General features: G+C 42.0%; 9 protein-coding genes and 2 pseudogenes across 16 annotated transcripts in view; 6 read left to right on the top strand and 5 right to left on the bottom strand.

Annotated features, from left to right (window-relative positions):
- The window catches only part of LOC147334970 (inter-alpha-trypsin inhibitor heavy chain H3-like), a 15,673-nt gene extending 7,628 nt beyond the window's left edge, over positions 1–8,045 (bottom strand). Inside the window, exons 1-12 of the mRNA XM_086286030.1 lie at positions 8,016–8,045; positions 7,553–7,713; positions 7,331–7,435; positions 5,902–6,064; positions 5,684–5,794; positions 4,415–4,543; positions 4,159–4,275; positions 3,875–4,043; positions 3,674–3,784; positions 2,955–3,136; positions 2,679–2,858; positions 2,464–2,585 (exon numbers count right to left, since the gene is read on the bottom strand). Coding sequence (XP_086142156.1) covers positions 2,464–2,585; positions 2,679–2,858; positions 2,955–3,136; positions 3,674–3,784; positions 3,875–4,043; positions 4,159–4,275; positions 4,415–4,543; positions 5,684–5,794; positions 5,902–6,064; positions 7,331–7,435; positions 7,553–7,713; positions 8,016–8,045 — 1,580 coding nt within the window. The remainder of the gene's footprint in view (positions 1–2,463; positions 2,586–2,678; positions 2,859–2,954; positions 3,137–3,673; positions 3,785–3,874; positions 4,044–4,158; positions 4,276–4,414; positions 4,544–5,683; positions 5,795–5,901; positions 6,065–7,330; positions 7,436–7,552; positions 7,714–8,015) is intronic.
- A 2,897-nt stretch (positions 8,046–10,942) lies between these two features.
- Positions 10,943–14,122, bottom strand: LOC147334969 (uncharacterized; annotated as a pseudogene).
- A 2,843-nt stretch (positions 14,123–16,965) lies between these two features.
- Positions 16,966–18,124, bottom strand: LOC147334968 (uncharacterized). The gene has a single exon (XM_086286979.1). It carries the CDS (start codon positions 18,064–18,066, stop codon positions 17,371–17,373), a length of 696 nt encoding a protein of 231 aa, XP_086143105.1. The 5' UTR covers positions 18,067–18,124; the 3' UTR covers positions 16,966–17,370.
- A 1,943-nt stretch (positions 18,125–20,067) lies between these two features.
- On the bottom strand, positions 20,068–24,959 carry LOC147334967 (uncharacterized). The gene is made up of 6 exons (XM_086286901.1): positions 24,758–24,959; positions 23,445–24,487; positions 23,258–23,327; positions 22,675–22,849; positions 22,380–22,545; positions 20,068–20,272 (listed from the first exon to the last, which is right to left on the bottom strand). Exons 1-5 carry the CDS (start codon positions 24,957–24,959, stop codon positions 22,380–22,382), a joined length of 1,656 nt encoding a protein of 551 aa, XP_086143027.1. The 3' UTR covers positions 20,068–20,272.
- A 7,999-nt stretch (positions 24,960–32,958) lies between these two features.
- Positions 32,959–35,112, top strand: LOC147334966 (tripartite motif-containing protein 16-like). 5 transcript variants are annotated; one of them, XM_086286907.1, is made up of 4 exons: positions 32,959–33,660; positions 33,694–33,700; positions 33,827–33,893; positions 34,011–35,112. In XM_086286907.1, exons 1-4 carry the CDS (start codon positions 32,959–32,961, stop codon positions 34,630–34,632), a joined length of 1,398 nt encoding a protein of 465 aa, XP_086143033.1. In that variant the 3' UTR covers positions 34,633–35,112. The 5 variants fall into 5 exon arrangements, with proteins under 5 accessions (XP_086143033.1, XP_086143032.1, XP_086143031.1 ...); XM_086286906.1 differs by having other exon boundaries at positions 32,959–32,993; positions 33,129–33,427; positions 33,500–35,112; XM_086286905.1 differs by having other exon boundaries at positions 32,959–32,993; positions 33,129–35,112.
- An 18,628-nt stretch (positions 35,113–53,740) lies between these two features.
- Positions 53,741–132,495, top strand: LOC147334960 (uncharacterized). Its single transcript, XM_086287003.1, has 6 exons — positions 53,741–54,889; positions 54,991–55,046; positions 55,154–55,247; positions 92,948–92,976; positions 131,999–132,180; positions 132,356–132,495. Exons 1-6 carry the CDS (start codon positions 54,876–54,878, stop codon positions 132,392–132,394), a joined length of 414 nt encoding a protein of 137 aa, XP_086143129.1. The 5' UTR covers positions 53,741–54,875; the 3' UTR covers positions 132,395–132,495.
- Positions 71,758–73,431, top strand: LOC147334965 (tripartite motif-containing protein 16-like). Of its 2 annotated transcripts, none has more exons than XM_086286920.1 (2): positions 71,758–72,054; positions 72,133–73,431. In XM_086286920.1, exons 1-2 carry the CDS (start codon positions 71,758–71,760, stop codon positions 73,429–73,431), a joined length of 1,596 nt encoding a protein of 531 aa, XP_086143046.1. The 2 variants fall into 2 exon arrangements, with proteins under 2 accessions (XP_086143046.1, XP_086143045.1); XM_086286919.1 differs by having other exon boundaries at positions 71,758–72,226; positions 72,299–73,431.
- On the bottom strand, positions 103,457–105,837 carry LOC147334964 (stonustoxin subunit beta-like). The gene is made up of 2 exons (XM_086287767.1): positions 105,828–105,837; positions 103,457–104,022 (listed from the first exon to the last, which is right to left on the bottom strand). The coding sequence occupies exons 1-2, from the start codon at positions 105,835–105,837 to the stop codon at positions 103,481–103,483; spliced, it is 552 nt and encodes a 183-aa protein (XP_086143893.1). The 3' UTR covers positions 103,457–103,480.
- LOC147334963 (tripartite motif-containing protein 16-like) lies at positions 114,852–116,877 on the top strand. 3 transcript variants are annotated; one of them, XM_086286935.1, is made up of 3 exons: positions 114,867–115,608; positions 115,735–115,801; positions 115,919–116,877. In XM_086286935.1, exons 1-3 carry the CDS (start codon positions 114,867–114,869, stop codon positions 116,541–116,543), a joined length of 1,434 nt encoding a protein of 477 aa, XP_086143061.1. In that variant the 3' UTR covers positions 116,544–116,877. The 3 variants fall into 3 exon arrangements, with proteins under 3 accessions (XP_086143062.1, XP_086143061.1, XP_086143060.1); XM_086286934.1 differs by having other exon boundaries at positions 114,867–114,899; positions 115,035–116,877; XM_086286936.1 differs by having other exon boundaries at positions 114,852–116,877.
- On the top strand, positions 123,491–124,951 carry LOC147334962 (uncharacterized). Its single transcript, XM_086286941.1, has one exon. It carries the CDS (start codon positions 123,491–123,493, stop codon positions 124,949–124,951), a length of 1,461 nt encoding a protein of 486 aa, XP_086143067.1.
- LOC147334961 (syncytin-1-like) lies at positions 129,623–131,180 on the top strand (annotated as a pseudogene).
- Positions 132,496–144,179: the final 11,684 nt, after the last annotated feature.

Here is a 144,179-nt window from a genome sequence, read left to right as displayed (position 1 = left end):
AAATTAAAGAACATTTTAGTGGAATCTAATATGGACATAGAAACATGGGAAACAATAGATAAACTCATTGTTATGTAAACATCCTGCCTTCTTTTTATGAGAACATATTTGTGGGAGAGTTGACTTTAGAGCCAAGATGCCGAATTTTAACTGTATTCTGCTGCTGTAGTAAACATAATTTCCTGTCTTTGTTGTAGCTTTAGATTTTTAACTTGTTTTGTAAATTGCAGCTTAGTTGTTGAGACCGTGGGATGCCATCTATGTCATGAATAAGTACACAACTTCGAAAGCAGATTCAAAACTCTATAGTGGACAAATTGTTTCTTGCCAGGGAAAACATTTTAAAATGGTCGCTGAGTTCTTCAAACATGATCAATCTTGGATGGAAAGAAAGGAAACTACAACTATCCTTCTCTTTGCCCATAAATTCATGCTACATTGTAACTATTAATGTTACTTTTGACCAAACAAACTTTTGCCTTTTGGACTGCAAGTCACATCAAATGATCTAAAGACGTTACCTTGGGTTTCAGGGAAATATATGATGGGCCTTATCCAATATCCCAGATTAGTTATGCACTCAACAGTTAATGAAGAGAAAAATTTGTGTTGCTGCCCTTTAAAAAGTAGCTGATTAGGAAATAACACAAGAAGAAAGATGTCACAACTGGGACATCAGCCGTGTGATGTGTGGAAACGGAAGACTCGAATGCAGCACTTACTTGAGAAGCAGGGTGATTTATTTACAGAAAACAGAACACAAAGTGGGGATGGCAAAACAGAACTAAGGATAAACTAAACTGGGGAAAACTAAACTATAGAACGGCAAACCTGAAACACAAGAGGAGGACTGCAGGGAGAGCACATAGAGGAGTCACGGAGAGGTTAATGCAGAGTACGCAGGGTAACACAGAGGATGAATACAGACGACGCGACAAGGAACACAGGCAGGCACACACTATGGCTGTGTCCCAATTAAGAGACTGCACATTTGAAGTACGCATTTTAAGTGTGGTTACGTCACAGCCACGCGACGACGGCTGTCCCAATTCTCCAAATGCGCCGTCGATTTCCCCAAATATCAAGTGTGGTCCGGTGCACGCTTCGTGGTCCCATATATCCCACAATTCATAGCGCGGCGGTGGGTGTAGATAATTTTGCCGCAAAATACGGCAGAAGGGAGCGGCCGAAGAGGTTGTTTTTTTTTTCCCAAACTTTATTGAACTTATAAAGTGAACAGTCAGTCATTCCAGTTCAGTTTGTACAGTAGACATACAAGGCAAATAGGAGTAACAATATACAGTACAATGAAATAAGAAGGATAAATAAATAAAGGATAAAAAAGAAAAAAGGGGGGAATGTGACAGACTTCATAACAACTTTTTATTTGAAAGTTGTGACAGCTCATTCGTTAAACATTTCTGAATGAATTTCAATCAATGATAAACCTTTTTTATTGGAGGTTAATTTAAGAGAGTTTAAGTAATATTCAATTTCAATCAAAAACAAATTAAATGATGGGGTTGAGTTTTGAAATTTACATTTATGTATGTGGAATTTCCCTAATAAGATGGAGCGGCCGAAGAGTGAACTGTCAAAAGTACTGAATATGACCTCACTTATTTATGTGCGAATGTGTAATAATTAAAGTCAGTCATATATCCACAAACACAACAAGCTGAAAGTCAGTGATATATGTGTGTGTATATATATGTATATATATATATATATATATATATATATATATATCTCATAATAATCTCACAATACTATAATATTGGCCATATTATATTTACATTGCCACAGTGAGATGACTTTAGTCTCATGAACAACATTAACTAATTGTTACTTACTAACTAATCTTAAATGACTGTTCAGTACAGAAATGAAGCCCAACAATCATGTTTTACAGTCCCGTGGTCTCAGCCTCAGATACTCAACTAATCAAAGTGATGTCATGACAAAAATGAATGACCAACAAAACATTTTTCTCCTTCATTTCTGTCAAACAAAGCTGTATGTAACGTGTCTCGTTAGGTTAGTATCATGGTTGCTAGGCAACCTGAACAGCGCAACAAAGCGTATATCGTCCCATTTCACAAGCCTCTCACTTCCGCACTTCTCGTACTTATAGTACGCACGTACATAGTACGCGTAGTGCGCGTACTTCAAGCGTGCAGTCTCTTAATTGGGACACAGCCTATAAATACACAGAGGGACACTGGGAAATCACACACAGGTGGGAGACACAGCTGGACCTGATTAACCTGACGAGACAGGGGAACACTAACACCAGGGACCAACAGAGGGAGCACAAACCCAGAAACCCAGTATCCAAAACACAAACCATCCCAAAACAGCCCACAAATAATAATAATAATAACATCAATAAATACACTAAACACAAAATCACTGAGTCACAGACTCAGGACCATGACAAAAGATGGCATATATGGTACTTACTCTTTGTCCAGAAGCTGTTTAACTGTGAGGTAGGCCCAAACTCTCTGGATAAGGTCATCAGACACACTTCCACCAGATTCCACAATGCCATTTGGGTCAGAAAATACTAACCTTCTATTACTCTGTCATAATTTAAATATATTGTAATGTCAGTATGCAGGGAAAAAAAACTTTCACAAGATTACAGCTGATAAATATCTTAGATCAAACATTACCGAAATAGCCACAACTTGAGGTGTGAAGGTTTCAGTGTCATTGTCTGTGATCTGTCCGGCCACCACAATCTCAGAACCATTATAATACTGACTGAAGTTAGTCTGGGTTAGATTGGTCCCACCCACATAGATCATTGTCACATCTGTCAGCAAAGGAGTTGCCACCTCTTCATAGAAACCCTGTTTACATACAGTGTGGACATGATGCAAATCATGCTAATTTCTTCCTAAATCTGTAGTGATTTCAAATCATGTGGTTGGAAGAATACAAAATACCTTCAGCTGTAAATCAGCATCTGAGTCTACATAAATCCGTCGTGCCACACCGTTATTTTGCAGCGACATTTTCTTAAGGAACTCAAAATCAACATCAAAACCAAAACCCAGACAGTAAACTGGGAATTTGCCTGCAACAGCCTCTCTTACATTTGACTGTATTTTCCCCAGATTTGTCACCCCTGAAAATACACAAGACACAGTCAGTTCAGCTCAAAAACAATGGAATCCCACACTTGATAAAAGAAAAAGCTAAAACGAAAAATATTGAATAGCTGATCTGTACTCATTAATCTCCCTGCATTCTTGAGTGTTGTGCTGCAAATGTATTCTTTACATCACACATACTGTCCAAACTCCATGCTGTCATCATCACTCCAGCCTTGCCTGCCTTCTACAAGTGCTAAAGCTCTCAGTGCTCTTCTATCAGCCTGCCTTTCAGACTCCTTTGTAGTACCTCCTCATTTGTACCACTTGATCCTACATCTCTACCTCTGCATCTAGACTCTGAGAAGTCCTGTCCTACCGTTACTGGACTCCACTCTGCCATGTTGATTGGTCAAAGTCTTATTGCCAAATCTCAAACTGTTCTTCATTAAACCATGTTCAGGTCTTTCAAATAATCTCTCCTTATTGAAATTACAATAAAATCATTGACTAAAATCATTAAGTCCAGAAGTATTTGTGCACATTTTTGTACAGGTGTCATTTGTTATAACCTTTGGTTGGCTGTCCATCTGTGAGGAGTATAAGGATTGATGCTGAACCTTCTCTGTCATGCGTGTTCAGCATATTTGCTCCTTGCAGCAGTGCTTGATTGATGTCTGTGTCTGAAAGTCAACAACAAAGTTTCAGTACTATAATTATTCTGTTAACTGTTTGATATTAAAAGATATATACTGATTTCTGCAACTCCTCACATCCTCCAGCTTGAATGTTGCGTGCAAAGTTTTTGGCGCTTTCCACGTTTTTACTGTTGGCCTGAACAAGTTCCAATTTCCAGGGAAAAATGTTGCCATCAAAAGTGATCAAACCAAAATGGTCATCTTCTGCCAGGTCATTCAAAATATGGATTAACGCGATCCTAGTCTGGGCAAAAACAGCATTTACACATTACAGACTTTTATAAAAGATTTAAAAAAGACATTAAAAGAAATAGTGTTTTCGTAAATGATAGACATAGCACACCCTTTAAACCATTTACCTGCTCTATTTTTCTGCCTTGCATTGAGCCACTTTTGTCAATAACAAAGACGACATTTTTGGAAATTCGGGGAAGATTGGATGGAGCAAAGTGATGAACAAAGTACCCAGCAGATTTCTAAAGAGCAGGAAAAAAGATTGCTTTAGTCAAATTTTTATTTAATAGCCAGACAAAGGATATGGTACTGATTTGCAAAACCTTTTCTGGCCCATGCAGTTTTATGTTGTGTGTAAATTGCTAATTGATCAGGGTTTACCTTGATGTCTCCCAATCCATTGTTCCTGTTGACATCATAAACAATAACCAGATCTCCATTCATACCCTGCTCTCCACAGTTGTCACACATTGTCTGTTGATCCACTGTTGGATAGAAATACACCCATGCCTAGAAACAGAAAGAATTGTATTCTTTAGACTCTTCATCGAGTGAGAGGTCAGTGATTTTAATTTCTGTCAAAACACTGTCCTGTACTTCTCATTGCTTTGGCTTGATAAATCTAAAAGGTGCATATACAAGTCATTGTTACCAAAAGGTTTGGACACTGTAGATTAGAAATAAAGAGAAAATGCAGTGATTTTTAAACAATTTAAACTATTGTCTTATCTCATTAAACTCCCGAGTCTTTTGTCTGAGGTTCAATAAAAGTCTTGTAATGTGTTTAATGCATAAAATATTAAAAGAAAATCAGAATTCATTATTATGAGTAAAAGTGGGGAATTGCTCAACATTCTGACATATATAGCGCAGGAAGACTTCAATAGTTCAAGACTAACATGACCAAAAACAACAATGCAAATACTGTAGGATTCGATTACATTATGTCACTTAATACCAGAGATATGATACAGCACACAGGGACAGTTGAAATCAGTATTTAACAGATGTGATCATTGAGCATTCAGTTGGTACTGCATTAACAAAATTTGTAGTTGTAATCACTATCTTCTTCTATCTCCCATTCACACACATGCATTATGTCATGGTTCTTGTTTCTACCGACGTTCATTCCTCTTCTCCACCTTTCCTCACTACAAATCTGTCACTTCAGCGACACACATCACTGTTTCTCATGCAGTCCCACAGTTCTACTTGGCAATCTATCATACGTCATGTGAATCAACTGGCTTTTTACTCTTTATCCTCTTCGTAGCTGCCCTAACTTCCTCCTTAATCCTCTGCACTTCATGATTCACTGTCATTCCTCCATCTGTACTCCTTTCTGTCTTATTTTCTTCAGTTCCTCAAATTATTTATTCAATTTTTTCAACAAACTCTCTTCATTTGTTAATACATTACCATTACGTATTACGCTAACCTGCTGCACATTCTCTCCAGTTTGATCTCTCAATCTCAAAGTCCTTTTCTCCTTTCTTAGTGTCCAGCCTCACATGCAACCCACTAAGAGCCTTTTCCTTTGCCACATCTCTTTGCTGTATGCATAGATTTTTTTTCTAGGCTTCCTCTTATTGCAAACTGCTGTGATTCTTAGTGTTTATAAAACTGACATTTGTGTTATAACTGTACCTGTTTATTAACATGTGTTTTGGTGATGGCATTAGCGAGGGCTTTGGTGGTCAGGCCTCCTTTCACATCGATGAAATTGATGCCGGCTTCCTCGTGAATGTACACATCCACCTGGGGACAGGTATAATAAAATAAAACAGAAGATCTGATCATGTGTGGTCTTATCTCAGCATTGTTTTCCTAAACAATCACTGAACAGATACCAAGATGGAAGTCACCTTGAAGTCTCTGACAGGCTGCATGGGTCGAGCATGAATTTGCAGCTCATACTTGCCATGTGTGCGTTTCATTAATTCCTCATATGTGAGTTCAAAAGTGACCTTTTTGTGAGCAGCCACAGTTACAGAGGTCTTAAATTCCTCCAGAGTCCTCCCTACAGAACTGTAGCAGAAACAATAATTATTTCATATAAATGCATTTAAAAATCAGTTATTCCTGAAGAACAAACTTGATTTTTGAGTAAACTGACTAAAAAGCAAGGATTAAAGTGATATTTGGCAGGTGGGGGGACCCCTAAGATCAGGTAGTATGCAGTGTAGTGTGGGGAAAAGAATTACTTTGTAATAAGTCACATACTAATCCCTTTTTGTGAGCTTTTTTTTTTTTTTTCTTTGTGTAAAGAGTGTGCTCAGCTAACCTGTGCTACTATTCCAGTTTTCACTGCTCTTTGTGGATTTGGACAACTGCATTCAAAAGTGTACAAACTTATGTAAGCTATAGTGTCACGGTCCCCGTGTCTCTCTGGCTGGCCCACGCTGGCTACACGTTTTGTTGTTGTTCGTTTTGGTTGTCTTTGTCTCTCCCCCTCCTCTCTGCCTGGGTGGAGCTCGTTACGGGCTCTCGCTCTTGGCCCACGCACCCGTGTGATGGTGTCCACCTGCGGCTGATCTGGCTGATTTCCCCAGCTGCTATTTAAGGCAGTGGCACAGAGCAGCTCACCGCTGGAACGTCGAACCACCTGAGTTCGTGCTCGCGGCATATTCAAAGAAGAGTCTCTTACATGTATTTTGTTGTGGAACTAACCTTGAACTTCTGTCTGTAGTTATCCCTCTTCTAGACCGAATCACCGGACGTCCAAGTGGGGCAGTGTGTGGAGTATTGGAGCGAATGCGGCTGAAGAGGAAGCGTGTGTGTGGATTCCCCCCCCCCCCCCCCCCCCCCCCCCCCGGTCTCTCCCTGGAGCCCTGGACCCCCTCCCAACTCACTGTACATTTATTTTGCACTAAGGTGATCCGTATTGTAAATAAATCCCCTTCTGTTTCCTTGAAAAGAACTGTCTGCGCGTGAGTCCGTTCAGTAGCCATGACATATAGCCTGTGGCTAATTTAGTACACTTAAATTGTTTTGTACACTCCTTCAGAAAAACAGAATTCAGCGAATCATGAATTGGTTCAATATCTGATTTAAAATATCTACAATAAATGAGGATATGACATGTAAGATTTAACTTTTTAATCTAACCTACTGAGCTGTGCAACCTGGGATGTCATTGTTTCACTTTAATCCCTGCTAAAAGGTTTTTTCCTCCTCACACAGTTAAACAAAATTAATTTTAGAGAACTGAAGATACAGAAAAAGCCATTAAAAAAAAATGTTAGTGAGAATTTTTTCACATAAACCTGTAAGTTAATTAATGAATTTAAATACCTAGCAAGCCCAGCACTTTCACCACGGGACACAGCTTCAGTGTACTGCTGCTGAGCTTGCTCCTTAGCTTTCACAACACCATCATAAACTTGGCCATCGATAAACCTGAAGAGGACCAAGAAAGCCCTTGTGTACACACTACTAAATATCAGGCAATTTGTTCTTCAGTGTAGAATTTACAAATGTCTCAGGATGGTTACAGATCACTTTAACTTCACATACATTTGGAATTTACTGATGAAGGCATTCTTGGGAATCCGAACATGGAATTCAATTTCCTTTGACTCGTCCAAACGATTGGCCACACGGCTTGTGATGACAGTGGTGGCATAACGACTGGTCACTGTGGAGTTGATGTGAAAGCTGTAGACGTCCCAGTCATCCTGAGAAAAAAACGACAGGGTTAACCAATCTCATTGGCTGGTTTCAGTGGAATTTTATTGGTCTCCCTGCAAAAACCCTAAAATTACACTCAACAAAAATATAAACGCAACACCTTTGTTACTGCTCCCATTCCCCATGGGATGGACGTAGAGACCTAAAATTCATTCCAGATACACAATATAACCATCCCTCCCAAACAGTGGTCACAAACCAGTCCAAATGTGTGGTAGTGGGCACATCTGCTATATTGAGATAATCCATCCCACCTCACAGGTGTGCCACATCAGGATGCTGATCTGACATCATGAGTAGTGTTGAGTGTAGTTTTCATCTAGTGTTCAGGGCACACACTCAAAAGAGCATGACACTCACTTACATTTATACTTTTACTTTTTATGCATCAGAATGGGAGTTGTTAGAAATATCCAACACATGTTTCCATAGTTCAAACAACTAAACAAGCCAAATTTAGCTTAACCAATCAACATCATCATCAAATAACAAGCTCAAACAATTAAAATGAGATCTGTGATTGTGGATGCACAGAAAGGATAAGGTAGACATACAAACACATACAGTTAGAATTCTTTCACTTCATGGGTATGGAAGAAATATAGTATCATCAGAATTCAAGTATTTTTAGACATTGAATTTATGACACTGAATTTTTATCCTCCAAATTTCCCTGCAAAAATATTCACCTGCAAAAATTCACCTGCAAAAAATTCACCTGCAAAAATTCACCTGAAAAAAATTCACCTGCAAAAATTCACCTGAAAAAAATTCACCTGAAAAAAATTCACCTGCAAAAATTCACCTGAAAAAAATTCACCTGCAAAAATTCACCTGAAAAAAATTCACCTGCAAAAATTCACCTGAAAAAAATTCGCCTGCAAAAATTCAACTGCAAAAGTGATGAACTTGAATGACCCAAGCCAGAGCAATCAGCACCAGATCGAGTCGAGTGGCTCTCAGCCAATTAAATTACGCTGTTTGATCACATGACACTGTTAGCCAGCAGTTTGTCTCCTAAAAGAGAGCTGTTTAAAGGTGAGTGATTAAGTTTTTCTCCTAAATAGAGATCATTACAGAACGCCTAGTCCTACTTAAAATCCCATTTATTTTTATTTTATCATCTACTCGAACTAAGGAAAACGTTTGACTAACTCAAAGACAATTTCCACGCCTCCCCTGCCTGACTGCAGAGGCAGTTTTGAATTTAGGAGCAGCAAGATGGAAGCGGCAAACCCTGGCGATTCTCCGGTAAGTATATTGTTTTTTATCTTCAAGTTTGTCTTTTGAAACGTTAATTTTATTTAAATCCGTTGCTCACGTATAAAGTACACAGACGGGGTCTTTGCTCAACTCGTCTGAGGCGTGTCTCACTAAGCGCTACATGCTAGCATCCTGCTAACCGAGCTACCCTTTACATGCTGTGCTTTAGAAAATAGGATACTCGTTAAAAAAATACTCCGCAGATATTGATAGATAGACGAACACTGCAAATATAATGTTGGAAACGAGAACGGCCTTTGGTGAAGGGGTAAAATACACCATGAATAAAGCCATAGAATGAATGGCTGCCATGGTTGCAGAACGGCCTGATTTAATGACAAGAATGGGGAAGAGTGAGGTGAAGTGAACCAAAGCCACAAAACACGGTCAGACAAGGCGGCAAAAGGGCAGTGATCTGTCCGTCAGTATGAAGTTGGTGTGTGCTTTGGTGAACAAAAACTCCAGACCGGTAGCAGGAAGATGGGAGACTCGTGTTTCACTGGAATAGTGGTGAATTAAAACATCCTTTGTTGGGGACATTTCGGTGTAAATGCATCCATACACGCAAGACACAGGCAGACCAGACAGTGAAGAAAACAAGGCAAACATTAGAAATATTAAAACGGAAATATAGGATTAATATAACATACAATTTGGGAAAATGTAAGGAACGCAATGTAAATGATATTGTAAAGTCATTAAAACAGCATACTCTGATTAAAAGAAACATGTAATTGGGTAGGATAATAATAATAATTATAATAATAATAATAATAAACATGTACAAGATGGGTATGTATACTTGTACCCAGAATTTAACAACTATAAAGTTGTAGCATGCCAGATCATCTTGATTGAATGTAACTTTGCTCCACACAAGTTTTTTGTTAGACATATTCATATTGTTATCTAATAAATGATACATTCTTAGATTTTATCGAACATTAATTTATAAATTGTTTCTGTCTTTATGTGTTTGTTTCAGATTATGCAGGATGAAATTATTCGGTCAGCAAGACACTTGCTGCAGTTGCTAACATCATCCAACCAAACTCCTGCTGTTGCTGCTGCGATGAATCAGAATACAAGGTATTTTAGCAAGACTTATGAGTTAATCCTACATTAAACTAAATTCAGATATATATATGTATATGTGTATATGTATATGTGTGTGTATATATATGTGTGTGTGTGTGTGTGTGTGTGTGTGTGTGTGTGTATATATATATATATGTGTGTATATATATGTGTGTGTGTGTGTGTGTGTGTGTGTATATATGTATGAAAGAATATGATTTTATTTCTTGCAGAGAACAGAGTCAAGGTGGCCAGGGTACCAGCTTGGTCAACCTTGAAAGACCATCCCTTCAGCAAGAAATGACCAGGTGAAAAAGTCATAAACTAAACACTCAGCATGAGCATGGAATTTAGGATGGAACTTTATATCTTACCTGCTCTACACTCAGGGCTTGAATTACAACAACAGTCAATCACATAAAAATATACTTTTGGTAGTTCTGAGTCTGTCACGGATCTGGCTCGTTTCGACCCAGTATTTTGAGTTCTGATGTTTTGGTTTATTTTTGAATCTTTGTGTTTTTCGGGTGCTGCTATTATTATTATTTTTATTATATTTCCATGTTTCTGTGTATACTGCAGTGTTAGTGCTGTGTTGAATTTGTATAAACAAACTAAAAAAGCATTTCATAATAGTCGCTTTTAAATAATTTTGTTAAAATGTTTGGGACAGGTTTTTTCCTGGTATTTTCTCAAGAGGAAAGGGAAAAAGGCGATTCCCTGCTACATCTCTGGTGCTTGCTAAGAAGCCTAAACCTCTTGAAGTGGTATTTTATTTGCTCCCAAAACAAATGGAGAAGACCCCAACAGAATATTGTGCTTCTTGCAGATGAAAAAATTCTCAGGAATATCTTTCACTTCAAAAGATCAAATAATTTACCGTATCAGTTTGTGATTTGTGTCAATATGCATTAGAGACTGTGGTCCTGGGACGGAATAAGCACGTCGAGCAATGCATCCCAAGGAAAACATCCTTGACCACCAGTGTGTCAACACGGTGCATAGAACTTCTAACCCTTTGGTACTGGACTCTGTGTCCTCTGGCCTGAAGAAGTGCTTTCACCATCCGGTATCCAGCGTGAGGCTGACTGGATTTTATGTCTGTAATGCATTGGTCCAACTCTTCATCTGACAGGCTGCTATAGAGTGCTTTGACTGAAAGATTGAACTCATTCATGCGTCTGAATATTGTGCTTCTTGACATTCCCAAAATTTTAGCAATGGCTGGGATGGACAAGTTCAGTTCCAGAAGGCTGTTAAGATGATGGGGGGAAAGAGCCATTCTTAGTCGCCCAGTAGGTCCCCACTCAAACTGAATGACAGCACTATGTAGATTCATTTTATCCTTTTCTCTGTTTATCAGAGTATGTAAACTACATAATGCATCTAAGAGGACAGGGCAAACCTGAACTTGACCAGACAAAGCTTGTAGAAAAACTAGTTCCTGGGTGCAAATGAAATCTAAAAAGTCCAGATCCAGGGGAAGGTGTTCAAGACAATGTTCTAAATGTGAACGCAGTCTCAGAAGAATATGATGTAGGAGAAGATCCTAAAGGAGAGGAAAAAGTAGAATTATTTTTGTAATTTTTAAATCACCAACAAAAAGTGAGTTAAAAACACAAGGTTAGTTACCTAGTTAACTGAATATTCTTAGGCTATAAGATTCCAATGTTTATTTTAGTATATTTCCTTATGGTTCTTTCAAAAAAGTTTATTTTTTAATTCATGCCATTTGTTGCAGTATTTTGATTTTCTGGTTAGGATTTTATTTATTCTTTTCTTACATCTTTTGTTTTAATAGCACAGTATATTTAAAAATTGAGCTCGCAAGAGAAAAAGCTTTATTTTCTATTTTATCTGTTTTATTTAAATGTTTTTGAGAACAAAGCCAAACCAAAACTTAATGAAGAAAGCTGGAACTGATTATTGAGTTCAGTGTTCCCAACGAATACTCTGAATGGATGAAAAAAAAATGAAAACAGATTGCCTGGCAGCGTGTTTCATTTATGAAAAGATCAGAAAATTAAATTTGATATTGTCAAATTTAATCCCTTTTGTTTATGAAACAGTGAGAATGAATTTCTTAATGGGTGGCTCAGTTTGGGGAAATTGTGGGTAGCCTGCAAGAACCTCAACTCAATCCTATATTTCCGTTTTAATATTTCTAATGTTTGCCTTGTTTTCTTCACTGTCTGGTCTGCCTCTGTCTCACCTGTATGGATGCATTTACACCTAAATGTCCCCAACAAAGGATGTTTTAATTCACCACTATTCCAGTGAAACACGAGTCTCCCATCTTCCTGCTACCGGTCTGGAGTTTTTGTTCACCAAAGCACACACCAACTTCATACTGACGGACAGATCACTGCCCTTTTGCCGCCTTGTCTGACCGTGTTTTGTGGCTTTGGTTCACTTCACCTCACTCTTCCCCATTCTTGTCATTAAATCAGGCCGTTCTGCAACCATGGCAGCCATTCATTCTATGGCTTTATCCATGGTGTATTTTACCCCTTCACCAAAGGCCGTTCTCGTTTCCAACATTATATTTGCAGTGTTCGTCTATCTATCAATATCTGCGGAGTATTTTTTTAACGAGTATCCTATTTTCTAAAGCATAGCATGTAAAGGGTAGCTCGGTTAGCAGGATGCTAGCATGTAGCGCTTAGTGAGACACGCCTCAGACGAGTTGAGCAAAGACCCCGTCTGTGTACTTTATACGTGAGCAACGGATTTAAATAAAATTAACGTTTCAAAAGACAAACTTGAAGATAAAAAAAATATATATACTCACCGGAGAGCCGCCAGGGTTTGCTGCTTCCATCTTGCTGCTCCTAAATTCAAAACTGCTTCTGCAGACAGGCATGGGAGGCGTGGAAATTGTCTTTGAGTTAGTCAAACGTTTTCCTTAGTTCCAGTAGATGATAAAAAAAATAAATAAATAAATGGGATTTTAAGTAGGACTAGGCATTCTGTAATGATCTCTATTTAGGAGAAAAACTTAATCACTCACCTTTAAACAGCTCTCTTTTAGGAGACACACTGCTGGCTAACGGTGTCATGTGATCAAACAGCGTAATTTAATTGGCTGAGAGCCACTCGACTCGATCTGGTGCTGATTGCTCTGGCTTGGGTCATTCAAGTTCATCACTTTTTCAGGTGAATTTTTGCAGATGAATTTTTTTCAGGTGAATTTTTTTCAGGTGAATTTTTGCAGGTGAATTTTTTTCTGGTGAATTTTTGCAGGTGAATATTTTTGCAGGGAAATTTGGAGGATAAAAATTCAGTGTCATAAATTCAATGTCTAAAAATACTTGAATTCTGATGATACTATATTTCTTCCATATATTTCTAACTTTTTAAAGAAGAAAAAAATCTGGTGAGGAAAGTGCTGAGAAAACCCAAGACAGTGATAGCAAATTTAGAAGTCACATGACAGTTAGTCCAGAATTACATTGATTTGTGTATGTATTTACTTATTTTTCCACAGTGGATTTCATATGATTGGATTTATAATATTCTGACTTTCAAACCAGCAAGTCCTTTTTTAAAAATAAAATACTGACAAGACTGACCAGCCTGTGCACTGCCTGGATTGATAACAACGTATGACTCAATGCCCCACATATGGATTGATTGATTGATTGATTGATTGATTGATTGAATCTTTATTTTGAACATGTTGAAAAAGTATAAAAAAAAATAGAATTAAAAGAGACAAATGAACAAAGCAAACAAAAGGAAAACGAGCAACCACAACTCCAAATAACGTCCATGTTCAAAAAGGAGCAGGAAGAAGCATAAGCTTATTTAATCCCACCCCTTTTCCACTATCTAGTATCAATAAACTACAGAAATACCTCCTTGCAATTACATTATATGTTATGTGTAATTTTTTTTTATTTATTTATTTATTTATTTATTTTAAATATATACACATATATGTTTCTATCTATCCATACATACGTATATACACACATACGCACATATACACATTTTCAATAACCCCATTAACACCTCAAGGATACACAGCCTACAATTATATATATATACCCCCATACCAACAAACCCGTGCATGCGCACACACATGAAAATATTAGACAAGAACACCCTATCAAATCTCTACCTTTTCCCTGTACCCTGTAAAAACCATATCCTTAAACCGCTTTTTAAACTGCGCCATGCTTGGACATTGCTTCATATCTTTACTTAGTCTGTTCCACAGCTTCACTCCACACACAGAGATGCAAAAACTTTTTAATGTTGTACGGATACGAGGATGTTTTAAATTTAATTCCCCCCTCAAATTGTATCCCCGTTCCCTTTTAGAAAACATTTTTAGAATATTGTCAGGAAGCAGGTTATTTATTGCTTTATATATAATTTGTGCTGTGAGAAAATGAACCAGATCTGTGAATTTTAGAATTTTTGATTTTAAGAATAGTGGATTTGTATGATCTCTGTAACCAGTTTTATGGATTATCCTTATGGCCCTTTTTTGTAATATAAAGATTGATGATAGCGAATGTATTCGATACCACCGACCATCTGCTGAGCAATGGTCAGACTTTCTTCTCTTCTCTTGTATTGCCCCAAACCTCTGCACAGTAATTCAAATACGGTGCAATCAGGGAACAATAGAGAATGTGGAGTGATTTGTGGTCCAGAATGTGTTTTACTTTACTCAAGATTGAGACACTTATTGAAATTTTGTTATGTATATGATTTATATGAGACTTCCAGTTTAATTTATCATCTATAATCACACCAAGAAACTTATGTTCAAGTACTCTTTCAATTTCCACACCATCTACATGAATCTGCACTTGTGCATTTCTAAGGGAATTCCCAAATAAGATAATTTTAGTTTTACTTAGATTTAGCGATAGTTTGTTCCTGTTAAACCATTTTTTAATTTTGCACATTTCTGAAGTAATTGTATCCAGCAGCTCCTTTAGATTCCCCCCAGAACAAAAAATATTTGTGTCATCTGCAAATAATACTAATTTTAATATATCAGATGCCTTACAAATATCATTTATATAAATAATAAATAATTTTGGACCCAGTACAGAGCCTTGTGGAACACCACAAGCAATGTCCAAGCATGATGAGGAATGGACACCCAGCTTCACAAATTGTTTCCGGTCACTTAAATAATTTTTCACCCATTGCAGTACAACCCCCCCTAATCCCATACCGTTCCAGTTTATTAATTAATATGTCATGATTGATTGTGTCGAATGCTTTCTTGAGATCCAGAAATACTCCAGCTGCATACTGTTTCTGATCTATAGCATTCGTAATCTCCTCAATTGATTCGATTAATGCCAGAGATGTTGATCTTTTTGATCTGAATCCATATTGACTGTCAGAGAGTAATTTATATTTATCTAAGAATTTGTCTAATCGTTTATTAAACAGGTTTTCTAGGATTTTGGAGAACTGTGGTAGTAAAGAAACAGGCCTGTAATTTGTGAAGTGGCGTCTATCCCCGGTTTTATACAGCGGCACAACTTTAGCTATTTTCATTTTGTTTGGCACTTTTCCCGTCTGAAATGATAAGTTGCAAATATATGTTAGAGGTCCTACAATTCCTTCAATGACCTTCTTGACGATTTTCATGTCAATATCATTACAATCAGTAGATGTTTTATATTTACACATGTGTACAATGTCAATTATTTCTTTTTCCTCCACTGGTGTGAGGAACATTGAGTTAGGGTTCCTATCAATCAGGTTTTCACTACAGTCTACTGATGGCAGTGACTCAGGAATTTGTTCTGCCAGTTTTGGTCCAATATTTACAAAATAATGATTAAAGCTGTTGACCTTATCAGCAGTGTTTTCCATAATATTGCCATTATCGATAAAGTATTGTGGATAACTTTGTTGTCCAGAATTATTTTTAATGATACCGTTTAAAACATCCCATATTCCTTTCATATTATGTTTATTGTTGTTCAATATTTTACTATAATACTCCTTTCTACATACACGTATAATATTGGTCAACTTATTTTTGTATTTTTTATATTTATTTTCAGCATCTTTTGTTCTTTGTTTTAGGTATTCCCTATAGAGTGTATTTTTCTTTTTACATGCATTTTGTAAACCCTTAGTGAGCCATGGTCTATCTGAATATTTGTGCTTTCTGTTGTATTTTATTGTTGGACAGTTTTTATCGTACAACTCCATGAATATTCTTAAAAATATGCCATATGCAATATCAATATCAGCTTCTTTGTACACATTGTCCCAGTCCTGATTTAATAGATCGTTCTTAAATGCAGTCATCGTTTCTTCCGTCCTTACACGTCTGTATCTCAGTTGTTCTTCATGCTGATTTTTCTTATAATTAGTGTCATAAACTGCAAAAACTGGTAGGTGATCACTGATGTCATTAATTAATAATCCGCTCACAATGTTGTTTTCCATATTGTTAGTGAAAATATTGTCAAGTAAGGTGGCACAATGTAGTGTAATTCTGCTAGGCCTGGTTATTTTAGGATGTAAACTCAAACTGTACATAGTGTTTAGGAATTCGTCGCTCATTTTATGCTTTTTTGGATTCAACAGGTCAATATTAAAATCACCACAGATAAACATAACTTTTTGATTTGTTTTAGAGAATATTTCCTCTATGAAGTCATTAAATACTTGAATACTAGAGCCAGGTGTTCTATATATACAGCTAATTATTACATTTTTTTCTTTTTCCTTATAAATTTCAATTGTTATACATTCTAGTAAATTATCAATTACAGTTGTCATACTTTCTACCACCTTGTAGTTTAGGTTTTTATCCACATACACAGCTACTCCCCCTCCACTCTTGTTCCTTCTATTTACAAAATTCACTTCATATCCCTCCAGTCCAAAGTCCATTCCTTTTTCCGCATTGATCCATGTTTCAGAAATGGCAATAATTCCAAATGGATTTGTCAACTCATTTAGATATTCCTTTATATTGTTGAAGTTGGCATACAGACTTCTGCTATTAAAATGGATTATTGATAATTTATTTTCCGTGTTGATGGTGTGCTTAAACTGTTCATCAGTGAAGTAGCAGCAGTTACAGCTGATGTTGTAGAAGAAATTATTTTCCGGGTCTATATCCTTTTCTAAGTCTAGAACATTATGGTCTGTGTATCGAAATGTTCTCAGTTCCAGATTATCATAAAGAGAATTCCAATGAGTCATGTTGATATTGTTGCCGGATGCAGATGAAGTTCTTTTGGACTGTGCCATGTGTTGTGTTGTGTGTCACGTCACATGTGTATTCATACCTCCAGAGTAAGTTGACCTCAGTATTTGTCCAGCTCTTCCATATTTCTGATGACCAACACTTTGGCTTGTTCCGGTGTTCCATTGAGTTTAATGAATACTTTGCAGTTGGTGGTCCATGTATTTTGAATTTTTCCCTGTTTCTTCAAGTAACGTGCTTTCCTGGCAATGTCCGCATTTCTTTTTATCAGATGTTCGTTCATGAAGACATCGGATCCTTTCAGTTTCTTTCCTTGTTTTAACAGTGCTGTTTTCTGTTTTCTGTTTGCAAATCTCACAATGATGGCTGGTTTGTCACTGTCATTTTTTCGGGGTAGAGGGTGGCAAGCCTCAATGTTGTTATAATCCACTTCCACACCTTTGGACCGTAGAAAGGTAACCACTTGATACTCCGTGGAGTTGACATCTTCCTCTCCTGGCCCTCCTACATTGTCAGTGGCGACCGCCCGGGCGTATGACCGGGGTTTGATGCGAAGCCCCGTGATGATAACATCGTTCATCCGGGTGTACTGCTCCAAATCCGCCACTCTGTTCTCCAGGTACGCCAGCCGCCGATCCTTCTCGGCGTTCTGGATGCGGAGAGCCTTAACTTCCTCGACCAGGTCCAGGATGGCTTTCTGCTGCAGTTTGACAGTAGAAATCTCCTCTGTCATAAACTCCAGCGACTTCTTAATATCGTCTCCTTCCTCGGCTGACAGAACTTTTTTCGGGCCCATGCTGAGAGACGCTCTTGTAGCTTTGCCGTGACGACCGGCTAGCTAGTTGATGCTAGCGTCCTTCCTCTCACTCACCGCTGAATGCCTAGAACTGAGGGGATTGAACTACCAGAAGGCAACATTGCAGACATAGAGGACAGCTACAAGTACCTGGGGATCCCACAGGCAAATGGAAACAATGAAGACACTGCTAGGCAAGCAGCAACCACCAACTACCTGCAGAGGGTCAGGCAAGTCCTGAGGAGTCAAGAACCAGATCCAGGCTATCAACATGTACGCCCTGCCCGTGATCAGGTACCCGGCTGGGATAGTAAGCTGGCCAAAGCAGGAGATAGAAGCCACTGACATCAAGACAAGAAAGCTCCTTACCATGCATGGAAGGTTTCAACCCAAGTCCAGCACCCTGAGGCTGTACGCTAAGCAGAAGGAAGGAGGCCAAGGACTGGTGAGTGTCAGCACCACAGTCCAGGATGAGACAATGTACATCCACGAAAACCCTAACAACGATTAGAGGGGTTGTTGACTCCTTCTCGATGTGCGTAAAACAAGGCTGTTTTCTTTTAGGGTTTCTGTTTTTCTGTCTATTGAGCGTTTCTGCTAATGCTCCCCTGTTGTAAAAGAGATGCTAAAAGAAGAAAACTCTTTCCCACACAATACCTCTTCCGAGGGTGTTTTAATAAAATTATTTAGGCCTGATTTCTGAATACGGGCGCAGCACTTTTTTCACTAAGGGTTATTTTGACACATACGAGGTGACCAGCCAGTAGGTTACAAGCAGATACAAACTTCTTCTTTTCATTACAAGCGCTGGTGTAGCTTGCCTCCACCCAGCACTATATAAATGCATTCCGTTACTAGTCGGATAATCTTAAAGGTTTTTATTTTATTGCGTCTGTAATAAGATTAAAATAAGAAAGCAAAATAAAACCGCTGTTGGAAAAAATAAATAGCTCTTTACCGAGAAAATGGTTATCACGATCATTGTCATAATACTGGAACATTTGAACAGAATTCAAACTATGAGTTTTTTTCTGTGGAAAAACTAACTGCCGCGATCATTCTGTCTCTTGTGAGTACAAGAAAATAATTATTATAATATTATGTGTTAAATTTGTTTAGATCAGAGGAATAGGGAAGGATTTGTCTGTGTGTTTCATTTTGGCTTAGCTGTAGCCTGAGAGTGTGTAATTGTTTAGAGGGAAAGGAATTTATTGACACTGGAGGTCTGCTGTCATAACAGGAGACAGGAAGCTACAGTTGGGGTTGCTGATGCTGATGCTTGTACCTTTAATAAAAACAAATTAATTGTTATAAACTTAGAAGTAGGTTTGCAGGAGACTCTCCACCTTATCTGTAAATGTAAGACAACAAGAGGCCAATGGCCCAGTGGATGCAGAGTGGCGGCCTCAGTGTTTGTAATATGTTAACTCTGTTTTCTATGTTGTCTAAAGTAATTTGGTGTAGATTGAGTGAGGAGATTACTTTTATGACTGGCAGGAAGTCACATACACTGCTAGACATTTTATTGTATTTTTACATTAACTTAAGTTACTGTAATTACTGATCTACAGTATCTTTACTGTTGTGATGTTTTACAGTTCAACCACTTTACTGTAAACATATATTACAGTATAACAGCTTTACTGTAAACGTGGTTTACAGTTAGAAAGACTTACCGTGATTAAGTTTTATAGTATCACTGTACTGCAAATGTGGTTTATGGTATAACACTGTAATTGTGTACAGTATAATTTGTTTAGACTGTAATTGTGTTTTACAGCATATAAAATAATATTAACATTCATATTCAATATAAGAACATTTACAAAAAACAATATAATTCAATAAAGTAGTCTCAGAATAGTGAATTAAACCAACATTTATTGTTGATATTTTTTTTTAACAAGAAAAACATTTTTCAACTGAATAAAAACAATGCCAATAACCAAAATAAATAGAAGCGTACATGAAAACTACACAGTCCTTCACCTTTCTGTCTGATTTTTTTTAAGGAAAACAGTTTTTCATTCCACTAAAAACAGGACAAACCCACCAGCATGAACATTAAATAAACTATTACAATTGTAAAACAAAACTCATTTACAAAATGTAATAATTATCAGTGGGTCCCAGGAAATAGAATGTGACATGGGATTTAGATTTCCGTTACCAGGATGGTCGGGTTCAGCGTAGTCTTCATCACCACCTGTCAAAGACACATCATCAATATTCATGTTTGCTCAGGTTATTCACTTGTTCACATCTGTCTGAGATCATTCATACTGTTGTATGGATGTGTGTACAGTATGTATATAATAGGGGTGCAACGATATTCGTATCGATATTGAACCGTTCGATACAGTGCTTTCGGTTCGGTACGCATATGTATCGAACAATACAATTTTTTTCAATTTTTTTTTTTTCAATTTTTTTTTTTTTTTTTTTTTTTTTTTTGTGTCCCGTTTGGATCTATAGCCATCAGAATTGTTGTCTTGAGGCCAAGAAAGATGCCAAGAGGATTTATTTTAAGTGGATCATCATATTGGTCCATTTGATTGACCTTTATTATAATTATGAATTTATTTTATTTTCAGTTGCAAACGGGACAGACATGACTGTGGGATAGGACAGGGGGAAAGAATGAAAGAAAGAGGGGGAGAGAAAGAAAGAAAACCAAAGGGGAGAAAAAAAAAGAACAATACAAAATTTGTAATTTATTTTATCAACTTTCCTTCTGATGATGCTGTCTGTGTTGAGCGCTCAGTGAATCTGCATTTGACTACTCCGCCTAGGCTCGAGAGTGCAGCCTAGGCGGAGTAGTCGAACGCAGATTCACTGAGCACTCAACACAGACAGGATGGTCAGAAGGAAGAGCGCAGGGCAAGCTAGCGAGACAGAAGTGGACCTCCCCACCCTCATTCAGATCTGGCGTTTGGAATTATTTTGGTTTTCATGTGACGTATGACCCTGAAGGTAAGCGAGTCATGGACTAAAGTAAAACAGTATGTTGGATGTGCCATGCAATGCTCAATTACATGGGTGGGAGCTAGTGTGTTAGCGCAGTTAGCTCATTAACGTGTTGGCCGTCTAGCCCCTCTGTATAGGGTAGCTCGTTAACGGAGATTTGCCGTGTTGTGGCGTTAAGGTTATTTCAACGAGATTAACCTGAAAGCACTAGTGGGAACACAACGAATATGACTGCACATTTACACCGACATCATCCTAGTGCAAAGACAAAAACAAGCATGCATGCTACAAACTTTAGCCGAGTCATTTAGACAGCTGTTAGCACAGGATTCTCCTTATGGAGACCTGATATGTTTAATATGCTGCTGAGAATATAGCCCAGAAGAAACGGATAGTATAGCTTTTATTTTGGAAAGAGACATTTCTCTGTAATAAACTCTCTTTTCCAAAGATGAGTGATTCCTCAATCAGATACAGGGCTCGCAATATCGCTAGCCCGACGTCCCGGGGCTATCTCTCCCCTGCCTGTCGGGCTATTGTAGGAAGGAAAAATATATGTCAATGCTTTTGCATTCTTTCAGAAATGTAGCTGGGTAATTATGTCATTGGGTGAGCCACTGTCAATATGTGACATATTGAAATCGTGTTTGAATTTGCGCTTGTTTTTTTGCTTTCACTTTGCAATCGCGCGAACTGTGTATAGAGAGCGACAGCACTGATCTGTGAGTGATGATAATTTGTGCACCAATTCCTCTGACATCGTCTTATTAATTGTTAGCTTACTATGCAAACATGACAAGTGAAATCTCCCGCAGCTTAAACATGTGAGAGGTTGATCGCGCAGAGAATCGCTGAGCTTATGTGAGTGCGGCAGGATATATATTTCACTACGATGACCTGGATGATTGAGAACCTTCACAGACAGATATATATTTTAGTTCTGCTGAGCCAAATAAGACAGGTCAGGGTGAAGAAGTGACAGCCAAAGAAAAGCTTACCACAAAACGGAGAAGTTATGACAAATCAGACTATAAGGCAAAAAGAAAGTGCAGCTTTATGGTTTCATGGACAAAAGAATTTCTGTGGCTGCAATATGACGAGCTAAAAAACAACACGCACAAGGGTTAGGGTTAAATTTAAAAACTGTACTTTTGTGTTAAAATATATATTTATAATTTTAATAAATGACAAATTAAAAAGGCATGAACATTTTTTTTTGTATCGAAAAAATATCGAACCGTGACACCAAAGTATCGAACCGAACCGAACCGTGAATTTTGTGTATCGTTGCACCCCTAGTATATAATTATCAGCTATGTAAAAGATATTATCATCTCTGTTCTTACCTAGTTGGAAGTCCTCCATTCAAACTCAGAGAGCCGCTGGAGGAAGGTGGTGATCCGAGGGCTGATGCTTGTAACCTTCCTCTTTACGACACGACCTGTCTTGCGGCTTGTACCAAGTTTTGCAGGGCATTTTGTTCCCATGTCTGGATTGATCCTCACAAAGAACCTTTTAACGGAAAAAAGGCTGCTTTAATTTCAAAATTAAAACATACGTTACAGCAATCACCTATATGTTTCTGCAACTGTAGTCAAGCTATCACATATATTTCATTCTTAAATGGTGTAAAGTATTTACCTCTGTATCATCTCCAGTGTGATGGACGCTGACTCCTGATACTCAAGGTTGAAAACGTAGTATGACGCAAAGAAGACAGCAAGGGTGCTGGCAAAGTCATGCATCTGCTCAGGCTCATAAAATACCTTGCCCTCCAAACTGATCATCCAGCGGCTTGCAGACATGAAATTATTCCCTAAAAACAGACAAGAGTCCAATAAGACAATGTGCTCACCCTTACAAATAAGGTTTCCACAAGAATGCTGGATAGCAGGCCTCACACTGTACAAAAATAGAATCCACACGGTTTGCTGCTATTTCTCTTATTATTTATTATCTAATGAAAATTATGATCAATTACAGGAAAAAACTGCCTTATGTCTTTGCATTTTGGCCTGTGCTGAAATGTTAGGTTGTTTTTTCCTGTTGGTCATTGTGTATAATAAATAATAAGAGAAACAGCAGCAAACTGTGTGTATTCTATTTTTATACAATATAAAACAGACAAACCCCTGTTAAGTAAGTTGTTGTGGGTACAAATACCACAATAATTACATAGATTTTTTACAAAAATATTACAAGAGGATTGAAACTATTTACTTACCAAGCGCTATTACCCTTGGTGTGATGGGTAAGGTCATCTCTCTCTCAACAGACATCTTGGTGGAAAAAGCCTTTAAAACACAAAATGAACTGATTTGAATGATGATACCCAAAATCATTGAAATATTTTTCCTTTGTTTATGTTGACAGTATTGAGAGTGCATGTGTAAAATTTTAAATATAATTACGTCAGCCAAGATGAAGATTGAGTCCTCTTTTTCTTGGAAGTACTTCATCAGAAGGAGGATGGCTGCTGTGGCGATCTGGTTGTGGTTCAGCTTTGCACTGTCGCACTCACGTAGCAGATGTTCAATCTCCTTGTTCCACTGAAGTCTCTGGCTTTGAAAGAAGTTCAAAATTCTCCTTCCTTTCGTAAGAAGGGCTTCACTGAGACGTGTCTCTACCTCAATATCTGTGAGTGTGTGGAAGTGAGTGCAGAGGCCTCTTTTAGTAAAAAGAAATGGCCAATGCTCTTGAACCTCACATAAGGTGGGGGCAGGCCAAGAATTAAGCATGTGCCTCTGGTAAATATAAGTCAAAGACATATAAGTATTTACATCTGTTGTTTCAATTGCTTGAGGACCTGCTGATCTGAAGACAGTTGACATAGTCTGTCTTTTTGTCTCCAAAGTTTCAGTCGTTTCTCCTTCTGGTAGGGTTGTGGGTTGCCAGTTGATGCAACCATAGCTATCAAGTTCAGATCTCCCCCTTTTGATGGCAACATCACCCTCATTGTTTTCCCTGGTAGACCTTTTCCTTGGCTGCCGGATTCTGCTGCTGACATTGTCTCTATTTACATGTTCAACTCTTGTTTTAAGCTGTTTGAGTAGGGAATAATAACCACAGCCTAATTGCTCACCTTCTGCAGTCTTATCTGCAAAGGTAGCGGGATACTTAGATACAATAGCTCTAGCTACCTCCCCACAAGCAGCTCTGTTAGGGTTGGGGCAGTGTACTTGCATTCCTTCTACAACAGTCCTAATCATTATTCTCCTGTCTTCTGGGTGAGCCATTCCATCAGTTGCCAAGGCCTGTGAAAGTCTTGTTGGCATCTTCTCCCAGGGAACTGAAAAATTGCTGATCCAGGAGGTGTTGCTTACATTTGGTTGTGTGGAAGGGAGTTGACCTGATGCTTGTGCAGAACAGAGTGAACTACCCTGTAGTGGCATTTGCACAGTTGTTGAGCAGGTGGTTTCAGGTTCCTTTGGGTTGTTTGAAGAGCCAGACTCCACTTGGTCGTCGATATTCACACACACACACATAAACACAGCAGAACAATTCCACATTAACTATGTACAGATGGGTTTTTTGGAGTATTTATTGAGTAATACTCTTATATAAGACACAAAAGCAAGAGTGTTGGAGAAATAATACCAATGGCAATGAAAGCTAGTTTTAGTTTTGAAAGCTATAACAATTTCAAAATAACTCTCAAAATAACTAATTTACAACTATTTTCAAGATAGGACTGCAACCATTTATGACATTAATGCATTCTCACCTTTTCTGAATACTTGAACAAGTCTTCGACTTTGAATTGGTGTCAAGAAAGGCTTGATATCATCAGGCTCAACAAACAGGAGATCTTCTCTGTTTCTAACACCAATAATGTCTGTCAGGTGCTCAATAACTGCCCTCTTTGTCTCTTCATGCAGGTCACGTAATGCCAGGTTAATTTCATGATGTAGGCTGCCGCTGTCCATATCTGCAATGAATTAAGAGGATGATATTGAATGATGCAAAGATACAACGGTTAAACCTGAAGCGATATACACTGGCAGAGGGTAGTAATCAAACAAACTGTCTGCTTGAACACATATGAATCTTTTTTCAGAATTGTGTAGACAGTAAAGTCCAAGGTTGATCAGTATCACAGATTGAAGGATGTCCAAAACAAAGTGTACTTGTTTGTGACTGATGAGGATCACTGAGATTTTTCCAAAGATGTGGCCACATTCATCATGACCCATAGCAACAACAAGCCCTTTGCAATATTTTGTTCCTTTGTAAACTACTGCTGATACCTCTGACGTTGTTTCTTTCATCAAGCCAGCTGTCCTGACAGACTCCTGAATTAGACCATTGTACAACTGCTCATCATATTCACTAGTTTCACCAACTGCTTGAACTGCTGGAGCAAACAATGGTCCACTGCTGAGGTACGCCTGAAGCAGCTGGTGCCTTTCTGCCAGTGTTTTACAAAGGTGAACAAAGTTGTGCAGTTTCCGGGCGCATTCCTTGAAATACAAATGCTTACTCTCGAACCGGAGAGTCCACAAGCGAATAAGAGGCCCAAAGTGCAAAAAGAGGTCACTATAGTGCAGTAAATAGTGATGCTTGGGCTTGAGTGGGTGATTAGGGAAAATTGTGTGTCTTGAATGAACATACTCCTCTGTTATTATCTTAAGGTATGCAATCTGGTCATGATGGATCTTGGGAGCACATATGAGCTCAACCATTTCCTTGAGCTGTAGATAAAGTTGCCAGACCTGACTGTCCTCAGGATTTTTTATCCTGTCACCAACCAACAATGGCAACAGTCGCAACAGACACCAGTTCTGTGCTGCAGAACCAGAAAGTTTTTTGCCACACTCCTTAACCTCACATGGTTTACTGAGACTATCATTCCCTGAGTATTTAAACTGTGTGATCGACCTGTTTAGTTGTGCATAAGTGAAATGCTTTTCCTGTTTCACTAAATGACTGATGTACAATGCCAAGTCATTAGAGACTACACCTTCAAATAAATCATGACCCAAACATGGGGGAAGCCCAGTACAGACATGAAAATATTTCAGAGAATTGAAAGGTGAGTCAAACTTTACCCCCTGTACCATGTCTTGGTCAGTGGTGGATAGCTGTTGTACACTCTCCTTGTGACCAGTGATGGTTCTTTTTGGACCAAGCTTTAGTGGTGTCTTTTCAAAGTCTGTCCTTTCAATCAAGCAGTATCTACAAAAAGGCGTACTACAACTGAAGTTTTCAGTGAAACCACCTAAGCAGTGTGAACCAAGATTATCTCCACAAATGGAAATCAAGGCCGCTTTGAGGGTATTTCCATCATCTGTCTCAATCCCTGTATCTTCTAGATCTTTAAGGTCTGTGATAATACTTGAGAAAACTTTCTCCTGACCAAATGTCTTGAAGTCCCTTTCTCTGCACAGCATCACCAACTGCATGGGATCAACTGAAGAGCGATTGTGTGGCTGGACCTCACCTAGACTCATGTAAACCCCCAAAACTTTATGTTTTTTCTTCCCTGACCCAAGAGGATTCACAACCTCAAATCCATCCTGGTAAAGGATGATGGACAATGAAGAAGGATTGTCTTTTAACAGAGCATTTTCTTTTACATTTCTTCCATCTACCACATCCTCTACAACCATGTTGGAAGAGGTATGATTTTTGGATTGGTGATATTGCTCTTTAACACTTGACTGTCTAAGGAGTGATTTTAATGTCTCTTTGATGGAAATGTACTGGCAAAAGCATTCCTTTCCAGCAGCATCACTTCCCAGATAAATCTGGGTGGGTTCAACATAGTCAAAATACTGCTTGTAAAATGTTTTCCTTGTTTTGTCAGATCTGAGTATTCCTTTGTTGTATATTGTGAAGACATCCTCTTTAGAGAGATTTTGAATAATCATTTCTATCTCAGTTTGTGGTATGTCTAGCTCAGAAAGCTTGCCCTTCAACTTGTCAAAAACATCTGCCATAGAAGTGCTATGGACATGCAGAAATCCATCAAGAATACATTGTATTGTGCTCGCTGGCAACAGCATCTTGGCTTGCATTTTCAGGTAGAAAAGAGCCAAATTATGTAAAAATGTCTCTTGTTGATTATCACACTCCTCTAGATGATCACATGGAGTTGGAGTCAGATTCTCCTCAGAAGGCTGAGTACAGTCTATATTTTCGGGGAGAGTTGACACCTGAGTTGTTATCACCGGCTTACATGTATGTTTCCTGGATAAATGTGTGGCAAAAGATGAGCGCACTCTGAAATGTTTGTGGCAGTCATCATAAGGGCAGACAACTTTCTTGCCATCTTTAATATGAAATCTCAAGTGAGTGCATAATGCTGAAAAATTCTCTGCCACATAGAAACATGCCTCAACTCCACAAGCAAGATTTCCTTTAAAATGGGTGTGTTTAGTCTGAGCCCTGCGATAGCAGTGGTTCCTGTGCATATGGGATCTGAATGCAGAAAATGTTCGATAGGAAGAAGGACATTGCTCTATTCCACATGTGAATCGATAATTAGCTGTGTGTAGGGCTGCCACAAACGATTATTTTGATAGTCGACTAGTCACCGATTATTTTTGCGATTAGTCGACTAATCAGATCATCATGCATTGGACGTAAAACTACAGCTTATTGCACCAGCAGCATCTGCTCTTATATAACTATCATTAGCTTACAGCTTTAAGTGTTTACGGTATGTGCTAACTAAAAATAAAGACAAGATGATAGTTTATTAAATTTTAATGAAATTTGCAGATTGTTTCGGTGGAGTTTAATAAACTCCTTGCTATCTAAAATATAACGGGACACCGGAGTATATTCTCGAGCATCTCACACTTCTGATAATCAGTTGTTTATTCAGCTGTTTAAAAACTATAACTTTAATCTCAGCCAAACCGATTTACTCAGGAACAAATAAAATATTAAAAAAGCCAAACAACATTTTTAAGTTATCTAAGTGACTTATATATATTTAACCTGAGTAGCGACAGACTGCAGTGGGTTTGAAAACGATTTGCCGGTGAGCCTGTAACCCCGGCTAGCTATCGAGCTAGTGGGTAACAGACGTCTCCGAAAACGTCGGAGTGCTTTTGAAAATATGTGGTGTCTTGATAAACTGAGCAGATATTTGAGGTTTACACAGCTACATTCTCACCTGAAAATATGTTAAACGTTTATTTTGTGACCCAGAAAGAATAATAAGAGTAATATTAAAACTAACTAGCTGCCGCCATTGTTGTAAACTGAGCTGGGCTGCGCTATGAATTCTGGGTCAGAGCTTCTTCTTCTTCTTCGGGGTTAATGGCAGCTGGCATCCTTGTACATGCAGTGCTGCCATCTTCTGTGTCAGGCCGTTATTACACTCTTAAATCCTACTGCTTACCGGTATTCCTGCGTCTTTTGTGATCTTACAAAGCTTCAAACGACACGTCGACTATTAAATCAGTCGTCGACGATTTAGATAGTCGACGTAATCATGACTAGTCGACTAATCGTGGCAGCCCTAGCTGTGTGCTGATGTTTCTTCGTATGATAACAAAATTGTCTTAATTCTGAACAAAAAACACCACAAAATTTACACCTGTACATGGCTGCATGTGTCTGAATTTGAATTTCCAAAAAAATGTTGTCTACCTTTATTCTCACTAAATATGTCTTTTTACCTGCTGTTTTGTCTTGTCTGTCAAAGAACTGAGGCTACATCACACTGCCAGCAAGGGCAGGAGGACAGCAATGCACCACACTGGGCGGGAAAAGACAGAGAGACAACTGTTAATTTAATGTTGCATTTATTTAACCCTTGAAAAATATATTTACATAAGCAAATAAAAGAAAAAAAACACACAACCCATCTTTTCCAGAATAATTCAACTAATTCCCTTTTGACCAACCTAACACAGACGTTACATGGTTTTCATATGAAAAAGACCCTGGAAGACGTTGTATTAAAGGAAAAAAAACATGCTCCCCTTCCCACTTAAAAAAATAATAAATATTAAACTTAGGTTGGAGTTCCTCGCGCCACCAACCTAACGTTATATTAACTTTTTAATGTTGTGTACTGCAGCTCACACAAAATTAAATAAAGCAGGCTAACCTACATGAGCAAGCTCAAAACTGGATAAGATTGTTTTAGCAGTCTCTAAATTTCCAAAAAAAAAAAAGTTGTCTTACTTTATTCTCATTAAATGTGTATTTTTACCTGCTGCTTTAGCTGAGGCTAAATGTCCCACTGTTAGCGTGGCCAGCTTCTCAATAGTCATAGAACAGAAGCGCAGGAGGACAATGCACCACACTCGGCGGGAAAAAGACAAAGACGGTCGTTGCGCCTGTGTTCCTCGCCCCTCCCCGTGGAAAATATATGTCTAAATATTTATTTGAATAAGAAAAGAAAAAAACACACACAACCTATTTTTTCCAGAATAATTCAGCTAATGTGCTATTTCGACCAAGCTAACACCGAATTTAAGCCCCCCCCCTCCCCCACACACACACAAAAAATATATATGCTCTTAAAAATTAATAAACGAGTATGTTAGGTAGGAGAGTCCTTTGCATTACCTTATGACGTCCCGTTTGCAGTTTCCACACAGAGGTCCAACAATAACGACGTGCAAAATCTTTTGTCCTCTCGAGCATATCGTAACGAAGAGTTAACAAAGTTGGCCTGTCTTTCCTCTCCTGTCAATCACTGGATCACAGGTCATGTCAGTCAGGATATGGAGTGGTGGTTGGTAGAGATAGGTTGGTGGGCGGGGCCAGCATGCATTCAGTGTGTGTTTCACTAAGTTGGGTTGACTAGTTCCCAGAAGAGTTCTGTACATGTAAATGAGCAATTCAGTTACTGCTCGACTGAGAAGCCTCCGCCAAATTATTACAATATTCTCCACTGACTGAAGTTCGCCTTTGGCAACGCAGTGGCAAGCACACATTTGCAGCAGCTGTGCATGTGCATACAACTGCATGCAGCTGTGCACAGAATGATCAGAATTCTTGAACCTTACACACAGGCAAGTCCCCTAAAAAGTCAAAACCATAATACTTTCACTGGTATCATACTGACAAATGGCATAGGTTGGAGGAAAATCTGGAAATGGTTGGCAGTGAAAGAGTTAAAATGTAATGCACTATTGCAACCAACCACTGAAAGAGTAAAAATACACAAACAGTATGATGAACCATTCAAATCACATAATACAGTAGCACTACTGCTAATGTGTTAACGGTAGGTATAACTACTACCGCAATTTTAAAAAATACAGTAAGTAAATGTAAAAAACGTTAATATACCCATAATGCAAAGCAAATTACAGTAATTAATTGTAGAAATGTTTTCAGGTAAGTTACTGGGCATTTTGTGGTATTTTACTGTGAAAAATACAGCAAAGGTTAACAGTGTACACAGAGAGACACACACAGTGCTTTGACTGTTACGACGCACCCACATCTACATGCACACTCAGTCACGTGCACTCACATAGACATACGGGTACGCGCACACACAGGCACTCACGTGCTCGTGCATACACACACAAACACAGAGTTTGCAACACACCATGGGGTTTTATGATGGGGTCACATCTATAAAGCTGACTGTAACAAACAAAGGAGTGAAGATCTGCAGAGGGACACCGGCCTTGCACGTCTTCCAATCTATCATCACTAAATTCTAAAGTTTCATTCACAGCCATGTCTCTTTCACAGCCAGACAGGAAGCTTCAGTTCTTTTTTTTTTTTTGTCGCCACACATTCAGCTAATTTGCATACTCTCTCTTCTCAGAAGAAGTTGCCTTGACAAGAGAAATGCATCGTCGGGTCTGCCGTGATATGTTTACAATAAGACTTATGGTCCCGAACCTCTGCGCACAGCGTCTGCAAATCGGGGCTTTCATCTTTACGCAGGACTGTAAGCTTTCATCTGTGAGGCGTGAGCGGTGTTTGTTTTTAACATAGTTCACGGTGGAGAATAGCTGCTGACATAATGTGGATCCGAAGATCCATAATTGGGTTGAAAGTCTCGATAAATGCAGGCGTGTCTGCATTTCTGACGAGAAGCTTCTTCAGCAGAAAAGCAGAATGAAAAACACTGATTTACTCCATCAGAACTAGTTCTTATCACAAGATTATTACAACGCTTGATTCCTCTGCACACTTCATTCACAACACAACACAACACACTGCTCCTCTGCAGCTTGAGGTGACTGAGGTATTTTTGACTGCGAGGAGTCAGATTCAGTATGATTCTGCAGGTCACGTATATATTGCAGGTAGTCAGAGCCCAGAAATGAAAATCAAACTAAACAGTTCGATGTTTAGTGACACATGAGGTCAGACTGTAGATTTTCCTTCTTCCAGCTGTACTGACTGACCTTTGACCTCATGTGTTGATGACTCTTCACCTCTGTCTCCTCTCACAGGGAGAAGATGATCTGCAGGATCCTGCTGCTCATCATCCTCACCTCATGTGTCTCTGGTTAGTTTACAGCTTCACTTTATGAACTCCAAATAAAGCTCAACAACAGATTTGTTCCAGTTCTCAGTGTGTCTGCTCCTCTCTTTCCCTCTCTGTCTCCTCAACAGGATCATTTGTAGTCAATGTGACACAGACCTGCTATCAGGCAGAGGAGAACCACAACATCACACTGGAGTGGACGTTCACCACCAAACCTGACACCTTCATCACTTCACTGAAGATCCGCTGCAGTCGTTCCAGAACTCTCAGTCCTGTATCATGTTCATGAAGGTGTTGAGGTGTCAGAGTCTCAGGATGAAAAGTTTTCAGGACGAGTCCAGAGTGACAAAGACGCCCTCAGAGAAGGACGAATCAGACTTCAACTTTCCAGACTCAGGACTGATGACTCGGGTCTGTACCTGTGTGAGGTCAACACTGATTATGATTTAAGATCTGACAGATGTCGACTAAACGTCAGTGGTGAGTTGATTCAGTGAAAGTTTTATGACATGTTCAGTTCACAAACTTATTTTGGATAAGTTGAAACCTTTAAGGAAATTATAATTTGTTTATTAGGGGCGATCGTGGCTCAAGAGTTGGGAGTTCGCCTTGTAATCGGAAGGTTGCAGGTTCGAGCCCCGGCTTGGACAGTCTCGGTCGTTGTGTCACCCGTTGCCTACTGGTGGTGGTCAGAGGGCCCGGTGGCGCCAGTGTCCGGCAGCCTCGCTTCTGTCAGTGCGCCCCAGGGCAGCTGTGGCTACAATGTAGCTTGCCATCACCAGTGTGTGAATGTGTGTGTGAATGGGTGGATGACTGGATATGTAAAGCGCTTTGGGGTCCTTAGGGACTAGTAAAGCGCTATATAAAATACAGGCCATTTACCATTTTACCATATTTAGTAAATGAATGTGAGAGACTCAGATGTGTTTGTGTCTCTGCAGCAGTGAGGGATTGTCCTGAACCTGAGAGAAAACCTGAGACATAAAACACAGAGAGACGAGGAAGGATCGCCCGTAAACGCATTAACAAGCTAACTGCTCTAACACGTTAACGCCGTCAAGCCCCACACACTGGGCGATCCGTCATTTTAATGAGATTATAACTGACAGCACTAATTATCATGATTATTATTATTATTTCTAAAGCTGAGTGTATTTATATAGAAGAAAGTGTTAACAAGCTTAAAGGTTGATTTGAGCAGTAAATAAAAGGGTTAAACACACAGTATCGCTCTCAAACAGCTCCTCTTCCTGGAGTGAAGCACAGCCTGATAACCCTCCCTCTTCTTCCTGCTCTTAAACACAGCACCTCCTCTCTGTCCACGTGTTTCCTCATTCCCTCCCCTTCAGATCTGCACTTTGAAGATGGGTGTAACCAACATATGGTGACGTGTAAGAGCTGACAGGCTCCATTCACTGCAGAAACATGTTGTTGAGATCAGAGCTCAGACTAGTTTCAGTTATAAGGAAGAGAAACTCACACAGTCAGTGACACTGAGAGGAGAAATGGCACAGAAAGGAGTTCAGCTGGACCGAGAAACCTTCTCTTGTTCCATCTGTTTGGATCTACTGAAGGATCCGGTGACTACAGCCTGTGGACACAGCTACTGCAGGAACTGTATTAAAGGTTTCTGGGATGAAGAGGACAGGAAGGGAATCCACAGCTGCCCTCAGTGCAGGAAGACTTTCATACCGAGGCCTGTCCTGGAGAAAAACACCATGTTAGCAGCTTTAGTGGAGCAGCTGAAGAAGACTGGACTCCAAGCTGCTCCAGCTGATCACTGCTATGCTGGACCTGAAGATGTGGCCTGTGATGTCTGCACTGGGAGGAAGCTGAAAGCCATCAAGTCCTGTTTATCTTGTCCAGCCTCTTACTGTGAGAAACACCTCCAACCTCACTATGATGCAGCTCCATTAAAGAAACACAAGCTGGTGGCCCCCTCCAAGAAGCTCCAGGAGAACATCTGCTCTCGTCATGATGAGGTGATGAAGATTTTCTGTCGTACTGATCAGCAGAGTATCTGTTATCTCTGCACAATGGATGAACATAAAGGCCATGAAACAGTCCCAGCTGCAGCAGAAAGGACTGAGAAGCAGAAGGAGCTCGAGGTGAGACGACTAAACATCCAGCAGAGAATCCAGGAGCGAGAGAAAGATGTGAAGCTGCTTCAACAGGAGGTGGAGGCCATCAATGGCTCTGCTGATGAAGCAGTGGAGGACAGTGAGAAGATGTTCACTGAGCTGATCCGTCTCCTCCAGAAAAGAAGCTCTGATGTGAAGCAGCAGGTCAGATCCCAGCAGGAAACTGAAGTGAGTCGAGTCAAAGAGCTTCAGGAGAAGCTGGAGCAGGAGATCGCTGAGCTGAAGAGGAAAGACGGCGAGCTGGAGCAGCTCTCACACACAGAGGATCACAACCAGTTTCTACACAACTACCCCTCACTGTCAGCACTCAGTGAGTCTACACACTCATCCAGCATCAATATTCATCCTCTGAGCTACTTTGAGGATGTGACAGCAGCTGTGTCAGAGACCAGAGATAAACTACAGGACATTCTGAGAGAGGAATGGACAAACATCTCACTGACAGTCACTGAAGAGGATGTTTTACTGTCACCAGCAGAGCCAAAGACCAGAGCTGGATTCTTAAAATATTCACATGAAATCACACTGGATCCAAACACAGCAAACAGACGTCTGTTATTATCTGAGGGGAACAGAAAAGTAACATTTATGAACCAACAACAGTCTTATTCTGATCATCCAGACAGATTTACTGTATATTGTCAGGTCCTGAGTAGAGAGAGTCTGACTGGACGTTGTTACTGGGAGGTGGAGTGGGGAGGTGGAGCAGTTTGTGTAGCAGTCGCATACAAGAATATCAGCAGAGCAGGGACGGGCTGTGAATGTTTATTTGGAAACAATAACAAATCTTGGGCATTATATTGTGACACAAACAGTTTTGAACTTTTTCACAACAATGTCCCAACTGTCCTCTCAGGTCCTCAGTCCTCCAGAGTAGGAGTGTACCTGGATCACAGAGCAGGTATTCTGTCTTTCTACAGCGTCTCTGAAACCATGACTCTCCTCCACAGAGTCCAGACCACATTCACTCAGCCGCTCTATGCTGGACTTTGTCTATATGAATTTGGAGACACTGCAGAGTTGATTAAAGTCAAATAGAGAAGACAGGTTCATGTTGATCCCTGACCATTATATGTACTTGTGTAGTTTCTAAATGAGGCTTTACATTTTAGAAGCTGAGAAGTTCAGTGGTCCATTGATGTGTGAAAATAATATTGCACTGATTCAAACTGTACTTACATTTATATACCTTACATCAATATAAATCTGAATTTGTTCTTATGGCTGATAATCATGTGAGTTTAAATGATACTACTCTTCATATTCAGCATGTTTGAAATCTGTCATCAGTCTGGTTAGTGGTTTTATTCTGTAGTTGCTGTAGTGGGTTGTCAAATGCAACAATATATTGGAGCTGCAGTGATTCATCAGTTAGTCAATGATTAGAGAATTGATTGTTTTATCATTATTTTAGTCACATTTAAAGCTGGTTCCAGTTTCTGAAATGTGAAGATTGTTGGTTTTCTTGATCATATATGACTGTAAACTTAATGTCTTTGAGGTTTGAACTTTTAAAATGTAACAAAAATTAAACACTTAATGTTTGATATTTTATATTATTTCTCATGTGAAAAGTTTGATCACACTCGATCATTTATACATTTAAATACAGACACTAAATGATACAGGCTTGTATATTGTGGAGGATGGACATGTTTCTTTGCCCTGAGCTGTGTCTGGCAGGCAGAGCGTCTCCACAAATCTGATGCTTCTGATTTGGAGAAAATGAGCTGAGGGAGACACCTGGTGGACAAACATGGACATGACAGGAAGAAAGACTAAAGTGCAGAGTGGAGACAAACAGCTGGAAATACTTGTTGGAAAGGATTGTCATGCTTCAGAAAAACACACAGCACACACTCTAACAGTCCTTTATTTGCACTGAAGGAGACACGTGAAGAAACCAAATCACACAATAATGAAGTGAACACATTTATAGTCAGTGTTTTTTTTTTTTTGTTTTTTTTTGTCCCGTTTGGATCTATAGCCATCAGAATTGTTGTCTTAAGGCCAAGAAAGATGCCAAGCGGATTTATTTTACCAAGTGGATCATCATGGCCTTGCCATATTGGTCCATTTGATTGACCTTTATTATAATTATGAATTTATTTTATTTTCAGTTGCTACAAACGGGACAGACATGACTGTGGGATAGGACAGGGGGAAAGAATGAAAGAAAGAGAGGGAGAGAAAGAAAACCAAAGGGGAGAAGAGACGGTGAGAAGGGGGGGAAGAGAGAAAAAAAAAAAAACAAACAAAAAAAACAAAACACCTGGGTCACCTGTATGGAGAAAAAAAAACAAAAGAGAAAGCAAACAACAAAGAGCAACATAATAAGAAAAAAAAAAGCACCATCACAATAAACTAGCTAGCAGTAGATATCAATAGTTACTAAATAATAAACGATATTGTGCAGCACGCAAGATAGACAGCGCACAATGTGCTTTGAGGCAGCAGCCAAGAAAGCTGTAGTCCGCGTCTGTGAATACCCATGTGTACACCTGTGTGCATACCTGTGTGGATCAGCATGCTTGCATTCCAAAGGTTTCTCCATGTAATGATCTGCTAGGGAGTGTGGGGAGCCACAGCCCTGTCCTCTATGGTATGAAGCAGGTATGGAGGAGATCAAAACTCCAGACATCCAGAGGCCCCCAGAACACAAGAGACCAAGGAAGACCCACAGAGGGGCAGCCGCGCCACTGTCCCAGTAAGAGCTAAGGAGAGTCCCAGATGAGGGCTCATTCAGCAGCCGCGGAGCAGAAGCCAGGGGGAGTTGCAGTGACGCGCCCGTGAGCTCCGCCGGCAGCCTGAGTGACCGAGCCCCAGGCCGAGAGGCCGGGGGCACCCCACCTCTGAAGTGGCCCGAGCGAGCCCCAATAAGCGGCCGCCAAGGAGTGAGCTGGTGTGTACCCGGACACCCACCCCCAGATACAAAGAACCACCAACGCACCGCCACCTGAGGGAGTCCGCCACCGGCAGGGGAAGTGGTGGTGGGTGGAGATAGGCCTCCAAACCTTGGAGGGCCCAAGATGTCCCCAGAGAGGTGGCGTCTGATACCCAACCTGACATATAGACACAGACATACAGGCACACACAGACACAAACATCCATTCCCACCCTCATGCTCTCATATGCACTCACTCCACACTCAACCGACGTGGAGACAGACATAAAGAGACGCTGTACACACGATCACACTCCCCAAGTGTACTCTACGAACCGGGTCTAGGTACCCTTGCCCCTGGAGGGGGGAACTGCACCCAGACCCAGGTGGTGTTACCCTTTTCCCTGCGGTGGGGAGAGGCAGACCGCCCCGACTCCGCAGCAGCAGGGAGGCCCCACACCCCAGACCGCCGTCGGACGGCCAACTCCTCCTAGCCCCCCCGCTCCAGCAGGCCGCAGAGAATGGGGGTGAGAGAAGACTCCAAACCTCCCTTCACCCTCTCATTGTAGTGTTGATGCATGTGTGTTCTAAGGTGCAATTAAAACCCAGGAGGGCATGGAGCTACCTGCCAGAGAGCAGCAGGTAAGCGCATAGTCCCTCCTGCTAGCCCTCAATGTCTACGTGTATTTAAAATTGAGAGGTGGGCAACAATGCCATGGGTGAGGTGTACACCCTGATGGTAACTTGGACTCCGTGTATCGTGCCCACCCCCAAGATCCTATATGTATGTGTAATGAGGGTGTGAGTAATGTGAATGTCTAAGTTGTCGGATAAAATTGAGACAGAGGCAGCCAGAAGGGGACAGAGGGGGGGTAGCCTCCTCTGCACCCTGGTGACATACCCCTACTCCAAGGCCCTGCATGTCTGGGTGGTTGTGGTGGAGCGGGAAGAGGGAGGCAGCTGGAGATGGGGAGGGAAGGAAGGGAGGGGCAGGTGACCCCTCCCTGGGGCCAGCTCCCCCACTGACCCCAGTAGGCACTCCCATACTCTGCGACCCGCCAGGAAAAGGGAGCCCAGCGCAGCAGCGCCCCCCGGCCCCACAGAGCCCGGGACAGTCCACCCAACCCCACCAGAGAGAAAACTGCACCCACCCCACCATCCACTCATCTTCCAGACTACATGAGACAATAGACGCCCAGGCTGAGATCTTCCTCCACCTCTCCTGTATCTCCCCCTCCTGCAGAGAGTTCCTGAGGAGAGGAAAGCTCCTGCAAGGTGTGACAATCTCCCCCACCGGTTGAAGAGCCCCCCAGGTGGCTCGACACACCGGTGGCACCCTGCGCCAGGGATGGGCCCCCATGCACCCACCTGCCCACAACCCCGGCAACACACAAACCAGGACCCAAGGCCCCGAGGCCCGGCCAGGGCCCCAGCCCAGAGACGGAGCACCCCCAGAACCTCACGCCCATCCCGGACCCACCCAGGGGCAGAGAGGCTACCAGGTCAGTAACCCACGTCCATCAGCACAGACCCTCCCCTAGCCCCGCTGCACGCAGCCACGAGGAAATAGTCAGAAAAGAGCCCCCAACCGGACATGACCGCTACCCCGGGTTGAGCCCCCCAAGGAAGATGCCTCCGGGGAACCCCCCGACGCCCTAAGCCTGTCCCTACCCCCACACTAATCACAACATTGAAGGCGGGACCAAACTATGACCCCCCACCCCCACTAGGTGATGGAGCTGATCAAAGGAGCCCAGAGCAATTGATCTGATGTGGTGGCAGAGGCTGTATCAAGACTAATGTAATCTAATAGATAATTTCTATATTGGTTAGAATTAAGATTGTTTTTATTTTTCCAGTTCATGAGGACAGTTTTCTTGGCTATGCATAGGGCAGTGAAAACCATATGGACTATATTCTTTTCTGAAGTGACATTAACTATGCTGCCCAACAAACACACTAAGGGGGAAGTTGGAATGCTACATTTCAGACACTTTGATAAGTCTTCACATATCTCGCGCCAAAACTTCTGCACTGGTGGACAGAACCAAAGAGCGTGAATGTAATTGTCTGGTGTATTGCCTTGACAGTGTGAGCAGTTGTTGGAAGATGTAAAGCCCATCTTGAACATCCGATGACCTGTATAGTGCACTCTATGTAGTATTTTGTATTGTATTAATTGCAGACTGGGATTTTTAATCAATTTAAAAGTTTTTAAGCATACCTGAGACCAGAAGTTTTGGTCTAAACTGACTGATAAATCTGCTTCCCACTTTGCAATAGGAAGGGATATTGATTCATCTAATTTAGAAAGTGTTCTGTATATTTTAGATAATAATTTGGGGATTTAAGAGTAAGGAAATGTGCCGCACTTGGTGGTGTTTGTAATTCAACTTGACTGAGGTGAAATTTCTTTTTTATTATGGATTTAATTTGTTGATATTCTAAAAATATTTTCTTGTTGATCCCATATTGTGCAACTAGTCTTTCAAATGGGATAAATTCTGTTCCCTCTAATATATGTTCTAAGTATTTAACCCTTGTATGGTGTTCGGGTCTGTGAGACCCGTTTTCAGTTTTTTTCAAAAGAAAAATTAAACAATTAATTATTTTTTCAACCTGAAATTCATTGGCTTTGCCTTATTTTCTGTGAAGAACATAAATCCGGACTAATCTTCAATGACCTCATACTGTACCTCCCCCCACGCATTTACATTACATACAAGGTGTTCGGGTCCACTGGACCCAGGTCTAATAAAAGTGTTGAAAGTGTAGGTCCTGTGTTCCCACACTCTGTCTTCCTCCTTTCTGGTGCTGCTGATAGTGTTTTCTTCCCCTCCTGCTCCCGCACAAAGTTGCAACATTGTTGAAAATTCAACTATCAACACCGTCTGCTCTTACACAGCAAATCCAGCATGTCCAAATTAACACTGTCGGATTTGATTTCAACACTATTAAAGTGTCTATATGGGTCCACACCAGAGAGTGTTAATTTAACTCTTTTTGGAGAGTTGGTACATTAACTCTGATTTAGTGTTAAACACCAAATCTGTCTGGAGTTGATAATTTAACACTTAGTGTTAAGAGTTTATATATTAACTCTCAAAGAGTATTTTAGTTTAACTACGTAAGAGTTATCTTCTAATTCATTCTAAAAAGCGGGAATTTTACTGTTCTGAACTTCTAGAAATTTCTTTTGGAAATAAACATTTACTAAAAAGATGCAATGGTTTTTGAAAAACATTTATTCTGAACTGTGCACCACAATTTCAAAACATTTTCTGAAAGATGTAACGGTATACATGTTCTCACTTTCATTAGAATTTTGTTTATCAAAAGGTCTGACATGGTAAATGCAAATAACAGCATTCTCATCACTTATTTCTTCAATACAATATGCATGTCCTTCATTCATCCCTTTGTGGAACTTCAACGCACTTCTGCTCTCCCCCATATTCCATCTTCACAAGCATATCCTGTGCGGAGATTGAATAAAAATTATTTGACACTAATTAATGGCACAAATAATCCAGTAAACAATTGCAGCACAGTAAAAAAAAAAAGGAATCCTCTTTGAGCCATTACTTGTGTAAAGTATTTTCCCAAAAGACAAGGACACAGGCAACAGGTAATACTGAACTAAATGTAAAACCTCAACCTTTTTAATTTTTACCTAAACCGTGTGCACAAAACTCTGGAGGGATCTAAATGCTAACGTAGAACCCAGTCAGGACATCTGCTACTGCTGTTTGCTCGTTTTTTGTTTTTTTTTATGGGCGATCGTTTTCAGGCTTCAAGTAGCACCATTATACCAACATTTCACATTCTAGACATTGTTTTAGGTGTATTTGACCAAAGGTTTGACTGAAAATTCACATGCAAGCTTTTTTTCAAGGCTGTGGTATTTGCCGCAAACAATACCTTTCAGCTAGCTAAAACAGAATGTTATGCTATCAGCGAGCAACATGGCTAATGCCTTTCACACAGCTTCGTCTCAACTCCAAAGAGCCACAGAAGTAAAAGTTCATGATAATAATTGAAACAATCTTTGAAAAAATGACTTACCAAGCATGGCAAACAACTCAAATATGTAGAGCAAAATGTTCCGAAACGGCTTCACTTCAGCTTCGATTGGAGCCGTGCTGGGGGCGGAGTCTGTGAATTTACTCTGTTGGTGTCATAGCTCCTGTAGGAGTTCAGAGTTAAGAGGTCAAGAATTAATGTTTCCATTGTAACACCTCCAGATTTGACAGAGAAACACTCATTTTTAACACTCGATTTTAACTACTATCATTTTACACCTCAGAGTTACATTAAAAGAATGTGACTCTGCTTAGAGTAAAATTAACTCTACTTTTGCAAGGAGACTATTAACACCAAAAAATTTAACACTTTTGAATTTGCTGTGTACATTCCCACACATTTTACCCTCTTTCTTGAGGGATCCAAATTTTATTTTCTCATACCGTGTCCCACCTGCAAATTAGGGGCATAATAGTATAAATAAGACTTTGCCAGTGTGGTTCTTTATCACAACTGATCAAGATGGCAAAAGATTATCTGCTGCGAGGGCCATCCAATTGATTTTGGAAGAGAGAGGAGCTTCGGATGATGATGTTGACAAAGAGGTTTCAGAATATTTCACATTTCTGAAAATTCAGAGTCTGACAGTGACTTTGAAGAAGAGGATGAGGTTGAGCACCATTTAGTAACAAAACGAAGACGAGTACCCCATCAGCAGCCAGCTCCAGGACCAGAACAAGCCCACCAGACAGCAAGTGAAGAAATATGGATGTCAATAACTGGTGAAATTGGATGGTCTTCTTGCCCAAGAAATGAGCCACCCTGCAGAGCTGTTACTGTGATAAGCCAGGGCCAACACGGCTGACAGTTACTCATGTGCAGGACATCAAGTCTTCATTTGAGCTTTTCATCCCAGATTCCATCCAGAAAATTATTCTGGATTGCAGTAATCTAGAAGGAAGGTGTGTTTTTGGAGAGAGGTGGAAGGAGATGGACCAAATTCACCTAAGAACCCCAAAGGCCTACTTTGGGGTTCTTATCCTTGCAGGAGTTTTCAGGTCCAAAGGGGAATCCACAGAATCCCTGTGGGATGCAGAAACCGGCAAGAACCTTTCCGTGCATCAATGTCTCTGGAAAACTTCCACAAAATTTCCAGGATTATCCGTTTTGATAACCGAGACGACAGACCAGCTCGACGGCAGAGAGACAAGCTTGCTGCCATTAGGACAGTGTGGGATAAGTGTGTGCACCACCTTCCCCTGTTTTACAACCCTGGGCCTAATGTCACCATTGATGAGAAGCTGATCCCATTTAGTTGTAAAACATATTGTTTCATGTGTAAATGTGTTGTGTCTTTCCACTCACTCCACTTGATTATAACTGATTTATGTTTTTCTAACATTTTATTAAAAAAAAAAAAGAAAAAAAAGACAAGAAGCACATTAATTCGTAAATGTGATCTAACAAAGGTAAAGGGAAAAAATTAACCATGTTTGCTGTTCATATGGCTTGTAATTGGGATTAAATAAACATCTGTTGAGTAATTTAACACAAAATTGTTTGATAGTGTTAATTTGGAAAGCCAAAACTCTAGCGGGTCCACCAGACCCATGAACACTGGCTGAGTAACAAAAATATGAACACCACACAAGGGTTAATTCCTTTACAACTCCATTCTGGGAAATTAATCATATTATTGTTTTGTAATATGTCAGGGTTATTCCAGATAGGTGTACGTTTGCATGGGATTAGTGAAGACTCCGTTATTTTTAGAAACTCCCACCATGCTGTCAGAGAGAAGCTGATGTTGATACTTTTAAAGCATTCATGTCTTTTGATGTTTGAGCTAATAAATGGTAGGTCTGAAATCTCTAGATCCTTGCATAGTGCCTGTTCAACATCTAGCCAGGGCTCATCTAAGAAGGTATGTTTTGACCATTCTGAGATGAACTGAAGCCTGTTGGCTAAGAAGTATTGGTGAAAATTAGGCAGATCTAATCCTCCTCTATCCTTGGTTCTTTGTAGCGTTTTTAAGCTGATACACGGGGGTTTATCTTTCCAAAGGAATTTGGAAATATATGAATCCAGAGAGCTGAACCAATCTTGTGATGGTTTGTTAGGGATCATCAAAAATAAGTAATTTATTTTTGGCAAGATCATCATTTTTATAGTGGCGACCCTTCCCGTGAGTGATATGGGTAAAGATTTCCATCTAGTCAGATCGCCTTCTACTTTCTTTAGAAGTGGGATGTGATTTAATTTAGTTAAGTCTGAAAGCTTAGGAGCAACATTAATGCCTAAATATTTAATATTTCCGGATTGCAGTGGGGCAGAGGAAGAATTATGGAAGGAGCAGTTAATGGGGAGAACTGTAGATTTTGGCCAGTTAATTGAATAATCTGAAACTCTTGAAAACCAGTTTATTAGAGTAATTACCTCAGAGCGGTTGGTTTGTGTGTTTTGCAGAAAAAGCAACACATCATCCGCATAGAGACTGATTTTATGTTCTATGTTCTTACATTTTATGCCCTTAATTGTTGTAGCCTGTCTAAATGCTGCTGCTAGAGGTTCGATAAAAATTGCAAAAAGTGAAGGGGAGAGTGGGCATCCCTGTCTGGTGCCCCTCAGGAGACAGAAGCTGGAGGATGTCTGGTCATTTGTTCTGATACGAGCTGTTGGGGAATTGTATAATATTCTTATCCAGTTTATAAAAGAGTTTCCAAAACCAAATTTGTGTAAAGTTGCGAATAAAAATTTCCAGTTAACTCTGTCAAATGCTTTTTCTGCATCTAGAGATAATATTATGGTTTCGATGTTTTTATTGTATGAGTAGTCTATTAAATTAAGTAATCTACGAGTGTTTGTTGAGGAGTGCTGACCTTTTATGAAACCAGTTTGGTCAGGATGAATTAAGAGGGGGGTTATTTTCTCTAATCTCTTTGAGAGAGCTTTGCAGATTATTTTAAGGTCTACATTTAAAAAAGAAATTGGACGATAGCGTGAGGGAAATAAAGGGTCTTTGCCTGGTTTTAGCAGGAGACTAATGTTGGCAGAATTCATATTTGGTGGTAGTCTGCCCTTTTCCTCGATTTCCTGCAACATTCCATGGAATACTGGTGCCAGAATTGTCCAGAATTCTTTGTAGAATTCTGCAGGGAAGCCGTCTGGACCTGGAGCCTTATTATTGGGCATACTTATCAGTGTCACGGCTGGTGGGGTGAGCCGTGTGGTGTAGGAGGAAAAAGGACCCAAAATGCAGGCAGCCGACTGATGATATGAGTGAGGATTTATTTACAGGTGACAATGGCAGAAACAGACAACGAAGCATGAGAAATACTAACGGAAACCTAAACTGGGAAAACTAAATAACAAACCGGAGATCATACGAACGGGGTGGGAGGCAGAGAGACGCCGACGAGGAACAGGACACCATGAAACACAGACGATCCGACGATGAACAGAAGCCAACACACACTATAAATACACACTAGGTAATGAGGAGATGACATGCAGGGGTGGACACAGCTGACACTAATGGACATGATGAGAGGCAGACCTACAAAGTAAAACCGGAAACACACAGACTGTTTTGCAACAAAAACGCAGGGACCTGAACGGAGCACATAGGGGAGACACAGGTAGGAACAATAAACACGACAACCAACCCAAAGAACTAATACAGAGTCAGAATAAACACCAAACACAAGATGAACCCAAAAAGAAACACAAAACGCTGGGTCAATGACCCAGGATCATGACAGTACCCCCCCCCCCCCCCCCCCCCCCCCCCCCCCCTCAAGGGCTGGCCCTAGACAGCCCCAAAACAAAACACCAGACCCGGGAGGGCGGCGCCCGGGGGCCCAGGACGGAGGGTCCAGACCAGGTCCAAAACGGGAGCCCCAGAATCCCAAAAAGAACGGCCACAAAACACAGACTGGGGCTTGAGAAACAGAGTCCAAAACACCGGTCAGGGGGCTGGCCCAAGGGCTGATAGCCTAACAGTGCACTCAGTTCTGGTGGCCGGCCCGGAGGACTCCAGCACAGGAGCCCAGAACGAAACAGGTCAGTGAGTCGGCCATGCAGAAGGCAGTAATGGTGACAGGAGTCTGGAGGCCGACCGTGCGGCAATGGCGTAGAAACAGTTCTGGGGGCCGACCGTGCAGATGGTAACGGCGTAGAAACAGTTCTGGGGGCCGACCGTGCACACGGCAACAGCGGCGTGGAAACAGTACTGGGGGCCGACCGTGCGGACGGCAACAGCGGCGTGGAAACAGTTCTGGGGGCCGACCATGCTCACGACAGCGGTGGCGACAATGCAAGTCCGGAGGCCGGCCACGGTGGCGAAGATGCCCAACATGTGGCCTGGCAGATAACCGACGATGTTGAGGTGGCAGCTGGGGACCAGAAGGCTGCGTGGCCCCTGCAGTACCAGGTGAGAAGGAGGCTGGACCAGACGAGGCAGAAGCAGAGGCTGGACCAGGCGAGGCAGAAGCAGAGGCTGGACCAGATGAGGCAGAAGCAGAGGCGGAGGCTGGACCAAACGAAACTGGTGACGCTGAAGGGGATGCCACTGCAGGCGATGCTGGAGCTGATGCGGGGGCTGGACCAGGCGAGGCAGACGAGAATGAGGCTGAAGCGGAGGCCGGAACAGGTGAAGATGAAGCTGCGGAGGCCGGAACAGGCGAAGATGAAGCTGCGGAGGCCGGAACAGGCGAGGATGAAGCTGCGGAGGCTGGACCAGGCGAGGATGAAGCTGCGGAGGCTGGACCAGGCGACGCTGATGAGGACGGCGTGGGTGGAGCTGAAGCCGGACAAGGCAACGGCGTGGGTAGAGCTGAAGCCGGACCAGGCAACGGCGTAGGTGGAGCTGAAGCCGGACCAGGCAACGGCGTGGGTGGAGCTGAAGCCGGACCAGGCGACAGCGTGGGTGGAGCTGAAGCTGGACCAGGCGAAGATGATGAGGATGCGGCTGGCGACTGGATGGGCTCCTCGGGCCCTCCAGCTGACGAGGCAGGAGGCTGGACGGGCTCCTTGGGCCCTCCAGCTGACGAGGCAGGAAGCTGGACGGGCTCCTCGGGCTCTCCAGCGAAAACAGTCTCAGAATCAGTGGGCACTGGACCAGGCGTACACAGGACAGAACCAGCAGGTGCGGGGACCTCTGACAGAGACAGAACAGAACCAGCAGGCGCGGGGACCTCTGGCAGAGACAGAACAGAACCAGTAGGCGGGGGGACCTCTGGCAGAGACAGAACAGAACCAGCAGGCACACGGGCCTCTGGCAGGGACGGAACAGAACCAGCAGGCACACGGGCCCCTGGCAGGGACGCAACAGAACCAGCAGGCACACGGGCCTCTGGCAGGGACGCAACAGAACCAGCAGGCACACGGGCCTCTGGCAAACACAAAGTGGACTGCAGCTGCACTGAGCAATGACTCAGCTCAGGCAGCGACAGTCCGGTGCAGTCCTCAGCTGGCTTCTTAACCTCCAGGGGTCCAGAGTCAGCTGGGGGCTGAACCCCAGCCTCTGGGGAGGCCCTGGAGTGTGTCGCAGTCTCAGAACTGGCCAGCTCTTGAGGAATGTTTCCATTGTTATCGGGTTTGTCTCTCTGCTTAGAGTAAGAAGTTGTTGAACTGTCCGTTATGGGTTGAACGGACATGGCTTGCTGTACAGGAGGAGTAGGTGAAGGTGATGGCTGAACAGGAGCTAATAGCTGACCTGCAACCTGAGCTGGTAACTGAGCTAAGGGCTGTGCTAACAGTAGGAAAGGCGACTGCTCCTGAACAAACTGCCCTGGCTCCTTAACCTCCAGGGGTCCAGAATCAGCTGAGGAAGGTGGCTCAGCTTCTGGGGAGGCCCCGGAGGGGGTCTCAGTCCCTTGAAAAACAGGGCTAGCATATCCAATCCTGGAGTTAGTATTAACCGTACTTTTTGAAGCATCCCTGGATTCAGAGGGTGCATGACGAGAGCCCCTTACATCCCTGGGACTGGAAAAAATGGTCTCCGAAACCACAGTCTTTAATTTTGCCGCTTCAGCATTAACTGAGACAGTAATATCTGATCCTGGGTCCATAGAAACTTTTGATTCAGTTTCTGGTGTAACACTTTGCGGTTCGGAGAAAGCAGAAAGAAAGTCTTTACCACTCACCACAGCTGGCTGTGTCATAATCTCAGAGTCCAGCTGAGGAGAGGCGCGCTGGCGGCGCATACGCCGTTTCTTGCGGGCGGAGGAGACGACAGAGGAGGCTAGTGATGATGGGGAAAAGGAAGCTGGCTCCTCAGCTTCTGACCACATAGCCGCGAGGAAAAAGGCAGGTGTGTAGTGGTCAGAGGCTGAAGAATTCCTTGGCACCGGCACGGAAACAGCTCTCCGTGGTAATGTCTGCTGCTGCGTTGCGGAGAGCTCCGTCTGCTGCTGCAGTGACTGTCCGGAGGAGATCTCCATCGGCTGCGACTGCAGCGAGGCCTTCCGGGAATCGACGCGCTCTGACTGCTCCCGAGCCAGCCACGCCTCCTGGCCTCGGCTTAATTCCCCCATGAAGTCTCCATAGCAGGAAAGCTCACGGAGGTAAGGATTTCCTTCGACGATCGCCTTAATGGCGTTTAGTCCAACAGAAATTGTCCGTGGGTCCGTGGCGCGGGTTATTCGGCTCATCAGACACTGTACGCGGAGAATATCCTCCTCACGGGCGGAGCCTGCGCAGTCCATAGTATGGTCGGATCGTACTGATCAATTACTAAGGAATTGTGTTTTTTTATTAATAGTTTCATTTAATTCTAGTTTTGTCTTGCATATTTTGTTCAATGTTTCCTGATCTTGGTCGCATGCGTAGGCTTCTTCTAGTGATTTGATGTTTTTTTCTAATTCCTGAATATTTTTGTTTTCTTCTTACTTACAATACATAGTTTTTTGTTCAATATTGATAGTTTAATAATTAGAAATCTACCCTCTGGATCTATAACTGTATCGAGTACTGTAAAATTAACATTTGTATGTATTAAAATTGCTACTCCCCATTGTCTAGAATTATAACAGGCTGCAAACACGTTAGGAAACTCAGGTGTTTTAAGTTCGTTTAAACCTGTGACAGGTCTGTGAGTTTCTTGTAATAAAACAACATCTGCCTGTAGTTTTTTAAGCTGGTTAAATATCTTTATGTCAGGGTCCCTGTGCCTACCCGGTCGGCTCAGTACGGCTACATATGTTTTGTATTCTTTTTTTTTATTTTGTTCCCGCTCTCTCCCTTCCCCTCTTCCCCTCCTCCCTCTGCCTGGGTGGAGCTCACCTGTGGGCTCCTGCCCTTGGCCCACGCACCTGTGGCTCATCACGAGTGATCCAGCTCCTTTATCAGATGGCAGCCCTGTGTCTCTCGTCGCTGGACCATTGCCGACCCTCGTCAGTGTAACCCCAGCTCGATTACGTCTGAAGTGTTTTCACAGGGATTTACCTTAATATCCCTTCGTGTCTGTGTGTACAGATTCCCTGGACCTACCCCTGTGTTACCCGAGTGAGTGGAGTGTGAAGAGGCGTGGACGGAGTGTGTGTGTGTGTGTGTACCCCCGGAGCCCGGCTTCCCCTCACTTTTGTAAATAATCACCTGGTGTATCATAATAAAGACTCTTGTGCTTTCAAGACCTAGAGCCTGCGCGTGAGTCCGTTCAGTCCCGTTGTGACAGAACGGTCCAGCCACGATGGACTCAGCGGGCTCGGCGCCACCCGCCCCAGCCCCGGTCTCGTTGGAGGAGCTTTTGCAGCGACACGAGCATATGTTGATGCGGCTCAGTGGAGACGTTGCCGCTTTGTCTCTGGCTCTCGCCCAGCGGATCCCGTTGACTGACTCTCCGCCCCCACCAGCCTCTCCGGCAGACGAACCTATCCCGGGCGCGAGCGCGTCTCAGCCCGCAAGCGCGGCCCAAACTACATATGTGGTCGTCGGGCATCAGCCTCCCTCTCCAGAACTGTTTCATGGTGAGTTGGATAAGTGTGCAGGATTTCTCACACAACTCACTTATTTTTTTCGTCAGCAAATTCACTTGTACGCTGGTGATGGAGATAAGATTTCATTCTTTGTGCAACTGTTACGTGATCGCGCACTACAGTGGGCCCAGGCGGTGCTGCGATCCCACCCCGAAATCTCCTACCCCGATTTTTTGTCTAAGTTTATGAGCGTTTTTGACAAAGGATCCGAGGCTGCCGCCGCCGCTCAACGCCTGTTAAATCTCAAACAAGGTAGTCGCAGGATGTCGGATTATTCTGTCGATTTTGTTTTGGCTGAGCAAACGGGGTGGGGGCAGGAGGCGCTGAAGAGGGCCTTGCTTAATAACATCTGTGATGAATTGAAAGGCGAACTAATAATGCATGACCTGCCTGCCTCTCTTGACTCTCTAATGACTCTGTTCATTAAGTTAGATGATCGCCTTCAGGCTCGCAGAGACCTCCGGGGGCGGGCCTTTCAGGAGCCACGGGCGCTCATGGACCCACCAGCGGGGGAGTGGAGGGCTAAACCCAGTGCTGCCCACAGTGGCGAGCTAAGCGAGGAAGGCGAGCAGCCCATGCAGCTGGGTCGCTCACGGCTAACACCCGCGGAACGTCAGCGACGCATGGTGTCTGGTGAGTGCCTGTACTGCGGCCGCAAAGGCCACTTCATTGCCACCTGTCCATCTCGACCAAAAGGGGGCGCCCGCCTGTAGTTAAGGGAGTACTGGTGGGCGACCTGTCTAGTAAAAGCTCCCTTCCGCGCTTAATGTTACAGGCCAAGTTAACAGTCCGCACAAAAACCCATTCTGTGATGGCGTTAATTGACTCCGGCGGGGAACAGAACTTTATCGATTCAGCCCTCGCGGAGAAATTAGGGGTTGGGTCTGACCCTCTACCTCATCGTTTACATGTCACCGCCTTATCTGGGCAGCGGCTGCCTGATATAACCCATGTCTCAGAGCCCGTGTCACTCACACTCTCCGGCAACCACACCGAGGTTCTAAGCCTATTCGTGTTTAAAGCTCCTCATACACCGCTTGTCTTAGGTCACCCCTGGTTGCGACAGCATAACCCTCATATCGACTGGAAGTCCGAATGTGTGGTGGGCTGGGGAGTGGATTGTCACATGAATTACATCCGGGCTGCTACTCCGCCCTCCGCATCTCCTCCAAATGACCTGTCTGAGCCTCCGGATCTCTCCTCTGTTCCACCTGTGTATCACGACTTGGCTGAAGTTTTTCGTAAAGATCGTGCACAATCGTTACCACCTCATCGGCCGTATGACTGCGCCATTGATCTTCTCCCAGGCGCCACACTTCCCACCTGTCGCCTTTATAGTCTCTCCCAACCTGAGAGAGCATCTATGGAGAAATACATCACAGACTCACTGGCAGCAGGCATAATCCGGCCGTCCTCTTCCCCTGTGGCAGCCGGCTTCTTCTTTGTAGAAAAGAAGGACAAGTCTCTCTGGCCTTGCATTGATTACCGCGGCCTTAATAACATTACGGTTAAGAACAAATACCCCCTACCGCTCCTTTCCTCGGCTTTTGAACTTCTGCACAAGACAACGATCTTCAGTAAATTAGATCTCCGCAATGCCTACCATCTAGTTCGGATCAGAGAAGGCGACGAATGGAAAACTGCGTTTAACACCCATCTGGGGTATTTTGAGTACCTGGTGATGCCCTTTGGGCTGACTAACGCCCCAGCAGTTTTCCAGGCCCTCGTAAATGACGTCCTCCGGGACTTTATCAATCAATCAATCAAACACAAAAAAGTGTTTGTCTACTTGGATGATATCCTTATCTTCTCTAAAACAGTGGCGGAGCACGAGACACACGTCAGACAGATTCTGCAGCGTTTGCTGGAAAACAGACTGTTCGTGAAAAGCGAAAAATGTGACTTTCACGTGGACTCTGTGGCCATTCTCGGGTACATAATAGAGTGGGGTGATCTGAAACCAGACCCAGCGGAAGTCCAAACAGTGCTCACCTGGCCCGAACCCCCAAACCGTCGACAGCTCCAGCGCTTTTTAGCCTTTGCCAACTTCTACCACCACTTCATAAGAGATTTCAGTAAACTCGCTCTGCCTTTAACCAGACTCACGTCTCCTAAAGTGTCTTTTCAGTGGGACCAATCCGCGCAGGAGGCCTTCCTACGTCTCAAAGAGCAGTTCGCTACAGCACCTATCCTCTGCCAACCCTACCTCCAGCAACAGTTCGTCGTTGAAGTAGACGCGTCAGATTCCGGGGCAGTGTTGTCCCAACGGAAGGAGGGTAAGCTCCACCCGTGTGCCTTTTTCTCTCACCGTCTCTCCCCAGCAGAACATAATTATGATGTTGGAGACCGGGAACTTCTGGCTATCAAGTTAGCACTGGAGGAATGGAGACATTGGCTAGAGGGAGCCACTCAACCATTCATCGTGTGGACAGACCACAGAAACCTGAAGTATCTCCGAGCAGCAAAGCGACTCAATCCCCGGCAAGCGAGGTGGGCTCTCTTTTTCACGAGATTCAACTTTTCAATTACTTACAGACCCGGGAGCCGCAATGTGAAGCCAGAGGCCCTCTCCCGACTGTATGACTCCTCTGAAGCGGAACCCGAGCCAGGTCCAATTCTTCCAGCCTCCTGCTCCATCGGCACGGTGACCTGGGAGATCGAATCTCAGATTAAGGAAGCTCAGAAAACAGAACCAGATCCCGGGACCGGGCCCCCAGGTCGGTTGTTTGTGCCCTCCTCTGTTCATTCTAAGGTACTGCAATGGGCACACGCCGCCCGGTTCACCTGTCACCCGGGGGTACACCGAACCATACGTTTCCTCCAGCGTTACTTCTGGTGGCCCACTTTGGCTCGGGATGCACGGGAATACGTTGCCGCCTGCACAATCTGCACCCGTAACAAGTTGTCTAACCAACCTCCCTCCGGATTGCTACAACCGCTGCCCACTCCGGGACGGCCTTGGTCCCACATAGCCTTGGATTTTGTCACCGGATTACCGGCTTCAAAAGGTAACACAGTCATTCTAACCATTGTGGACAGGTTTTCTAAAGCTGTCCATTTCGTTGTCTTGTCCAAGCTGCCTACGGCCCTGGAAACCGCTCACCTCCTCACCACGCATGTGTTCCGCCTCCATGGAATTCCGGAGGACATTGTGTCAGACCGTGGCCCCCAGTTCACTTCACGGGTCTGGAGGGAGTTTTGCTCCGCCCTCGGCGCTAAGGTTAGTCTGTCCTCTGGCTTCCACCCTCAGACCAACGGGCAAGCTGAGCGGGCGAACCAAGAACTGGAGGCAGCTCTGCGGTGTGTGGTGTCCACAAATCAAACGACCTGGAGTGACCAACTGCCATGGATTGAGTACGTCCACAATTGCCTGACTTCCTCAGGCACTGGAGTTTCACCTTTTGAGGCGTCATTGGGATTCCAGCCTCCGCTCTTTCCAGCCGTTGAGGGTGACCTCTATGTGCCGTCCGTCCAACACCACCTGTGTAGATGTCGCTGGGTGTGGAGAGCCACCCGAGCTGCCCTCCTCCGGACGAAGGCACGTAACAAACAGCTCGCTGACCGCCACCGGCTCCTGAGTATGCGGTCGGCCAAACGGTATGGCTGTCCACCCGCTATGTGCCCCTCCGGGCGGACTCCACGAAACCTGTTAAACTTCCAACAGATGAAGGCGAGGAGTTTAATAATAAACATTTGCATCAGCTGATGGTTCAGTTTAATATCACACATTTCTCTGCATAAAGCCAGATTGAACCAAGTGTTGTGGAGCATTTTAACAAACGCTTTAAGGGCCGTATGTGAAAATACTTCACATCTGCTAACTTATGAAGACATGTAAACGTGGTCCAGGACCTTGTGCTGTCAAGGCCAAGTGCTGCAGAGAGGGGGTTTCTCCAGGTGTGTGGTGGAGTGAGGAGAAGAACAACATGTCTAACCTTTCCTTTCCTTTTTCAGAGCAGAGGTGCAGACAGGAGGGCAGGCAGGTGAGTTTTCAGACTTACTCCGGGAAGCTGAGAGGAAGAGCAGCAGCAGCGAGCAGGTAAGTTTCCAGCAGGCAGTGAACAGACAAAGAGGACCAGCATCAAAATTTCCCCTCAGAGGTGAAACAAGATCATGATGAAGAAGACTTTAACACATTGTAAAGGCGGCACCACAGAAGAGGGAGACTTTAATGTGGCTGATACGCAGAGGTGGCAAAAGTACACACATGTTGTACTTAAGTAGAAGTACAGATACCTGTGTTAAAAAATGCTCCAGTAAAAGTTAAAGTACTGATTCAATGTCTTTACTTAAGTAAAAGTGAAAAAGTACAGGCTCTGAAATATACTCAGAGTAAGAAAGTAAAAAGTAGCTGAGCTCTGCCTCATGAGCAGAGAAAAAGAAGGAAAATAAAAAGTGGCTCTATTTTCTGTTGCCTACATTGTCGAGGGCGACTTTGTCTCTAAACAGGAAAATGAGGAGTCAGGGGTTGAAGTGGATTCAGCAGGTGGAGGAACCCTAAGATCAGTTGTAATGGCTCAGTGTCTGGAAAAGAATCATGACTCACATAATTTCTATTGAGAGCTTCAGTAGATTCTCTGAATGTACAGGCTGTGATCAGCTGACCTGCTGCTCTTTGTGGATTTACACAAGTGAATTCAACCAGATGTCAGCAGATGTTTTATGAGTTGAACAGGCTGATTTCCATCCTCTACACTGACAGTAAATTGTTTATGCTGTCTTTATATTAGACACTATTCAGCTGGTATGAAGGTGAAATTCAGTGAATCTAAGCATCATGAGCTTAACTGCAAATTCATCTCTGCTACACTTGATGTAACCAAACTGAGCATGAAGCCACAGCCACTGTGCAGCAGTCACACACTGTTCTGTTAAGTCCATCACAGTGCAGCAAACTAACCTGTTTATCCTGCACTAACCTGTAACTTTCAAATAAACCAGTGAGTCTGAAAGGAGCTTTTAAAGAACACCGATCACATGACCTGTTTAATTTTGCCTCATTTATTTTCTGGTGAGAAACGCCCCCTGTTGGCTAATGCTCAACTTATCTGTGAGCTCTGATGAAATGAAAATCTGTTACAGTGATATTTTGTTTTTATCTTGCAGGTCAGTGAGTGAAATGCACCGGGTAAAATCAACAGAACAAACTTCACATGTTCTTCCAGGTTCGTAGAGAGGAGCTCATGGTTCGTAGAGACAGCTGCCAGAGACGGAGAAACACAAGGACGGGTACAGATAAACTCCTCAGCCTGCAAACATCTAAACATGTTACTGGAGTAACAAAACAACACACTTTACTCTGATGTCAACAGACAATTTTACATCTTGTAGCTGAAAGTGTGCACAGAACAATGATCATGATTTGGATCATAGACGAACATTAACTCTTGATGTGCTGGTGAGCTGCACTGAAACTGTGGCTGCAGACTCTGTCAAGTGTCAAGTGTCTGTTATTGTCATTACCATGTGCAGTCGTACAGTACAGAGTGAAATGACAGCTTTCCTCCGAGGCCCTGGTGCTACATATGACATATAATAGAAAAACACGGGACTACGTAAAGTGCAATGTGCAAAAAATTGCTAAGAAAACAAGACAAGACAGTGCAACACTAGACAGAACAGGGCGACACAGACACAAGACAGTGCAATGGATGTGTGTGTGTGTGTGTGTGTGTGTGTGTCCAGTCACTGAGTGTTCAGGAGTCTGACGGCTTGGGGGAAGAAACTGTTCCATAGTCTGGCAGTGAGGGCCCGAATGCTCCGGTACCTCTTTCCAGAAGTCAGCAGGGTGAAAAGTGTGTGTGAGGTCCTCCATAGTGCTGGTGGCGTTGCAGATGGAGCGGGTGCTGAAAGTGTCCTTGGTGGAGGGAAGAGAGGCTCCAGTGATCTTCTCAGCTGCTCTCACTATCCATTGTAGGGTATTGCAATCTGATATGGTGCAGTTACCACACCAGGCAGTGATGCAGCTGCTCAGGATGCTCTCGACAGTCCCTCTGTAGAAGGTGGTAAGAATGGATGATGGCAGATGGGCTTTCCTCAGCTTCTGCAGGAAGTAGACACGCTGCTGGGCTTTTTGGTTATGGAGCTGGTGTTGAGGGACCAGGAGAGGTTCTCCACCAGGTAGAGACCAAGGAATCTGGTGCTCTTGACAACCTCCACAGAGGATCTATTGATGTTAAGTGGGCAGTGATCTCTCCGTGCTCTCCTGAAGTCAACAATCATCTCTTTTGTTTTGTCCACATTCAGAGACAGGTTGTCAGCTCTGAGATGAGTTTGAATCCCTGTGATCTTGACCTCAAGTTCAGAGTCAACTTTTCTGAGATCACCTGTGATTTTCACATTTACCAGAAGTGCAGCTGCTGAGAGGCTGAGGGGTAGCCGCCAAAATGTTTTAGAAGATGAGAAAGTTCATGTGAGACAAGATTCAGCTCTGCTAAGTTTTTTATACTTTTAATTAAAACATATAAATGTGTGTGAAAAGGTTCTTCCTCAAATCAAATTTTATCGTCACAGGGAGAAGATGATCTGCAGGATCCTGCTGCTCATCATCCTCACCTCATGTGTCTCTGGTTAGTTTACAGCTTCACTTTATGAACTCCAAATAAAGCTCAACAACAGATTTGTTCCAGTTCTCAGTGTGTCTGCTCCTCTCTTTCCCTCTCTGTCTCCTCAACAGGATCATTTGTAGTCAATGTGACACAGACCTGCTATCAGGCAGAGGAGAACCACAACATCACACTGGAGTGGACGTTCACCACCAAACCTGACACATTTATCCTCCTGAGAAGCAGCATTTATGTCCTCTGTAATGGACATTTGTTTTAAGTCTATATCTGTTGCCCCTTTTTAGCTAAGTCCTCATGTACTAAATAGAGGACGTCCTGGGATTTCTATTGATATCTTGTGTGTTTAGGCCTCTTTTAGATTCAAACAGAAAGGAAATATTAAAAAAAGTTCATTTTTTCTCAGACTCAGTTTGACAAAAGAGCTGAAGCCATGATCAGTGTTCATCTGACACAGGTCCAGTCCTGAGTCATCAGTCCTGAGTCTGAACAGCTGAAGTCTGATTCGTCCTTCCTGAGACTCTGACACCTCATCGCCTTCATGAACATGACAGGTGTTGAGGTGAATACGTTGTGTTAAATGAAACCAGATTTCTGCCCAAACAAATTGTCATGGACATAATACAGGACAGAGATTGTTTGATCTGTTATCTCTCCACAGAAGATAAAAATATAATTCCAGGATCTGTCAGGTTTGGTTGTGAACGCCCACTCCAGTGTGATGTGTGTCATGTTTTAGGCTCTAACACAGGCAGGCCCAACAGAACAGGGGAAACAGTGGATTTAAACACCTGTTGTTGAAAACTCAAAACAGATTTTGGCACAAAATGGAGAATCCACTGTGTGATCATGTAGTTCAAAGTTCAGGCTGGAACTGGAACAACAACAAAAGTGAAGAATCAGGAACAAACACACACAAACACACAGACAGTGAGCACACAATAAGTAAGAAAAATCAAGTTACAGAAATAATAAAAAGACTCATTTACACCAAAGAGTGGGGCTGTTACTGAGATGGTGAGCTCAGGTCGAGTGAAAGAAAACTGCGTCTGAGCCAATGACCTGAGATTGGACACTGAATTATTATTAATATTAATAAATTTTCCAGTTTACCTACATTAACATTTCTAAGTGTGCCAAAGAGACACATAAACATGAGCTTATATTAGTTCCTATTACAGAGGATCATATTTTTTGTTTCAAGGTCAACACACACACATAATTATTGTTATTTTTACTCCTGTTTTACTGTTGTCTTCAAACTTTACTCATAAAACCAAACCCAATAAAAACTGTGTGTTTCTTAGAAGCTGCTGAAAACTGAACAGAAGCTGTAGTGAAAACAAACAGAGGAACAAACTCGCTGATGTAACCTGACCTCAGGCAGCCGGGCGTGACGGCTGTGTTTGCATATGAAAGTAGACTTGGTTCTTTGTCCCGTAAGGGCTGATGAAAAAGGTACAGAGTGAAAGAAGGACACACGGCAGATGTATTTAGTGATACAGTTTTTTCTGAATGTTAAACCCTAACTGTGATTCCTGTAGCACAATCTGTAAAACTATTCAGACTTATAGCAAAACCACTCACTGAGTCTGCAAAATTAAAAGCACAAAAACTGCTTTGCACTCAGTTTGCAAATTCGTAACACACACTTTGCAAAACTGTAGGCGCAATTCACTGCACAACACTCAATTTCCACATTTCCAACACACTCCTAGCAAAAGTATACACATGTATGGCTATCATTAACACTAATTTGCCAACTGTCTGGCACACTTTCACATGTGAAAACTTTTTTAGATAATTAGTTCACTTTGCAATCAGCCTAAGCACTATACAGTTTTTTCTGATTGCTTACAGTTTTTTCTGATTGCTTAAGCACATTTTTTGTAACTATTGGCTAATTTTGCAAAACTCTTCACACAAATAAGAAAACCTGTCACCCAATCATCAAAACATTGTAGTTCTCTTGCAAAAGCAAACACAGCTGGATTAACTCTTCACACCTTCGTAAAAATGGTGTTTCCGTATCAAACAGTACACACAAGCCATCATCTACTAAGCACACAATGCGCCAACTGCACACTGATGGTATGAATACAAAACACATCTGGCTTTTGCTTTCTCTGTGCACAAGGTAGGCTATGTCAGTGTGAGCTCATACTTCTGTCATAGATCCATAAGCATAGAGGGATCCAAACTTCAAGTACTGGTGTTTATTCAAACACATCAAAACAAACACAAGTGTTTATTTCCAAGTATAGGATTATTTGCAATCGCCATAATGACTATATGGGTTACTTGGTCTGCAGTGAACATGCTTCCTCTGCCCCCAGCATCTGGTCATCTAGCAACTCTGTAAAGTAACAATTTCAGTATTTTTACATCAATGGTATTGGTGTGTTTCTCATTGGCATATGGCAGTGCTACAAATCTTTGTGCGAAGTGACTGTGCTAACCGATTCTCATTTCAAGATGTCCTTATGATACTTGCTACAGTGTAGCGGCTCGAGTTAGGCTGGACCTGTTGGCCAGCTACCCTCAGGGTCATTCCACGGTTGATTACATGGTCCACTATTGTAGCTCTGATGTCATCAGCAATTCTATTTCTTACTCTTCCTACCCTTCCTCTCCCCCCTCCTCATCTTCCTCTCCCCCCTCCTCGTCTTCCTCTTGCTCCTCCTTGTCCTTGTCGTCCTCTTCATCCTACTTCTTCACCTCCACGTCCTCTTCCTCGGCCTCCTCTACTTCTCAGTCTTTCTGCTCCCTCCATTGTACTCCGCACACACAGCTTACCTGTATTATAGTGCTTAGGCTGATTGCAAAGTGAACTAATTATCTAAGAAAGTTTTGACATGTGAAAGTGTGCCAGACAGTTGGCAAATTAGTGTTAATGATAGCCATACATGTGTATACTTTTGCTAGGAGTGTGTTGGAAATTTGGTAATTGAGTGTTGTGCAGTGAATTGTGCCTACAGTTTTGCAAAGTGTGTGTTACAAAATTGCAAACTGAGTGCAAAGCAGTTTTTGTGCTTTTAGTTTTGCAAACTCAGTGAGTGGTTTTGCTATAAGTCTGAATAGTTTTAGAGATTGTGCTACAGGAATCACAGTTAGGGTTTAAGCATTCAGAAAAAACTGTAAGCACATTTTTTGCAACTATTGGCTAATTTTGCAAAACTCTTCACACAAATAAGAAAACCTGTCACCCAATAATCAAAACATTGTAGTTCTCTTGCAAAAGCAAACACAGCTAGATTAACTCTTCACACCTTCGTAAAAATGGTGTTTCCGTATCAAACAGTACACACAAGCCATCATCTACTAAGCACACAATGTGCCAACTGCACACTGATGGTATGAATACAAAACACATCTGGCTTTTGCTTTCTCTGTGCACAAGGTAGGCTATGTCAGTTTGAGCTCATACTTCTGTCATAGATCCATAAGCATAGAGGGATCCAAACTTCAAGTACTGGTGTTTAGTCAAACACATCAAAACAAACACAAGTGTTCATTTCCAAGTATAGGATTATTTGCAATCGCCATAATGACTATATGGGTTACTTGGTCTGCAGTGAACATGCTTCCTCTGCCCCAGCATCTGGTCATCTAGCAATTCTGTAAAGTAACAATTTCAGTATTTTTACATCAATGGTATTGGTGTGTTTCTCATTGGCATATGGCAGTGCTACAAATCTTTGTGCGAAGTGACTGTACTAACCGATTCTCATTTCAAGATGTCCTTATGGTACTTGCTACAGTGTAGCGGCTCGAGTTAGGCTGGACCCATTGGCCAGCTACCCTCAGGGTCATTCCACGGTTGATTACATGGTCCACTATTGTAGCTCTGATGTCATCAGCAATTCTATTTCTTACTCTTCCTACCCTTCCTCTCCCCCCTCCTCATCTTCCTCTTGCTCCTCCTTGTCCTTGTCGTCCTCTTCATCCTACTTCTTCACCTCCACGTCCTCTTCCTCGGCTTCCTCTACTTCTCACTCTTTCTGCTCCCTCCATTGTACTCCGCACACACAGCTTACCTGTATTATAGTGCTTAGGCTGATTGCAAAGTGAACTGATTATCTAAAAAAGTTTTCACATGTGAAAGTGTGCCAGACAGTTGGCAAATTAGTGTTAATGATAGCCATACATGTGTATACTTTTGCTAGGAGTGTGTTGGAAATTTGGTAATTGAGTGTTGTGCAGTGAATTGTGCCTACAGTTTTCCAAAGTGTGTGTTACAAAATTGCAAACTGAGTGCAAAGCAGTTTTTGTGCTTTTAGTTTTGCAAACTCAGTGAGTGGTTTTGCTATAAGTCTGAATAGTTTTAGAGATTGTGCTACAGGAATCACAGTTAGGGTTTAAGCATTCAGAAAAAACTGTAATACAGGTAAGCTGTGTGTGCGGAGTACAATGGAGGGAGCAGGAAGAGTGAGAAGTAGAGGAGGCCGAGGAAGAGGACGTGGAGGTGAAGAAGTAGGATGAAGAGGACGACAAGGACAAGGAGGAGCAAGAGGAAGACGAGGAGGGGGCAGAGGAAGCATGTTCACTGCAGACCACGTAACCCATATAGTCATTATGGCGATTGCAAATAATCCTATACTTGGAAATAAACACTTGTGTTTGTTTTGATGTGTTTGAATAAACAGCAGTACTTGAAGTTTGGATCCGTCTATGCTTATGGATCTATGACAGAAGTATGAGCTCAAACTGACATAGCCTACCTTGTGCACAGAGAAAGCAAAAGCCAGATGTGTTTTGTATTCATACCATCAGTGTGCAGTTGGCGCATTGTGTGCTTAGTAGATGATGGCTTGTGTGTACTGTTTGATACGGAAACACCATTTTTACGAAGGTGTGAAGAGTTAATCTAGCTGTGTTTGCTTTTGCAAGAGAACTACAATGTTTTGATGATTGGGTGACAGGTTTTCTTATTTGTGTGAAGAGTTTTGCAAAATTAGCCAATAGTTGCAAAAAAGGGGCTTAAGCAATCAGAAAAAACTGTAATGATAGCCATACATGTGTATACTTTTGCTAGGAGTGTGTTGGAAATTTGGAAATTGAGTGTTGTGCAGTGAATTGCGCCTACAGTTTTGCAAAGTGTGTGTTACGAAATTGCAAACTGAGTGCAAAGCAGTTTTTGTGCTTTTAGTTTTGCAAACTCAGTGAGTGGTTTTGCTATAAGTCTGAATAGTTTTAGAGATTGTGCTACAGGAATCACAGTTTGGGTTTAAGCATTCAGAAAAAACTGTAATACCAAACAGGCTAACAGAGATTACATGCACCAAGAGGGAGGGGGCAACAACGAGCAGAGTGAAACACAGACAATATATACACAGGAATACAAGCTGGACACACGTTCTCTCAATGAACTCACCACACACTTAGACAGCTGAATTTGAACACACAATATCCTCATCACATTTACATGATGATGAATGACCCACAAAGACTTTCCCTCCTGCTCCGTTATTCCCACTGACGCTTCTGGTGGAAACGTCTCATAAACAACAGGAGAAAGACTCAGACTGAGTTTAGAGGTTGCTGAAATGCTGCTGCAAGAAAGTATGAAACCAATACAGAATATATAATCATGAAAACAAGAATAATCGAAAGTACAAACCAGAAAAAAAAAACCCAAACATCCCAAAACTCCAAACGCTGTGTCCAAAATACATCATCCTGGTCACAAAGAGCCGGGCCCAGCGTATCCAAACAAGGCCGTGGAAAACAAGTCCCCCTCCATGGAGCTTTTCTAAACACAGGAGACAACGCACGCTCAACGTCGCTTATCAGCCAAACCACGCCACCAGTAAAGCCTGAGCTTTACCTGAAAACCTCCTCTTCTCCCTCTCCTTCTCCGTGGTCTAGAGGAACCACCGAAATCCCCTGACAAGGATCCAGTTAATGGAGGAGGGTGAAAAATGCCAGAGGATGACGAGACATCGTGAGGCATCATAGAGGATCGGATGGATAGCAAAGCCAGGCGATCATACACCAGGGCAGCAAATACATCATTAAAACTGAATGAGAACAGTAGAGCAGAAAAAAATAACACAACAGTAGCAGAGCGCGACAAACTGCACCCTGCAGCGGCAGAGCCAAACACAGGCGCCATCATACCGGAAGTTTTAGTTTTAGTTCACCTGGTTGAGAAACTGTAACACTTTTGTTTCATTGTCCCCCTCCGTACTAGATTCAATGTCACCCCTTGCCAATGTTTTGGGTCAGATTGGGTTCCCAGACTTATTCTCAGTCTGGAGCTTACTGTGTGTCTTCATGCCAATAAATGCAGAACTACTGTAAGCTTTGAAACAGGATTTCGACTTTCCTGGTGCCAAATAAAAGTGAAGTAAATATTTGTTATTTCATACAGAGCTGATACAGTCATGTGAAAAGTTAGAATTCTTCATAAAGCGATTCCATCCATCCATTCGCTTCCGCTTATCCTTTTCAGGGTCGCGGGGGGCGCTGGAGCCTATCATAAAGCGATTCCTCTTAAGTTGTTCAATTCCTGTGCACTGTGTGCACACAGATATTTATATATTATTTTGACCTTTTTACATGTCTAATACTCACTGTCAGGTTGTATTTAGGTAATTTAAGAACCTGGTACAGACCAGATGATTTTTTTTTTTTAATTGTGCTTTGACACATAAAACCTTAGAACCGTATTATCTGTTTGACTTTATTAAGAGATAAAATAAAACACAAGGTTATTTCTCTAGAAAAGATGAATCAGAGAACATAAAGGCCACGTCTGCACACTAAAAGATAATGTGCTCATTTCAGTGTGGAGCCTCAAGGAGTCCAGTGGATGAGACCAGGTCTAAGGAAATGTAAGTATTTTTCATTTATGAGCTGCATTCACACAATCTTGTACTGTTCTACATTTTTTGTCACGGTTCCTTGTAGATTTCTGTGATCTGACGCTGGATCCAAACACAGCACACAGAAACCTCAAACTGTCTGATGACAACAAGGAGGTGACACATGTGAAAGAAGACCAGCTGTATCCTGATCAGGATCTTAGGTTTGATCACTGGCCTCAGCTGCTCTGTACCAACAGTCTGAGTGGTCGCTGTTACTGGGAGGTTGAGTGGAGAGGAGAGGTTCATGTTGCTGTAGTTTATGGAGGAATCAGACGGAAAGGAGATGGTGATGAAAGCAGGTTTGGAAGGACTCATCAATCCTGGAGTCTCAACTGCAGTGATGATAAGGGTTACTATGCAAGTCACAAATTTGATTTAAGAGCCATCCCTCTGCTCTCCTCAGCTCTCTGTCACAAAGTAGCAGTGTATGTGGACTGTTCTGCAGGAACTGTGTCCTTCTACAGCGTCTCCTCTGATAAACTGATCCACCTGCACACCTTCAACACCACCTTCACTGAACCTGTATATGCTGGGTTTAGGGTGAAGCCTGACTCTAGTATCCACCTCTGTGCTGACTCAGAATAATGAACTTACTGTGCAGAGAAATATTCTCACATTGGTGTTTCATACTTTTCCTCACTTAGTATATCAGGTAACTGTCTCGTACATATATTAGTTTGTTTTTCAGTCCAGAGATGTTGGATTAGACTGATTCTCCTGAATTTTTTTTAATCATCTTATTGTCTTTGGTGCCTTTTTTTAAAGAGCAGATATCAGTTGTTACTTATATACTACAGTTTAAATACCCACAGGACTTTTAGTGCTGAGGAAAGAGGAACTGTATTTTTAAATCTGTTGCATTACTATCATCTATTACTAAATCTGTTGCATTATACACATTTTAATCATGCTTACACTGATGGATGAAATCTTTGGAACATATAATTTAGACATTTTAGACGTTGTTGGTTAGACTTTGTGATGATGAGAGCTGCAGGCTCTAAATATTTTGTGTTTAGGCGTCTTTAATTTTTTACATGGCATAACTATAAATTTGTGTCTCTCTCTTTGTTATGCAAATTAAGTAACATTTCAGTACAATTAGTTCATGGAGAAATGCAATATCACCACTGAAGGAAACGGTTTCCAGGGCCTAATCCGTGGATCGACTTCCTTCGAGGCATGGACGTCTATCAGCAGAGAATGTACCTTCACCTATCAGCAGAGAATGTCCCTTAGTCTGTAACACAGTCAAATATATTCTCAAGTAATATTCAAGCATGCCATTCAGCGTGTTAGTACGAGCTCGGGAGCAGCTTGGGAGAACAAGAAAACAGAGACTGCTTCAGATTGTCTTCCCAAATTGACTCAACTTTATTCACAAGTACAACAGTTTATATAGAGGGTAAAATTCATGAGACAGCAGATTTATCAGTTTAAACCAGTACAGACCAAGATAAGGCAGCGTCTTCCTGCCCTTGGGTGAAGAAGCATCCTTTGTGTAGTGTATCAGTTCAGCTACAATTGTGATTATCTCAGCGACATATTTTCAAGGCACAAAACAAAGAGTTCTTTCATTAGTGAAATCTGAAACAAACCATTTGGCCTTCAACAGGCGTCTAAAAGATTAAGAAACTAATGTAGCTGAGGGAGTGATCTCTGTGGTATTTCAACCTTGTACCAGCCTGTGATTCTCACACATCAATTCTTGGGTCAAAGAGAAAAATAACTAAAACAAAGGGGCCTTATTGAATGACAGAGTTTTCCTGCATAATGTCACTATAAAACAATATCCAGTAAATGCTCCCATGGTGCTAAAATACCTAACAGTTCCCCTCTTTTATTATTTTTTAAAATAATAACTCAAATAGAAAGGAAAAATCACAAATGTAATAACATAATATAAAAAGCAAATCATAAAATGTAATAGTTCACAACCTAATGTTCAATATACACATCAGGAACATCATTGGTAACATCTGGCACATCCTCAGGATCAATTTGTGCCAATTGCAAATACATTGAAGTAGCTGTACTGGTAGCTATATGGGTTATCATTGAGCGTACACAGGGTATCACACAACAGGCAATAATCATCAAAAACAAAATAATACATGCTACAACTGTTACAAAGGCTACAATTAGTTCCTTCCATTTTCCAAACGTGTCCTGCATCCACTTGTCTAGCCACTGACCGTGACCTGTATTGGCTCTTAGTTCTATCTGCAATGCTTCAAGTTTATTCATAGCTTGTGTGAATGAACCGTCAGGGGCGGTATTATTGGGAATGAAAGTACAGCAAACATCTTCAAACATAGCACAAACACCTCCTTTCTCAGCTAACAGCATATCTAAGGCCATTCTATTTTGCATGGTCATTAAGGAGGTAGCAGACATCTGTTCTCCTAGGGCTTTAAGGGCCGTATTGGTCAGATTGGTGTGTCTTTGCTGATTGTAATAAACATAATTGATCCAGGCTACATTTTTGTTTACCTGTATCCACGGTAGTATTGAGGCAAACCCTGCTGATATTTCTCCTTGTGCCTTTAATTCATTTGGTATCCCGCGTGGAACTCCTATAGCATCTTTGTAAACGTTATGTGAATAAGCGGCGCGTTTAGTACGTCTGCTGGATACAGGCAGATCCGAGGTTTGTTGTATCAGTAGTTCTTGAGCTAAAGTTACTAGACCACAGGTACCGGTCCAATTAACAGGTAGAGCTAATCTAAGAGTATTATTGCACATCCAATAAGCATGTGGGATTGGTCTGGTCAGGCGCGAAGCTGTAAAGCCTTTTAATATGCCTCCCCAGTACGAGTCGTTTAGTGTGTTGGGCGAATGCAGGATTGTTGAGTTATCTGAATGCGTACTTATATATGCATATATATAAGAAAACATATGTCTATATTGTGTCCTGTCAACACTCGCTGCTAGCCATGTTTCGTTACAGCGTGCTCCTGGAGAGTCAGAAAAGAATGTATAGTTTTGTGCGTCATAATTCATGTTTTCAAGTTTTGGTCAGTGTATGCATGTCATCAAGATATTTGGGTGATGGCGCACCTGTGTTGGGGGCGAAAGAGGTTCAGTGCGGTCTTCGGGGCGCTTCATTGGGTTGCAGGGGTGGATAGGGTTGTCAATCATGCTAACATCCTTACTAGAGACTTGTCCTGTGTATATGAATAAACAATCTAAAGGACTTAGTTCTACTCGCACCGCTTCAATCAGGGTTACTGTTAAGGGCCCCTTTTTATCATTTTTGAATAGCATCTTTGTTAAGGGAAAACCTGAAATTGGATATCCCACTATTACCTGTTCTGGATTACCCTTTGAACAGACATAACAGTTACTGTTTCCTAAGTCACGAGCGGCTATTCTGGCATTTTCATACCAGGCGTTAGTTCCTGTTCTAGGGGGTGCATAAGATGGTTTATTGGTGGTGTCTGTGTTGCTTTCTACTGATTTTAGAGAACGTGACGAGTGTACTAGGTGGGTGTCTTGCCAAGTGGAGCATGAGGTATTGTCAGCAAAATGTGGCTTGCAGAAATGTGAACAGGCTTGCACTTTACAATACGAAATAGTAAATAAAAATCCTAAGGTTAATGCAGTAGATATGATTAATAACCTAAATATATAAAAAACACAGTTCTTCAGTCGTCTCCTGGCCTGGTCCCAGGTTCGAGAGACCCCGTATAAGCGTCGTGTGATGACAATGGGCATTTCATTTTCTCCATTATCAGGATGAAACGAGTCTATCTTTATCAGGTTAGACATCATGCGGTACTTTCGGCTTTTTATTCCTGCTGGATGTTCGAGTACCTTGTTGTTGTTCAGGCGGGGGATCAAAGGGCTTTCTGAGTCTTGGCTCTTTCAGGCGTTGTGTGTTAATCAGTGATTGCGTGTGTGTAGGTGGATTGGATCCGGGCGCTGGCTCGCCTGAGTCGTCATCTACTTGATCCGACGCCTTAGGTGGTTTGGTGGGGCTGGTCTTAACCCTGCTGGCATGAATCCACTGAGGTTGTCCGTCTGTGAGGATGCTGGTTCTCGTCACTGCAAGTACAGTCTGGGGGCTGGAACACGCGGCCTCCCCGAGTGCCCTTGGTTTTAGCGACTTTACCAACACCGCATCTCCTGGTTTCCACGGATGGGTTGGATCTATGGAAGGGAGAGGCTGAGAGAGACAAACTTTCTGATAGTTATTATTCAGTGTTTCTACCAGGTTATGAACATAGTCAGACAATGCAGTGTCTATGTCCCCTTCCAATAGCGGTGCCCCTCTGGAGGCTGACCATGGTGTTGGAAACGGTCTTCCCATGATTATTTCAAATGGAGATAATTTGGTTGCTGCGGATGGAGTCATTCTAATCTCGCAGAGGATTTGAGGAAGTAGTTTGATCCAGGTCATTCCTGTTTCTATCATTGCTTTAGTCAGGCGATTTTTTATGGTCCTATTCATTCTTTCTACAACTCCTGAACTCTGAGGATGGTATGGCACATGATATTTCCTAAGTTCGAGACGAAATCAGTCACGTAAGCACTTCCGCATGTTCTGGATACGTAATCATGGAAGTCTTCATTGATTCGCGAGCGTGGGTTAAACGTAACCGGAAGTGGGAGTCGTACTGAGCCGCTATTTTTATATTTTATTTTTTTCGGTTTTACAGTTAATTTAGATTTTTTATCGGACCCGTCTAAGGTCTTTGAATTATTCTGACCCATGGTCAGTGATTTCCAGAGGGGTTTAGACGCTTTGAAGGATTTAAGTTAGTTTTTATTTTTGCTGTGGCACACCTGAGGTTACTTGATTTTTTTTTTTTTGCTAGCAATTTTATGTTTCTAGTGAGCAACTTCTCACTTTTTAACGAACAACTTCTCGTTTTATGACCCCAGGCAACTTCCTGTGTCCTTTCTGCTTTTATTTACAAAACAACAGGCAACTTCCTGTGTTTCTATGTGGGCCACTAACGAAGGCTCCTCAGCGTATCCCACTTGTTACTATGTGGGCCACTGAAGAAGGCCTCGTCAGCGTATCCCGTTTCTATGTGGATCACTGAGAAAGGCATAACACAGTCTTATAAAATAAAAAGACAAGTGCCTACCTTCGTCAGGATCCCACTTCTGACACCAAAATTGAAGGAAACGGTTTCCAGGGCCTAATCCGTGGATCGACTTCCTTCGAGGCGTGGACGTCTATCAGCAGAGAATGTACCTTCACCTATCAGCAGAGAATGTCCCTTAGTCTGTAACACAGTCAAATATATTCTCAAGTAATATTCAAGCATGCCATTCAGCGTGTTAGTACGAGCTCGGGAGCAGCTTGGGAGAACAAGAAAACAGAGACTGCTTCAGATTGTCTTCCCAAATTGACTCAACTTTATTCACAAGTACAACAGTTTATATAGAGGGTAAAATTCATGAGACAGCAGATTTATCAGTTTAAACCAGTACAGACCAAGATAAGGCAGCGTCTTCCTGCCCTTGGGTGAAGAAGCATCCTTTGTGTAGTGTGTCAGTTCAGCTACAATTGTGATTATCTCAGCAACATATTTTCAAGGCACAAAACAAAGAGTTCTTTCATTAGTGAAATCTGAAACAAACCATTTGGCCTTCAACAGGCGTCTAAAAGATTAAGAAACTAATGTAGCTGAGGGAGTGATCTCTGTGGTATTTCAACCTTGTACCAGCCTGTGATTCTCACACATCAATTCTTGGGTCAAAGAGAAAAATAACTAAAACAAAGGGGCCTTATTGAATGACAGAGTTTTCCTGCATAATGTCACTATAAAACAATATCCAGTAAATGCTCCCATGGTGCTAAAATACCTAACAACCACTATGTGACCAGTTTTCACAACAACTGATCTGGATGGTTCTGGATCCATTTATTAGTCTGTGTTGATCCAAATGTAGCTTCTAGTACTGCTGATACAAGAAGAGCAACTTATGGCTAACTGGACGCTGTGGAGACGTCTCTCTTCAGTTCATAATCAATAAAAACAGTCTGACTTATAGACGACCTCCAGTCTGTGTTTCTTGACTGAACAGAAACAGTTTTACAAGCTCAGATTTGGTTTTTATTCTGTGTTAAAACACACTCATGAAATGTAACAGAAACAGAAAAGTGAACACAGTGGGTTACTGTGGCCAGAGGTGGAAACACAAATGAAAGCAAAGCACACATACACAGCTCCTTCAAGTTTGGTAATGTGTGCAGCTCTCTGAACACATGAGGCAGAGTTCATGTCACAGCCACTGCTGCAGCAGCAACAAAGTGAGCCACAAAAGACAAGAGCTGTTACTCAACATCAAATACTCCAAGTTTGTTCTTCCTTAGTTGCTAACTTGCAAACTTGGCAAATTAACTTAAGCGCCCATGGGAGGACACACACACACACACATTTCGACTGTGATTAATATATAAAATATAAATTAGTAGAGGCCACATAAATGCCTCTTTCTGCATCATGTAAGAAGGGGAGAAAAAGACACAAATGTGTTGGCTGGATTTGTATAAAATGAAATGTCTGGGAATGGACTGAAGCAAGGATATCGATGGTTACACCCTCGTGAAATGAAGAGGATGCATGTTGTATCACAAGACACGATAAGCCAGCTGATTGATTTGTTTCTCTGAGGCATTTTGTGAGGGTATAGCTGCTGTGGCATTTGTCTGGCTGGAAACAACAACTGTAATCTCCACATTTCGACTTTTCTCAAAACACTATTTCAAGTTTAATCTCAAAATGGACTCATTTCTCTCCTTTCATTAATGTGACCTTAGTACTCTACCGTACCACTAATTACCCAACTGCTAAAAAAATACTTTAACAACACATTTAGTTATAAAAAGACCATCAACAGGAAATAATTAAATAACATCAATAGGAAAAGTCATTTGCCCCCCCCCCTCTTCTGCACTTTCCTCACTTTCACTATCCAATAGGAGCCAAGGTGCCTTGTTTGTTTGAGGATTTCTCCAAAACATGTGATGATCACAGTTGTTGATAGTCTGATATAATAAGTGGTTTTGTTTGAAGTTGTGCAGAACTTGTCTGTGTCACCATTTCACAGAATATGATCAGGACGTGACAATAGCCAAATTGTCCAGCAGGGGCCACTGTGGAGATGGTTTCAGATTGTTTGGAATCATCAATGCAAGCACAAAGACTTCAAATGTTTCACGAAGTCTCGCTTTGCTCATCACTAGTGACAACTTCAGAGGAGGTCCGTATCTCAGCACTGTCATAGTTAAAGGTGACCTTCATCAACCGAGAAACTGACATTAATGTTTGCCACAGAAAATCCACATTTACTCCTAACTAAGGGTTTAAATGTACAAAGAGACAGACACTGAGACAGAGACGAAGATAAAATCAAAACTTTTTTGTTGCACCATATTTAATGAAGCCATGCAAAACGTTACCTTCATAGTATGAACTTTAAGGGCAGCGTTATAGACCCTTGAAGTTCACTTGTCTTGTTTTTTGAGGCATTTCTCAGGACTCACAGCTAGAAGATGAGCCTGTATATAAAAAAGGTGGAGGTTTCGGATCATTATCCTCCTGCATTGACTGAAACTGAAGGACTGATCATTAACTTCAGTGAGAACTCTGACATTTCTAAACTGAAGTTTATTTATATAGAAGAAAGTGTTAACAAGTTTAAAAGTTGACGTGAGCAGTAAATAAAAGGGTTAAAAACACAGTATCGCTCTCAAACTGCTCCTCTTCCTGGACTGAAGCACAGCCTGATAACCCTCCCTCTTCTTCCTGCTCTTACAGTTTTTTCTGAATGCTTAAACCCTAACTGTGATTCCTGTAGCACAATTTCTAAAACTATTCAGACTTATAGCAAAACCACTCACTGAGTTTGCAAAACTAAAAGCACAAAAACTGCTTTGCACTCAGTTTGCAATTTCGTAACACACACTTTGCAAAACTGTAGGCGCAATTCACTCCACAACACTCAATTTCCAAATTTCCAACACACTCCTAGCAAAAGTATACACATGTATGGCTATCATTAACACTAATTTGCCAACTGTCTGGCACACTTTCACATGTGAAAACTTTTTTAGATAATTAGTTCACTTTGCAATCAGCCTAAGCACTACAATACAGGTAAGCTGTGTGTGCGGAGTACAATGGAGGGAGCAGAAAGAGTGAGAAGTAGAGGAGGCCGAGGAAGAGGATGTGGAGGTGAAGAAGTAGGATGAAGAGGACGACAAGAACAAGGAGGAGCAAGAGGAAGACGAGGAGGGGGCAGAGGAAGCATGTTCACTGCAGACCAAGTAACCCATATAGTCATTATGGCGGTTGCAAATAATCCTAAACTTGGAAATAAACACTTGTGTTTGTTTTACAGTTTTTTCTGATTGCTTAAACCCTAACTGTGATTCCTGTAGCACAATCTCTAAAACTATTCAGACTTATAGCAAAACCACTCACTGAGTTTGCAAAACTAAAAGCACAAAAACTGCTTTGCACTCAGTTTGCAATTTTGTAACACACACTTTGCAAAACTGTAGGCGCAATTCACTGCACAACACTCAATTACCAAATTTCCAACACACTCCTAGCAAAAGCATACACATGTATGGCTATCATTAACACTAATTTGTCAACTGTCTGGCACACTTTCACATGTGAAAACTTTTTTAGATAATTAGTTCACTTTGCAATCAGGCTAAGCACTATAATACAGGTAAGCTGTGTGTGCGGAGTACAATGGAGGGAGCAGGAAGAGTGAGAAGTAGAGGAGGCCGAGGAAGAGGACGTGGAGGTGAAGAAGTAGGATGAAGAGGACGACAAGGACAAGGAGGAGCAAGAGGAAGACGAGGAGGGGGGAGAGGAAGACGAGGAGGGGGGAGAGGAAGGGTAGGAAGAGTAAGAAATAGAATTGCTGATGACATCAGAGCTACAATAGTGGACCATGTCATCAACCGTGGAATGACCCTGAGGGAAGCTGGCCAACAGGTCCAGCCTAACTCGAGCCGCTACACTGTAGCAAGCATCATAAGGACATCTTGAAATGAGAATTGGTTAGTACAGTCACTTCGCACAAAGATTTGTAGCACTGCCGTATGCCAATGAGAAACACACCAATACCATTGATGTAAAAATACTGAAATTGTTACTTTACAGAATTGCTAGATGACCAGATGCTGGGGCAGAGGAAGCATGTTCACTGCAGACCAAGTAACCCATATAGTCATTATGGCGATTGCAAATAATCCTATACTTAGAAATAAACACTTGTGTTTGTTTTGATGTGTTTGAATAAACACCAGTACTTGAAGTTTGGATCCCTCTATGCTTATGGATCTATGACAGAAGTATGAGCTCAAACTGACATAGCCTACCTTGTGCACAGAGAAAGCAAAAGCCAGATGTGTTTTGTATTCATACCATCAGTGCGCAGTTGGCGCATTGTGTGCTTAGTAGATGATGGCTTGTGTGTACTGTTTGATACGGAAACACCATTTTTACGAAGGTGTGAAGAGTTAATCTAGCTGTGTTTGCTTTTGCAAGAGAACTACAATGTTTTGATGATTGGGTGACAGGTTTTCTTATTTGTGTGAAGAGTTTTGCAAAATTAGCCAATAGTTGCAAAAAAAGGGGCTTAAGCAATCAGAAAAAACTGTAAACACAGCACCTCCTCTCTGTCCACATGTTTCCTCGTTCCCTCCCCTTCAGATCTGCAGTTTGAAGATGGGTGTAACCAACATTTGGTGACGTGTAAGAGCTGACAGGCTCCATTCACTGCAGAAACATGTTGTTGAGATCAGAGCTCAGACTAGTTTCAGTTATAAGGAAGAGAAACTCACACAGTCACTGACACTGAGAGGAGAAATGGCGCAGAAAGGAGTTCAGCTGGACCGAGAAACCTTCTCTTGTTCCATCTGTTTGGATCTACTGAAGGATCCGGTGACTACAACCTGTGGACACAGCTACTGCAGGAACTGTATTAAAGGTTTCTGGGATGAAGAGGACAGGAAGGGAATCCACAGCTGCCCTCAGTGCAGGAAGACTTTCACACCGAGGCCTGTCCTGGAGAAAAACACCATGTTAGCAGCTTTAGTGGAGCAGCTGAAGAAGACTGGACTCCAAGCTGCTCCAGCTGATCACTGCTATGCTGGACCTGAAGATGTGGCCTGTGATGTCTGCACTGGGAGGAAGCTGAAAGCCATCAAGTCCTGTTTAGTCTGTCTGGCCTCTTACTGTGAGAAACACCTCCAACCTCACTATGAATCTCAAACTTTTAAAAAGCATATGCTGGTTAAAACTTCTGTGAAGCTCCAGGAGAACATCTGCTCTCGTCATGATGAGGTGATGAAGATTTTCTGTCGTACTGATCAGCAGAGTATCTGTTATCTCTGCACAATGGATGAACATAAAGGCCATGAAACAGTCCCAGCTGCAGCAGAAAGGACTGAGAAGCAGAAGGAGCTCGAGGTGAGACGACTAAACATCCAGCAGAGAATCCAGGAGCGAGAGAAAGATGTGAAGCTGCTTCAACAGGAGGTGGAGGCCATCAATGGCTCTGCTGATAAAGCAGTGGAGGACAGTGACAAGATGTTCACTGAGCTGATCCGTCTCATCCAGAAAAGAAGCTCTGATGTGAAGCAGCAGGTCAGATCCCAGCAGGAAACTGAAGTGAGTCGAGTCAAAGAGCTTCAGGAGAAGCTGGAGCAGGAGATCGCTGAGCTGAAGAGGAAAGACGGCGAGCTGGAGCAGCTCTCACACACAGAGGATCACAACCAGTTTCTACACAACTACCCCTCACTGTCAGCACTCAGTGAGTCTGCACACTCATCCAGCATCAATATTCGTCCTCTGAGCTACTTTGAGGATGTGACAGCAGCTGTGTCAGAGACCAGAGATAAACTACAGGACATTCTGAGAGAGGAATGGACAAACATCTCACTGACAGTCACTGAAGAGGATGTTTTACTGTCACCAGCAGAGCCAAAGACCAGAGCTGGATTCTTAAAATATTCACATGAAATCACACTGGATCCAAACACAGCAAACACACATCTGTTATTATCTGAGGGGAACAGAAAAGTAACATTTATGAACCAACAACAGTCTTATTCTGATCATCCAGACAGATTCACTGGATGGTATCAGGTCCTGAGTAGAGAGAGTCTGACTGGACGTTGTTACTGGGAGGTGGAGTGGAGAGGGGGAGGAGTTCGTGTAGCAGTCGCATACAAGAATATCAGCAGAGCAGGGACGGGCGATGAATGTGGATTTGGAAACAATGACAAATCTTGGGCATTATATTGGGTCACAGGAAGTTTTAAATTTCGACACAACAATGTCCGAACTGTCCTCTCAGGTCCTCATTCCTCCAGAGTAGGAGTGTACCTGGATCACAGAGCAGGTATTCTGTCTTTCTACAGCGTCTCTGAAACCATGACTCTCCTCCACAGAGTCCAGACCACATTCACTCAGCCGCTCTATGCTGGACTTTTTCTTTATGGACTTGGATCCACTGCAGAGTTGATTAAAGTCAAATAGAGAAGACAGGTTCATGTTGATCCCTGACCATTATATGTACTTGTGTAGTTTCTAAATGAGGCTTTACATTTTAGAAGCTGAGAAGTTCAGTGGTCCATTGATGTGTGAAAATAATATTGCACTGATTCAAACTGTACTTACATTTATATACCTTACATCAATATAAATCTGAATTTGTTCTTATGGCTGATAATCATGTGAGTTTAAATGATACTACTCTTCATATTCAGCATGTTTGAAATCTGTCATCAGTCTGGTTAGTGCTTTTATTCTGTAGTTGCTGTAGTGGGTTGTCAAATGCAACAATATATTGGAGCTGCAGTGATTCATCAGTTAGTCAATGATTAGAGAATTGATTGTTTTATCATTATTTTAGTCACATTTAAAGCTGCTTCCAGTTTCTGAAATGTGAAGATTGTTGATTTCCTTGATCATATATGATTTTAAACTTAATTTGTTTGAGGTTTGAACCTTTAAAATGTAACAAAAATTAAATACTTGTTTGACATTTAATATTATTTTTCATATGAAAAGTTTGATCACACTCGATCATTTATACATTTAAATACAGACACTAAATGATACAGGCCTGTATGTTGTGGAGGATAGACATGTTTCTTTGCCCTGAGCTGTGTCTGGCAGGCAGAGCGTCTCCACAAATCTGAAGCTTCTGATTTGGAGAAAATGAGCTGAGGGAGACACCTGGTGGACAAACACAGACATGACAGGAAGAAAGACTAAAGTGCAGAGTGGAGACAAACAGCTGGAAATACTTGTTGGAAAGGATTGTCATGCTTCAGAAAAACACACAGCACACACTCTAACAGTCCTTTATTTGCACTGAAGGAGACACGTGAAGAAACCAAATCACACAATAATGAAGTGAACACATTTATAGTCAGTGTTCAAGATGATGGATAGAAATGAAAATCATGGAGCATTTATGCATTTTTACGTCTGTGTCACAGAAACTGTTCAGCTATTCTCTGTTTATTAGTCTATTTATCAGGAACCTCTGTTGATTTTATATGTAAAGGATTTTCCTTCTATCACTGAACCTTTTAAGGGTTTTCTCTTAGTAGTTTTGGGGAGTTTTTAATCAGATTTACAGCTTCAGAATAACTTTGTGATGTCAGATTAGAAAGTCTGTGTCCAACCCTGGTGTTTGATCAGATGTTTGATCCCTGCAGGGTTGGATATTTTTTTTTATGAATGATGAATTTGTTGTATTTGATTTGAGTTAGATTTGTACTGATGGATGATTCATTGAAAAAAGTTGTCATGGTCCCTGTGCCTCCCCGGCCAGCCCAGTGTGGCCACAAGTATTTGTTGTTTTTCTCTCTCTCCTACCTGCTTGGGCCGAGCTCTGATTGGGCTCCCGCCCTTGGCCCACGCACCTGCAGCTGATCTTGAGTGAATTGCAGTTGATCTCTGGCTCTTCTTAAGGCTGGGGCTCTGAGCTATTTGTCGCTCGAATATTGAGTGACCCTCGTCAGTCCTCGTCAGACTCTGGCTTCATTGTGAATTAGTTGTGCCCGTGCTTGCCGCCGACTTACCCTCGCCTATGTTTATAGGTTTATCTGGACCCGCCCGTTTTGATTCCTGGACCCCGTGAGTGTGAGTGGGTTGCTCGTGTGAGGAGTGTTTGGACAAGGAGCGGAGCAAGTGTGAAGAAGTGTGTTTCTGTTGCGCTCTAAAAGTAGTTATAAAACTTAAATTTTTCTGAATTGTGGGGAAAATCTTTAAAGACTATTCTTATTTAATTGTGTTTTGTTTTTGGACACATTTCTAGTTAATTTTTGTAGTTTATTGGCTCCAGGAGGTCAGAGTTCAGATGTGTGATGTCATCAGTAAGCGCAGAGAAAAAAAACAAACAAACAGTGTCTGAGACGTGAGGGAGCGATGTTTTGCTGATGATACGCTATTCTGCCTGTAAACTCCAAACCTGAACTGAGGAGAATAAAGTTGCAAGAAAAAGGAGAATGGAGTCATGTCTCTCTGAGGGTGCAACATAATCTTGGTGTTTCCGCCCGGTTTGGAGTTTATACCGCAAAGAAGGACGAGCTACATGTGACTAGCCTCGCTCATTACCCCCCACCTGAACTCATACCGCAGTGCCATCCCTCCAAGAAAAGGCAGTGAAGGTAAAAGTTTTTCGTCATGTCTAAAGTACAGCAGATGTCTCCTGATTGGGAGCAAATTCTTGAGGAGATAGAGGAAAAGTTACTTACACTGCTAGCACCGGATTTGAATGAGATTTGTGCTGCCCTCAGTTTAGCCGTGGATGAAAGTGAAAAAGACTTACCTCGTAAACTGAGGCGGCGTATTCTGCAGTACTTAGAGGGAGAGGATGTTACTGCACGAGAAGATGAAGGAATGTCTCTGTTGTTGGAATTAGATGACAAAATTAATGAAGTGAAGCAAAAGAGATGCGAAAGTAATGCTCCGTTGTCTCAACAAGTGGTACAAGAGCACCACCTTGTGGCTGAAAATGTGATAGCACCCAGTAACTCAGACGAGCAGAGAGAAAGTGTTTCTCATCTGAATGCTACACGAGTCACCCCTGTCGCTACTCAAAGTGTCCCTTTTGTACACCCACTGTACCGACGGGATCTGAAAATAATGGGACAAATTGGAGAACCAAACCAAAAGGACAAATTAACATACACTAGCTTGGAAAGACAAATCCAGAGGGCATTGAAGAGGGGATATGATGAAGGAGACATTGTTGAAGCCATCATTCAAGCTATAACCCCAGGAACAAAACTGAAAAGCTACCTTGAGAGTAGAGTAGATTTGACTTTGCAAGCTCTCAGGCAAATATTACGGACTCATTACATTGAGAAAGATGCCACAGAGTTGTATCACTCGCTCACACGTGCTGTACAGGAGCCAAAAGAAACTCCAATCCAGTTTTTGATGCGAGCAATGGATTTGAGACAACAACTTGTTCTTGCTTCAGAGAGAGTTAAGTCTGGTTTAAAGTACAGTTCGGAGCTGATCCAAAATCAGTTTCTCCAGACAGTACTCACTGGCCTCCATGATGACACCATCCGAGCTGATGTGAAGCTATACCTGCAAAATCCTAAAATCACAGATGAGGTTCTTCTGGAAAAAATGACTGCGGCATACAGTCTGGAAATGGAAAGAAAGAATAAGCTGTCAGCTGCATCAAGAGCAAAGATTATCAAAGTTGCAGCAGTAAGTGGGGAAGATCAAGAGGTGGAGAAAGAAAGCAGTATGCACACATCAGAAAGTAAGATCAAGCAAGGTGGAGCGGTCAAACGAGACACATTAATGGATAAAGTTGATCAAGGCAACAAGGCTATATGTGAGGCTCTGCAGAACCTCACCACTCACATTGCTAGCCTCCAGCAGACCGTTAAGCCTCAGCACATGAGAATGGCCGAACCACCTGACCGGAAATACCAATCACAACCTAGGAGCACAAACGTTAGACAGTGCCAGCAGTGTCAATCATCCAATACAGGAAACAAATGTGACCACTGTTACAAATGTGGCAGTACGGAACATTGGGCAGCAGGTTGTCGTAGGAAAAAGTGCTCAGCTAATTCAAGTAAGATCGAAATCATACTTAACCCTGAAGGGGAGAAGCACCAAACCGACCCATTCAGCCTCAAAGCACCCCTCACTGGTAAACAACAAATGGCGAAGCTGGTAGGCAAAAGATGCCAGGTCCGTGGCTTCTTAGGAGGTGTGGACACCACAATATTGTGGGACACCGGCTCACAAGTATCGATAGAGGGGACGAACTGGAGAAAGAAACACCTGCCTGATGCTGAAATGAGGTCAGTGGAAGAGCTGCTCGAAGAGGGAGCTTTAGAGCTCTCAGCTGCTAATGGGACCAGTATTCCATATGAAGGATGGATAGAGACTGAGTTCAGCCTGTCCAAAAATGCTGTTGCTGGGATGACCAACAGGCCCGTCCAAGTTCCAATCCTAGTCGCCAGCGGTGACATTGAATGTCCCATCATCGGCTTTAATGTGATAGAAGAATTAGCTTTGAGAAATGACACCAGCAAAGACTGTATCCCCCCAGGGCATATGCTGGACAGATTGTGCTCAGCATTCGAGGTGGGGCGCAAAACTGCAAGAGCTGTCCTGTCTGTCCTAAAGAAACAAACGCCTGACAGCCATCCCCACATAGCCCGAGTAGGAAGGCGACCTGTGACCATCCCGAAGCGTAACATGATGACAGTGCAATGTGGTTGGCTAAATAAGAGTGTGTTGAGTGGGTCACATGCAGTGTTGGAGCCAAACTGTGAGACACCATGGCCAGCAGGCCTAGTTGTTAGAGAACAGCTAATTCAGCTCCCCTCAGAAGGTGATGCTAAAGTTGCAGTGACTGTGGAAAACATGACTGACCATGATATCACCCTCTATGGTCGCACTACACTGGGGTGGCTGCACAATGTTGATGCTATCTACATGCCACATGTAAAATGTATGGAGGGTGAGCTTTCTAAGACATCAGACGCAAGTACTTCCTTACCCACAGTGCAGTCCAGTCAGACAACAAAAACTGAGCCCTGGGACCCACCAGTGGATTTGAGCCATCTGACAAGTGACCAACAGCAGCAGGTAAAACAGATGCTGAGGGAGGAATGCAATGTTTTTGCAAAAGATGACTGGGACACAGGATGCATTAAAGATCTAGAGCTGGAGATACAGCTAAAAGACAAAGTGCCTGTGCAAAAGACATATAATGCAATCCCCAGACACCTTTATCAGGAGGTAAAAGCACACATACAAGACTTACTGAATCAGGGCTGGATCCAAAAATCTTGTTCTTCATATTCTTCGCCTGTGGTATGCGTCAGGAAGAAAGATGGTGGCCTTCGCTTGTGTGTAGACTATAGGCTCCTGAATGCAAAGACACTGTCCGACAGACATCCCATCCCAAGAATACAGGAGATCCTGGAAAACCTTGGGGGCAACTCCTGGTTCACAGTATTGGACCAGGGAAAGGCTTATCACCAGGGTTTCATGAGTGAGAACAGCAGACCCTGTACTGCATTTATAACACCATGGGGACTCTATGAGTGGGTGAGGGTCCCATTCGGCCTTACTAATGCCCCAGCAGCATTCCAGCGCTACATGGAGGGATGCCTGGGAGACCTCAGGGATGAAATGTGTGTCCCATATTTGGATGATGTACTCGTCTTTAGCTCAAGCTTCGAACAACACATCCAAAATGTGAGGAGAGTGCTACAGCGACAAAGAGAATGTGGTATCAAATTAAGGCCACAGAAGTGTGACTTTTTCAAACGTGAAGTCTGCTATGTGGGGCGAGTGGTTTCAGCAGAGGGATACAAGATGAACCCCAAAGAAGTTGAAGCAGTGCAAGCACTGAAACAGGAGAAACCATCGACCGTGAGAGAGGTGAGAAAGTTGATGGGTTTCCTTAGCTACTACAGACCCTACATACAGGACTTCTCAAGGGCAGCCAAACCCCTCTATGAACTCTTAGCAAAGCCTAAGTCTGAACACAAGCAGCGTGGAAAGGGTAAGGAGTGCCACCGCAAATCTGCCCAGCTGCCACCATCCCACCCAATCCAGTGGATGACAGTTCACAAAGAGACATTGGACAAAATAGTAAACCAGCTGACAAACCCACCAATCATGGCATATCCAGATCTAGAGAAGCCATTTGTTCTTCATGTAGATGCCTCTGAGGATGGTGCAGTCTTGTACCAGCGTCAAGGGACTGCCCTGAGAGTCATAGGCTATGGATCACGGACACTGACAGCTGCAGAAAAAAACTACAAGCTACATTCAGGCAAGCTGGAATTCCTGGCACTGAAATGGGCCATAACAGAACGCTTTCGTGATTATCTGTTTCATGCGCCTCATTTTACTGTGTACAGTGACAATAACCCGCTGACATACGTCATGAAGTCAGCGAAACTTAATGCAGCTGGACACCGCTGGGTGGCGGAGTTGGCAGATTATCGGTTCACTCTTAAGTACAGGCCAGGGGCAGCGAATCGAGATGCAGATTTCTTATCAAGAAGAGGAAAGCCCATTGAAGACATCATGCAGGAATGCACAGAGGAATATCAGCAAGATGACATTGAATGTATTGGGAAAGCCCTAGAGAGAGAGAAAACAGGAGAAATGAACTGGATCTCAGCTGTCACCTGTAATGTCAACGCGCTGTCAGAGGGATGCATCGTCTCAGAACCAATTCAGCCGTTTGCAGTTGACGACATCAGAGACGCCCAGGATGCAGACATAGCCATAAACCGAGTTTTGTCCCTGAAAAGAACACACACCTACCTGAAGCATAAAGAAAAGATGGCGGAGAGTGAGGCAGTTAGGTACCTTCTTCGGCAGTGGCCCCATTTGCAGATTGATGGAGATGGCATTCTGAGGCGTGAGACCACCAGGAGAAAACAGTTTGTTGTTCCTGACTCATTAAAGCCCATGGTCTATAAACATCTACATGAGGAGATGGGACATTTAGGAGCAGACAGGATGGTTGCTCTCGCCAGGGAGCGCTTCTTCTGGCCTAAAATGAGGCAGGAAATGGAGCACTATGTCACTCAGGTGTGTCGCTGTATAAAGAAGAAGAAGCCTAACAGAATAACCAGAACACCAATTCAGAGCATTGAAACCTCTGCGCCGTTTGAGATGATATCCATTGACTATCTGCATTTGGACAAGTGCACAGGAGGTGAAGAATACATACTCGTAGTTGTGGATCATTTCACCAAATATGCCCAGGCATATGCGACAAGGGACAAGTCTGGGAAGACTGCGGCAAGAAAGCTCTTTGATGACTTTATCATGCGCTTCGGTTTCCCATCCAAAATACACCATGACCAGGGGAAAGAATTTGAGAACAATCTTTTCCGCAAGCTTCAAGGCTACTGCGGTATCAGCCATTCTCGTACCTCCCCGTACCACCCACAGGCCAATCCCGCAGAGCGCTTCAATAGGACCCTCCTAGGTATGCTCCGGACACTTGATGAATCTCAGAAGTCAAGATGGAAAGACCATTTGAACAAAGTAGTTCATGCCTACAACTCGACTGTGCACGAAGCAACAGGATTTTCTCCATTCTTCCTTCTCTTTGGCCATGAACCAACCTTGCCTGTCGACCTGCTCTTCCCAAAAAGAGAAGAAGAGAAGAGTCAGTCACACAGTGGCTATGCAGAGAAATGGAGAGGAGTTATGCAAGAGGCATATACAATTGCGAGGCAGAACATGAGAAAGAGTGCAAGAAGGGGACAGAAAAACTACAATCGACGTGCATGGAGCTCTGTGCTTCAGCCAGGTGACCATGTCTTGGTGAGAAATCTCACACCCAGAGGAGGTCCTGGGAAACTGCGCAGCTATTGGGAGGATATGATTCATGTCATCACCGAGAGGAAAGGTCCTGATAGTCCAGTGTATGTGGTTGAGCCATTGCAGGGAACAGGAAGAAGACGAGTGTTACACCGTAACCTACTGTTGCCGTGTCCTTACCTGGTTGAAGAGTCTGGGGTGTGTGAAAGCAGCCTGAAAGAGAAAAGCCGTGGAAACAAACGGAGACAGTCAGCAAGAAGACATCAGACCAAGCCCGATACTGACCAAACAGACACAGGCAGTTCTAGTGAAGACGACTGTCACATGTGGACAGCACTCAGATATGCTGATCCACCCCTCAATCCAGAAACAGAGGATTTCTGCCCCCGGAGTGACGCACTCGGAGAGAAGTCTGAGCCTGCTTTCAGAGCAGAGGGGCATCCTGAAGAGGAACAGGTGGAGGAGAGACGCAGTTTGGAGGAGGAGGTTGAAGCTCCAGCTGTTGGACCCGAGAGTGACCAGAGTGATGCTGAGACATGGAGGCACAAGCCAAAGAGAATGAGACAGCCCCGGCGTGTCTACACATATGAAAAACTAGGCCAGCCAACCGTCCAGCAATGGAGCACATGCCCTGTCAGTGTGAACAGCCCTTCAAGTGGCATCCATCATTCCTCTGTCCCACCATCATTCATGTATCCTTCACAGTATGAATAGATATAACAAAAAAAAAACACAGAGTCAACTTCACAAGAGAGTTTAATCTAAGCGTAACATTACAGTTGCAGTTCATGTTGATGTAGTATTGACACATGTTACAGTTAAAAGAGAAACAGGTACTCTGAGCATTATTACTATAATAAATAGAGGGAAGGTTTATCATTCTGGCGTCAAAGAGTTAAGACAGTAGTGAGTACAATATGGGTTTACTGAACTCATGGTTTTGAAGTGTGTAATCACATGATGTTGGGGTGTAAATGGTATTTTCCTTGTCCCACTGCGAAGATTCGGCGGGCCCACCAATACTTCGAGGGATAACCCACCCTTCAGTACAAAAGGACTATGAACATTTAGTTTTGTATCGTGACCATGAGAGACTTGTCCTGAGATACTAAGAGATGGTATAGCCTCTCACCCAGTAATGTGTAATATGTGTGAAAATACTTGTTTGCTCACTCATCTTTGGTTAAATGTTCTATTTTTGGTAAATTGTCAAAGATTAGAAAGAAAATGTGTGGCAACATTTTTCTTTTGTGGGGGAGGGTGTTGCGCTCTAAAAGTAGTTATAAAACTTAAATTTTTCTGAATTGTGGGGAAAATCTTTAAAGACTATTCTTATTTAATTGTGTTTTGTTTTTGGACACATTTCTAGTTAATTTTTGTAGTTTATTGGCTCCAGGAGGTCAGAGTTCAGATGTGTGATGTCATCAGTAAGCGCAGAGAAAAAAAACAAACAAACAGTGTCTGAGACGTGAGGGAGCGATGTTTTGCTGATGATACGCTATTCTGCCTGTAAACTCCAAACCTGAACTGAGGAGAATAAAGTTGCAAGAAAAAGGAGAATGGAGTCATGTCTCTCTGAGGGTGCAACATTTCCCCCCCCCCCTTCACGTGTACATAGCGCACCGGAGTGATTAATAAAGTGTTGTTGAACCGTGCTACCTCAGTCTGTGCCTGTTACAGGAAAAATGATTCTATGTTTCTTTACCTTCTTTTAAATGTGCAAGCATGCCCTTTTGTCTATGGTTAGATTAGTTTAGAACTATCTTTTTAGACTTTCTCAGCAAAGACATACTGTTTTGGGACATATTGTTTTAGATTGTTTTATCTCTCACAGCCTTCTCCCAGCTCTCTGCTGACGAGACTAGCGCCACATATGGAGTTGTTTATTTTATTTGTTTTGTATTTTCTTATCCTGTTCTCACTGTCTTTCCTATAAAAATTACCAAGCCACTGTGCATGGTGTGAGTTGTTCTTAGCAGCTCACCCGTGTACACGTTTGATAAAGAAAGTAACTTTGTCTCATTGTGTCTTTATTTCTCCTGGGTCTTTTACAGAGTTTTCCCCCAACATTTCTTGGTCCTTCGACAGCCGGATCACCTCCATCGTGTCCCATCTCCGTGACCAGTCCACGTTGTTCGCCTGTCGACAGCCCACACACCAGGTGTGTGGAAAAAGACCAAGAGCGTTAAATTCGGGTCTTGGCCAACGTCTTAGAAAGCGACCAGGTAGATACAGACACACTGACACAATCTTGCGTAAAAGCGTATTTTAAATTCAGGGAATTTAAAATAGCGAAAGTAGCTCGTCGCGACTGGAAGCTCCCCACTTCTGTGGGTTTAAAGTAGCTCGTCGGCTGGTAGCTTGGAGCTTGTCGACTGGAAGCTCCCCACTCTTGTGGGTTAGGTTTGGAGCTCTGGGTAGCTCCCCCAGCTGGGTCAAGGGAATAAGTAGCTCGTCTACAGAAAGACTGGCAGCTCCCCTTATTATAAGGGTTCCGATCGCGCGAATAGGTGTGAATGTGAATGTGTGTGTGTATTGTTTTAATTAACGGAGCAAGCTGACTTTTCACGGTCCGATAAGAGACTGAGCTGCTCCTACTGTGTTTTTCTTTTACTGTTATTCACTGACGTGCTGGTGAGTTGAGAGAACGGTCGAGTTCCGTCTCGTAAAGTTCACACCGCTTTTGGAAATAGTCCGAAAGTAGAAGGGCGTGTGAGCAACCACTCTCGTCTCTAATACCAGCGAAGGTGATAGCAGCTGTATTGTGTATATATTACTTAAACAAAAATAAGTAAATACATAAATAAGATGGGTAATCAAGCAAGTGAAATTAAAACTCACTCCTGCTGACGAGCAGTGGTGAGAAAAGAAAAGTCCAGACGCCGGACAAAAACAGTGTCTGTAAACTGAGAGATTTAAGAAAACAAAATATAAACAGTCGGGAGAACAGAATCCAACTGCCAGTTTAGTAAAACCAGAAGACGAGACACTGTGCAGTTCCCACAATCCTTTTAGTAAACCATCACCCATTCCTGCAGCCGCATCTGCAGCAACACCCATATCAGGAAGAACATAATAATCCCTTATTAGGTGAAAACTAGAGATCAAAGTAGTTTGAAGTAGTTTAAAAGGGTTGAAAACAGACCCCACTGAGTAGATATAAATATAAAAAGTACGAAATAAAGATGAACAAAGGGAAAATTACAGTAGAAATGATCTTTAGAGTATTTGAAATTAATAACAGCAAGGATAACAACCTGTAAAGTGATATTAACAATGAAACACAGTTGGCATGATGACCATGCCCAGCATGTATAAAATGAATATAAAGCAAATAATTCACACGAAAATATTTTAATAAAATAAATAAGGTATATTAAGGCTGTGTCATTGTTCAGCCAAGGACAGTGTGTGAAAAGGTAACTGTCTCCACCCTGGGAAAAGGATGATTCTGCAGGTCATCTGAAGCCCTTGATGGATACAAAATAAAATATAAATAATATATTATAATAGAACTGCCTGGTCCGCCATGCAACAGAGAGAACAAATGTGACCGCAGATTGGATGAATTCTAAATTATCTGTTTGCTGAATAAGATGATCCTAACTAACAAATTGGCTCAGGAGTAGCATAATGGTACACACTGATAAAATATTATAATATGCTATTGCTGTTATATAAGACAAAGGGTATAATATTAACAATGACATAATATTAATATGAAGAGGCACCTTAATCGGTTATGATGTAAGGTGGATAATTGTTAAGCAGTAGTCTGCATCAAGCTTAAGGTTTGCTAAAACTCAGTGTAATGACATGTGAGATGAAGACAATACAGAGAATAACTACACTAATGAAGTGCATAGAGGCACTTGACCAGCTTGAAACCTATCATCCTAGAATGACACATTGCTGAGATAGAGCACACCTATAATAACAACCAATAAGCAAAACCCTGTAGACAACAGCTACAACTACAGGATTGAGAAGCTGAATTAAATATGTAGACACTGCTAAGCTGATGAGCATGTTACACATTTTCTTTTCTTTTTATTTATTTGTTTCTTTTAGAGCAGAAGCTGCTGTAACACACCCAAAGAAAGACTCTAGGTCTGACCAACCGTTTCAGTCATGGGCAAAAAGATGTCAGTCAATAAAATTCTAAAAGATAATTTATTGACAAAAAATATATCAAGAGATAAAAGATAAAACAGTCCAGTGTCCCACTTAAGAATTGTATAAAAACACACAGTCCCAAGGCCAGAGCCAGCTATGCCACACGGCCAAGTTGCACTCCACATGTTGCCTTTAACAGGGTTAGAAGTTGTCCTTGGAGACCCACCACCCTGCAAGCATATAGTCAGTGGTCACTCAAGCCTCTGGAACTCTGCTGCCTTTAGGCTGTGGCATATAATAGGCCCTGGACTGCACAGAGAGACAAAACAACACAGCAGTGTTTGTAGTGTGGGCTATATGTAGACCAGTGTATCAGTGCAATCAAGTACACCTGCCTCTAATTAGTCCAACCCCATTCCAGCCATTGGCTCACCAAAAATGTGACAACCACAAAACCACTCCCAACCCAGTGCAACTTCACACAATAATATGGAGCTGAATTAACACAGGCACATTAGTCTACCATGTTACAAGCTGCATGCTATTAAAAGCCAACATATGCAGACTTCTGCCTTGTTCGGGTGGCAGCATTTTTTCTTTTTTCTTTTGTGTCCTGACACGTTTATGTTTTTTGTTTTTGTTTGATTATTTTGTTGGTTTTGGAAACGAATTTAAACGAACTTGTGACAATACTTGAGAATCACAGTGACACATAGTGATTAGGCATATGATTGAAAAATGCCTAGGTTTAGAGCTGTGAGCTATGAGCTGTGAGCAATGCAAAGTTAAATATATATATATATATATATATATATATATATATATATATATATGTATAAATGGGAAACAACCCTAACTTGAAAGTTTGAAATGTGTGAGATCCATGAATTGTTTGAAAAACTAGAAATTATCTAAAAATGCCTTAAGTGAAAATGTAGAGTTGCATCTATTCTCCCAAACCAAAAAAAAAAGGAGAAGAAGCATTCTGTAACTTAGAAATAAGGCTGACGTGTTGACAACAGACTAAAACACTAATTCGCAGGTGGCTATCAGGAACAGAGAGGCGAGCAAAGTCACAAACACCAAGGCCTGCAGACAGCCATGCAGAAACAGCAGATAACATAGAGACAACGCCTGCTAGAACCGTGGAGAGGAAGGTCACTTCCCACGAGATTGTAGGAGTAGAGGACAAATTAGTTGTAAAGTCAGCTTCAGGCCACACAACTGTACAACAATTAACTGCCCTTTTAGAACTAGTACACACAGCAAGTGGCCGCAGGTGCTTTATTAAATGCATATATGACCCGTCGTGTCCAGTAAATTTGCTAGGTAGAGACGCTCTGACAAAACTTAAGATAGCAGTCATGCCATTCTTTTCTGGTATTACACCTGAGTGCCAGAAACCGACCGAGTATCACAACATTCTGAGATTTAAACAAACTCCAGGCCCAGATCCACCTTATGATCAGCAAGTGTGGAAGCTAGGAGAACAGCATTTGACCTTACAGCACAGGCCTAAATTGTGTAGGTTACGCAGTAACCACAGATAGTAAAATAATAGAAGCAAAACCCCTTTCTTCTTCATGTTCTGCACAGAGCGCTGAGCTGATAGCTGTGATACGCGAAAGCTAAATACACAAAGACAAACTAATAAACATACATACAGACAGCCAGTATGTTTTCTCTGCTGTGCATCATTTTGAAAAAATTTGGCATAACAGAGGAATGATTACACAAACTGGAAAACCGGTTCACCATGCCAAACTCTTACAACGCCTACTGACTCTTTCATTACTACAGGCAACAATTTTGCTGACAGAGCAGCAAAATAGGCGGCACAAAAGACAAACATCACATTGATGGCAGTAAACACACATCAGATTCCACTGGATGTGTTGAAAAATGAACAAAAGCAGCAAGCACAGCAGAGCAGGCAAAATGGCTAAAACACGGTGCAGTTCTGACAAACGACTTAATGATGTGTTATGGCAAGCCAGTGTTGCCAAAATTCCTCCACAAAATGGCGGCATTAGTGACTCATGGCTGTACGCATTTGTCAACGGGGGGACTGACCAGTATTGTCAACCCTCATTTCTACACTGTAAATTCTACACTGTAAATTTTGAAACCTCAGCAAAACAATTTGTCAGAACGTGCATGACGTGTCAAAAATATAATGCTCAGGGAAATCTGAGACCACACAATCCATATGGACTTTATTGAGCTAAATGAATGCCAAGGGTAAAAATACACCCTAGTGGTTATAGATGTATTCTCAAAGTGGCCAGAAATCTACCCAGTGAAAAAGGCAGATACAATTTCAGTAGCAAAATGTATGTCTAAGTTGTAGGAAAATAAAGAGATGATTGTAAATGACGAAGAATGTAATGATGTCTATCAAGTGTCTTGCAGATCACAGCCCGGTGACTGGGTTCTGATCAAAGTGCTCCAAAGGAAAAACTGGAGCTTGCAAAATAGCGGAACGACCATCTTGCATCCATCAGAGCCAGTAAGTGAAGCCATCTAAACACAGCTGACAGCAGGCTTGCCCACTTGTTGTGATCTCGCCCGGTGGAGGGGTCAGCCTTCCTGGCCGGGGGGTCTATTCGCGACAGGAGGGTGTGTCCCGTCGTCATGAGGTGGTGGCTCTTAATAACTGCAGCGGCCCTGACCATGGCCGGGCTCCTCATCTTTGCTTCCGTGAGGGACAATAAGTCACGCTATATGAAGAAAAGGCAGACACTGTATGACAAAGGAAAGTACACCAAGTTTCCCCATGGCTATGCCACTAATTTCTGGTGGCAGTTTATGAACACTACAGCTTACTTGAATAATAAAACTGACTGCTATGCAAATACATATACACTTTCTGCCCACCGAGGAACGAGAGGAAGTGTATGGACTGTTCACTCAACTGTCGCTCCAACTACAGCTACCGAATGATACTACAAACAAAGACTCATTACCAGACAGGATGAGCAAGGACGGCACCAAGCAGTAAAGGAACCAGAGTTTCGCATCTGAGGAGGAGTGAAATTCTTACAGAGCTTGATCCCCGGCATTGGAGTTGCCGAGGTGCGGGATCATGTGGAAATCAACCGATATGCTCTGCTACGACACATCAACTTGACTAAGACCCTGGGAACTGCCTTAGCAGGAGAACAGCAGGCCATCAGAACGATGGTGCTGCAGAACAGACTGACACTAGACCTGCTAACAGCATCACAAGGAGGAGTTTGCAAGCTCATAGGTGAGACATGTTGCACTTTTATCCCTGATGGATACGAAACTGGAGGAGACATTTATGAAGCTTTGCAGAATTTGACCGCTCTGCAAAAATATGTCACTGACCACACACCTGGAGCAGCTACAGCACAAAGCTGGCTGGACTGGCTGTTCAGCGGTTCATGGCTGGCTGCTGTAGCAAAGCCATTTTTCCTTCTAGGTCTCATCATGATAGCACTGCTCATATTAGTGTTGTGTGTGTTGCCATGCCTAAGAGTAATGATTTCACAGATGATAACAACTACAATGACTGCTTATGTTGCCGTGCCTGAAGAAGAACAACATCCCGTTGCAATTCTGTTAGAGGAGAACTTGTACTAGCTGCTAATAAATGACGTGGTGATTAAAAATGACTTGTCAAGTGATCATGCACTGATTAAAACATTAGTAGGTTATGCAAGTTTTCATGCTTTTATTTTTTTGAAGTCTTGAGTTTTAAACATAAAGTTTTTCATTTTAATATAACGTTTTCATGCTTTTATTTTTTTGAAGTCTTGAGTTTTAAACATAAAGTTTTTCATTTTAAATATAACGTTTTCATACTTTTATTTTTTTGAAGTCTTCAGTTTTAAACATAACGTTTTTCATTTTAAATATAAAGTTTTCATCCTTTTATTTTTTTGAAGTTTTCATTTTAAATATGAAGTTTTCATTATTTTACATATAAAGTTTTCAATTTAAGGTTTGCATCATTTTAAGTATAAGGTTTCATGCTTGTATTTTTTGAAGTTTTCATTTTAAAATATAAGGTTTTCATCCTTGTATTTTTTGAAGTTTTCGTTTTACATATTAGGTTTTCATCATTTTTAAATATAAAGTTTTCATTTTACTTTTCATCCTTTTATTTTTTGTAGTTTTAGTTTTATTATTTTTTCTTGTTTATTCATTTACTATGTTTTTCTTTTTATTATTTTATTTTGTTTTATTCTTTAAACCAAATGATTTCCATTTCTGCTATGCTGACATTATGAAAATTAAAAAATTGCTTAAGATACTTAATAAATAACCTTCACAGACAATTGTTGTATACATTTAAAATAAGTTAAAACAGGAGGGAATGTTACAGGAAAAATGATTCTATGTTTCTTTACCTTCTTTTAAATGTGCAAGCATGCCCTTTTGTCTATGGTTAGATTAGTTTAGAACTATCTTTTTAGACTTTCTCAGCAAAGACATACTGTTTTGGGACATATTGTTTTAGATTGTTTTATCTCTCACAGCCTTCTCCCAGCTCTCTGCTGACGAGACTAGCGCCACATATGGAGTTGTTTATTTTATTTGTTTTGTATTTTCTTATCCTGTTCTCACTGTCTTTCCTATAAAAATTACCAAGCCACTGTGCATGGTGTGAGTTGTTCTTAGCAGCTCACCCGTGTACACGTTTGATAAAGAAAGTAACTTTGTCTCATTGTGTCTTTATTTCTCCTGGGTCTTTTACAGAGTTTTCCCCCAACAGTGCCTGAGTCCGTCCACCACCGTGACAAAAGTGGATCTAACAACAGTTTACTCGTTACTGGGATTTAGATAGGGTCGTTACTTCGTGTGGTGGCCATCGCGGAGCTTCCACAGATTCAATAACATTAGCAAGTGGTGGAGGCCAGCAGGTGGATGAAGGAAAAGGGAGGCAAGAGGAGAGACCCGAAGCGGCCGCTGGTCCAAGAGTGTCAGGTGAACTGAACTTCAGGTAAGAAGTTATAACCTGCAGTCCATCTGGGTCAGATATGAACCAAGTTTAGGTGGAGTTTATTTTCGTTATGCTGACTTTTTCGTACTGCGTGCTAGCTAGCATGACAGAGTTTCTATACAGCTGGGTGGGTGCTATGTTACTGATGTTGAACTTTATTTTGTTCATAAGGTTAATTATTAGAGTTGCCAACCCTCCTGTAAAAAACGGAATCGTCTCGTATTCAGAGAAAATATCATGCGTTTCGTATTGAGCTGAAAAGGAACACAGTTTGTCCCGGGCTTCAGCTACAATGAAAAAGACACGAAGCTGGAGTTATTCTGTGTCTTTGCTGCACAGCTGCCTCTTCTTCTCTCATTCTCTCCCCCTCCCTCTCCTGTTTCTACTTCAATCATGAAACTGATCAATGATCAGCTGATCAGCTTTTCTCTCTTGTTTGTTTATCGCCCACTTTGCGCCAGAAAGAGGAAACCAGCAGATGTCGCGGTAAACAACAGCAGCACGTTTAAGCTTGATCAGCTGTTGTTAGAATTTATTTAATATTAATTTCAAGTATCAGCTGATGTTTGCTGGAGCCACAGCTGTAAAGCTGCTGGTCATGATATCAGTTTGGTTATGTGATGAGAGGGAAACATGAAGATGAAACCAGGAGATGTCCTTACTGAATCATTAGAGCTGTGATGGAGAAACAGGTTTACCTTTTAGGTGACATGAATGAGTTGAAGGGAAGTTATGAACTGTTTCTGAGAGACAAATAACCCCAGGATCCTTTTCTATGTAGCTGACAGCTGGTAACTGTGCAGGGGCGGGTCTAGCAAAGTTTTGCCAGGGGTCCATGTAGGGCATTAACAGGGGAAGGGGGGCACAAAGAAATACTTTCTTATTCTCATTTAAAATGTCTCACTTTTAAAAAAAATAATTATCTGAGTCTTGCAACAAACAATTGATAGATTGATACATATACACCATCAGAACATTCATGCACAACTCTGTTGCTTGTGAAGCTCACACACAAGAATTTCGCTCACATGTACTGTACCAATGTACCTGCACATGTGATGTGACAATAAAAGTGATTTGATTTGAACAGTGTACATCACTGTCACAACAGTGTTTGTTTTCATTCACAGGCTTTATGATTTTTCCTATAATGGTGGGCCGGTCTCTAGTCAAAATGCCCGGGACGATTTTTTTGTCCCAGTCCAGCCCTGTATGCAGCTCATCTGCAGTCTGGTGTTACCTACATCTTCCTATTCAGAAGGCAGAATTTCCGAGTTCTGAGTACAATCAAAGCACCACGACTGCAGTTTTTGTGTTGGATGTAAAAAGCAGGCTAGGATAGAATCAGGCGTGGGATTTCTCTCATGGAAATGTGCACATTATTTTTTCCTTTCTATTGGTAGGTGGCACAGTGCACTTGTGGCAAGTAAGCAAGCTAGAAGACTGGCAATCTTGCTGGGTATCCAGTTACGGAAGCAACACTTTAAGAAGAGAATTCTGAGTAAAACCAAAGTTACTTTCCCTAGTAACTAGTTACTCTGAAAGTAACTTGAAGTAACTGAGTTACTTTTGATAGAAGTAACTAGTAATGTAACTAAGTTACTAATTTAAAGTAACTTACCCAACACTGGTTAACAGGGACTATAAGACACTTTAGTGGCTTTAATGCATATTTATATGTTTAACACAGTCAGGTGCACAGGTTCTTTATACTAAAATGAGGGAGGAGATGTGCTTCCAAGATTTATTATCCAGACAGGGAAATCAACTTCACATTCAACCATACAGGGAAGAGGAGTTCAGGACTGAGGCTTACCAGCAGGTGAGAATGGTCGACACAAGGGGGAGGCGGATCCATCAAATAAATAAATAAGTAAAAATAGATCAACAGTAACACTGTTTCGTCTTCCGTGGACTCTGTATCTCCTGAATCAGATAACTCCGCTACTGTGTGTTTGAACTCTAAAGACATTATTCAGAGTGACACCTCGGTGTCAAGTTGAAACTGTCTTTGGCACCATTAACCTAGTTTGCCCAGTGACTGCTACTGCTCCTGAGCTCCGCTCTCCACTTCCAGTTCCTGTTCCCAGGGCAGCTCAGCTGAGGACTGCATCTTTCTGACAAAGCTCAGACAGACTGTTTTGGGCTCCTGCTGCTGGAACTTTGATTTCTTTGGACTGCTTTCCTGGACTCCAGCATTTTTGTTTTAAGTTGTTTTCATGTATTTCTGAACTCATGCTGAATTAACACAATGTATGTGACACTGATATGTCTGCTGAAATGTCAAAGCACCAGCAGCAACAGGTGCAACATGCCAATAAATTCTACGGCGCAAACAGCTCAAGTCAGAATATTTTAGACCAAAACTAACAACACTGTGAACAGCGCACAAATATTAACAAACTCATCAGTCTGATTACAGTTTGTTTAGATAAATCCAAGAGGACGTGAGATGTTGATGTTAAAACTGTTGCAGTGTTTTCAAATGATGGGACAGAGAGTGTACTCATGAATACTGAGGTGATGGTGACATTATTCATTTTTATTAAGAAAATAATTCTGTTTTTCTCCCATTGTGCTTGGAATGAGCTTGTTTCTCTTTTTGGTAATAATCTCCCCGACTTTGGAAAACCCTTTCACATGGAACTGAGGAGAGTATCCCACAGCAGGCCTGTAAAGGTTTGGATCGATGCACCTCTGCCTAGATAATACCCATAGATCAGGTGGTGTTGGTGTTGGTGGTGTTCCCCAGTTGCTTGGTACAACACAAACACTTCACCTTGGAATTCAAAAACACAAAAGCTTGTGAGTATTTTAGCAGTAACACATTTCATTATTGACGTGAACATTATGTGTAATATTTTCCTGAGAAAGATCAGCTCAAAGTGTTGCCACACAGGAGGAAACCCTTCTCCTTTAAGCAGGCTCCATGGAAACAAGCTCCTCTGTGTCACAGCTGAAACTGTTCGTAACTCGCACCAACACTCGAAACACTTTCTGAACCAGCGAGACTTCAGATGTCATTGGTGACATCACCGTCCCTTAAAGAAGTGAAGCCTGAATATGAGCTTCATCAAAGACTTCCTGGATTTGTCGGCACACGCCTCGTTGTTACATAACATCAATATCCACATTGTACACATGCAGCTATAGTGATGACAGACAGAACCAGGGTGTATGTTGTTAACAAAATGACAAACCAAAGCATCATTACCAGCAAGATAAGTCCCATAAACATTAATCAGGTGTGTATAAGGTTCACCTTTTTGTACCTGACACAGAAACAAAAGCACAATGTTGTCTGCAGGGTTGTTGGGAAGTCACTCTGAACCTGTCTTCCAGAAAACATGGATGTGCAGTTTTTCACTAAAACATGTTTTTCTCTCAGATGTAAATTTATCCAGTGAGTCGTTAAACTGTGAAAAATTATCTTGTTTGTGTTTTGTGACATAAAACACTCAGTGTAAACAACACTCATGTGTGGAAATGTGCTGATAATGTGTGTTGGGAGCTGATAACAAGTTAAGACAGCCAGCAAATGTGTGCCCTCGATAATTGTTCTTTTAACAATGCTGGTTAATTCTGTCGTGTTCATGTTGATTCTTAGTAGCAGTGTGTGGTCAGTGTGGTTTGTGCTCGGCTGCAGGGGAGGAGTGGAGCAGTGGGTTCAGGGTATGGTGTCAGAGGATACGGTTGTTACAACCAGCAAGCATCATCTAAACACACCTTCCCTCCTTTAAACAGCGAAACAAATGAGATTCATGGTACGATCCAGAGGATTTCTGAAACAGGTTTCCAGCCTTACATTTCCAGTTTGAATTAACGACACATTAGTGAATGCTCTTTATCAGCTTCCAGGCTCAAGCTGAATAAAGTGCACTTTGTTCTGCGTAACGCAAATGATGATGTGGTGAACAATTCCCTGGATCACAGCAAGTCTGTTGCACAAGAGGAGAAACTGTTGATGTGGGAAGCATAAAACAGGCGCGCACTGCTGAGTGTTTTTGTGTGATGGGGATGAAATAAGATGTGTTAACACTCACAGTCTGACCACTTGTGTACGATCCAGAGGATTTCTGAAACAGGTTTCCAGCCTTACATTTCCAGTTTGAATTAACGACACATTAGTGAATGCTCTTTATCAGCTTCCAGGCTCAAGCTGAATAAAGTGCACTTGCTCTCACAGTCTTTCTGTCATCACCCAAAAGTTCAATGTTGCAGTGAAACAGAATTTACAAACTAAAAGACAAAAACAAAAAAAGACATGAACTGATCCATATCAGTTTATAACAATATTGAACACAGGCTGCAGCTGGACGCTGACAGGTAACATAATTTTCACCTGCTGTCTCCTGTATGTGGAGCTGTACTGTAAACAAACACTGAAGCCCAATTCGATCAGAATAGGAACAGAAATGTGCTATGGGGTGCTCTTGATAACTGTTTTTGTCATGTAACTGGATTGCACTTTGTCAGGCCTCCACCCTAAGACTAGACCAACCTGGGTGTCGCACCTGCAGGCTAAACTTCTGCTGGTGTAGCTCTTAGGGTCACTGAGGAACGCAAACCCCCCCTGACCACATTAAGGTGGTAATCCATCAAGGGGAAAACAGAAAAACAAAACAACAAAGAATAAAATAAAATATTCCTCATCAGATCCTAAACTAAAAACACTAATTAGATGCCCTATATTAAATACATCCAAGCCCAACAGTAATACTTCTTACTATTGCCAATATTAACTAAACTAAAAAGGGTAGGCAATGTTATTAAAAAATGCAGTTCACCAAGTCTTAAAAAATAAAACTCAAAAATGGAATTAAAAAATAAAATAACATAAAGAATAAATTAAACTATCCACCCAGATCTTTACAACCACCAACATAAAATCCATCTTTATTGAATGGCCTAATTCACAAATAAATTTGTAAAATAAAGTAAGAATAAAATAAGATTTCTCAATATAGTCAATATTTACAAAACTAAAAGGGGTTTGCATAGTAATGAAAAAAAACAACAACAATTCACCATGTGTTTCAGGTTTTGCTTTAAGCTTACCGTATTTTCACGACCATAAGGCGCACTGTGCTAAAAGGCGCAGTCTCAGTTATGTGTGCCCTTACTGTATTTAACACACACATAAGGCGCACTGGACCATAGGCCGCATACAAGTACCGTATGCGTATTTAAAAATAAAGCGAGAGCAAACCTGAATTCGGTACCTTACTCACATTTCTATTGCCGGTAATCGTTATCATCAACAACACACAAGCATACAAGTGTGCATATTTAAAAATAAAGCAGGAGCAAAACTGAGTTTGGTACTCACATTTTTGATGGCCAGCTTTTCCTTATTATCCGCTGGAAGTTGCTGCGCTACCGTAGTCCTGGTCCGGATGGAAAAATGGCACCGTTTCATAAAACGAAAGCACCAAGACGGACCTCCTTGGAAATGTTCAATGTTCATCTCTTCAGCTAGTGAAACTGCTTTTAGCCGAATGGTGACCGTCGAAACGCTTCTCCCGCTCGCTCTTTGCTCGATGATCCACCGCTCGAGTCTTTCCTCCAACTCGAGCCACCTCGCCTTATGTCCGCGGAAACTCAGCTGCGTTTTCTTGACCTGCCGTAGCTTGTTTTCCAGCTTCCTCCATTTGCGAACCATCGATTCGTTAATCTTAAATTCTCTCGCCGCTGCTCGATTTCCATGTTCCTCCGCGTAGCTGATGGCCTTCAGTTTAAACTGTGCTTCGTAAGTGTGTCTCTTTGCCATTTTCAGGGTTGTTAAAACAACGATGTCCTGCATAATGCACATACCTGTTCTTTTATACAGGTATGTGCGATTGTCCCGGTATATACGATCAACGCCCACACTTCACTCTTTAACGTTCTCATGGTGTTCTCTACTACGTCCTCCTTACAACACATAGGGCGCACCGCGCTATAGGGCGCGCCGTACTTTTTGAAGAAAATCTAAGACTTTTAAGTGCGCCTTATGGTCGTGAAAATACGGTATTTGTCTTTTGCAACTAAACAGCTCCACTCCCCTGTCTCTGTTACACCCTGAAAAGGGGCTGAAAAGGGGATAAGTCAATGATGACGCTCAGACACGATGCTTCTCTTTCAGCAGCTTCATTGCGAATGATTCAGAAATATACACATACATACAAAAGTATTAAACATCCTAACAACGATGTACAGTCTCTGTTAGTTGTAAGACAATATATCTCAAGACTGTTTTTTTCCTTTTCTATAAGTTACAGATTAAATTGAATGTAAGAATTTACAAAAACAACTTATGAATCAATAAACAAACTTAGATCATTAAACTGAAATGTACAGAAAATAAACAAAATATTCATATAAAAATACTAATAGGCATTTGTCCCTTCACACAAAATAAACATGTTCTTTGTCCAGATCAAATGCAAAATGCACACAATGTATGTTTCATACACAGTCTGGCACGATAAGGCTTCATGCTAGCCACCAACAGAGCGCTTAGCTTAGCTTGCTGCTTATAGCTTATCCTAACATCACAGTTAATTCAAATTCAAATTCAAATTCAAATTCAAATTCAAATTTTATTTGTCACGTACACAGTCATACACAGTACGATATGTAGTGAAATGCTTGGACAACTGCTCGTGACCTAAAGAAAACAAAAAAGGAAAAGGCTATGAATAAGATAGGAAATAAATATGAAAAATTAAAAAGGGTAAATTTAACTAGGAAGGAATAAAATATAAATTAAGGTTAAAAATGAAATAACTGTACAACACAAATTAGAATGAAGGGTAAATTTAACTGGGAGAATAAGATAAAATATATAAATTAAAGTTGAAAATAAAATAACTGTACAACAAAATACACAATACACAATATAGAACTATATAAGAATGTATGAAGAAATCTAAATATAAATAAATATATACACAATAACAGCAGCTGTACAAGTATTAACCGGAAATGAAGAATATAGTGACCAGTGTTGTGCAAAAACAAAGTCCAGAAAGTCCAGTGTGTGTGTAAGAACTATATGTGTGGGTCAGTACTGTGTGGTGGTGTGATTGAGAGACCGTATCGCCTGCGGGAAGAAGCTCCTCCTCAGTCTCTCTGTGTTGGTCTTCAGGGAGCGGAATCGCTTTCCTGACCTCAACAGAGAGAACAGTCTGTTGTTGGGATGGCTGAGGTCCTTCACGATCTTCCTGGCCTTGGTCCAGCACCGCCTGCTGTAGATTGAGTGCAGGTCAGGGAGCTCGGAGCGGATGGTGCGCTCAGCTGACCGCACAACCCTCTGTAGAGCTCGTCTGTCCTGCATGGTGCTGTTCCCGAACCAGGTTAAGATGTTTCCCGCCAGGATGCTCTCTATGGTGCACGAGTAAAAGTTCCTGAGCACCTTGGAGGGCAGTTGGAAGTCTCTCAAGCGTCTGAGGTGGTAGAGACGCTGTCGGGCCTTTTTCACCACGGTGTTGATGTGACAGGACCATGACAGGTCCTGCGTGATGTGAACTCCGAGGTTGTTCCTCTGGCACCAGTTCTCCAGATTCCTAATCTCCTTCAGGTAGGCCGTCTCGTTGTTATCAGAGATCAGGCCCACCACGACGGTGTCGTCAGCAAACTTGATGATGGTGGTGGAGCTGGTAGTGGCCACACAGTCATATGTGTACAAAGAGTACAGCAGGGGGCTCAGAACACACCCCTGGGGGGCTCCAGTGCTGAGAGTGGTGGAGGCTGAGACATGTCCGCCCATCCTTACTGCCTGTGGTCTGCCAGTTAGGAAGTTGGAGATCCACTGACACATAGATGAGCTGAGTCCCAGATGCTCCAGCTTGGTGGTGAGTGTGGAGGGAATTATGGTGTTAAATGCAGAGCTGTAGTCTATGAAGAGCATTTTAACATAATTCCCCCTTCTAGTGTCCAAGTGAGTGAGTGATGTGTGGAGGAGATGAGAGATGGCATCGTCTGTGGAACGATTTGGACGGTAAGCGAACTGTAGTGGGTCCAGTGTGTCTGGTAGTGAAGAAATGATGAAGTCTCTGACCAGGCGTTCAAAGCACTTCATCACTACTGAGGTGAGGGCTACAGGGCGATAGTCATTGAGAGAAGCAGGGTGGGGTTTCTTCGGGACAGGAACAATGATGGACTCTTTGAAGCATGTGGGGATCACCGACTGAGATAAAGAGATGTTGAATATCTCAGTGAACACAGGAGCTAGCTGGTATGCGCAGTCTCTTAGGATACGACCTGGGATGCCGTCTGGTCCTGCTGCTTTCCTGGTGTTCACTCTCTTGAAGGCTCTCCTTACTTCATGCTCGGAGATGACGAGCACGTTTCCGGTGCTGGCAGTATCTTCCTGTCTGCAGCCGTTAGCACCGCTAACACTAGTTCAGCTCGTCTGCCAGAGTCACGGCCGCGTTCGTCATACCGGTTGTTGGTGCTTTATAGTCCGTTATTGTCCTTAGTCCCCGCCACAGGCTCCTAGAGTCACTCTGTTGGAGTTGTGACTCTAGTTTCCTCCCGTAGCGCTGCTTCACCTCTTTCACCGCCCTCCGCACGTTATATGACGCGGCTTTGTACGGGTCCATGTCCCCCGTCATGAGTCCCGTGTTGTAGGCAGCGGTGCGGGATCTCAGAGCGTCGCGGATGGTTTTATCCACCCACGGCTTCTGGTTGGGAAACGTTGTGATAGTCTTTGTCTCCACGGTATCATCCGCTAGTTTCCCGATGAATCCCACAACCGCTTCCGTAAACACGTTGACGTCATCGTCGGAGCTGTTTCTGAACATGCCCCAGTCTGCGTCATCGAGTGCGTCCTGTAACGCGGCCACCGATTGATCTGTCCAGCGCGCGACCTTCCTCTGAACCGGAACTTCCTGTTTCAGCCTTTGTTTGTATTTTGGCATGAGGAAGATGGCGGCGTGATCAGATTTGCCAAACGGGGGGCGGGATTGTGCCTTGTAGCCGTCCTTGACCGTAGTGTAGCAGTGGTCCAGTGTCCTTTCACCCCTGGTGGGGCAGGTGATGTGTTGATAAAAGTTCGGCGCTGCGCGTTTGAGGTTGGCGCTATTAAAGTCCCCCGTCACAATAAGCGCAGCGTCCCGGTGTTGTGTCTGGTGCTGTGTGAGTGCCTCATGCAGCTCGCATAAGGCGGTGACCGTGTCCGCTTGTGGTGGAATATAAACGGCACTTACAATGACCGATGTAAATTCCCGAGGTAGATAAAAAGGACGACACATGATGGACAGTAGTTCCAGATTTGGTGTGCAGGAGCGTGTGAGAGGAACAACGTTCGCACTGTTGCACCAGTTGTTGTTCACCATTAAACACACGCCGCCTCCCCTTGACTTCCCCGAGTCCCGTGTCCTGTCCATGCGGTGAACCGAGAAGAACTCGGCCGGCTGGATGGCGTGGTCCGGCACCGCTGGGTTCAGCCATGTCTCGGTGAAGCAGAGGAGATTGCAGTCCCGAATGTCTCTCTGGAACTTTATCCTGGCCCTGAGGTCGTCAAGCTTGTTCTCCAGTGACTGGACGTTGGCGAGCAGGATGCTAGGCAGAGGTGTGCGGTGTGCACGAGCTCTCAGCCTGTTCCTGACGCCGGCTCGCTTCCCTCTAGGCCGCCGCTGCTTCCCTTTGTTCTCCCTCGAGATCTCACTCGGCCAGCTCGGATCCGGAGTTAAAAACTTCGAATTGTGAGTACATTGTATACCAATAGAAACAAGAGTGTCACTGTCATACCTAATGTACCCAATGGTGATGATTTTGCCGATTTAGAAACGCTGAAAACTAACTTAAAAAACAAAGACAAAGAAAAAGTGGTCGGAGCAGTCGTGACGGCAGCCGACCTCACCGGCGCCATCTTATAGCAGGTCATCTTAGTATTCCTAGTATCCTCTTGGTACATTTGGAAACACGGTCAGTACAACTCAACATACATATTTGGAAAGTCCAACAGCAGAATTGCTCAATTATTACCTGAAAAGGTAATAGTCAATGATGACGCTCAGACACAATGCTTCTCTTTCAGCAGCTTCATTGCGAATGAGGCATCGTGGCCTGAGCTCCCCCTTCCGGCAACGGCAGGCATAACTAATCAATCATGATCACTAAATCACATGGATTATTCCCCAGCCTCGACAAGTGGATCACAGATTGCATTTTACACAGGTTGTAGTCAGATTAAGGATTATTATCCAGTTGAACATAGTCATGAACTCTTTTAACTATTTTAGCCTGTGTTACATTACGTCTCTTAATGGGACTTCTTTTACCCTTGTTTATAGATTTACATATTTGAAATAAATTGAATAATATATTGGGTAACTTTTAACCACAACTTTTTTACTCCATTATGAACTTCAACAAATAATCAATCTATCACATCTCCTCAGTCCACTCTACAACAACAGTCTCCTGTTTACCTTTCCAAAAAACTCTTACAGATTCATCCATATGCAACATATTTGTTATGGACTTCTCATGGACCAAGGTCACCGAATTCCTCTTTGTCTTATGACCCAAAACTAAATAATTTTTGCTAAAATCGCTGTGATTACATCAGTATATGAAACGATGAAACTGTGGAGTGCAGAGTTGAAAGCTGTGATGGGGCTTTGTGTCGCGTCTGACAGACACAGGTCGCCCAGTCGGCTGCTCGCAGCAGACAGGCTCACAGTGCTGCTTGTGGGATTGAGAAACACTTCTTTTCAGGATTGAGGCTACGTCCACACTAGAAAATGGTGTTTTCGTCTGAAAACGCTCCGCGTCCACACTAGCGTTTTCAGTCGTTTTCACAGAGTTGTTTGTCCACATTGAAACATCCGAAAACACTTACGTTCCAGTACTGCGCATGCGTGAAACGCAAGACTACTCGGCCTGCCTCATTTCTGTCTGCTGCTTATTTACTTTCCGGCTCTTTGAAAAGCGCAGAGTTTTTTAAATGGACTAACAATGAGGTTAGGTTGTTGCTGCCACATATAAATATATCATTAATGCATCACATGACTAACATGCATCATCAGTGTCGACACTGCAACGCAAAAGCACTGTTTTCAAAACGCTGCGTTTTCCTTGAGCGAAAACGTCGTCTCAGTGTGGACGGGAGGCCAAAACGGAGAGAAAACGATGCCATCATGTGACTAATGATGTGTTGGTCGTGAATGAAACAGCTCTTAGCAGTAGCGGTTTTTGATACGGGCGACACAGGCGGTTGCCCGGGACGGCATCGTGGTGGGGGGCGGCATCACAGGCATCGGCAGAAACCCCCCCCCCCCCCAAAAAACAACCAAAAAAAACATCATGCTAGCACATTTTGGAGATGGCATAGGCACCGATCAGTTTTCTGCCACCCATTTGCTGGGAGTAAGGGCGCCCTCCGTTTGCGAGGTGCACCTGCTGCTTGCGGCACAGGGAGGAGAGGGCGGCGGGGGATTCTCTGACTGGCTGGAGCAGCATCTAATAACTAACCCGCAAAATAAAACAAAGTAAAAACAAACCAACAAACACGAAAACACCAGACATCATGATACAGACGTATAATTTGCACCGATGTTTTTTCAAATTCTATAAAGTGAGCGAGAGAGCCCTCGATGCGCCTGCTCGCTGCTGAAGTCAAAGTAAACTTTATTGTCAACTCCGCTACATACAGTCCAGTATATAGAGAGACGAGATGACGAGGCTCCAGTTACAGCAGTGCAAGTATACAAACAATAAATATAAGAAGAGTAAGAAAATAAATATACACTTTAGGACTAGAGGTAAAGGGATCAATAACAATTTAAAATTTATAATTTACAGTTTGATGATTTAAAGTCTCACACACAACCTGTCGACAGGGGAGGGAGACATGCTGCTTCCAAATAGAGCACATTATGTATTCATGATCTGAATCCTGGGTTGTGTGAAAGCCCAGAAATAAATCTTAGACAAAGTGAATCTGTGAACTAAGGTGTAGGTCTGTTAGGTCATGTTGTGGTGATCCTCGGGTTGGGGGATGGGTGTTCACTGGAGTGCAAAATTAAAACCAATGAAAGATGGACAAGAAAAGTTCAAAACCATCAGGTGCTCAGTTTTGAAAAAAGAGAAGAAGAGCAGAAACGATCAAAGTGGGAGTGTTCCCCCATGTGTTTACTATTTCTTTGACCTACAACCCTGCAACTCTCCACAACTTCACACCACACAATTTATATTATTGTTATCAACAAGGCTTTGAATTATGCTGGACGAGATCTGAAGACCCAAAACAGTGTGGATGGTTCTCAGTATTTTGTGTTCTGATGAGAAATGCTACAGTCGCGGTCTCTGTCACTGCTCAGGTATTTATGTGATGAGAGGAGAAACTGATAGAATGAAAGTTGGAACGAGTCTTTCTGCTTCTCGCTTTTTCCCCTCATATACAGAAAATATACACTTGTTGTATAAATGTTTACAAAGATGCTTTAAAAACATCTTCCTGTCTGTTTTTCCTCTGTTTTTGTTTTTGACTCTCTGGATACAGTGTACAGTTTATACACATATAAACAGTTTCATTTTAGTGTTTCATATAAACAGTGCAACATAGTACCAGACAAACAGTCCTTTATTAAAATTTATTTAAAAACAGTTGTTTTTAAATTCAGTTGGAGAATATTTAAACTGACAAAGGTTTAAAATTAATTACACACATTTATACACTGGAGAAGTAAAAACACCTTCGTCAACAAGAAAAAAAAATCCTACTCTTTACATATTTCTTTTGTCTTCACCTTCCCTTTTCTGTTACAAATCAGGATTGTGTGTTTCACACAGAATAAAAACCAAATCTGAGATTGAAAAACAGTTTCTGATCAGTCGAGAAATATGTCTGTGAAGGTTCTCAGTCATCCAGGTCATCGTAGTAACTTTAAGAAGTCCAGACGCTTTTCTTTCCAAGCTCCTTAGATCAGTCGAGAAACACAGACTGGAGGTCATCTACAAGTCAGACTGTTTTTACTGAACATGAAATGAAGAGAGATGTCTCCAAGGCCTCCAGTTACAACCTCCATAAGGTGCACTTGTGTCAGTAGTATTTCAAGCTACATTTAGATCATCAGAAATTAATAAATTTTTTTTGGATCCAGAACCATTTGGATCAATTGTTATGAAAACTGGTCACATGGTGGTGATATCGCCTTTTTCCAGGAATTAATTGTAGTGAAATGTTAATTGATTTGCATAACAAGAGAGAGAAACACAAATGTATAGTTATGCAATGTAAGAAATTAAGCCTAAACACAAAATCTGAAGCCTGCAGCTCTCCTCCTCACAAAGCCTAACTCATCAACATCTAAAATGTCTAAATTTTCTGTTCCAAGGATTTCATCCATCAGTCTAAACATTATTAAAATGTGTATAATGGAACAAATATAATAGTTGATAATAGTAATGCAACAGATTTTTCCTATTTAAACTGTGACGCATAATAGAAACTGTTAAGTGCTCTTAAAAAATAGGCACCAAAGACAATAAGATGATTTTTTCAAGAGAATCAGTCTCATTCAACAACTCGGGGCTACAAACCAAGCCAATATATGTACAACGTATCAGACAGTTTACCTGATATATTTAAGGTTCATAATATTTAAGTGAGAAAAAGTGTGAAATACTAATGTGAGAATATTTCTCTGCACAGTAAGTTCATTATTGTGAGTCAGCACAGAGGTGGATACTAGAGTCAGGCTTCACTCTAAACCCAGCATATACAGGTTCAGTGAAGGTGGTGTTGAAGGTGTGCAGGTGGATCAGTTTATCAGAGGAGACACTGTAAAAGGACAGAGTTCCTGCAGAACAGTCCACATACACTGCTACTTTGTGACAGAGAGGTGAGGAGAGCAGAGGGATGGCTCTTGCTATGTAATTGTGACTTACATAGTAACCCCCGTCATCACGACAGTAGAGACTCCAGGATTGATAATTCCTTCCAAACCTGCTTTCGTCACCGTCTCCTCTCCGTCTGATTCCTCCATAAGTTACTGCAACATGAACCTCTTCTCTCCACTCGACCTCCCAGTAACAGCGACCACTCAGACTGTTGGTACAGAGCAGCTGAAGCCAGTGATTAAACCTAAGATCATGATCAGGATACAGCTGGTCTTCTTTCACATGTGTCACCTCCTTGTTTCCATCAGACAGTTTGAGGTTCTTGTGTGCTGTGTTTGGATCCAGCGTCAGATCACAGAAATCTAAAAGGGACAATAAGACACAGTGCACATAGGAAATAATTAATTATAGCCAATGTGTAACAGTAAATGTGGTCCTCGTATTTTGTGTTCTATTGCTTAAATATTCAAGGATGCAGGCAGTGTGATGAGTGTGAATGAAAAATAGAAAAAAAATCTTAAAATTCAAAATTATCAACAATAATTAATTCAAAAGGGAAGTGACTGGAATATATATGAACATATAACTATAAGTATAGAGGCTTTCACATTCACATTCAGTTCATATGCATTCACATCTAAGGTGCACCATCAACACTAAACACAAACATCAAAGTGATGTTAGGGGCGACTGTGGCTCAGGGGGTTGGGAAGCGTATCTGAAACCGGAAGGTTGCCGGTTCGATGCCCTGGTCGTTGTGTCCTTGGGCAAGACACTTTACCCTGCCGCCTACTGGTGTTGGCCAGAGGGGCCGATGGCGCAATATGGCAGCCTCGCTTCTGTCAGTCTGCCCCAGGGCAGCTGTGGCTACAACTGTAGCTACCTCCACCAGTGTGTGAATGTGAGAGTGAATGAATAGTGGCATTGTAAAGCGCTTTGGGTGCCTTGAAAAGCGCTATATAAATCCAGTCCATTATTATTTGAATATTTTCATTTTATGTGCACATCAAAATGTGCGTAAATGTGTTGCTAGGCAACTAGGAGTACCACAGTTGTTTTACACTGATTTCTACACAGTGAAAATATCTCCTGTGGTGACAGGATTTTTAAAATGCTGATGGGTAAAAATATTCTCCTTGGTAGTTTAGTGTTAACAGAGCCAAACTTTACATTTGCCTTTCAGTCAAAAATCAGGTCATCATCAGAATCAGTCAGCATCAGCAGTGTATTTGATTTATGGAAAGATTTTTCTGTCTTCATTCTCAAATCAGATCATCGGTACATTATCTAATGCTAGTTAACACAGATGAATTACAACCTGACTCATGAAGCCAAATTCTGTTTAAAGTAGATCAATAATTTAATTAATCTAACCCCCCCCCCCCCCCCCCCCCCCCTCTGGTAACTTTGATTTTGCACCCTAACCCTACACTGAAAAAAATGTTTTGTTCAATTTACTAAATTTTTTTATGACAAGTGGTTGCACGAAATAAATTTGTTTGAATCCAGAAATATTTTTTAAGTACACAGAATTTAATTTAAGCGAGTAAAGCCAACATATATTTTTAAGCTACTTTAACTTAACTGTTGTGGATACGACTTAGTCAAATAATATTAGTAATTCCAACTAAGGTTGTGTTAAGTGTACCAGAATAATTTGTTTCCTTTAAACTTATGTCCCAAAGTTATATTCAAATCAATAAAATTGTTAATTTATCTCTATTTCAATTAAGTAAATTTTACTTAAAAAAAAATATTGCTTACCCTGATTTGTAGTTCTTTTTAATAACGCCAATAATGAAAACTACAAAATTCTTTCACATCATTTATTAATGCAAAATTTGTTGCAAACAGAATAAGAATCCACATGTAAGGGAAATTGCTGTAATTTGTATAATGCAAATTACAAAACTTTTGCCTATGAACTAATAGCTTTAAAAAGCTCTATTCAAATAAAACAGAAACAACAGACAAGAGAAATGTTAACCAATGTTTCTCTTCCTCTAACAAAGAATAAAACACTGCCAGCGGTATAAAGTATCACAATTAGAAACTGATGCATCCACAAACTAACCAAAGTTTCAGACTTGCTGTTCTGCGATCCATATTTAGAAATTGCATTTTAATAAGGTAATTAGACTTAAAACTAAACTTGTGTTTTCCTTACTGTTTTCCATTCTAGTCCTTCCTTGAGGATTCTGAATGTTTTACATGTTTTCTGACCTAACATACTTGCTTCAAAACAATAGTCTTAAAGTGTTACCAGTGTGCTGCAGTGTGGTAATCATGCATATATTTTTTGTTTTTTTAAATCAGGTGAGTTAACACTGATTATAGGGCAGCAGCTATCAAGGACCGGAATAAAGAAAAATTGCTTCGGTAAACTGAATAATTACAAAGTTGCTCTTCAAGCTACTCAAATGTACCAAACGTGAAACATTCATTATTGAAAGTTAAAATGTTCAATCAAAACATAACACAGAACGTGAGAACGAATGATGGTTATACAAATGTTTCACTCCTATTCACAAGAGCACCAGTCATTGGTAATTTACATAACAAAATGTAAATGGATGTGTGGTTTTAGAAATCTTCCTATCCAGTAGCAATTTTGTTCTTCAGCCCAAGGACTTTGGGGGAGAGCTTTTCCCCATCCAATCCCATCAACACTTTCTGAATGAATTCATAATAGTGCCTCAATTCCTTGGGGTAGGCTAGGTTTAGTGCATAGATTACTCCAAGCATCAATGCACAAGCTTGGGCCGGAGATCCAATGTTGTCCATGACTATCTCCCCTTCAACAAATATTCCAATGTCATCATAATGTCCATTTTGTCCATCCTCCTTGTTGATGACATAAATGCCCATGGTGTGCTTCTTTAGGCCTCTCTGGATGTCATCTCCTTCAATGTCCTAAACATTTAATAAAAAGGTAAAAGAAAAACAATTAACTCTACAATTAAATTCCAATCTAGTTGTTTGTGTGTGTGTGTGTGTGTGTGTGTGTGTGTGTGTGTGTGTGTGTGTGTGTGTGTGTGTGTAAATATCTATCTAAGAAGTGTGTGTATAGATGACTTGCTAACAATGACTTACCAAGTACTCCCGAATAAGGCTTCCGTCCTCTTCACCAAGGTAGAGGCAAAGTGCCCTGAGAACTGCTTCCCTTTTCACTTTAACATCACTTTCAGCCTGTTTAAAGAGAGTAGCTGATTAAACCAATTTGGAAAAAAAACAACAACAATGTCTGACATTCGCAATAAGTAAATTTTATCATAAGTCAGTTCAAACATAGTAAATAAAATTTATATATGAAAATTTCAAAATTTAGATTGCTTGGCCGGTCACCTAAAATGGCTTATTTGACTCACCAGTGACTTGCCACTTAAGACAAATTAAATCCAAATAGAATTTGCAATATTCAGATTTACCTCTTGCATGATCTGCAAGTGGTGGGCAAGTTTCTGCCCAGAAACACCGCCCTTCTTCTGGAAAACTGTCATCAGCTGAGGTGTAATTCTGTCTAACTGTGCCGCGAAGGTCGTCTCCAGTTGAAGTGTTGTAATACACTGGAATTCAGCATTTACCTGTATCACACACACAGAGAAAAAAAAAGAAGACTGGTGCTTAATCATTGGTATGATTATTTTGTTATTTCTTCATTAAATGCTACAATGCAATTGCCATCACTTCATAAAGTATGATTAGCATATGGGTTAGTATACAGTGCATGAAGGATGTTACTACTGTTAATCAAAGAAGAAATGAATGGCATCAGTCCATTTAGCGGGTTTAAAGGGTTTTAAAAAGCAGATATTTGTCTGTTTCAGGTGGTTGGCAACACATTTTCCTGTGCTCTTTGTCCGCTGGTGGGAGTGTCTCACCTGTGAGGTCAGCACCTCTTGGTGGTGAGAGGTCTTAGGGGTAATATCAATATTAATAATCACAAGAACCCTTAAGATGAGATGGATAAACTTGTCAATGCAATACTGTCGTGATAAATATGTAAGGAATTTGCATGTACTTACCAAAATAACACAGTTTCCTTGAATGAACAATAACACATAAGGGGAAGAAAATCTGCCAGAAAAGGAACACAAATACAAAAAATTAAAATGAGGACTTTAGAAAGACAAACAATTACCATTTCCAAACCACTTCATGATACTCCCTTGTAACAAAACAAATCTTACTTGTGCCTCTGTAAAAACTACAGATGGCACGATACCGATATCATAACTTTGATTATCTGCCGATGCAGATGTGAATCCGATATAGTGTATTTTATAATAAATAAAACTGGGTTTTTTAAATAAATATTTTGCTGCATTTTGTATAAGTTCATACTCAGTTTAAAAAAAAAACATTAAAACTATTCTGTTATACCTGTATGCAAAAAATACACTGCACCCAAAATATTTTATACTTCAGCAATACTGATCAACCTAAAAAACTTACACCATCCTCCTTACTCAGGTATTCTAAACAGCACATAGAAATATTAAATAACCTAACTAATAGGGCTGCCAACTCCCAGCAAAAATATTAGGAAACCACCCCCCACCCTCTGCCTCATAATGCTTAATTGACGTAATCTACTTTAATGCACAGAAACAATTATTTTCCTACAATAATTAGATTCAACATTTTTCTTCAATACAGTTGCAGACAGCACAGATGGTACCTTCCCAAAGGAAAAAGTGCTATATGTACCACTATTACTAGGGTATATATTAGACTTAATATTTACTACATACAATAATGGATTTCTATACATTTAACCAGATCACCACTTTGCTTGTAAGATTTAGATAATTATTTATTAAAAGCTAGACATTTTAAATGAGAATAAGAAAGAAAATTATTTATGCCCCCCTTTCCTTGTTAATGCCCTACCTGGCCCCCCTGACAACACTTTGCTAGACCCGCCCCTGCACAGTTACCAGCTGTCAGCTACTTAGAAAAGGATCCTGGTGTTATTTGTCTCTCAGAAACAGTTCATAACTTCCCTTCAACTCATTCATGTCACCTAAAAGGTAAACCTGTTTCTCCATCACCTGTTCAGCTCTAATGATTCAGTAAAAACATCTCCTGGTTTCATCTTCATGTTTCCTTCTCACCACATATAGAAACTGATATCATGACCAGCAGCTATTACGGCTGTGCCTTCAGAAAACACAAGCGGATACTAGAAAGTAATATTAAAAAAATTCTAGCAACAGCTTATCAAGCTTAAACGTGCTGCTGTTGTTTATCTGCCGTTTTCCACTTTCTAGCGCAAACTGGGCGATTAAGAAACAAGAGAGGCAGGACTAGCGACAGAAAAGCCGATCAGCTGATAATCGATCAGTTTCATGATTGAAGTAGCAACAGGAGAGGGAGGGGGGAGAATGAGGGAAGAAGTTTTAGCTGTTCAGCATGAAGACACCGAATAACTCTAGCTTTGTGTCTTTTTTCATTCTACCCGAAGTACAAAACAAATCGCTTCCTTTCCCCCTCAATACAAAACTCCAACAGCCAGTCCAGCTGTGGCTCCATAAATCGGTTGTTAAGCTCAGCATGGAAATACTATGCAAACATACAGTAATGAACTTACACACTTGCTTTACTTCTCTGTGTTAGTTTTCTCTGAGATTAAATGCAGCGGTTTGGAAGCACGTAGCGATGTTTCAAATGCTAAACCAGACTGCTGACAGGTCTCGCACTCAACAGCTCTACTAAGTGAAGCAACTTCTTTTCTGAGTTAATTTCAGTCCTGACAAACCTCACTCTCAGTGCCTTTTGAGCTCACATTATTGGCAACCACTGAGTTATTCTCCTCCACAGTTTTCAACCATTATTTGTTTCTGCACAAAAGACGTTGTGCAACGCCAATCCTACTTATTTCCTACTGCACCCCTGACTGTGCAGGTGCGTTCAGAAGCCCCCTCCCCCACCCGACTACTCCTTAATGCCAATGTTGTGGCGGGAGGGACGATTTCTCAATTTAAAACTGCAGGCTGTCTGTACAGTGAACTTTGCAGCTAACTACAACAGAGAAATTGCCTCGTTACAAAATTTGTTAGTACAAAGTGTGCCACCAGAACTAAGCTAAAAACATGACAATTTAACATAGCAGTTTTAAATTACTCTTTTAATAGAGCAGTAGCCAATAGAGCACATAGCTAGCTTAAGTCAAATCACGACAAAGTTCAGAGGTGTACAACTACTTAGACTTCTTTCTCCATGTGCACACGTCTTAAAGAGTCAACATGCTTTGACTGAGGTAAAAAAATAAAACAAAAACGACCGGAAAAGGTTTACTTACCAAAGCTAGTCCACCTTTACACGAAGTTGTGTGATTAACTTGAGCCCGCTTGCAGCACACAAAACGTCCGCTTTCAGTCCGCGCGCAAAATGGTGGCCTGTCCTAACGCATGCGCAAAATGGCCCAGCAGGAGGCTATGAAAAACATACTTAAGCATTTTGAGCTACATTTAATTAACTAAAATTAATTGGATTAAAACGCAGGGAATGTATTCTGGAGTTACTCGAATTATATATGTAGACAGGAATTACTCATTTGAATTAAAAAGATATACCAAAATAAAATATGCTATATCTAAAAGGAGCCAATATCACTTTTTTCAGTGTATGTTTCATTGTTAATATCAGTTTACAGGTTGTTATCCTTCCTATTATTAGTTTCAATACATTAAAAATAAGTTCTAATGTAATTTTGTCTTTATTTATTTTTATTTTTGTACTTCTTATATTTATATCTATTCGGTGGGGTCTGTTTCCAACCTTTTGAAACTACTTTAAACTATTTTGATCTCTGGTTTTCACTTAAAAAGGGTTTTATCAGTCACTGCACTGTAGTGTGACCTGATGCTGACTTTACTATTAAAGTATCTTCTGAGACTTGTACTTCCTGTGGTTTTCTGTTCAGAACGGTTTTACAAGCTCATGTATCACATAACATCTGCACTGGCTTGCCATTAACATATACTGTCAGCGTAGGTTTGCCTTTTATTCCAGAAACTAATTTATAGACATTAAATACTTCTGCGTCACTTTTGTCATTTTCATTTGGCTTTTCCTCATTTAGTCAATCATTTAAATATTGCCGTTTGTCTGTTTTATGTCTGTAATCTCTGGCGAAATGCCCTTCCTTGCCACAATTCCAGCACGTATTATCTCTTTCTTCACTTCTTTCGCGTAAGTCTGTCTGTCCTACGTATCTCTGGCCCTTTCCTCTAAATCCTCCTCTGTCCCTGTCTGTTACTTTCTAAATCCTCCTGAGAATGTGATAAACCCTGTTTCTGGATCTAATGTGAAAGTACCCGTGCTTGCAGTTTTTTTTTTTTTTTATTATTATTACACGGAGAGCGTGCTCTGCATGTTGTAATGCGTCGGCTAGTGGTCCTGTATTCATTGTGACCCAGTGTTTTTCAATGTGGGATTTCACTGAGGGTAGCAGGCCATTCAGGAATGCATTTTTTTAGCTGCTGTTGGTAAGGACCGTCGGGACCTACATTATAATCCATTCCTGAATGTTGCCTAAAAACTGGACGCAGGCGATCTAAAAAATCAGACGCTGTTTAATTTTCTTTTTGTTTCACTTCGCCAATTTTGCCATAGTCAGCCCTTGGAGCTAATCGTACTCTGATGCGATCATATAAGTTTGTGACGGCGGTTTGTAGGTCTTGACTTACAGGTGGTAAGGGTGTTCCATCAGCGGCGCTACCTGTGAAATCTCCCCTAACCGTTCCCATTTTTAAACCTAGTACGTCTTGTATTACTTGGAACATTTCATGACCATTTAAATACCACTGTCTTCTGATCATTTCTACCGCATCTCTCCAGGGTATGAAACCTTCATTAAGAGGGGGAACGTCTGTTAACACATTTTGCCTATCTTTTTGTGACCACGGCCGAAACACGAATGTAGTTGGATTATTATCACATTGTGCCTCTCCATCTGCTTCACCTTCCCCTGTGGGTTGGCCGTATCTGGGGTTTGGTACTGCTATCATGGGAAAAATGCCGGGAGGACCAGGTGGATAGACATCACCTCCCATATCTCGTCCATAGCGATCTTTTCTTATTTTTTCCTGTGGATTTTCACCTAACACCATTTTATTCAACATGTTTTGTGCCTCTGCATAAGGACCAAGTTGAGGTCTAAACGGATCACATGATAGTTTAAGGGGGGTTGCAGCAGCGGGAGTGGGGGTTGGCTTCACAGCAGCAGGATTGGGGGTTGACTTCAGTATTGATGTTACTCCAGGGAGTGGTGCATATGGTGGGGGGTTTGATACTTCTGCCTTTTCTTTTTTCTTTTCTTGTTTCTTTTGTTTATTCTCACATCGTCTACCTGCCTCTCGCTTCCATACTTGGAAATATTCTAATTCTTGCGTGCGTTTTCCTTTTTTCTTTAAATCTTTTCTCTGCTACTTTTTTCAGTAATGCTCCTTTAAGTTTTGATAGTGCAGATGGGCTACATTTTCCTTCCCAGGTGGAACATTTGGTCTTTTTAGGGTTTCTCCATCTTTGCACACTAATTTGTCCGGCGCCTGGACATTTTTTTTTTTTTTAACCACTGTTCGTCAACAGTAAACTTAGTGGGCTGATTACCCATTAAAACAGAACTGCAGAGCTTTCTCTGGTATTAGACTTAAAGAGTAGTTACTGACTATGCCCTTCTACTCCACTCTATTTAGTGTCAATTGTATGAGGTGGAACTCAACCGTTCTCTTTTGTCACCAGTACTTCAGCTACTGACAGGAAATAAAATGACAATAACAATGAGAGTGATTCAGTAGCGTATTGTGCTGTTTAATCAATTCACTCTCAACACACAGAAAACACAAACATTTACACAGTCGCGCAGACCCTTTCGGCAGGTCAGTCCTAAAAGTTCCCAAATTTAAAATCCTTTCGGCGGATCAGTCCTAAAACTTTTATTTTGAAAGTCCTTTCGGCGGATTAGTCCTTAAGCTTTTATTTTGAAAATCATTTCGGCGGATTAGTCCTTAAGCTTTTATTTTGAAAATCATTTCATCGGATTAGTCCATAGGCTTTTATTTTGAAAATCCTTTCAGCGGATTAGTCCATAAGCTTTTATTTTGCAAATCCGTGCAGTGGATTAGACTAATTATATCCTTTCAGATAAGACCTAGGTTCGTTTCATGCGAGTGTAAGTGAGTGGTTTCTTTACCTTCCCAAGATTCTCTGGCTATGTTGAAAGTCAGCCACTGGATCCCAGCATCGTGGATCACTCGATTAAAACACTGGCCAGAACCCGAATTTAACGTCTCTGGACTTTCACTCCTACCCAGAGGAGGCTGTCGACAGACTTCAGTGCAAGATCTCCACGACGCCAGACCACATGCCTCCTCTCCGGCTCGGAGGACCAAGAAAATGTGAGGAGAAAATTGTTTAGAATATATTACCATAAAAGAACTAGTAGCAATTGTAGAAAATTTTAAAAATAAAAAATATACTGACTGTGATGGTATGGTAAATGGCCTGTATTTATATAGCGCTTTACTAGTCCCTAAGGACCCCAAAGCACTTTACATATCCAGTCATCCACCCATTCACACACAGGTGATGGCAAGCTACATTGTAGCCACAGCCACCCTGGGGCGCACTGACAGAGGCGAGGCTGCCGGACACTGGCGCCACCGGGCCCTCTGACCACCACCAGTAGGCAACAGGTGAAGTGGCTTGCCCAAGGACACAACGACCGAGACTGTCGAGCCGGGGCTCGAACCGGCAAACTTCCGATTACAAGGTCAACGCTCAACTCCTGAGCCACGATTGCCCTCATGGTATAGACATGGTTATAATTAAAAAGACTTTAGATTGTATAAGTATTCCTCTTTGCTTTATTTTTAATCTTTCGCTACAATCAGGAGTATTTCCTGATCGAATGAAAATGACAAAGATGATACCTTTATATAAATCAGGAGATAAGCATAGTTTTTACAATTATAGGCCAGTGTCTCTTTTGTCACAGTTTTAAAAAGTGCTTGAAAAACTCTTTGCGCAAAGACTTGATAGTTTCATTGAAAAATATCAACTAATAAATTAAAATCAATTTGGATTTCATAAAAATAGATCAACGGCATTAGCATTGTTGACTTTCATTGACGATATTTCATCTGCAACCCATAATAATAAATATACAGTGGGGGTATTTGTTGATTTAAAAAAAGCTTTTGATACATTACAACATTCTATTTTGATTTCTAAATTGTATAACTATGGTGTGAGAGAAGGGGCATTGAATTGGTTAAGGAGTTATTTAGAAAATAGGTTGCAATATGTACATTATCTTGGCAATACCTCTGAAGGATTGAAGATTGTATGTGGCGTTCCTCAAGGTTCAATTTTGGGACCTAAACTTTTTAATTTATATATCAATGATATCTGTGATGTATCAAAAAGGTTCAATTCTATTTTATTTGCAGATGACACAAATTTTTATTGCTCTGGAGAGAATTTGAAAGAATTGGTTGAAATTATGACTTCAGAGATGTTAAGATTAAAAAATGGTTTGATGTAAATAAATTATCTTTGAATTTGACAAAAACGAAATTTGGGTCTGTGTCTCTGTGCTCTGTTTGTGTCCCCGGGTTTTGTGTTTGTAAAACAGTCTGTGAGGTTCCTGTTTTACTTTGTAGAGACCAAACAGCCACTTCACAAGCGCATGGCACAACATAGAACAGCCACCTCCACAGGACAAGACTCAGCTGTCGATCTGCATCTTAAGGACAAAGGTCACTCTTTTGAAGATGCTCACATTTTGGACAGAGAGGACAGAGATTTCTGACCCTTTTACAGCCAAAACTACCAAATAAGAAAAAAATATTGATTGGTTCTCACATACCTGTATTTAGCCACGTCCCTGCTCAAGATGATTGTAGAAGTTGTGATCAGCTCGACCATAATAACAGAAAAAATACTTTTAAAGAAGGATCAGAGTTTCTTGTTATTTCTGTCAAACATTTATCACATTTTACAGATGAATGTAAATTAAAAAAAAGTACAGGTTAAAAAGACATCGCTCTCAAACCGCTCCTCTTCCTGGAATGAAGCACAGCCTGATAAACATGAAAGACTCCATTCACTGCAGAAACATGTTGTTGAGATCAGAGCTCAGACTAGTTTCAGTTATAAGGAAGCGAAACTCACACAGTCACTGACACTGAGAGGAGAAATGGCACAGAAAGGAGTTCAGCTGGACCGAGAAGCCTTCTCTTGTTCCATCTGTTTGGATCTACTGAAGGATCCGGTGACTACAACCTGTGGACACAGCTACTGCAGGAACTGTATTAAAAGTTTCTGGAATGAAGAGGACAGGAAGGGAATCCACAGCTGCCCTCAGTGCAGGAAGACTTTCACACCGAGGCCTGTCCTGGAGAAAAACACCATGTTAGCAGCTTTAGTGGAGCAGCTGAAGAAGACTGGACTCCAAGCTGCTCCAGCTGATCACTGCTATGCTGGACCTGAAGATGTGGCCTGTGATGTCTGCACTGGGAGGAAGCTGAAAGCCATCAAGTCCTGTTTAGTCTGTCTGGCCTCTTACTGTGTGAAACACCTCCAACCTCACTATGATGTAGCGCCATTAAAGAAACACAAGCTGGTGGCCCCCTCCAAGAAGCTCCAGGAGAACATCTGCTCTCATCATGATGAGGTGATGAAGATTTTCTGTCGTACTGATCAGCAGAGTATCTGTTATCTCTGCTTGATGGATGAACATAAAGGCCATGAAACAGTCCCAGCTGCAGCAGAAAGGACTGAGAAGCAGAAGGAGCTCGAGGTGAGACGACTAAACATCCAGCAGAGAATCCAGGAGCGAGAGAAAGATGTGAAGCTGCTTCAACAGGAGGTGGAGGCCATCAATGGCTCTGCTGATAAAGCAGTGGAGGACAGTGAGAAGATGTTCACTGAGCTGATCCGTCTCCTCCAGAAAAGAAGCTCTGATGTGAAGCAGCAGGTCAGATCCCAGCAGGAAACTGAAGTGAGTCGAGTCAAAGAGCTTCAGGAGAAGCTGGAGCAGGAGATCGCTGAGCTGAAGAGGAAAGACGGCGAGCTGGAGCAGCTCTCACACACAGAGGATCACAACCAGTTTCTACACAACTACCCCTCACTGTCAGCACTCAGTGAGTCTACACACTCATCCAGCATCAATATTCGTCCTCTGAGCTACTTTGAGGATGTGACAGCAGCTGTGTCAGAGACCAGAGATAAACTACAGGACATCCTGAGAGAGGAATGGACAAACATCTCACTGACAGTCACTGAAGTGGATGTTTTACTGTCACCACCAGAGCCAAAGACCAGAGCTGGATTCTTAAAATATTCACATGAAATCACACTGGATCCAAACACAACTCACACACATCTGTTATTGTCTGAGGGGAACAGAAAAATAACATTTATATACCAACAACAGTCTTATTCTGATCATCCAGACAGATTCACTGACTATTCTCAGATTCTGAGTAGAGAGAGTCTGACTGGACGTTGTTACTGGGAGGTGGAGTGGAGAGGTGGAGCAGTTCGTCTAGCAGTTGCATACAAGAATATCAGCAGAGCAGGGAGCATCGATGAATGTGGATTTGGAAATAATAACAAATCTTGGGCATTACGTTGTGACATAAACAGTTATAAATTTTGGCACAACAATGTCCAAACTCACCTCTCAGGTCCTCGGTCCTCCAGAGTAGGAGTGTACCTGGATCACAGAGCAGGTATTCTGTCTTTCTACAGCATCACTGAAACCATGACTCTCCTCCACAGAGTCCAGACCACATTCACTCAGCCGCTCTATGCTGGACTTTGTCTTGGGTTGTATAATGGAGACACTGCAGAGTTGATTAAAGTCAAATAGAGAAGACAGGTTCATGTTGATCCCTGACCATTATATGTACTTGTGTAGTTTCTAAATGAGGCTTTACATTTTAGAAGCTGAGAAGTTCAGTGGTCCATTGATGTGTGAAAATAATATTGCACTGATTCAAACTGTACTTACATTTATATACCTTACATCAATATAAATCTGAATTTGTTCTTATGGCTGATAATCATGTGAGTTTAAATGATACTACTCTTCATATTCAGCATGTTTGAAATCTGTCATCAGTCTGGTTAGTGCTTTTATTCTGTAGTTGCTGTAGTGGGTTGTCAAATGCAACAATATATTGGAGCTGCAGTGATTCATCAGTTAGTCAATGATTAGAGAATTGATTGTTTTATCATTATTTTAATCACATTTAAAGCTGGTTCCAGTTTCTGAAATGTGAAGATTGTTGATTTTCTTGATCATATATGACTGTAAACTTAATGTGTTTGAGGTTTGAACCTTTAAAATGTAACAAAAATTAAATACTTAATGTTTGACATTTAATATTATTTTTCATATGAAAAGTTTGATCACACTCGATCATTTATACATTTAAATATAGACACTAAATTATTCAGGCCTTTATATTGTGGAGGAGAGGCAATTGTCTTTGCCCTGAGCTGTGTCTGGCAGGCAGAGCGTCTCCACAAATCTGAAGCTTCTGATTTGGAGAAAATGAGCTGACGGAGACACCTGGTGGACAAACACAGACATGACAGGAAGAAAGACTAAAGTGCAGAGTGGAGACAAACAGCTGGAAATACTTGTTGGAAAGGATTGTCATGCTTCAGAAAAACACACAGCACACACTCTAACAGTCCTTTATTTGCACTGAAGGAGACACGTGAAGAAACCAAATCACACAATAATGAAGTGAACACATTTATAGCCAGTGTCAGAGTCAGTGTCAATGACAGACGCAGGAATTTCTCTGTCCTGCATGTGGAGAAATCTGCTGTTAAATCAGAACATTAACAGGTTTCAGGTTGTATTCAAACACATATTACTGTGTATCATGTGTCAGCAGGCATGTGTTAACAGGGACTATAAGACACTTTAGTGGCTTTAATGCATATTTACAGTGGGGCAAAAAAGTATTTAGTCAGCCACCGATTGTGCAAGTTCCCCCACCTAAAATGATGACAGAGGTCAGTAATTTGCACCAGAGGTACACTTCAACTGTGAGAGACAGAATGTGAAAAAAAAATCCATAAATTCACATGGTAGGATTTGTAAAGAATTTATTCGTAAATTAGGGTGGAAAATAAGTATTTGGTCACCTCAAACATGGAAAATCTCTGGCTCTCACAGACCTGTAACGTCTTCTGTAAGACGCTTTTCTGTCTCCCACTCGTTACCTGTATGAATGGCACCTGTTTGAACTCATCATCTGAATAAAAGACACCTGTCCACAGCCTCAAACAGTCAGACTCCAAACGCCGCCATGGCCAAGACCAAAGAGCTTTCGAAGGACACCAGGAAAAGTATTGTAGACCTGCACCAGACTGGGAAGAGTGAATCTACAATAGGCAAGCAGCTTGGTGTGAAAAAATCAACTGTGGGAGCAATCATCAGAAAATGGAAGACATACAAGACCACTGATAATCTCCCACGATCTGGGGCTCCACGCAAGATCTCATCCCGTGGGGTCAAAATGATCATGAGAACGGTGAGCAAAGATCCCAGAACCACACGGGGGGACCTGGTGAATGACCTGCAGAGAGCTGGGACCAAAGTAACAAAGGTCACCATCAGTAACACACTACAACGGCAGGGAATCAAATCCCGCAGTGCCAGATGTGTTCCGCTGCTGAAGCCAGTGCATGTCCAGGCCTGTCTGAAGTTTGCCAGAGAGCACATGGATGATACAGCAGAGGATTGGGAGAATGTCATGTGGTCAGATGAAACCAAAGTAGAACTTTTTGGTATAAACTCAACTCGTCGTGTTAGGAGGAAGAAGAATACTGAGTTGCATCCCAAGAACACCATACCTACTGTGAAGCATGGGGGTGGAAACATCATGCTATGGGGCTGTTTTTCTGCCAAAGGGACAGGACGACTGATCCGTGTTAAGGACAGAATGAATGGGGCCATGTATCGTGAGATTTTGAGCCAAAACCTCCTTCCATCAGTGAGAACTTTGAAGATGAAACGAGGCTGGGTCTTCCAACACGACAATGATCCAAAACACACCGCCCGGGCAACAAAGGAGTGGCTCCGTAAGAAGCATTTGAAAGTCCTGGAGTGGCCTAGCCAGTCTCCAGACCTCAACCCCATAGAAAATCTGTGGCGGGAGTTGAAAGTCCGTGTTGCTCGGCGACAGCCCCAAAACATCACTGCTCTCGAGAAGATCTGCATGGAGGAATGGGCCAAAATACCAGCTACTGTGTGTGCAAACCTGGTAAAGACCTATAGTAAATGTTTGACCTCTGTTATTGCCAACAAAGGTTATGTTACAAAGTATTGAGTTGTATTTTTGTTATTGACCAAATACTTATTTTCCACCCTGATTTACGAATAAATTCTTTACAAATCCTACCATGTGAATTCATGGATTTTTTTTTTTCACATTCTGTCTCTCACAGTTGAAGTGTACCTCTGGTGCAAATTACTGGCCTCTGTCATCATTTTAGGTGGGGGAACTTGCACAATCGGTGGCTGACTAAATACTTTTTTGCCCCACTGTATATGTTTAACACAGTCAGGTGCACAGGTTCTTTAGACTAAAAAGAGGGAGGAGATGTGCTTCCAAGATTTATTATCCAGACAGGGAAAGCAACTTCACATTCAACCATACAGGGAAGAGGAGTTCAGGACTGAGGCTTACCAGCAGGTGAGAATGGTCGACACAAGGGGAAGGCGGATCCATCAAATAAATAAATAAGTAAAAATAGATCAACAGTAACACTGTTTTGTCTTCCGTGGACTCTGTATCTCCTGAATCAGATAACTCTGCTACTGTGTGTTTGAACTCTAAAGACATTATTCAGAGTGACACCTCGGTGTCAAGTTGAAACTGTCTTTGGCACCATTAACCTAGTTTGCCCAGTGACTTTTACTGCTCCTGAGCTCCGCTTTCCACTTCCTGTTCCTGTTCCCAGGGCAGCTCGGGCCCAGCTTTCCCTTGCACCCTTACCGATTCCTCGGGTGGGGGTGGCTGAGGTCCAGCTGGTCCCTCCTTCAGTTGCCAGGCTAACTGAGGCTGTATTAATCCCTGCACCCGTACCTGCTCCTTGGGTGAGGATGGCGGACACCCAGTTATTGCCAATGCCTGTTCTCGTTCTCCAGGTGAAGGCAACTGTGACCCAGCCAACTCCTGCACCCGTTTCAGTTCCCTGGGTGGGAGCAGCAGAGGTCCACCTAGCTCCTGGGCCTACACGGCCTACCAGGGTAAAGGCAGGAAGAACCCAGCTCGTCCCTGCGCCCGTATCTGTTCCTCGGGTGGGGATGGTTGGTGTTCGGCCAGGCCCAGTACCCATCCCTGTTCCCCAGAGGAGAGCAGCTAAGAGTCAGTTACCTGATTAGTCGCAAGTTCAACAACCATCACAGCCACCAGTACAACCATCATCACAACGACCACTACAACTTTTGCTTCAGCCATTAGCTCATTTATCAGCTCAGTTTCCTGTTTTATCACCAGCTCAGCCTCTAGTTCAGTTTCTAGTTCAGTTTTTAGCTCTATTACTTGTTCAGGCTTTAGCTCTGTTTCCAGGTCCCTCTCTAGCCCAGCCCTGTTCACTTCCTGTCATCCTCTGCTGAAAGCTCTGGTGAGCCCGTTCATCCACCACCTGCTCCACCATCTGCTCCATCGCCTGCGGCTGCCACGTTGCCATCTGGTCCAGTCTCGTCGGCTGTGGTTACCACACCATCGTCTGGTTCTGCACCCACCAAGCCTCCACCAGTACGCCCGGTGCCCGAGAATCATCGCCCACTTGCAGAAAACAACATGGATGTGCAGTTTTTCACTAAAACATGTTTTTTATCTCAGATGTAAATTTTATCCAGTGAATCGTTAAACTGTCAAAAATGAGCTTGTTTGTCTTTTGTGACATAAACACTCAGTGTTCACAACACTCATGTGTGGAAATGTGCTGATAATGTGTGTTGGGAGCTGATAACAAGTTAAGACAGCCAGCAAATGTGTGCCCTCGATAGTTGTTCTTTTAACAATGCTGGTTAATTCTGTCGTGTTCATGTTGATTCTTAGTAGCAGCGTGTGGTCAGTGTGGTTTGTGCTCGGCTGCAGGGGAGGAGTGGAGCAGTGGGTTCAGGGTGTGGTGTCAGGGGATACTGGTTGTTACAACCAGCAAGCATCATCTAAACACACCTTCCCTCCTTTAAACAGCGAAACAAATGAGATTCATGGTACGATCCAGAGGATTTCTGAAAAAGGTTTCCAGCCTTACATTTCCAGTTTGAATTAACGACACATTAGTGAATGCTCTTTATCAGCTTCCAGGCTCAAGCTGAATAAAGTGCACTTTGTTCTGCGTAACGCAAATGATGATGTGGTGCACAATTCCCTGGATCACAGCAAGTCTGTTGCACAAGAGGAGAAACTGCTGATGTGGGAAGCATAAAACAGGCACGCACTGCTGAGTGTTTTTGTGTGATGGGGATGAAATAAGATGTGTTAACACTCACAGTCTGACCACTTGTGTCTCATAGCGATCGTGGAAAACACATGACATAAATGATATCATGACCCTGCTCACTTGGTGGGTTTGGGCAGTGTGAATAACCCTCTCAAAGCTGCAGGGGAATAAGCAGGTGTAATGTTGTCACTACTGGAGGTGAAACATTGTCATTGTTTAAAGAGGGAGGATACTTACACACTTCATAAACCAGCAAGAAGACTTTGTAGGGTGTAGGGTATTGCAATCCGATATGGTGCAGTTACTACACCAGGCAGTGATGCAGCTGCTCAGGATGCTCTCGACAGTCCCTCTGTAGAAGGTGGTAAGAATGGATGATGGCAGATGGGCTTTCCTCTGCTTCTGCAGGAAGTAGACACGCTGCTGGGCTTTTTTGGTTATGGAGCTGGTGTTGAGGGACCAGGAGAGGTTCTCCACCAGGTAGAGACCAAGGAATCTGGTGCTCTTGACAACCTCCACAGAGGATCTATTGATGTTAAGTGGGCAGTGAGCTCTCCGTGCTCTCCTGAAGTCAACAATCATCTCTTTTGTTTTGTCCACATTCAGAGACAGGTTGTCAGCTCTGAGATGAGTTTGAATCCCTGTGATCTTGACCTCAAGTTCAGAGTCAACTTTTCTGAGATCACCTGTGATTTTCACATTTCACCAGAAGTGCAGCTGCTGAGAGGCTGAGGGGTAGCTGCCAAAATGTTTTAGAAGATGAGAAAGTTCATGTGAGACAGGATTCAGCTCTGTTAATGTTTTTATACTTTTAATTAAAACATATATATGTGTGTGTGAAAAGGTTCTTCCTCAAATCAAATTTTATCGTCACAGGGAGAAGATGATCTGCAAGATCCTGCTGCTCATCATCCTCACCTCATGTGTCTCTGGTTAGTTTACAGCTTCACTTTATGAACTCCAAATAAAGCTCAACAACAGATTTGTTGCAGTTCTCAGTGTGTCTGCTCCTCTCTTTCCCTCTCTGTCTCCTCAACAGGATCATTTGTAGTTGATAGGTTTTGTATTGTTGATTGTCATTTATGCTTAGAAATATTTACTCATATATGCTTAGAAGTGTATGATCAATTGTAGATTGAAAGAATGTCTCATCCTAAAGAGGTCTGTATTAACTCTGTGTAGCATAAAGAGGGGGGTGCATACATTCCTCTACACAGAGTGTCCTGGCATAGATCACACTCCCTAGGAGAGTTTATCTTTTCTTGTTGATTTATTGTATAGCAAGCACACGTATATCTGTTTAAGTATAAGAGCCTTTTGTTAGATGGACTTAGACGTCCTGGCACTAGCTTTAGGGAGTCTTCACAGGGTCACATCTTGACCTCACACAGATCTCTTACACACACACACACACACACACACACACACACACACACACACACACACACACAGAGTATTCTTTGTTCACATGTATACCTATGTAAGATGTTATATGTTAATGACCCTATGCATATTCATGTAACAACAATAAAAGGAGTGCTGTGGGGAACCTGGCTGAGAGTCTCTGACGGAGGTCAAGTGGTGGGACGTCACTTGGCTCCAGCCAGATACCTCCCTCATGCATGAGTAACCAGAGAACTTTGGTGCCTTGAGTCTTGCTTTTTGCTGCGTAGCAGATTGTCCTTAACGTTCCAGCGAATAGGTTTATGCTACAAACCTATCATTAATTGGTCCTTCGAGAGCCGGATCCCTAGAGTCGACGTTCACCGAGGGGAAAAGAGACACACCGAAAGACTGACGTCAGCCAGGACTTATAGAGGTCCTGCAGCAAAGTCCTGAGGCGTGAGAATTCGTCATCGGGCCGGTGGATTAGCCGTCTGTTTTTTTCTCCTCGATGGATGGCGATTGACGGGATTCGGGACTGACGCTACACGCAATAAGCAACTCCAAGTAAGTAAAAAAAAAAAAAGTTTACTGCTATAATTGTACGTCTTCGCCGCTCAGTGGGGCGTTGCCCGTGGCCGCTCAGTGGGGATAAAATTCGCCGTCTCAGTGGGGCGATGTACAAAGCCGCTCAGTGGGGTTTTAGTACAGAAGCATTAAGTCGCAGAGTTGCGCAGTTTGAACTTTATTTTGGTTAAAATACAGACCGCTTTGTGGGGTACTGTAGTGAGTTCTCCACTGCTCAGTGAGGTGTTGAGAAGTTCCGCGGAGTCCATTTGTGCTGGACGATAGGCCTATTTTGTGTCAATTTGTTGTTGTTGTGTGAGTGTGTTTGTGTGAGTGCGTGCAGAGCAGAGCACGTGGTCTGTGACGTCAGCAGCTGTTGTTGTTGTTATTATGGGTTCCCAAGCAACCAAGAGTGTGCCAGAGGGTGACGAGAAGTTTATGATGAAATTCGCTCCCGGTTGCACAAAGTATTTAGGACATTGGCGCAAGAAATATGATTTTGAAGGTAAATTGGTTGTAGGACAATGTCAAATGTTAGTAGACCAGTTGACAGTGAAAGCAGCTTGTGCGACAGGGAAATTGAAACAGGGGAGAGAGTTGCAACTGGCGTCCGCTAAATTGTGGTTAGAGCAGGCGCAGAAAAGACAGGAGGCAGTGAATGCGAAGAGAGCAGCTTTGCAGCCATTAGCTGTGAAACCTGAAGATGAGACGGTGCAGTCTACTTCAGTGGTGCTGACGCTAAGGGACCAACAGCGTAGAGCAGCATTAGAGAGAGAGAGAGAGGTCAGAGAGGAGGAAGACAAGCAGGAGAGGAGAGAGAGAGAGGAGGAGGACAGAGTACGGCAGAAGTTTGGGGATGCCGCAGCACATTCAAACCCTTATAACACTAGATCCAAAACTACAGGGGATGAGGCGAGTGCATTTGCTATGCCTGCCTCCCCTTTTCATGATACCTTTCCCATGGTGGAGGTTGCAAATCCCCATTTTGGTGTTGGAGATGACCAAAGCCGTGTTATTTGTGTTTACAGGCCATGGACTGAATCTGAATGTGCAGAGGCATGTAAAGATTTAGGAAACCCGTTGACTAATGTTGATGAATTTATCGCCCGACACAAGCAACTCTGCTCCTCATACCGTTTAAATGGTCAGGAAACAGAAACCACCTTTAAGAAGTGTCTCACATATAACTGGGCTCGCGTGCGAGGCACCTACACAGGGAGGGATGGTAATACCGTCCTGCCCTATGGACATGCAAATTTAAGAGGCCAAGTTGACGGGGTTTATGAGCGTCTTAGAAACACTTTTAAAGCTTCTGTAGATTACAACAAATTTGCCCAATGCATTCAGAAGGAAGGAGAGGATGTTCATGAGTTCAGGGCAAGATTAGAGGAAGTTTTCAAAGAACATAGCGGCCTTGAAGAGAGTGCAGAGAAGGCCAGCCCATATCAGCAGCAGTTAAAACATGCTTTGATGAATGGCTTCCATCCACGCATTGCTGCTCTCATCAGGAAACAAAATGTCAATCAGAACACTGACGGGTCCGTTGAATGCATGAACTGGGCCCGCCATGCACAGGAAGTTATTAAAAATAAAAAAAAGAAGCCACAAAGCTCTGAGGCCGCTGCCTTTTTAGTAGATGAAATTTTGTTTCAGGGACAGGCTGGAAGAGGGCAAAACAGAGGCAGGAGTAGGAGAGGTAGAGGCCCATGGCGACCCCAGGATAACCGTGGTAAAAGAGATGATAAGTGCTATGCATGTGGGGAAATGGGCCATCACGCAAGGGAGTGTCCTGATCGCATGCCTGAAGAGTATAAACGCCCTGATCCAAGAAATCCTTATTATAATAAATGACTAGCACCTGTTGACACTGCTAACACACATACATGTACAAATGATCCCTTACTTTGCCAGAATTTACAACAGCCTGTGTTTCAAACTCTAGATTTGACTGAAGTATTGTTAAATCTGTCACGGAAAGAAGTAAAACCAGTTCGCACGTTAACTGTGCAAGGCAAAACTGTTCAATTTCTGTGTGATTCAGGTGCAGATAAAACTGTTTTAAAAAATCATGTGTCAGGAGTTGACCCTTCAAATGGCACAATTTATGTGAAGTCTGCAAATGGTCAGTTAAATCAGCATAGAATCTCTAAACCAGTGTGGATTAGAGATCCTACCACAGGACAGGCAGTTCAGAGTTCAGTTGTAATATGCCCAACTTGTCCGGTGAACCTCTTGGGAAGAGATATGATGATGAAACTTGGAATTTCAATAATTCCAACATCCATTGGGATGATAGCTGCAGGAAAAGGTGAAACTGCTGAGACAATGGTTCATAAGGACAGTGGGGATTTGCATTATTACTGGACACTTGACCTGTCGGCCTCCAGACCTGATCAAATAAACTGTAAACTGTTAGCTGCAGCTGAGGAAATGTTGACAACTAGCCATGACATACAGCCACCAGAAGATTTGCATGTCACACTGAGATTTAAGACCATGCCTGGGCCTGATGAGGCCTACACAGATAAAGTGCTGAAATTAGGGCCACAGAGAATCACCATAAAAGCGATATATACTGATTGGTGAAACCATGGCTGGATGTAGTGTGATCCTTTCTGAAGCTGCACAACAACTTTTTACAGGGCAAACACCACACATTTCACTGACAAAGAGTGGCACTTCTGAGTGGACAAACTTAGCATCTTTGGTGAGACAGGGGGAGAGTGTTGGAATGTGGCAGCAAGCTGGAGGGGGTTGGGAGACAGACATGCAGCACAACATCTTTCGTAAAAAGCTGGGATGGGTGACACACATGATACCACAAACACATTTAAAGGGGAGTGAGCATGACACAGCAGAATGATATGTTGTAGATGTCAAAGATCACCCGGAGCTTAAACAGGTCCCAGAGAAGCTCTGGTCTACTGGGAAGACTGATGTGGGGTTAATAACAACAGCGAGTCCAGTAGTTATAAAACCCAAAACGTCTTTTAGGCCAAGAGCGAAACAATATCCCTTAAAGCCTGATGCAGTAGAAGGCATTAAACCAGTAATAGAGGATATGATTAAGGCAGGGATACTAGTCCAAGCTCCACAAGCAGCATGTAACACACCCATCTTCCCAGTTAGAAAGGCTGATTTACAGTCGTGGCGCATGATTCAAGATTTAAGAGCTGTAAATCAAGCAGTGGAGAGTATCGCTCCATGCGTCCCCGACCCCCACACCTTATTAAATCAGCTTAAACCAGACATGACACACTTCACCGTGGTAGATTTAAGTAATGCTTTCTTTTCCATACCAGTGCATGAGAATTCACAAGGCTGGTTTGGTTTCACGTATCAAGGCAAAAAATACACATACACCAGATTGCCGCAAGGTTTTTGTGATAGTCCTACAATTTTCACACAGAATATTACAAATTGTCTGTCTGATTTTGTGATTCCATCACATTCACAGATGTTGGTATATGTCGATGACATTTTAATTGCATCCAATTCAGAGAAGAACTGCAAAGACATATCACTGGCATTGCTGACTCACTTAGCTGAGACAGGTAACAAGGCCTCACTTTCAAAGCTACAGTGGGTAAAGACAGAAGTGAAATTTTTAGGACATCTGCTTAGTGCAGCAGGGAAAAGCATACATCCAGAGAGGAAAACAGCTATCTTGGCAGCACCTAGGCCAGTGACAAAGAAACACATGATGCAATTCCTAGGGTTGCTAAATTTCTGTCGATCGTGGATGCCCCATTACTCTGAAATTGCACAGCCATTATTAGATATGATGTACAGTAAACCTTTAGCTATGTCAGAAAGTTTAAGTTGGACCCCTGAGGGGGAGCAGGCTTTGTGCACACTGAAACAGATGCTGACAGGAGCATCGGTTTTAGGGCTTCCAGATTATAACAAGCCTTTTGTTCAAACTGTTGACTGTAAAGGGCATTTTATGACATCCATGTTAGCACAAAAATGTGGAGGTGAAATGAAGCCAGTAGCTTATTATTCTAAGAGGCTGGATCCAGTGGCTTGTGCTTTACCTCACTGTGTGCGATCTGTGTGTGCAGCCGCTGAAGCCGTAAAGTGTTCTGGTGAAATTGTTTTGTTTCACCCTTTGACCCTGCTGGTTCCACATGAGGTTGATGTTTTATTGCTACAGACTAAAATGACATTTTTGTCACCTGCCAGACACTTGTCTTTAATGTCACTGTTGCTCTCCCAGCCACACATAACTATTAAGCGGTGTGCGACTTTGAATCCCTCTACATTGTTGCCCACAGAGGAGGAGGGTACACCACATGTGTGTAGTGAGCATGTGGAGACACAGTGTAAACCTAGAAGTGATTTAACAGACATACCACTCACTGAGGGCAAAGTTTGGTTTGTTGATGGTTCCAGTTTTAAAACAGCAGAGGGAAAGACTAAAACAGGCTTTGCTGTTGTGGATGATGTGCAGGTCATTCGTGCTGAGCAGTTATCACATTCCATGTCTGCCCAAGCAGCTGAGATAGTGGCTCTGACGGAAGCCTGCAAAGCAGCTGAAGGGCAGGCAGTGACTATATATACAGACAGTCAGTATGCATATGCTACACTTCATTTCTTTGCCGCTCAGTGGTCAAGACGAGGCATGACAACTTCAACAGGGAAACCTGTGGAGCATGCGACATTGTTGCAGGCCCTGTTGAAAGCAGTCTTACTGCCTAGTAAAGTTGCAGTTTGCAAATGTGCAGCACACACACGTGGCACTGACCCCATTGTACTAGGCAACGCCTTTGCAGACAAAATTGCAAAGGAAGCAGCCCTTGGAACACATGGGGTTCATATTCTGGCGGCACAGGAGCAAACTATGCCCATCACACATGATGTGTTAGCAGACATGCAGTCACACTCACCTCCAGCTGAGAAACAGCTGTGGCTCACTAAAGGAGCAAGCCTGCGAGGTGATGTCTACTATCTTTGTGATAAACCTATATTGCCTAAGAACCTATATAGGACTGCTGCAATTTTGAGCCATGGACTCTGTCACATTTCGACAGCTGGAATGGTAGCAGCAGTTGAACGGCAGTTTTTCACACTGGGATTCAATGCTTATTCAAAACATTTTTGTAAAGCATGTTTAATATGTTGTAAACATAATGCTCAGGGGAACCTCAGACCAAAAAGAGGAAGGTTTCCCAGACCCAGCTACCCATTTGAAGTAATCCATATGGATTTCATTGAGTTGTCTAACTGTAACACCTACAGGTACTGCCTGGTGATTGTGTGCCCGTTCTCAAAGTGGGTAGAAGTTGTCCCCACTAAGAAAGCAGATGCTATTTCAGTGGCTAAAGTAATATGCAAAAACGTGATCCCAGAGCATGGGATCCCCCAGACTATTTACAGTGACAATGGTCCTCATTTTGTGAATGAAGTAATTGAGAAAATGTCACAACATCTGGGGATAACACTGAAAACGCACTGCTCATATCACCCACAGAGTGCAGGGCTGGTTGAAAGGACTAATGGCACAGTAAAGCTGAGACTCAGGAAAACAATGGAGGAAACAGGCAGAACATGGGTAGACTGCATTGAGCTAGTGAAAATGTATATGAGAATCACACCAACTGATAATGGCCTAACGCCTTTTGAAATAATATATGGCAGGCCATTTAGAGTTCCAGTGTTCTGTAATGATAATGATAAAGCAGAAGAAGAAAACACACTAGCAGACTGGATGATTAAAATGCTGAAAAGCAAAGAAGTCATGAGTGCAAATAAACTGCCAGATGATTCTGTTTCTGTACAGGAAGAACGTCTGAAGCCAGGGGACTGGGTGCTGATAAAGGTCATAAAGAGGAAGTGCTGGTCAAAGCCACGGTGGGACGGACCATACCAGGCTCTGCTGACAACACCAACAGCTGTGAAAATTGCACAACGACCCACCTGGATACACCAAAGCCACTGCAAGAAGGTGACACACATCCAGGCCAGCTCGGAGTAAGTGTGTCATGGTCCTGCGGCCATGACTCAGGGACTTTGTATTTGTGTTCCTTATTGTTATTATTCTCTTTATTAATCCTGGGCTGTTTTGGGATGGTTTGTGTTTTGGGATTTTAGATACTGGGTTTTGGGTTTGTGCTCCCTCTATTGGTCCCTGGTGTTAGTGTTCCCCTGTCTCGTCAGGTTAATCAGGTCCAGCTGTGTCTCCCACCTGTGTGTGATTTCCCAGTGTCTCTCTGTGTATTTATAGTGTGTGTTTGCCTCTGTTCCTCGTCGCGTCGTCTGTGTTCATACCTGGTGTAATCCCCTGCGTGCTCTCCCTGCTGTTCTCCCTGCTGTTCTCCCTTCATGCTCAGGTTTGCTATTTCTTTGTGTAATTTCTCCCAGTTAGTTCATCCTTAGTTCTGTTTTACCATCCCCACTTTATATTTGTTATTAGCAATAAATCACCCTCACATCTGAATAAGTGCTGCGTTTTGAGTCCTCCTTCCACTCTCCACACGGCCGCTGCCCCGAACCGTGACAAAGTGGCAGGAAGACCGGGAACAAAGGGGGGGGGAAGCCTCCAGGGCCCCTCGTCTCAATCCGGTGAAGAAACCAACTGAGCCACAGGTACTCATCAGAATGGCTGGTAAAGTGTTGTCTACCCTGCTGGGTGTAATGGCTTTGATGTCATCATGGTCAGCTGTGGAGACCCTGTATGTCCAAGGAAACCACACCCAATACCCTCATGGCTATTCTACAAACTTTTGGTGGCAGTTTATGAATACAACTGCCCACGTGAACAATAGGACAGACTGCTATGTGTGTGCCCATATGCCGTTATCCGCATATACATCTGGACTGTGGCCGTACAGCATATCAAAGGACAAGAGTTGGTGTCTGTTGGGCTTAGCAACTCATCCTGGCGACAGAGTCCTCTGGTCCCAGGCCAACTATAGTACACCTCTGAACATCACCTGGAGTAAGTCGCCAATTATAGGCATGAATTGTTCTGGGCAAACTGACTTATTGGCCTGGCCTCAAGTGTCAGACCCACTGCCAGACATAATATTGCTGAACAAGCTGAACACAGCTCAATTGCCGTTGTGTGTGATGAACAATGGATCACTGTCAGTGGGGGAGCTGCCGCTTCATTTATGTGGATACATATACTCCTACTGCCCTCCAGAGAATGAGAGCAGGTGTATGGAATGCGTGATCAGTGCAAAGTGCGTTGGGAACTTGACATTAAGGGGGATTGAATGCAAGTCCAACATGACTTACAGAATACCAGTAAAAGCAAAGAGTCAGAAGTGGACAGCATGTGTAAGGACGGTGCCGAGCAATAAAGGAACAAGAGTTTTGGCTGATTGGTATTTCCTGTGTGGACATAAAGCCTATCTATCACTCCCTGAAGGATGGGGAGGATTGTGTGCCTTGGTGAAGTTATCGGATCATGTTTTCTTCATGGACAGAGTTGAACATCACCCTAGCAACCGACAGAAGCGTGAGGTGAATGTAGCCTCACCTGACTCGTTTTGCATTTCGGAATGGAGGAGCTAAATTCTTCCAAAGTCTGATCCCAGCCGTCGGAGTTGCAGAGGTGCGGGATCATGTGGAGATCAACCGGTATGCCCTACTGCGACACATTAATCTCACTAAGACTCTGGGAACAGCCTTAGCGGAGGAGCAAAAGGCCATCAGAACGATGGTACTGCAGAACAGGCTGACCCTGGACTTGATAACAGCATCACAAGGAGGAGTGTGTAAGCTGATTGGAGAGACGTGTTGTACATTTATCCCGGATGGATATACGACTGGAGGAGACATCTATGAGGCACTGCAGAACTTAACTGCTCTGCAGAAATATGTGGCGGACCACACATCAGGAGGAGACGCGTCACAAGGCTGGATAGCCTGGTTGACATCTGGACCATGGTGGAATATGTTCTTGAAGTTTTTGACTCCCATTCTTACATGATTGGCGTTGCTTTGCTTGTTTACAGGTTGCATTTTGCCATGTGTACGATCGATGGTGAATAAAATGATTGCTAACACCTTTACCAATTACATACTGTTGCAGCAGAGTGACATGGATGCTAAGGCTGATATGTGTGTATGAAATGACGCCTGCACTGAAAATGTTGACAAGTGGTGTAGAGCTGAAGATATACATATGCCGTATAGCCTTAAAAAATGTTTGCCTTAAAGCTGTCAGTCATGAGGTATTCATAACTGGGAACTTTTCTAGCATAAAGGTCAAAAAGGGGGGAATGATAGGTTTTGTATTGTTGATTGTCATTTATGCTTAGAAATATTTACTCATATATGCTTAGAAGTGTATGATCAATTGTAGATTGAAAGAATGTCTCATCCTAAAGAGGTCTGTAAGAACTCTGTGTAGCATAAAGAGGGGGGTGCGTACATTCCTCTACACAGTGTCCTGGCATAGATCACACTCCCTAGGAGAGTTTATCTTTTCTTGTTGATTTATTGTATAGCAAGCACACGTATATCTGTTTAAGTATAAGAGCCTTTTGTTAGATGGACTTAGACGTCCTGGCACTAGCTTTAGGGAGTCTTCACAGGGTCACATCTTGACCACACACACACACACACACACACACACACACACACACAGTATTCTTTGTTCACATGTATACCTATGTAAGATGTTATATGTTAATGACCCTATGCATATTCATGTAACAACAATAAAAGGAGTGCTGTGGGGAACCTGGCTGAGAGTCTCTGACGGAGGTCAAGTGGTGGGACGTCACTTGGCTCCAGCCAGATACCTCCCTCATGCATGAGTAACCAGAGAACTTTGGTGCCTTGAGTCTTGCTTTTTGCTGCGTAGCAGATTGTCCTTAACGTTCCAGCGAATAGGTTTATGCTACAAACCTATCAGTAGTCAATGTGACACAGACCTGCTATCACTCTTCATCAGTGATAAACTCTCAGTCCTGTATCAGGTCCATGAAGGTGTTGAGGTGTCAGAGTCTCAGGATGAAAAGTTTTCAGGACGAGTCCAGAGTGACAAAGACGCCCTCAGAGAAAGACGAATCAGACTTCAACTGTCCAGACTCAGGACTGATGACTCGGGTCTGTACAGATGTGAAGTGCAGACAAATGATGGCTGCAGCTTTCAAGATTGTAAACTCAGTGTTACTGGTAAGTTGATTGAGTAGAACTTTTAAACTGAGTCTCATATTTTAGTTGAACTGTAGGATAATAAACTTTGGTGAATAGATTTGATGAACGTTCAGGATAAAATAATATTTTCTGTCCTTCCAGCAGCTGCTGATGAGCCCAAACATCAAACTCCAACAATGAACCCACAGACAGAGAGTCGAGGAAGCATCGGCCTCTATGCTGCACTCACACTGACAGCAGCTGCTGCAGCTCTGCTCATCACACTGAGTTTAAAAGCAAAGTTCTGGGATTTTAACTGTGGATGCTCATAGTTACAATGTGCAGTTTTCTACTTTTCCAAATGTTACTGTTTATAGTAAGTTATAGTAGCAGCATATGATGGGGAGATGAAACAAACATTGGATGAAAAACTGTTGGGTGATTTTGCACGGTCTGAATGGAAACAGAATAACTTTGTTATTAATCCTCGGGAAAATCACCTCCAGAGTGAGGAAGAGTTTTATTGCCACCGGAACAAAGGATTTCCTCTGACGGTCAGTTCTGCGTTTCGGGGCGATGAGTCTTTTGCTGCGTGTGCGCCGATGGTCCATCATGGAGGCGTGCATGGGGTGGGAGGGGTTGTCCATGATACAAAGAAGCTGTTTTACACCCCCTCCAGGTTCTCCAGTCTGACACCCAGGACAGACCCAGCCTTGTTAATCAGTTTGTTCAGCCTGTTGGCATCGGCTGTCTTCACCCTACTGCCCCAGCACACAGCTGCAAAGAACACAACACTCTCCGCCACAGCGTCATAGAACATGGTCAGCATTTTCCTACAAACATTAAAGGACCTGAGCCGCCTCAGTAGGAAAAGCCGACTCTGCCCTTTTTTAAAGACAGCACTGGTGTTCTTGGTCCATCCAGTTTACAGTCCAAGTGTACCCCCAGGTCACTACCCCTGTCACCCCTCTGATGGTGACGGGGTAGGAGGAGGAGCTTCCTAAAGTCCACGATCAGTTCCTTTGTCTGCGTGATGTTAAGTTGTAGATTTTGTAAATATGAACACTTCACTGAGTTCTTTTGATTCCTCAGAGGCATCCAACGGAGGACAAAACACTGCTCAGTTGACCATTTAACACTTTATTACTTCTAGAAGGTAGATGCGTCCTGCACGACTCGCTGCCTCGGACCTCAAAATGGTGGTGTGCCCCTAACAGTGTTATTACAGACGCTCTCTCATTCTAGTCTAAACAACAGTGTCAGTAACTTTCCACTAGAGATGGTCCCCTCTTATCTACATTTTCCCAGGCAAGTGTGAGCGAGAGTCTGCAGCTTTCTACTCTCCAAGGACACATGGTCTCACGCCTTTATTTTTCAGGGCTGTGTCCACTTAATACTACACTGTATAACTTTTAACACTTATTAATAAAAAAGCAGTGATGACACACAAATATGTATGACAGCAGGTTTTAAAACAGGAGTGCTGATGATGAGAGCAGCCCAGTCCTTGATGATGCTGTTAGATGCTGTGATGAGTCCTGTCTTCATTTAAACAGACACCATCACTGATTTTAGAAAATGCACTCATACACAAGAGGTCACGTCCATTAAGGGTCAGGGTTTCCGCTTTTACACTCATTTGTGTCCAGAGCGTCTAAAATAACTGCTGTGATTTATAGTTTGTCTTTTCTGATCTTTGGAATCAGAATTTTTTGAGGACTCAGCTGTGAAACTGACTCTGATGATCTGTGAAACATTTCGATGACTCTGTCCTTGTGCGTGTTTGAGAATAAAGGGTTTCTGTTCTTTATACACAGTGTGTATACTTTGTACAAGTGTGTTGTAAGCTTTCATGGAGAGTCTACCTAGTTTTGATGCTGCTGCAAGCTGAGAATTATTATCAGAAATAAAGTTCACCCAACTGAAAAGGTCTTAAAAACCTACCAGCATCAAACCCTCCTGCCCCTAAATGTTTCCACCTGTTAGGATGCCTGGGTCGTTGACCCAGGGTTTTTGAGTTTATTATATTATTTATACTTTCTAGTTTTTGGTTTCTTTGAGTTCTGTCTTATGGTTTATGTCTCTGTGTATCCTTAGTTGCTATATCCCCGTGTCCAGTCAGTGTCTGTGTCTGCCCTGGGCCCACGTCTCTGTTCCCTCTGTTACAGTGCGTGCGAGTCTGTGTCTTTGTTCAGTCTGTGTTATGTGTTTCCTGTTTTACTTTGAAGGTTTCTGTCTTATCTCAGTGTGTTCAGTTTACGCTTCTTTGGTCTCGTCAGTTCTGATTTGCCCCAGCTGTGTTTCCCTCCTGTTACTCATTCCCTGATTGCTCCCTCTGTGTATTTAAGCCCTGTGTTTCTCTGTGTCTGTGTTGCGATCTACCGTTTTCTTTGCTGTGTGTTCTGTCATTTCTCTAGTTTAAGTTTGTTTTGAGTTTTTTCAGTCATGTTATATTTTGAGTATTAAATTAAAGCCTTTTTTGAGTTCACGTCTGTCTCCGGAGTCTGCACCTTGGGTCCTATTCCTGCCTGCACACAGCCACACCTAACACCACCTTCATCTTTTAAAAGTTAATACTGCACACATGTGCATCAGTCAGTGCACATGAGAGAAAGCAGATGAAGAATCGTGCTCAGCGACTCAGGAATAGTAGTGAATTTATGTTGAAACACAAATAACTAGATTAACAGTTGTTACATGAGCTGCCATGACACTGCTCTGGCTTATCTTATGTCGTCTCTGGACAGTTTTGGAGCTAACCATCACCACAGAACCCAACTCTGAGGTGAGAACAGTTCATGTCATGTACAGCTCTGTGGACACGTTCCTGATCAGAGCCACACAGTAATCCAGGAGCAACTGAGTGAAGAGATCCTGCAGGACTAAAGCACACAGCTACATTCAGACACATAAGAGGAAACGCAGCCATTAGAGAGGAGTGCAGCTGTACTAGGTAGTACAACTGCATGAGAAATCAATTATCATGTTGGAAGTGATTTCTGAAATAAGAAAAAAAAGAAACATTGGGCATTGTGTTAAAGTAGTTCCCAGTTGCTAACATGCCAATATCATAAGCTCTCATATTTTCATGTTGGGTCTAGTTCAGACATTTATGTCCAGATTTGTTATTATGCATGTAGAATAACGCAGAGTCATAAAGATACTTGCAAATCAGGTCATTTCTTTATTTTGTTTATAACCCCTTTAGTAATCCTGCTGACTACAGTGTATTTAACAATTTCAACAAAAAATGCATTTAAAAACACATGACACATCAGATATGACTTTTTGTGTTAGATCCTGGTTGGACAGAGAACAGAGGGGGTCACTGGTCTAACAAACATTTCTGCCCCAACTTTAACCTTTAAACTTTAAAAAGTAAAATATTTTAGAGTAAATCAAAGTGCACGTTTTTCTTGCTTCCATTGCAGTGGTTGTAGTTCTTGTATATTTGGTCAGTCAGTGTAATAATCAGGATCATGAACAGGATCAGATGTCGTGATGAGTGACTGAAGTCAGACTGTAGATTTTCCTTCTTCTAACTTTAATGTGAAACATGTCGCTTGTTCTGTTTGGGAGATCAAGTCCAGTGTGTTCACTAAAATGATCACTAACTTGTTGTGGATTTTATTATGACATATATACCTGTATACACTAGACATGTAATCATAAATAAATCATCCATTTTGTGTAATCATATATACTCACATATACTATGAACCATCAGTAAGAAATAACATCTCCCTTCAGGCACAGATTACAGCTATGAATTCAATTAATAATAGAGTTTAACCTTTAATTCATTCACATTATTTAGGTGGTTTCTAAGCTGATGCCCTAAATGTCATGGTGCTGGGTCGGTTTTGAGTTTATTGTTATTATTTTCTAGATTATTCTGATTTTGTATTAATTCTTTGGGTTTAGTTCTCGTGTCTTATTGTCCCCACCTGTGTCTCTGTGCTCTGTTTGTGTCCCCGGGTTTTGTGTTTGTAAAACAGTCTGTGAGGTTTTACTTTGTAGGTCTGTGTCTCGTTATGTCCACCCCTGCATGTCACTTCCTCATTACCTGGTTTGTATTTATAGTGTGTGTTTGCCTCTGTTCGCCGTCGCTCCGTCTGTGTATTTTGGTATTCCTTGCGGCTCTCTGCTCTCCTTTCCCTGCATGTCCTCATGTTTTCAGGTTTGTTTATTAGTTTTCCCAGTTTAGGCTTTAGTTGCTCCCTGTTCATTATTTCCTGTTTTGTACTTTACGTTCATTACAAATAAACACTCACTCGCACCCCAGCCAGGACCTGCATTTTGGATCCTTCTCTCACTACACCACACAACTGCTGCCCTAAACAAGCGTTTCTAAACATACATTAAAATGCACAGATGGTATGGCATTAGGGGAGACCGGGGATAGTTGTAACATTTTTGACATTTCTGTCTGTAAATTGAAGCTCTTTTAAGGTAGTGGATTCAAAATGTAATGCAAAGTATTTACACGTCTCTGCTATTAAAAAGTGCAGCTATTTTCTCTGCAGCACAATTACCCATTGCATGGTATGGCCTCAAACACAAAGAGTGAAATGTTACAATTAACCCCATAGTCTGGGTTAGTTGTAACATATCCTGGGGTAAAATGTAACACAATGAAATAAGGGTACTAACAAAATATTAACATGTAATCTTTGTTTATTCAACACATGAATGCACTTAGAGCCATTTATGTAGCTATGTGTGTGTGTGACAGAATGCAGAAATCCAGCTTTTGAACATATTCCAACCCCCCAAAAAAGACAAATTATGGAATTTTCTGCAACTGAATATTTCATTAATTTTGGTTGGTCTTCCTTGAGTTTGGCCTCATTGGCTCAGTGGGCATTATAACCTACAACTCTTGCACCAATTTTGAACATAACAATGAAGCTGAAAAAATGTAGTTGTTCACCAGCATCGCAATTCCATTACTTTTTATCCTGGCTTACCTTGGTGTGGTTTGCAAAGTGCTTCAGAAAGATGAGGAAATCTGTTTCTTGCACCCATCCTGATTTATTTCCACTACCAGTACTTCCTACTGGTCCATCTCTGACACAGTGGTCTGCATAATGTATGTGTGGGAACACAAACAGTGGAGGAATTGTGTTGCCAATGGCATTAACCGCATATACAAATGCGACCAGTGAACCTCTCTCTGCTGATGTCGTTGCCCCAACTTGTTTAATATAAGTTAAAGTAATAGTGTGGTAAGTTTTAACATCTGCATTATTGTTACAACTAACCCAGACTGTTGCTGTTACAACTGACCCAGACTCCTATAGCCATGAACTAGCTAACATTACAGCCAACGGCTAAAACATTAGCACTAAAGACCTACACAGAATATATCCCCATAGACATACAAATAACATAATTTAAGTTTGATGAGTTTAACTGCAAAGCAGATAATGCTATTACAAATTGAAATAAAGTAGAAAAACTTACTTTTTGGCATACAAATTACTTTTTTTGATGTTAAATTGTCTGTTTGACAAAATGTGCTGATTTTTCACATGTGATAGCAGAACTGAATTGGGCATGCACAGGATGAGTCACATCATTTGAAACTTAGCCCTGATTGGAGAAATTAGAAGCGTTACAACTGACCCACGTTACAACTATTCCCGGTCTCCCCTACTATGTTTTTTTATGCACAACAAAACAAAAATGTAATTCTCTAAGTGTCTTGTATGGCTGAGATTGAATCAGTCTTAGTAGATATTCTGGAAGATCCTCATGCAGTTTGGAGTACGTGAAAAGCATGTCTCACTGTGCTGTAAATAGCCTATGTACTCTTCCAGCTCTTGTGAACATGCTCTGCATGTAGCACACTCACACAGAGAAGCTGGATGTTGGACGACAACACAGAGGCTCTTTTTTTCACTGCACACGTGTCATTACGCTACATTATATTGCCAAAAGTATTCTCTCGTCTGTCTTCACACACATTGAGCCCATCCTTTGCAGCTACAGCAGCCAACTATCCTGGGAAGGCTTTCCACAAGGTTCAGTTGTGTGTTTATGGGAATTTGTGACCACTCTGATGTTGGGTAAAAAGGCCTGGCTTGCAGTCTCCACTCTAATTCATCTCAAAGGCGTTCTACCGAGTTGAGGTCAGACTCTGCTAGTCAGTCAAGTTCTTCCTCACAAAACTCCCTCATCCACATCTTTATGGAGCTTGCTTAGTGCACTGGTGCACTAAGCATTTATATTTGTTCAGATGTTTTAATTTTCAACATCAGCTCCTTAATAATGTCAATAATATTCACTATACACCAAATTGTTCCTCTTGACTCTATCGTGGCCATTTTTGACCAATTGAAACCCATTATAACCACTTTTTTTTGATTCCTTTTTATTGACAGTAGTAAATCATGCAATTTAGGTAAAAATGCTTTCATTTTAAACTCAACACATGAAAATTGTAGTTTTTAATATTTTTTTTTTTACAAAATTGCACCAATTACCCATTTTTGGTTAAACAAGCAATTTTATTTAATATTCTGAGTTTCTAGTAGTGGCCTTTGATGGCTGACCACACTCCAATGGACCAAAATAATGAAACAATTTTGACAAAGGTTTGATCTTAAGGATCTAATAGTTTGTGTTTGTGCATGACATTGCAGCACAAACATATATTTGCAAGATAGACTGGAATAAATTATGACGCATCAAATATTACATAGGCTGCAGTGAATTTCTGTGGCTGCTATTGAGCTTTGAGGTTCCCAGTCAAACTCAGCTTTGCAGCACATGTTAAAAGCACTTTTACTCTTGTATTTTTCATAAAAAGATATCATACCCAAAATATTAAGTCTAGAAACAAAAACAAAAAAACCCAATCACAGAACATTTTGCAGAATTCAAAGAAACAAACAAAGAAACAAACAACAACAAACACTAAACGTGTCCTGGAGTTTATGCAGGTGCAGACGTTGCTACTGCTGTAAGTAAGCCTAACAGCTTCCACATCATTTATTCTGGCTATATGGCAAGAAGGTCATCACTGCTTCAAGCACTGCCTATATGATCTGATCAGAGAGCAAGGACAGCAAGCAGTTCTCTGCCATTGAAGAAAAGACATCAGCCCAAGATGAAGAAACTTCCTCTCCAGAAGATGAGGGGACAATCTCCAAAGAGGCTGACTGCAACATCACAGATGATGAGTACCAGCCAGTGCTTGAATCCTCAGGATTGGGGTCGGGGGGCATGGAGGTGGAGGCCGAGCAGCTGATGGAAAACAACATAGGAGCATTTTCTGAGACTGAGGAGCCGGCGACTGAGTGGATCCCTCGTGAAAGGAAAACCATGTGGGTCCCACTACTGAAGAGAGACTGCTCTACAATCCAATACCCACTGGTATCAAACCAGGGGTCACCCTGTATGTAGTTTCCTGCATTAGCAGCCTGAGATCTACTTTTGACTTTTTTATAACAAAGGAGATCTTTTAGCTCTTGTGCACCCTTACAAACCTGCACGGGAGGCGAAGGTGTGAGGATTAAAGAACTACAGATAAGGTAGAGATTAGCCTACACCAGAATAAAGCAATACATAGCATGTTGGATGACAACAGTGGAAGTTCTCAGGAAGCAAAAAAGCTCAAGGGGTTCAGACTCCAACTGACGGAGGAGCTCCGAGGACAACGTCTTTCCTTCGGTCACCTTGGTAGAGGAACTCCTCAGATGAAAACGGGCGCAGGGGAAACAACCCAGAGCTTCCTCCCCAGCTCCTCCAGTTGCAACAGAGAAAGACTTTGTTGTCTGTCTGTCTTCACCAAAACTACCACGGCGATGTCCCACATGCCAAAGCAACGGAGGAATGTTCTTCTTTTGAGCACAACACACAGTGAACCAGCAGTCAGTCATGGGGAATAAAGGATGTGTGAAAGCAAGAAGCAATCCTGGACTACAATAGGCACAAATACAGCTTGGATAGTTTAGAGAGGGTGTTGGCACCTCGAGTTGAAGGGAAACTAACTGATGGCTGCTGGCTCTTTTCTCCAATCTCCTGGATGTCTTGGGAAACGATGTCTTTGTCCCGTTGGAAACACCTTCACTGAAGTGGGGGAGTCCTCTACAACCTACAAATGAAGAGTGATGCTGGGAGAGCTGGGGCACATGCTGGTGACCTCAACAACTGCAAGACACCCTTGTCCCTGATTCTCAGCCACTTCTGCCATTGATCTCAAGATGCAGTAGTCTGAACCAGAGTGTGTCCCACACCCCACCAACAAAATGAGAAGAAGGTGCAAAAGATTGGAACAGCAGCCCCTTGCACCAGGTGTAGAAAGTGCGCCTACAAAAACCACTCTAATGTGGTTAGTACATCTTGGTGCTAATGAGGATGCACACAGAAGCTCACACACACTGGAATATAAATTTTGATCATTTCAGTGGTTATTTGGTCATTAAATGGCTTTTCTGGCCACTAAAACACCATGTGTGATTTTCTTTTTTTGGCCATTCATTCCCCCCAAAAAATGATACTAACCTACAATGATGATTAAAAATATATTAGGTTTCATCATACATATGCTGAATTTATTTGCTATTCTCCCCCAAAATGTAGTAATAATACATAATCTAACTGGTATTCAAAGCGTATAATTTCTGAATTTGAATTGTATTTTGGTTTTCATTACTAGGAGCGGTGCTAATTTAAAAAAATTAAGTCAATGAAAGTAGAAAAATGTTTTAATATATATGAATTTTATAGCATTTTGTAAACATAAACAGGGGGTGGCCAAAATAATACTTGAACTCCCAGTCCTGTATTTTGTTCATGAAGGAACTGAGGCTCAGAGTCTGTCCAGAATCAGGACTGATGACTCTTGTCTGTACCTGTGTGAGGTGGATCAATGTCATGGCTTCGGCAGATTTATCTTAGTGACACTGGTAACTGGATCAGGTCATTAAGTAAAATTTTAAACTTCTTCAGTTCTACATGACTTTCTTTTCAGATGAATAATAATCTGCTTGGAAATGTGTGTGAAAATAATTTTAGTGGTTATTAGTGATTTTAAATACTTGTTTAAGATGTGTTTGTGTCTCTGCAGCAGGGAGAGAAAACCTGAGACATCAAACACAGAGTGGAGGAAGGATCGGCCTCTGTGGACTGACAGCAGCTCTGCTGCAGATGGTCGATATCACTTTAAATAGAACACGTGTTTGAATAGAGGCATAAAAAACACAATCACAATAGTAAATGAAATATAGCCATCCCAAATCCACTCAGTTGTGTGGATGTGCAGAAACAAATTAAGAGCAATTAGAGAAAGAATAGAGTCTTCAGAGCCTCTTCTTCTCCATGCACCTTGAAACTATAAGTGAAGTTGTGGTAGAAGTTTTTCATTCTGATTTGTTTCTGTTGCCGTGTTTCCATTTATAAAGCTATTGGTTTATTATTACTTATATTGCAGTAATATTTCTGCTGTCTGCCAGTTTTTGACTCTTCTGATAAGCTGCAGTGTTTGTGTTCTGCTTTGATCCACAGTGATCTGCTTCTTTATTGTCTGATCTCATAAAAACTGTCAGACTGCAGCTGTGAGTTCAGGCCTTCAGGATTCATTTACAGCTTTAATTCTTACACACTATAGATTAATCTTGTTATTGTTAATCTGAAACTCTGCTGCATTCACTGATTTTAATTCTGTGTCTAACAGCGCGCTGATATTTTCTGTCTGATAAGAATTGCTATCCTGTAAATGTGAATCAGCCTGAAATGAAATCAGTGAGTTGTTAACACTGGTGTTGTTTTATTGCACTTTTTCTATAATGAAATCTTCACCTGGCTGCAGGTTTACAGCTGTGTGTGTTTCTGCACCATCGGGATCTTTATGAAACGACCCAAAGACCTCTGACTGGTTCCAGTAACCTGATAGATTTTTGGTTTGTGTTTATTTCTACTTTTGTGTTTCTGATTGAGTCCAGACTAAACTCCAACATTCACTCATGTTTTTAATAATGTGCAGCTATGACTAAATTCAAATGTTTCCTGTTTGCTCTGCATCTTTTTAAACAAACATTTAGTTGTTTCTTCATTTGTGTTTCCACCTTCAGCCTCTTTGTTCTTTCTTCCAGCTGAGATGGATTTAAGGTGGAAATGAGACAATCGGTTCATGAGCTGCCAGGACGTCAAATATCAGTGGACTGCTGTGCAATTTATTTATTGTGTTTGACTTTATCGCCTCCATGTGGACATTTATAGGAATCAGTCAAGTGAAGAAGTTGAATGATTGTTAAATAAATGGCAGCTTTAATAATGGACAGCAGGGTGATTGCCAGTCAGCTGCCAGTCACACATGCAGAGCCTTGTAATTAATATCAATGCAATATATAAATGTAATCAACCCTTTTCACATTTAACCTCATTCCAACTGGATAACCAGACAATGTTACCATCCAAAGCAACTTAAATAGTCAGTTGACCCATTGTAGTGTCTAAGAATATTGGAGCCTTCAGGTATCAAACCTGAGGCTCAGTCATTAAAGATGTTAAAGAAACATTTGTGACAAAGCAGAAAAGATGAAACATTATTTCACTCTGTTAATCACACAGAGGCAGTCCATCAAATCCTCCAGCACTTAAAGGATTTTATTCAGCACAGATGCTGGAAAATCACCCTCCACTCCATCAACCTGTACACGAAGCAACTGGTAACAGAGATGTTTTATATGAAAGTTTCTACTTCATACAAACCCTCCTTTATTATGCAGACTCAGCACAGAGTCATGAGGGGAGAATAGATTTGTAGTCCGTCACATCAATGTAGTGTCACCATCCTGTTCAACCATGTTTGCAATGAATCCTCTAAAATGCTGCCATTCATATCAGTGCACTCTGTTTATCCACTGGTGGGCCCATTTTGCATGCACTCTTTAAATGACTGTAACTCCGTCATTGTGTATGTTAGAGATATAATATGAACGATTTTGAAAAGAAGAAAAGCTGCGCGTTACGGAGATATTTGGTCTATTATAGTGGCACAAACTGTTCACAAGCTACTCCAGTCTGAAAAAAGAAAAGTCAATTCCTCTTAGGTGTTACCATGGGTGATTTGCACCACTGTAGCTCCTCGACCAGTTGGGCAAGAGAAACATTTCAGACGGTTACTGGAAGAGGAGAAGATGTGCTTTACGAAACTTTATGGTGCATCATTAGAAAGCACGAGTAACGATGGTCCAATCACAAGTAAGAATTGATGACGCACGGAGCAGAGACGCAGGTGTGGAGAAGTGGCAATGCCCCCCAAAAAGGCCTGGAGATTTAAAAACCTGAGTGGCCCAGGCTCAAAAATGTTTTTGTACATATTTATTATAATTCATATTTAACGTTGATGTCGTGTTACATTTTGTTCCTGCTGAATATCATTTTCGACTTAACTAAATATCTGAAAAAACAGAGTCCGTTTATTTCCACTTTATGCTATTGTTCCATTGTAATAACAATACAATAATGTAAAATGACAGATATTGGAAGTGGAGTTTATTCTGAGAAAAGGGGCAAAAAACATTCACTTATAGTATGATTTCTGACCCTTTTACAGCCAAAATTACCAAATAAGGCAGTCTGTATAATACTTGGTCAGGAAAGAGTTAATATTGACTGGTTCTCACATACCTGTATTTAGCCACGTCCCTGCTCAAGATTATTGTTGTGATCAACTCGACCGTAATAACAGAAAAATACTTTTAAAGAAGGATCAGAGTTTCTTTTTATTCCTGTCAAACATTTATCACATTTTTGTGGAGATGAATGTTTTTGAAAACCCTTTAATTTGTTTACTGACTCATATACCAACTACTACACCTGCTGCACCCTCTCACCTCTGATGGTGTTTGAGGGAGAGAAACAACTGAAATGAACATAAACTTAAATGCAACATAAGCATCATGTCAGTGGCTGCCTTATCTGTATGTTTAGGATCATTATCCTCCTGCATTGCCTGAAACTGAAGGACTGTTTG

This window comes from Aulonocara sp. 'chitande type north' Nkhata Bay, linkage group LG3 (assembly GCF_057382095.1).
Source record: "Aulonocara sp. 'chitande type north' Nkhata Bay isolate Kocher_YH1m ecotype deep benthic linkage group LG3, A_spYH_male_GT1.1, whole genome shotgun sequence".
Lineage (NCBI taxonomy): Eukaryota > Metazoa > Chordata > Actinopteri > Cichliformes > Cichlidae > Aulonocara > Aulonocara sp. 'chitande type north' Nkhata Bay.
Note: the sequence above shows the minus strand (reverse complement) of the source record. Positions and strands in the feature narration are given on the sequence as shown.

Bases quoted from the DNA above. Each gene is read 5' to 3' on its own strand.
- LOC147334968 (XM_086286979.1), bottom strand. From the start codon at position 18,066: ATGGGCCCGAAAAAAGTTCTGTCAGCCGAGGAAGGAGACGATATTAAG.
- LOC147334965 (XM_086286919.1), top strand. From the start codon at position 71,758: ATGGCGCAGAAAGGAGTTCAGCTGGACCGAGAAACCTTCTCTTGTTCC. The intron at 72,227-72,298 runs ATGATGAGGTGA...CAATGGATGAAC, and splicing joins GGAGAACATCTGCTCTCGTC to ATAAAGGCCATGAAACAGTC.
- LOC147334962 (XM_086286941.1), top strand. From the start codon at position 123,491: ATGGGTTCCCAAGCAACCAAGAGTGTGCCAGAGGGTGACGAGAAGTTT.
- LOC147334960 (XM_086287003.1), top strand. The intron at 55,047-55,153 runs GTTAGTTTACAG...TCTCCTCAACAG, and splicing joins CCTCACCTCATGTGTCTCTG to GATCATTTGTAGTCAATGTG. The intron at 92,977-131,998 runs ATAGTGATGACA...ACCTGCTATCAC, and splicing joins CACATTGTACACATGCAGCT to TCTTCATCAGTGATAAACTC.
- LOC147334966 (XM_086286904.1), top strand. From the start codon at position 32,959: ATGGCACAGAAAGGAGTTCAGCTGGACCGAGAAACCTTCTCTTGTTCC. The intron at 33,428-33,499 runs ATGATGAGGTGA...CAATGGATGAAC, and splicing joins GGAGAACATCTGCTCTCGTC to ATAAAGGCCATGAAACAGTC.
- LOC147334963 (XM_086286936.1), top strand. From the start codon at position 114,867: ATGGCACAGAAAGGAGTTCAGCTGGACCGAGAAGCCTTCTCTTGTTCC.
- LOC147334967 (XM_086286901.1), bottom strand. From the start codon at position 24,959: ATGGACAGCGGCAGCCTACATCATGAAATTAACCTGGCATTACGTGAC. The intron at 24,488-24,757 runs GTGAGAATGCAT...TCGACGACCAAG, and splicing joins TGTTCAAGTATTCAGAAAAG to TGGAGTCTGGCTCTTCAAAC. The intron at 22,850-23,257 runs GTAAGTAAATAG...GTCTGTTTTTAG, and splicing joins ACCAAGGGTAATAGCGCTTG to GGAATAATTTCATGTCTGCA.